This window comes from Cololabis saira, chromosome 4 (genome assembly GCF_033807715.1).
Source record: "Cololabis saira isolate AMF1-May2022 chromosome 4, fColSai1.1, whole genome shotgun sequence".
NCBI lineage: Eukaryota > Metazoa > Chordata > Actinopteri > Beloniformes > Belonidae > Cololabis > Cololabis saira.
The window spans coordinates 51,148,878-51,293,056 of NC_084590.1; the positions used below are offsets into that span (position 1 = coordinate 51,148,878).

Here is a 144,179-nt window from a genome sequence, read left to right on the forward strand (position 1 = left end):
GAGGACCCGGGTTCCCCCCAAGCCGGCTCCCCGTATCCTGCCTGCTACGCCCCCAGACCTCCTGACCCGCCTGCTACGCCCCCAGACCTCCTGACCCGCCTGCTACGCCCCGAGACCTCCTGACCCACCTGCTACGCCCCCAGACCTCCTGACCCGCCTGCTACGCCCCCAGACCTCCTGACCCGCCTGCTACGCCCCCAGACCGACCTCCTGACCCGCCTGCTACGCCCCCAGACCGACCTCCTAACCCGCCTGCTACGCCCCCAGACCGCCTAACCCGCCTGCTACGCCCCCAGACCGCCTGACCCGCCTGCTACGCTCCCAGACCTCCTGACCCGCCTGCTACGCCCCCAGACCTCCTGACCCGCCTGCTACGCCCCAGACCGGCCTCCGGAACTGTCTCGGCGGTCGGCCCGGCCCCTGGAACTTTGGCCGTGTGTTGGCCTGGGACTCTGATACTCCGTTTGATGTTGTGCATTTGGGTTTTCTGTCTTTTGAGCCGTGACACGACCACTGGTGCTGGGTTGACTTTGTGCTTAAAGACTGTTCTGCTGTCAGTCGTCCAGGGTCATGGAATGGTTTCAAGAGCCAGTCCTGCAAAGGATAAGTAGAGTCACTGTGTATTCCTGATGTGAGCTAGGAAGATGTTCTTCCCACTGGCTAACTCCTGTGTATGTATTATATATGTAATCAACCAATTGTCCTTGAGAGCTGAACTTTCAGGATCCATTCCTTGAATGCTTTGCTAAATTTGCCCCTTTTTAACATTTCTTTATATTTTGATGTTAAATCCACTGTTGTTGGCAATTTCTTTACATTTAATAAATTTCCGTATCCTTTTACCTGAAGTCTCCTTTAACACCAAACTTGGCACAATTATTTTTTTGAATTGTACTTGTCAAGCCTAACAGGTTTGAGGACGATTTGTCAAAAAACTTAATCGTACAGGAATGTATCATTTTTATATCATATTTATTAAAAACATAATAATAGTGTTAACAGTCTGTATGGATATATAGTAAAATTCATCAATAGCAAAAAAAACCCCGTCAGATGTTCAAAAAGTTATTTAAACGTAGAAAGTTGCGGTCTTTCACTCACACATTAAGGCTGGTGGACGCACTTTTCTGAGGTTTTGTCCGTTGGCGACACTCACTGGTGATGCAGTGAAGTGCAGAATATGAGGAAACAACGTCAACAATAAGTTCACGACCACGTGAAGGACACGACAGTCCTGGACCTGGACCTGGACCTGGTCCTGGACCAGGACCTGGACCTGCAACAATCTCACAATCGACCACATGAACATATAAAGGTTGGAGCTCAAAGATGTAACCTGTCAATCACAATGTTGGCCTTGGTTCTGTTAGTAGAACCTCTTCTTTCTTCTTCCTCTACAGCTGATGGAGGTATCTCTGCAAACACTCCTTTATCTGCTCTCTTCTTTCTTCCCTCTAAAGCTGATGGAGGGATCTCTGCAAACACTCCTTGATCTGCTCTCTTCTTTCTTCTTCATCTACAGATGATGGAGGGATCTCTACTAACACTCCTTTATCTGCTCTCTTCTTTCTTCTTCCCTCTGACGGAGGGATCTCTGCAAACACTCCTTGATCTGCTCTCTTCTTTCTTCTTCCTCTACAGCTGATGGAGGGATCTCTGCAAACACTCCTTTATCTGCTCTCTTCTTTCTTCTTCCCTCTACAGCTGATCAAGGGATATCTGCAAACACTCCTTTATCTGCTCTCTTCTTTCTTCTTCCTCTATAGCTGATCAAGGGATATCTGCAAACACTCCTTTATCTGCTTTCTTCTTCCTCTACAGCTGATCAAGGGATCTCTGCAAACACTCTTATCTATTCTCTTCTTTCTTCTTCCTCTACAGGAGATGGAGGGGTCTCTGCAAACACTCCTTTATCTGCTCTCTTCTTTCTTCTTCCCTCTACAGCTGATAGAGGGATCTCTGCAAACACTCCTTTATCTGCTCTCTTCTTTCTTATTCCATCTACAGCTGATGGGGGGATCTCTGCTAACACTCCTTTATCTGCTCTCTTCTTTCTTCTTCCTCTACAGCTGATCAAGGGATCTCTGCAAACACTCTTTTATTTATTCTCTTCTTTCTTCTTCCTCTACAGGAGATGGAGGGATCTCTGCAAACACTCCTTTATCTGCTCTCTTCTTTCTTCTTCCCTCAACAGGTGGAGATGGTTTGCATGACCAGGACGGATGAGTCGTGTCGAGTTAAAGCAGAACCAGTTTGTGTGGACAGACTCCGACTGGACCGTGATGAATATGAAGATGAAGATGATGATGAGGATGATGATGATGAAGGAGATGTACATAGTTTCTGAATTCCAGAGTTTTACAAGCTTCTCATATATCCATTTATTTCATGTTAAGTCAAAAAGTGTTTATTGTCATTATATTATTGTAAAAAAAAAAAACAATACATCCAAATGTAGCCTTTAATCAGGGCCTGAGCACTTACAGTGCAAAGGCCCTATTGTATCTGTAAGAATCTTTCCTTTCTTTCTTTCTTTCTTTCTTTCTTTCTTTCTTTCTTTCTTTCTTTCTTTCTTTCTTTCTTTCTTTCTTTCTTTCTTTCTTTCTTTCTTTCTTTCTTTCTTTCTTTCTTTCTTTCTTTCTTTCTTTCTTTCTTTCTTTCTTTCTTTCTTTCTTTCTTTCTTTCTTTCTTTCTTTCTTTCTTTCTTTCTTTCTTTCTTCCTTCCTTCCTTCCTTCCTTCCTTCCTTCCTTCCTTCCTTCCTTCCTTCCTTCCACGAAAGGAGGGCCTTTTTTCCCCCTAAACGTGCCCCAAAGGTCACCAAATTTTGCGCCAGGCCTGGCAAAACATTTGATATTTCATGGCATTAATGGGCGTGGCCTAATGGCTCAACAGCGCCCCCTTTGTGCCTCAAGCCCCACAAAATGGTTTGATGTAGACGCACGAAAATCGGTACACACCTGTATCATGTCGCCACTTAAAGAAAAGTCTCCTGGCACCATGGCCCAAACCCAAAAGGAAGTCGGTAATTTTGGCAAAATTTATGCCATTACTTCGGCCGTTAATGCGGCCCGTATTGTATGGTGTGTTATACATCAAAATGTGCGTCCCGATGCTGTGACGATACGCATTACTTTTCTCAGTCAAGAGCGTTACCGTGGCGACGATTATCTTCATCTGATTGGTCGATATTTGATAGTTTCACCAAAAGTCACCAACTTTTGCATGCAAGCCAGGCCTGGCGATAAATTTGATATTTCATGGTTTGCATGAATAGGCGTGGCCTAACGGCTCAACAGCGCCTCCTAGAATACTTTTCTTTACCATAACTTTTGAATGGGTGATAAAGACATGTGGGTTGTGTCATCGGACTCGGTATTGAGTCCTTGAGCTTCATTGGCCTGAATTAGCCCCACCCCTTCTTCTGATTGGTTGTCCCTATTTTCTGCTATAACTTTTGAATGGTTTGACATAAAGACTCGTGGGTGGTGTCATCAGACTCTGTATTGAGTCCTTCCCCTTCATTGGCCTGAATTAGTCCCGCCCCTTCTTCTGATTGGTTGTCCCTATTTTCTGCTATAACTTTTGAATGGTTTGACATAGGAAGTCGTGGGTGGTGTCATGTTGGATATGCTTATGGGGGGCGGTGGCCATGACTGCAAGGGCCCGTTCATCGCTGCTTGCAGCTTTAATTTCAACTTGAGTTTCGTTCCACATTGTTCCTCAAGCGCTTCGTCTAAAGTAGTACGGAGGAGGTTTCTACCACTAATGTACTGACGGATAAATGTCTGCGCTGCCGCGGCGGAGCTGCTCGGCAAAGCAGCCGTCTCGTCCACCGAGTCACATGACTCCCCGGTGTTTTCTTTTTAATTACATGTTTCCATTTTCCTTTTGTTGTCATGTTTTCAGCTTCGTCAGGTTTTTAAAGTTTCTCTCCGCGTCACTGATGAAGAGAGAGAGTGAAGAGATCTGTGGAAACAACAGCGTTTGTTCATGAAACATGAAACACAAATGAACTTGACTTGGTCAATGAGTGTTCCTCAGTTTGTTCCAGTAAATATTGTAAATGTTTTCTGGATATTACGATGATTGTTCAAAGAAAGTCAAAAATCTTCAGTAAAACTTGGATCTTTTCTCTTGTTCAGTTTATTGTGGTTAATAAGTGTTTGTCTGTGATTAGTCTCAGTACCAGGAGCAGCACCGACCATCACAAGGCACTTTTTATTCTCTTGTTCACCATCAGCACAAATTTGACTTTTATTTCATGAGAGAGATCATTTCACGCTCTTTCTTTTATTTATTGTAATACTGACATAGATTACAGTCTCATTCTAACACAAACTGCACAAAACACTTGAATATGCGTCAGATATAAAGAAAGAACCCAAAAAGTTTAAGCCAACATAGATGAACTGAATTGAGTTAAAACACATCAGAATCAGAATCAGATTTATTGGCCAAGTTTGAACTTTGCCCAACAAGGAATTTGACTCCAGTTATTTTTTCCTTGTTTTTCTTCCGGCGAAATGAGGGCCTTTTTCCCCCTCAACTTACCCCAAAAGTCACCAAATTTTGCACGAAGCCAGGCCTGGTGAAAAATGTGATATTTAATGGTTTGCATTAATGGGCGTGGCCTAATGGCTCAACAGCTCCCCCTAGAAAACTTTGTGCCTCAAGCCCCACAATACGGTTTGACGTACATGCACGAAAATCGGTACACACCTGCAGAGCCGGATTAACGCAAAGGCAAACTAGGAATGTGCCTAGGGCCCGATTGACAGGGGGGGGCCCAGACAGAGGGACAAAAAAAAAAAATGTTTTTTTTTTTTTTTTTTTTTTTGTCTGCACCCATATTAATGGTTGATAACATGCCGGTAAAAACCTAAGGCATAAATATATATATATGTGCATTATAACTATATTTAGTATACATACTGTACATATATATACGCATACATACGCACAGGGCCGCTGCAAGGGATGTGCGAACCGTACGACCGCACTGGGCCTCGCGCCCCACGGGGCCTTGCGCACCAAGGGGCCTGGCGCTATGGGCCGTTTTTTTTTCCCCCAATTCTTTTTTTTTTCGTTTTTTTTTCTTCCTTTTTTCCCTTTTAAATATCAACAGTCACGTTCCATTACAGACCTAAATGTGTACTAGTCTGTGCATATCAATAAATATATGTGCAATGATGACGCGTGTCTGTTGTTCAATACAACTGATCAGACCAAGCGCAGACACAAGCTGCTCTGATCCAGACGGTGGAGTTGGAACAAACTGTCACACAATGTCGAGAGAACGAGACAGATTCAGGAAATTTCCATCAGGGGATGAAAAAAAAAAACTAAAGAAAATGGAAGAGTTTAATGCCTCTCTGAAAGGCTCGTTTGATAAATTTGTTACAAAAATCACTGATCCGACCGGGTCTCAAGCAGCCATGGGGCCCCGCGTCGAGGCAAGAGATGATGATGAGGCAGGGGAAGGTATCCAGTATTTCGATAATTGGAGAGTTAAAATTTCGCATATAGACACCCGATCCGACCCGAAAAACCCAAAAATTTTGCGCGCGTGAGCCCCTCTGGCCATTTCACACAGGGCCTCGCAAATCTCCCAGACGGCTCTGCAAACGCATACACATACATACATATACACATACAGACATACATACTACAGCACACTTTGTCTTACTGCAAATTTTATTGGTCTTTGTAGATTTTACTTCTTATTTAACTATTCAATTTAATCAACACATTTAATTAAGATTTTCTGCAAAATGCTCACAATCGATAAGATAAGGATAATTTAATAGCATTTAATAGAGCGTTGTAATAACGTATAAATAATAAAAATCTAAAAATAGTCTGATAGACTGTTTAATATACAACACATGACTTATTTTGGAATACAAAGAACCAACTTGACTATGACTATGCTATGTAAAATGTGAATTAACTTTTATTAGTAACTTTGGTAAGTTTAAGATTTCATAAATAACTTCGATGGAGGGGGGCCCAAAAATCACAGTCTGCCTAGTGTAGTCCATTTATTTAATCCGGCTCTGCACACCTGTATCATGTCGCAACTTAAAGAAAAGTCTCTTGGCGCCATAGCCGAAACCGAACAGGAAGTCGGTAATTTAGGCCAATTGTTTGACCGTTAATGCGGCCCGAACCGTAACGTGCACCCAGGTGTGTTATACATCAAAATGTGCGTCTCCATCCTGCGACGATGCGCATTACTTTTCTCAGTCAAGAGCGTTGCCGTAGCGACGATTATCTTCATCTGATTGGTTGATATTTGATATTCCCTATTTTCTGCCATAACTTGTGAATGGTTTGACTTAAAGAGTCATGGTGGTGTCATCGGACTCGGGTTTGAGTCCTTGACCTTCATTGGTGATAATTACACATGCGAGGGCCCGTTCATCGCTGCTTGCAGCTTTAATTTCATTTGTTTCAGGACTGTACTTGTCTGACCTCTTTCTTTGAAAGGTTAAAACACACTCTGATCAAACACTGGGGACGTCATTACATTCACCGATTTAATTGGGAGCGAATGTTCTGGTTCGGTACCGGTATTAGAAAAAAAAAGAACACCAACCTGCTTGACTTTGTATTAAGCCATGCCAGATTAGTGGTCAAACTCAAGAGAAACTCTGCTCATTTTGAAGGGAGGACGGTGGATGTGTGGCTAAAATTTTAGATTTGTTTTGAAAAAGGATTTATATCTGATTCTGAAACATGAACCAAAATGAAATGAAAAAATGAGTTCGTTGATATGTTTGTTGAAGGGAATACTTTAGTTGAAGTAACGGCAGGAGACAGGCTGATTCTCCATTTCTAATTTTGCTTCGGGATCTGCTAACAGTATTAGAATCTGCCTTTTTTTCACTTTGGAAGTATTTTATAGTTTCTGCTTTGAACATGACTGTGTGCAGATGGGAATTTATTTGGAGATTTGAAAGTTATATAGCTTGTTTTTTTTTTTACATTACTTTGAAAAGTAATGTCTTGATTGTGACGGAGATCGAAGAATGGAAAGTTTTGTTTAAAAAGCAATAATGCAAAAGTTTTTAATGTAAAGTATATTTTTCATAATAAAAGATAAATATAAAAATGCGCCCGATCTCGTCTGATCTCGGAAGCTAAGCAGGGTCGGGCCTGGTTAGAACTTGGATGTTAGACCGCCTGGGAATACCAGGTGCTGTAAGCTTTTTCAACCAGCAGAGAGCGCTAGAGCTCCATCTACCCACACATGTTTCAACGTGGTAACAGCGACCGCTCACATGTAAAGTTCACCTTTATTGTTTCATCATAAAAAGCCAACACTCTGGCCATGCTCTTGAGTGAATCTTTGTGTGTTATTTCACAAACTTGAAACATTTCATTGATAGAAAAACATTGTGTAAGTTAACTCTGAAATATAGTGAGTAGATTTCAAACAATCTCCCGTTGGTCCTGGACTATATTTGCAGAGCCAGCCCAAGATCATATAGTTTGAAACGTCTTAAAACTCTCAATAATTGAATCAGAGGGTCTGCAGATAATCCAGACATGTTGTTGTCAAAGTTCTAATGTTTTTCCACGTGTAATTTGAATATCTAGGACTTAACTGGGTTTCTGCAGTAACTGCAATCAGAAGTGATCTGATTTTCATCACAAGACACAATAATAGATAAACAACGTAATAAATCTGAAAACACAAATATGGTTAGGTGAAAAAAAAAACATTCCCCAGCTGGGACTGCAGATGGATGTTTGGATCTTCACGTGACTTTCAGCAGGTGGTTAGCATGTAAGGCAAGGCAAGTTTATTTGTATAGCACAATTCAACACAAGGTCATTCAAAGTGCTTTACATCAACATTAAAAGCAGCAAGACACAATTAAACAGTAAATAAAAAATAAAATGATAACGTGGCGAGACGTAGTGCAGAGGGGGAAGTTGTCCAACAACGCCACCTGGGGAATTGCACCCCAGGAAATAAACTCGACTTGGTACTGGGTCTACTATGAGGTCACACAGTTTAGTTATGCCAAGTTAAAAGAGGACATGAGACGGACTTCCAAAAATATATAAATTATTTTTATTTAACAATGGTTTACTAGATTTAAAATGAACATGTTCTCTTCAACCCGAGTGTCTGCTATAACCACAGTAGGTTAAGGGGGAAATAAACAAAAAAAAAAGGGGGAACAGGGCCAAACTCAGGGAGGCGGACAGAGTAAAGAAACTTAAAACACACAGCAATACTACAAACCACCACGTGCCACAGCAAACTGAAGGGATGTGAGATGGGGAGTCTGCCACGCACTACCCAGCTCCTGTCCAGGGGGAAAGAAACTAAATTAGGTCAAGCGACACTCGAGGGTTGGGTTATACAAATATTTAAAATGGCCTATTCTAAAACACTCACACAACATTAACACCCACATGCACACCAACATAAAGAGTACAAATTAATTGTTTTAAAGTAAATACAAATGCTTAAATTTACTTAAATAATAACGCAGCTATAGGTGACAACCCATAGCTAAATAAACAAAATCAGAAATGTGGGGCGCCAGATGGGGTGGGGAGGATCCGGCCGGAATAACGTGATCCTTCCACGCGCTACGTCCGGCCGGAGAAACCCCACCCTGTCTGGTGAAAAGATGCGGCCTGCTCACTCCTCAGGTTAAGGAGGAGACCTGAGCTCAGTGCAGGGCCCTCCCGGGGTTGGTAGAGGATGGCAATGCCCAGGACTGTCACTTAGGTAGGAGCACGGGGTGGTAAAAATGGGAAAAAACTGGGATAAAACAAAAAAAATAAATAAATAAATAAACAGAAAGAAAAATGCTGGTCCAAGGAGGAACCGGAAAGCAGATGCGAACGACCACACAATAATCACACCAACACCAAGCGAACAGAGCACGCCAAACAGCCGGAGCACGCCGACACAGGGCCTTTCCAGGTCAATGCCAGGTAGAGAATGCTCCCTGCAGGAACGCAGTGATTAAACAGGTGATGCCAATGAACAATCAAGCACCGGTGATGCCGATTGAGTGGGAGGGGGTGGAGCAGAGCAACACCCGACCTGCCACACAAAGACATAAACTGGACAATGTGCTGTATGCAGTGGGAAGGATCAACAGGAAGGAAGGGATCAATAAACTTTTTTTTTCCTTTATTTCTGAGATTTTTTGATAAAAAAATACCAAAACATATCTACAAATAATAAAAAAGCATTATCTGGGTACAGTGTTAGAGAGCAGTGAGTGTGTACATTTGAGCTCTCACACACAATCCCGGCACTGCCATGGCATCTCCCTTCTGCATTTGCCACACATGTATCTGTAGCAGTAAACACATGGCACATTATTTATTTTTTACCTCCAAACAGAAAGTTCAACCCTTGTCCTGGAGTTGTGCCTCGGTTCAGGGTCGGGTCAGTGTCGGGTCAACGGAGCTTGAACCAGTCAGTTTATCACACCAGGCCAACGCAGAGTCAGAGCTTAGGGGGCCGTCCTCGGGACCGAGGCTTGGGCCATTGACTGTGGCAGGGACCTTGGCTTTGGGGGGCAAAGAGCCCGAGGGGCCGGTTTCGGGGGACAAAGAGTCCGAGGGGCCGGCTGAGGGGGGCAAAGAGTCCGAGGGGCTGGCTTCGGGGGGCAAAGAGTCAGAGGGGCCGGCTGAGGGGGGCAAAGAGTCTGAGGGGCCCGGCTGAGGGGGGCAAAGAGTCCGAGGGGCCGGCTGAGGGGGACACCGGGTCCTTGGCAGGGGCCTGGGTGTCGGCTGAGGCGCAGGCAGAGAAACGGGGACAGGCTTGGGTCTGTCCGGTACCTCCTTGGGAACAAGAACAAGGTGAGGTGCGTCCGCGACCACCACTGGAACAAGAACATGGTGAGGACAGGGTTCTCAAGACCTCGCTGGGAGGGGCGGGGCCTTGCTAGGTGTGGGGTTTCCTCCCGCCCTCTTTCCACCCTTCTTGGGGTTGCGGGTGGCCTGGGTCCCGGGTTCTTCCTTGTCGGCCTTTGGTCTATCGGGTGCCGGGGTGCCACGTCCGAAAACGTTCTCCCAGAAAGTGTTTTATAGCAAGTTTCGGAGCATTTAAAACACAGTGAAATAGGTTTGTTGTAAAGTGTAAAAAACACGTTATAGGCTATATCTGGGGAACTGTGAGGTCCTGGAAGCCTATACCCCAGATTTAAAGTCATCCTATAGTTGCCTATAAGTGTATAAAGTTTGGTGTAAATCAGAGAATCTTTAACTTTTTTCCTCCAGGGAGGAAGGGGCACCTGTCAGCCAGCGAGGCCGAGGACGGCGCACCATTCCCGGACACAAATCCGCTGAAGACCCCCGGGTTCGGCCGGCGAGCTGGGTGTTTGAGCATGGGGTCCAGGGGGTCTTTGGGACGGTGGAGGACACCGAGAGACCCGGACCAGCTGGACCAGAGGCTCGTGGGGAGGCCTGCCGAGCATCGCTGGGCTTAGATCCGCTGCCAAGTGGCGCTGAGACCGCGGGGGTCGTCCCCGGAGGCAGATGGACCCAGAACCGGACCGAGAGAGCCATACCATGCCAACTAAACAACTAAACAACTAAAACACACTGGGAAATTGTTCATAATAAGGTGTTTTTGGACAGTTTGGACAGTTTGTGAGGTCCTGCACACACAGGCTGATGGCTGGTTTCTCAGCCCTGGAAGGTGCTGGAGAGGTGAAACAACCGTGGATGAGCGTCTTTGGGGTCCCACAGACCCCGCTGGAGGTCCTCTAAAATTCATGACAACCAGGACGAGGACCGGGACTTCAAGCCGACCAAGTACGAGAAAGGCGCACCATTATCGGACACTTGTTCATCGATCACCGGTCCTCGGCTGGAAGTCCCGACCCGAGCGATTTAGCGGTCAAAACTTGGGCCAGACGACGCCGTTCTACCCTCCAGAATATTCTAAACTCTCTCCTGGTGTTCTCGGACTCGTATTATGAACCGTGAGCGAGCACCACGTGGGACCTTCAGAACAAACATGGAGGCGGACCACGAATGGAGAGAAGTACTAAGTGCCACGTCCGAGAAAGTTCTTCCAGAAACTGGTTTAGAGCACGTTTCAGAGCATTTGGAACACAATTTGGACAATATCCACAGATATGGCCCTATTACAACTGGTGGAAAGAATCTATACTGCTATTAATAATAAAGAATTTGCTCTTGGCATTTTCATAGATCTTTCCAAAGCCTTTGATACTGTAGATTATACTATATTACTTGACAAATTACATCATTATGGTTTCCATGATATTACTTTGAAATGGTTGTCTAGTTATGTTCATAACCGCGAACAACATGTGCATGCCAACGGTTGTTTTTCTTCCAATGTTAAGATGTCATGTGGAGTCCTCAGGCATCAATACTAGGACCCCTTTTATTTCTCATTTATGTAAATGACCTGGCTACTGTATCTTCATCCTTTACACCAATCTTATTTGCTGATGATACCAATTTGATACTAACTCACAGAAATTTTGATTCACTTATTGAGCAAGCTAATTCTGGTATAGCAATGCTTTCAAAATGGTTCCTTGCAAATAAGTTGTCGTTAAATGTTAACAAATCTAATTTTATTGTATTTGCAAGTAAAAACAAAAAATATTGTCCGCAAAAAGCTAAGATTTCTATTGGTGGTATTACAATCAATCAGGTTTCATCCACCAAATTTCTAGGTGTCTTTGTGGATGAGAATTTGTCCTGGAAAGAGCATATACATTCTGTAACTAACAAAATATCTAGATCCCTTGGTATCATCAGAAGAATCAGAGGTTTGGTCCATCAGGCTTGTCTCGTTACTCTTTATTACAGTTTAATTTATCCTTATCTCATTCATGGCAACATTGTTTGGGCAAGTACATATTCATCAAATTTACACAAATTACTCATTACTCAAAAGAAGTTTGTAAGAATAGCTACTTCTGCCTCCTATTTGGCCCCATCTGCCCCTTTGTTTAAAAAATTAAATGTATTATCCATCTACGATTTTAACATACTCCAATCATGTGCTTTCATTTACAAATGCACTTATCTTGCAAATATGCTTCCAAGTACTTTCAAAGATTTTTTTAAGACCAATTCACAAATTCATAACCATAATACTAGACAATCTGAGGATCTCCATTCTTCATTCAGTCGTACCAATAGCAGTCAGTTCTCCATCAAAGACAGAGGTGCCTCACTCTGGAATTCTCATATACGTATTGCAAAATCTTCACTGTCTATTAGTAGTTTTAAACAGAGATTGAAGACCAGCCTTATTGATCAAGCATCTAGAAGTGCGTGCACTTAATGTGGACTCACTTCTGCACGTGCACATTCACACGCACACACACACACACACACACACAAACACACATGTGCATGCTCACATGCAAGCACACGCACTCACTCAACCGAGAAATTGTCTGTTTATATCCATCTTTTTGGAACGCTGTTTTTTTGTTTTTTGTTTTTTGTTCTTGCTATTATTTCAATACAATGTATTTTCTTGGTGAGAACTTTGAATAAGCCCATTTAGGGCTTCCTTTCTCACCTGCACATATTTTCATGCTTTTATGTTCATTTCAACTTTTGTACCGTTTTTTTTATGTTGTGCAAATAAACAAATCAAATCAAATGAAATAGGTTTGTAGTAAAGTGTAAAGAAAACGTTATAGACACCGTGAGGTTCTGGAAGCCAATACCCCATTTTTAACATTATCTTATAGGTGCCTATAAGTCTATAAAGTTTGGTTTAAATCGGAGTATCTTTGACTTTTTTCCTCCAGGGACGAGGGGGCACCTGTCAGCCAGTGAGGCCGAGGACGGCGCACCATTCCCGGACACAAATCCGCAAAAGACCCCCGGGTTGGACCAGCTGGACCAGAGGCTCGCGGGGAGGCCCGCCGAGCATCGCAGGGCTTAGATCCGCTGCCAAGTGATGCTGAGACCGCGGGGGTCGTCCCCAGAGGCAGATGGACCCAGAACCGGACCGAGAGAGCAATACCATGCACTGAGCTTCTGATCTAAAGAAAACAAAGACAAAGTGTCATCCTCGGCTGTTTACGCAGTCAGTGGTTCAAAACACGTGTCAGGACAATAAAACACACTGGGAAATTGTTCATAATAATGTTTTTTGGGACAGTTTGGACAGTTTGTGAGGTCCTGCACACAGGCTGATGGCTGGTTTCTCAGCCCTGGAAGGTGCTGGAGAGGTGAAACAACCGTGGATGAGCGTTTTTGGGGTCCCAGAGACCCCGCTGGAGGTCCTCTAAAATTCATGACAACCGGGCCGAGGACCGGGACTTCCAGCCGATCGATTCCGAGAAAGGTGCACCATTATCGGACACTTATTCGTCGGTCACCGGTCCTTGGCTGGAAGTCCCAACCCGAGCGATTTAGCGGTCAAAACTTGGGCCGAATGACGCCGTTCTACCCTCCAGAATATTCTAAACTCTCTCCTGGTGTTCTCGGACTCGTATTATGAACCCTGAGCGAGCACCACGTGGGACCTTCAGAACAAACATGGAGGCGGACCACGAACGGAGAAAAGTACGAAATGCCACGTCCGAAATAGTTATTCCAGAAAGTGGTTTAGAGCACGTTTCAGAGCATTTGGAACACAATGAAAGAGGTTTGTAGTAAAGTTTAATATAAATGTTATAGGCTATATCTGGGGAACCGTGAGGTCCAGGAAGCCTATACCCCAGATTTCACATAATCTTATAGGTGCCTATAAGTGTGTAAAGTTTGGTTTAAATCGGAGTATCTTCGACTTTTTTCCTCCAGGGACGAGGGGGCACCTGTCAGCCAGCGAGGCCGAGGACGGCGCACCATTCCCGGACATAAATCCGCCGAAGACCCCCGGGTTGGGCTGGTGAGCTGGGTGTTTGAGCATGGGGTCCAGGGGGTGTTTGGGACGGTGGAGGAGACCGAGAGACCCTGGACCAGCTGGACCAGAGGCTTGCGGGGAGGAGAGCCCAGCTGAACGGGGCTTCGATCGGGGGTCGTCCCCGGAGCCAGACCTCCAGGCCTGGACACGGACTGACAGGCAGCAGCACACACCCAAGAACCAGACCACCATTCCTGGAACAAACTCCTGCCTGCCAGCCTCCTGCATTCCAGCCTGTCTCTTTGTCGTTTAATAAATAGTATTGGTAATAGTAATAGGTAATTGTAATAGTATTTTACCTCTTTTCTTATCATTTTATTTCATTTTATTTGTTATTTACTGTTTAATTGTGTCTTGCCACTTTTAATGTTGATGTTAAGCCCTTTGAATTACCTTGTGTTGAATTGTGCTATACAAATAAACTTCCCTTGCCTTGCATGCTAACCACCTGCTGAAAGTCACGTGAACATCCAAACATCCAGTCAGCATATTTGTGTTTTCAGATTTATTACCTTGTTTGTCTATTATTGTGTCTTGTGATGAAAATCAGATCACTTCTGATTGCAGTTACTGCAGAAACCCAGTTAATTCCTAGATATCAAATTACATTGTGATTGTCTAAACTACAGCCAGAATTACTTGCATAATCATTTTACATTTATTCACAAAAGCCAGAACTCTTTCTCACAGGTTTTGGTAAACTTTAAGGAGAGACTCGCTCGTCAAACGACAGCATGCAGGTGTTTGTGTTGTTGAAATGAAGAAAACACAAACGCTACAGTACACTTGATAAGTGTCATCATTGTTTTCAGCAAATCAGTTCCAGCGTTAGACTCACAGACACGTTCCAATCCTCTTTCCTGCAGCCTCGGAACGTCATTAAAGACACGTGATGTCGTTCATGACGTCACATAGAATACTGCATGAGGAAGTCATACATAGATTTTTACAAGAATGAGATGAACCTGCTGGATCTACTGCCCTTACTTTTTAACAACCTGTGCTTTTTATTATTTTACCTCTTTTCGTATCATTTTATTTCATTTTATTTGTTATTTACTGTTTAAAGCAGCACAATGTAACTTTTCCACTTTAGTATAACATTTCCAGAGTCATTGTGATGGTACATCAACTTCCAACAGGTTTAATGAACCTCTGTCATGGTCTGAGGGGTCTGTATCGCCTTCACTGGCACTATGTAACTTTGAGGAGCATGGTAGGAACCCTGCCACACTACTGGTAAAGCACTACCGCTTTTGTCCAAAGGAGCCGCCAAACTCAACAAAAGCTGAAAGTTACATTGTGCTGCTTACATTGTGTCTTGCCGCTTTTAATGTTGATGTAAAGCACTTTGAATTACCTTGTGTTGAATTGTGCTATACAAATAAACTTGCCTTGCCTTACATGCTAACCACCTGCTGAAAGTCACGTGAAGATCCAAACATCCAGTCTGCATATTTGTGTTTTCAGATTTATTACATTCTTTGTCTATTATTGTGTTGTGTGATGAAAATCAGATCACTTCTGATTGCAGTTACTGCAGAAACCCAGTTAAGTCCTAGATATTCAAATTACACGTGGAAAAACATTAGAACTTTGACAACACCACGTCTGGATTATCTGCAGACCCTCTGATTCAATTATTGGGATTTTTAATGATGATTCAAACTATATGATCTTGGGCTGGCTCTGCAAATATAGTCCAGGACCAACGGGAGATTGTTTGAAATCTACTCACTATATTTCAGAGTTAACTTACACAATGTTTTTCTATAAATGAAATGTTTCATGTTTGTGAAATAACACACAAAGATTCACTCAAGAGCATGGCCAGAGTGTTGGCTTTTTATGATGAAACAATAAAGGTGAACTTTACATGTGAGTGGTCGCTGTTACCACGTTGAAACATGTGTGGGTAGATTGAGCTCTAGCGCTCTCTGCTGGTTGAAAAAGCTTACAGCACCTGGTATTCCCAGGCGGTCTCCCATCCAAGTTCTAACCAGGCCCGACCCTGCTTAGCTTCTGAGATCAGACGAGATCGGCCGCTTTTTTATTTGTATCTTTTATTATGAAAAATATACTTTACATTAAAAACTTTTCTTGCATTATTGCTTTTTAAACAAAACTTTCCATTATTCGATCTCCGTCAAAATTAAGACATTACTTTTCAAAGTAATGTAAAAAAAAAAAAAACAAGCCATATAACATTCAAATCTCCAAGTAAATTTCCATCTGCACACAGTCATGTTCAAAGCAGAAACTATAAAATACTTCCAAAGTGAAAAAAAAGGTTGGTTCTAATACTGTTAACAGATCCCGAAGCAAAATTAGAAATGGAGCATCAGCCTGTCTCCTGCCGTTACTTCAACTAAAGTATTCCCTTCAACAAACATATAAATGAACTCATTTTTTCCATTTCATTTCGGGTCATGTTTCAAAATCAGATATAAATCCTTTTTCAAAACAGATTTAAAATATTAGCCACACATCCACCATCCTCCCTTCAAAATGAGCAGAGTTTCTCCTGAGTTTGACCACTAATCTGGCATGGTTTAATACAAAGTCAAGGAGGTTGGTGTTGATCTTTTTATTTCTAATGCCTGTACCGAACCAGAACATTCGCTCCCAATTAAATCGGTGAATGTAATGACGTCCCCAGTGTTTGATCAGAGTGTGTTTTAACCTTTCAAAGAGGTCAGACAAGTACAGTCCTGAAACAAATGAAATTAAAGCTGCAAGCAGCGATGAACGGGCCCTCGCATGTGTAATTATCACCCATGAAGGTCAAGGACTCAAACCCGAGTCCGATGACACCACCAATGACTCTTTATGTCAATTGGGAGAATAAACAAGACAGAAAAAAACTTAAACTTATAACTGATTATTTTAACCTCACTCAGCTAATAAAGCAACCCACAAGAATAACATGCCGCACACAGTCCACAATTGACCTACTTTTCACCAATAAACCAGAAAGAATCACAAACACTCATAATTTATTAACAGTTATCTCTGATCACAACGTAATCGTCTTTTCCAGGAAGCTCAAGCGCTCAGACCAATCGTACTCTCAGAACAAAAATAAGTCTACCAACATGTTCATTCCCAATAACCAACATGAAAACGTGGATAAAGCTCTAAAAGACATTGACTGGAGTGACTTCATGGTTTGCGAGGACGCAAATACTGGCTGTGATTTATTTCTCTCAAAACTGAATGAGGTTGTGCTTTCTTATTCCAGAAGGGGACGCCCTGGAAGGAAGAATTCCAACTTTCTTCCCTGGCTTAACCCTGATTGCTTAAAGTTAATAAAACAAAGGGATCAGCTACTCAAAAAATCTGTTAAGTCTGGACTTAATATAGACAGACTTAACTTCACAAGAGCTAGAAATAAAGTAACATCCGAACTACGCAAGGCTAAGGCAAATTTCTTTATTCAGACTATCGACAACGCCAAAGGAGACGGGAAAAAAATATGGCAGAATATTAATAAACTGACAGGGAAATGCCCCAAACAGGAAACCAAAGGCCTGGAATTTAAAGTCGATAACCAGCTAGTAAGAGAACCTACAGTCCTGTGTCAAGAACTTCATTTATTCTTTATTAAATCTATTGAAAACCTGGTAAAAGGTTTTGCTCCCTCTGTGGACCTTAATCTTCATCCACAGACTGAAAACACTGACAGTATTAAATATAAATTTCACATCCAACAAATCACAGAACCAGAGATTATTAAGATCATAACTGCCCTTAATAATTCTAAGGCTAAGGCTTTTTATGGGCTTGATACCAATTTTTTAAAACTACATAAGGAGGCTCTTGCACCCCCACTCATGCATCTGATTAACTTATCACAAATTCCACAGTCCCTAAAGCATGGAAATTAGCCACTATTACTCCTGTATTTAAAGCAGGCGATAAAACTGAAATGAGTAATTATAGACCCATTAGCATTTTACCTGTCATCTCAAAGATTATTGAAAAATGGGTCTGCAAGCAAATAATTGATTTCCTCAGCAAAAGTGGAACACCTCTACACCCCATGCAGTTTGGTTTTCGTCCACATCGTTCTACTGAGACTGCGTTGGCCATGTTTTTAGAAAAGAACAAATGCCATCTAGATAGAAATGGTTGTGTTGGTGCTGTATTTCTGGATTTGAAAAGAGCTTTTGATACTGTTAACCATAATGTACTGCTATCAAAACTCATTGATTTAAATTTTTCTGTTCAATCCATGATGTGGTTCCGGTCATACTTGTCACACAGACAACAATGTACTGTTGTGGACGGCTCTAGGTCCAGCTTTATGAGCTGTCCAGTAGGGGTCCCCCAGGGGTCCATACTGGGGCCCATTTTATTTTCACTTTACATTAATGACTTGCCTGAACACTGCCCACATGTGGACGTCCAACTCTACGCAGATGACACAGTCACTTACTTACTTACTTACTTACTTACAAACGTGGCTCGACAGATCATGTCTTGTTTTAAACGCTAAAAAAACTGTATGCTTATACTTTTCTAAGCAACCCTCCCCTATGCGTTCTCTACCCGGGGTCAGCTTAGGCACTGAGAAGTTAGAAGTGGTAACAGACTTTAAATACTTAGGTGTTGTTCTAGACTCAAATTTCTCTTTTAAAAAACATATAAAAATGATCACTAAAAAAAATAAAGTTCAATCTTTATAATTTTAAGCACATTAGATGTGCCATGTCAAACACTGCTGCCCTAACATTTTTACATGCTATGATTTTCTCACATTTAAGCTACTGCATCACAACCTGGACCATGGTGGGGCCTACCACACTCAAGCCAGTGGAGGTTTTATATAAAAAAGCACTCAAAATCCTAGATAAAAAACCTATCTCATACCATCATTGTAACATCTTGGACAAATACAATCTATTAAGCTTCGACAACTTCTGCAAATTCTCATACAGTTGTCTAATGTATAAAACCCTACATGGCCTGGCACCACCGCCTCCAGGAATGTTTTAAATACCGACAGTTGCGGGTCACTGAGCAGTGTCCAACAGAGACGTAGAGGTTCCGTTCAGAAAAACTGCTTTTAGCCATAACGCACTATCCATAAAGGGTAGTGCGTTATGGAATTCTATACCTGTACACATAAGGGAATGCCCCTCTTTAATAACTTTTAAAAACCAGATAAAAATGTGGCTCAGAGGTCAACAAATGTGTACACACACCTAATGTGTGCTTGGGCCTCCTCCTACCTACTAACTTCTCATTTTACTAATTGTACTTGTCTTTACTAATTGTACTTGTCTTTGTTTCTGTTTTCTTTTTCTTATGGCATCTTTACCTGTTCTGCTTTTAACACCTTACCTGCCTATATTGGACTACAGATGGAAACTAGCCTTGTGCTATAATCTGGCACATTTACATATGTATATATGTTCATCAATGTGCATTGTCCTGATAAATAAATAAATAAATAAATATGTCAAACCATTCAAAATTTATGGCAGAAAATAGGGAATATCAAATATCGACCAATCAGATGAAGATAATCGTTGCCACGGTAACGCTCTTGACTGAGTAAAGTGATGCGCGTCGTCGCAGGATGGAGACACACATTTTGATGTATAACACACCTGGGTGTTACACCCTACGGTTCGGGCCGCATTAACGGTCAAACAATTGGCATAAATTACCAACTTCCTGTTGGGTTTGGGCCATGGTGCCAAGAGACTTTTCTTTAAGTTGCAACATGATACAGGTGTGTACCGATTTTCGTGCATGTACGTCAAACCGTATTGTGGGGCTTGAGGCACAAAGTTTTCTAGGGGGTGCTGTTGAGCCATTAGGCCACGCCCATTAATGCAAACCATTAAATATCAAATTTTTCACCAGGCCTGGCTTGGTGCAAAATTTGGTGACTTTTGGGGTAAGTTTAGGGGGAAAAGGCCCTCATTTCGCCGGAAGAAAAATGAGGAAAAAATAACTGGAGTCAAATTCCTTGTTGGGCAAAGTTCAAACTTGGCCAATAAAGGTGATTCTGATTCTGATGTGTTTTAACTCAATTCAGTTCATCAATGTTGGCTTAAACTTTTTGGGTTCTTTCTTCATATCTGACGCATATTCAAGTGTTTTGTGAAGTTTGTGGTAAAATGAGAGTGTAATCTATGTCAGTATTATAATAAATAAAAGAAAGAGAGTGATAAATGATCTTTCTTATGAAATAAAAGTCAGATTTGTGCTGATGGTGAACAAGAGAATAACAAGTGCTTTGTGATGGTCGGTGCTGCTCCTGGTACTGAGACTAATCAGTTTTACTGAAGATTTTTGACTTTCTTTGAAGTGTTAACAATCATCGTAATATCCAGAAAACATTAACAACATTTACTTGAACAAACTGAGGAACATTCATTGACCAAGTCAAGTTCATTTGTGCTTCGTGTTTCATGAACAAACGCTGTTGTTTCCACGGATCTCTTTACTCTCTCTCTTCATCAGTGACGCAGAGAGAAACTTTAAAAACCTGACGAAGCTGAAAACACAACAACAACAAAAGGAAAATGGAAACATGTAATTAAAAAGAAAACACCGGGGGAGTCATGTGACTCGGTGGACGAGACGGCTGCTTTGCTGAGCAGCTCCGCCGCGGCAGCGCAGACATTTATTAGTCAGTACATTAGTAGTAGAAACCTCCTCCGTACTACTTTAGACGAAGCGCTTGAGGAACAATGTGGAACAATGTGGAACAAAACTCAAGTTGAAATTAAAGCTGCAAGCAGCGATGAACGGGCCCTCGCACTCATGGCCACCGTCCCCCATAAGCATATCAGAAATGACACCACCCACGACTTCCTATGTCAAACCATCCAAAAGTTATAGCAGAAAATAGGGACAACCAATCAGAAGAAGGGGCGGGGCTAATTCAGGCCAATGAAAGTCAAGGACTCAATACCAAGTCTGATGACACAACCCACATGTCTTTATAACCCATTCAAAAGTTATGGTAAAGAAAAGTATTCTAGGAGGCGCTGTTGAGCCATTTTGCCACGCCCATTCATGCAAACCATGAAATATCAAATTTATCGCCAGGCCTGGCTTGCATGCAAAAGTTGGTGACTTTTGGTGAAACTATCAAATATCGACCAATCAGATGAAGATAATCGTCGCCAAGGTAACGCTCTTGACTGAGAAAAGTAATGCGCATCGTCACAGCATCGAGATGCACATTTTGATGTATAACACACCGTACAATTCGGGCCGCATTAACGGCCGAAGTAATAGCATAAATTTTGCCAAAATTACCGACTTGCTGTTGGATTTGGGTCATGGTGCCAGGAGACTTTTCTTTAAGTCTCGACATGATACAGGTGTGTAAGATTTTCGTGCATCTACATCAAACTGTTTTGTGGGGCATGAGGCACAAAGCTTTCTAGGGGGCGCTGTTGACCCGTTAGGCCACGCCCATCAATGCCATTAAATATCAGGGCACGTTTAGGGGGGAAAAAGGCCCTCCTTTCGTCAGAAGAAAGAAAGAAAGAAAGAAAGAAAGAAAGAAAGAAAGAAAGAAAGAAAGAAAGAAAGAAAGAAAGAAAGAAAGAAAGAAAGAAAGAAAGAAAGAAAGAAAGAAAGAAAGAAAGAAAGAAAGAAAGAAAGAAAGAAAGAAAGAAAGAAAGAAAGAATAGGGCTAATTAAAGGCTACATTTGGATGTATTGTTTTTTTTTTACAATAATATGACAATAAAAACTTTTGTACATCTCCTTCATCATCATCACGGTCCAGTCAGAGTCTGTCCACACAAACTGGTTCTGCTTCAACTCTGTGGACGATCAGGACACGACTCGTCCGTCCTGGACACTCTAACCATATCTCCACCTGTAGAGGAAGAAGAAAGAAGAGAGCAGATGAAGGAGTGTTTGTAGAGATCCCTCCATCGGCTTTAGAAGAAGAAGAAAGAAGAGAGCAGATAAAGGAGTGTTTGCAGAGACACCTCCATCAGAGGGAAGAAGAAGAGATTAGATAAAGGAGTGTTTGCAGAGATCCCTCCATCAGCTGTAGAGGGAAGAAGAAAGAAGAGAGCAGATAAAGGAGTGTTTGCAGAGACACCTCCATCAGAGGGAAGAAGAAGAGATTAGATAAAGGAGTGTTTGCAGAGATCCCTCCATCAGCTGTAGAGGGAAGAAGAAAGAAGAGAGCAGATAAAGGAGTGTTTGCAGAGATCCCTCCATCAGCTGTAGAGGGAAGAAGAAAGAAGAGAGCAGATAAAGGAGTGTTTACAGAGATCCCTCCATCAGCTGTAGAGGAGGAAGAAAGAAGAGAGCAGATAAAGGAGTGTTTGCAGAGATCCCTCCATCAGCTGTAGAGGGAAGAAGAAATAAGAGAGCAGATAAAGGAGTGTTTGCAGAGACACCTCCATCAGAGGGAAGAAGAAGAGATTAGATAAAGGAGTGTTTGCAGAGATCCCTCCATCAGCTGTAGAGGGAAGAAGAAAGAAGAGAGCAGATAAAGGAGTGTTTGCAGAGATCCCTCCATCAGCTGTAGAGGAGGAAGAAAGAAGAGAGCAGATAAAGGAGTGTTTGCAGATATCCCTCCATCAGCTGTAGAGGGAAGAAGAAAGAAGAGAGCAGATAAATGAGTGTTTGCAGAGATCCCTACATCAGCTGTAGAGGAAGAAGAAATAAGAGAGCAGATAAAGGAGTGTTTGCAGAGATCCCTCCATCAGCTGTAGAGGAAGAAGAAAGAAGAGAGCAGATCAAGGAGTGTTTGCAGAGATCCCTCCATCAGCTATAGAGGGAAGAAGGAAGAAGAGAGCAGATAAAGGAGTGTTTGCAGAGATCCCTCCGTCAGAGGGAAGAAGAAAGAAGAGAGCAGATAAAGGAGTGTTTGCAGAGATACCTCCATCAGCTGTAGAGGAAGAAGAAAGAAGAGGTTCTACTAACAGAACCAAGGCCAACATTGTGATTGACAGGTTACATCTTTGAGCTCCAACCTTTATATGTTCATGTGGTCGATTGTGAGATTGTTGCAGGTCCAGGTCCTGGTCCAGGACCAGGTCCAGGTCCAGGACTGTCGTGTCCTTCACGTGGTCGTGAACTTATTGTTGACGTTGTTTCCTCATATTCTGCACTTCACTGCATCACCAGTGAGTGTCGCCAACGGACAAAACCTCAGAAAAGTGCGTCCACCAGCCTTAATGTGTGAGTGAAAGACCGCAACTTTCTACGTTTAAATAACTTTTTGAACATCTGACGGGGTTTTTTTTGCTATTGATGAATTTTACTATATATCCATACAGACTGTTAACACTATTATTATGTTTTTAATAAATATGATATAAAAATGATACATTCCTGTACGATTAAGTTTTTTGACAAATCGTCCTCAAACCTGTTAGGCTTGACAAGTACAATTCAAAAAAATAATTGTGCCAAGTTTGGTGTTAAAGGAGACTTCAGGTAAAAGGATACGGAAATTTATTAAATGTAAAGAAATTGCCAACAACAGTGGATTTAACATCAAAATATAAAGAAATGTTAAAAAGGGGCAAATTTAGCAAAGCATTCAAGGAATTGATCCTGAAAGTTCAGCTCTCAAGGACAATTGGTTGATTACATATATAATACATACACAGGAGTTAGCCAGTGGGAAGAACATCTTCCTAGCTCACATCAGGAATACACAGTGACTCTACTTATCCTTTGCAGGACTGGCTCTTGAAACCATTCCATGACCCTGGACGACTGACAGCAGAACAGTCTTTAAGCACAAAGTCAACCCAGCACCAGTGGTCGTGTCACGGCTCAAAAGACAGAAAACCCAAATGCACAACATCAAACGGAGTATCAGAGTCCCAGGCCAACACACGGCCAAAGTTCCAGGGGCCGGGCCGACCGCCGAGACAGTTCCGGAGGCCGGTCTGGGGCGTAGCAGGCGGGTCAGGAGGTCTGGGGGCGTAGCAGGCGGGTCAGGAGGTCTGGGAGCGTAGCAGGCGGGTCAGGCGGTCTGGGGGCATAGCAGGCGGGTCAGGAGGTCTGGGGGCGTAGCAGGCGGGTTAGGAGGTCGGTCTGGGGGCGTAGCAGGCGGGTCAGGAGGTCGGTCTGGGGGCGTAGCAGGCGGGTCAGGAGGTCTGGGGGCGTAGCAGGCGGGTCAGGAGGTCTCGGGGCGTAGCAGGCGGGTCAGGAGGTCTGGGGGCGTAGCAGGTGGGTCAGGAGGTCTCGGGGCGTAGCAGGCGGGTCAGGAGGTCTGGGGGCGTAGCAGGCGGGTCAGGAGGTCTGGGGGCGTAGCAGGCGGGTCAGGAGTTCTGGGGACGTAGCAGGCAGGTCAGGAGGTCTGGGGGCGTAGCAGGCAGGATACGGGGAGCCGGCTTGGGGGGAACCCGGGTCCTCGGCGCTGGCTGAGGAGGTTCTGGGACAATCACTGGAGCAGGAACGTGAGCAGGAGCTGAGGCGTCCAGGACCACCGCTAGAACCGGAACAGGGGGGCGATGCGACCGGGACCACCGCCGGAACAGGAACAGGCTGGGACTGCCGCCGCCGTCTTTTCTCCTGAAGCTGGAGACTCCTGGGCCCATTTCGAGCCAGGCGTGTTCCCCAGAAAGGGGGAAGAGACTGGGGTGGGTCCGGGACCACCTCGGGAACAGCAACAGGCTGGGGCTGGCAGCATGTACCTGTCCCATTCAACATACGGTGGTTGGACGCCACTTGGTCACCGTAAAAGAGCTCCCACAGATCCACGTTCTTTCCTGGTGGGTCCATGCTGGCCGGGTTCATACTTTTGGCCAGATTGTACTGTCACGGCTCAAAAGACAGAGAACCCAAATGAACAACATCAAACGGAGTATCAGAGTCCAAGAGGCTTTAATCAGGTCAGAGGTAGGCAGGAGTCAAAAACCGGGAAGACAGGCAGATCAGGCAGACAAATCCAAAGGGGCAGGCAAAAATCCAAAAACTGGGAATCAGGCAAAGTCACAGGCAGGCAGGCAGAAACAGACAGAATCAGGAATGCTGGAAAGCTAGGCATGAACGCTAGACAATCTGGCAACTGGCATGTGGAAATGGGCCGGTATATAAAGGGGAACTGATGATCATGGGAACCAGGTGTGCAGATGGGCGGGGAAGCACAGGTGAGGGGAATGAGAAGATGTCTGGCTGATGAGGGTGGCAGGATCTGGAACAGGAGAGTGATCATGGAAAAAAACCTATCCCCAACTGGGAAACCATGACAGGTTGTAGAAGATGAATTCAGCAGGTTTCCTTCTGTGATGTCCGACTGGTGAAATGAATGGTGATGACTTCCTGTCCACTACATAATCTGTGTGAAAATCATGGAAAGACGTATGAAACATCATAGGATGAACCTGCAGCAGAAACACTTCAGCCAGTGGTGGCAGTGGCTCGGGGTGGAGAGGAGGAAGATATGTTAGAGATGTGCTAATGCAGTATTTGTGGAATAGTTAATGCTATAGTTAGATTACATTCTGTATCTCAGAATGGTGTAACAATAAATTTGTGCTTTTTGCAGATATATGGATTTTTTCCATCTTCATCCACTTGATGTGGGACTGGTTAGCGGGGGCAGCAGTCTGAGCAGAGATGTCCAGACTTCCCTCACCCCACACATTTCATCCAGCTCTTCTGGAGGGATCCAGAGACGTTCCCAGGTCAGCCAAAAGACATTCCCTCCGGTGTGTCCTGGCTCTTCTCCTGGTGGGACATGCCAGGAACACCTTCCCAGGAGATGTCCAGGGGAAATATGTTAGTCTTTCAAGTTTTAGGTATGACCTTGTCTGATTATTTTGCTTTTTTTGCTGTGCTGAGGTGTTTTTTGTAATTCCATCCAAACTTCATAGTGATCAAATCTTTAGAGTTTATCACTCGTGTGAATACGTTGGTGCTTCTTTAGCTGACTTGATGTGGTAAAAGCTGCTCCACACTGATCACAAGTGAACGGTTTATCTCCAGTGTGAGTACGTTGGTGAATCTTTAGATCACTTGATGTGGTAAAAGCTGCTCCACACTGATCACACCTAAACGGTTTATATCCAGTGTGAATACGTTGGTGAGTCATTAGATGACCTGATGTGGTAAAAGCTGCTCCACACTGATCACACTTAAACGGTTTATCTCCAGTGTGAAGACGTTGGTGTATCATTAGACTACCTCGTTGGGTAAAAGCTGCTCCACACTGATCACACCTAAACGGTTTTTCTCCAGTGTGAATACGTTGGTGAGTCCTTAGATTACCTCGTTGGGTAAAAGCTGCTCCACACTGATCACAAGTGAACGGTTTATCTCCAGTGTGAATACGTTGGTGAATCTTTAGCTTTCCTGACTCAGTAAAAGCTGCTCCACACTGATCACAAGTGAACGGTTTTTCTCCAGTGTGAACACGTTGGTGTATCTTTAGATAATATTTTCTGGTAAAAGCTGCTCCACACTGATCACACCTAAACGGTTTATATCCAGTGTGAATACGTTGGTGAGTCATTAGATCCCTTGATGTGGTAAAAGCTGCCTCACACTGTTCACATCTGAACGGTTTATCTCCAGTGTGAATACGTTGGTGAGTCCTTAGACTACCTTGTTGGGTAAAAGCTGTTCCACACTGATCACATCTGAACGGTTTATCTCCAGTGTGAATACGTTGGTGAGTAATTAGATTACCTGATGTGGTAAAAGCTGCTCCACACTGATCACAAGTGAATGGTTTATCTCCAGTGTGAACACGTTGGTGAGTCTTTAGATTGCCTTGTTGGGTAAAAGATGCTCCACACTGATCACACCTAAACGGTTTATCTCCAGTGTGAATACGTTGGTGATTCCTTAGATCACTTGATGTGGTAAAAGCTGCTCCACACTGATCACAAGTGAACGGTTTATCTCCAGTGTGAATACGTTGGTGAATCTTTAGATCACTTTGTCGGGTAAAAGCTGCTCCACACTCATCACACCTAAACGGTTTTTCTCCAGTGTGAACACGTTGGTGATTCCTTAGATCACTTGATGTGGTAAAAGCTGCTCCACACTGATCACAAGTGAACGGTTTTTCTCCAGTGTGAATACGTTGGTGAGTCCTTAGATTACTTTTTTGGGTAAAAGCTGCTCCACACTGATCACATCTGAACGGTTTATCTCCAGTGTGAATACGTTGGTGAGTCATTAGATGACTTTTTTGGGTAAAAGCTGCTCCACACTGATCACAAGTGAACGGTTTATCTCCAGTGTGAATACGTTGGTGAGTTCTTAGACAATCTTGTCTGGTAAAAGCTGCTCCACACTGATCACAAGTGAACGGTTTATCTCCAGTGTGAATCATCTTATGTTTTCTCAGACCTGATGAAGTGGTGAAGACTTTCTTGCAATGATCACAACGATAACTTGTGGGTCTCTCTTTGCCTTTATGTTTCTGTAAGGACAGAGAAGAAGAATTAAATCATCTTGTTGGCCGACTCACAAAAGCTTTTCAGTTTCTATAAAGTGCTGTCTCTCTCAGTGCTGTTATTGACAGCCAGAAACCTTCAGATGAAACATCTCAGTACGTCAAATCAAAAGTGTGAATGGTCAAAGCTACTAACACGAAAACCATCAAAATAGTTCATTGATAGGGATGGATATTGATAAGATCTTTCAACCATTTTTCATTCTGCCTAACGATTCGGTTTTTATCGATTCCCTTATCAATTCTCATTGACCGCAAGCTGGATGCGATTCTTGAACAGAATCGCAGGCTAGCGGCGGTCTTTGAGCTCTTTGGCAAGATGGATCTTGGAGAAGTTGGAAGCTCGGCTTGGCGGGAATTGATCACAATTCGTCTGTTTGGAGTCGCCTTAACCAGATAATTAAGGCAGACGGAAAAGGCAAGGCAAATTTATTTACTGGAGTCTGCCTGTTTCTTTTCAATATAATTGTTGATTCTATAATCTGACCTTGACAGGGCAGCTTGGCCCGCTGCTCCAGTCACAATCTCCCTGGTGGAATGAAAACAAGGGACTCTGCCCCCACTAACCCTCCCCTCTACCAGGAACATCTGTGGACCTGTTTCAGAACTGTACCGGGTCTGTGGACCTGGATCAGAACTGTACCGGGTCTGTGGACCTGGAGCAGAACTGTACCGGGTCTGTGGACCTGGAGCAGAACTGTACCGGGTCTGTGGACCTGGATCAGAACTGTACCGGGTCTGTGGATCTTCAGTCTGACGGCATCCTGTACTTCCGGTGTCCACCGCCGGGTTCTAGGATTGCCGCCACGACAGGCACCGGAGACCTTGCGACCACAACTTCGAGCCGCCGCGTCGACAATGGAGGCAAAGAACATGGTCCACTCGGACTCAATGTCCCCCGCCTCCCCCGGGATCCGTGAGAAGCTCTCCCGGAGGTGGGAGTTGAAGATGTCCCTGACAGAGGGCTCAGCCAGATGTTCCAAAAAGACCCTCACAATCCGTTTGGGTATGCCCGGTCTGTCCAACCTCCTCCTCCGCCAGCGCATCCAACTCACCACCAGGTGGTGATCAGTTGACAGCTCAGCCGATCATTGACCTCCGGCCTAGGGTGTCCTGGTGCCACGTGCCCTGATGGACACCCTTATGCCTGAACATGGTGTTCGTTATGGACAAACTGTGACTAGCACAGAAGTCCGACAACAAAACACTGCTCAGTTTCAGATCGGGAAGGCCATTCCTCCCAATCACGCCTCTCCAGGTATCCCTGTCATTGCCCACGTGAGCGTTGAAGTCGCCCAGTAGAACAATGGAGTCCCCAGTTGGAGCACTATCCAGTACTCCTCCCAGTAGAACCATGGAGTCCCCAGTTGGAGCACTATGCAGTACTCCTCCCAGTAGAACCATGGAGTCCCCAGTTGGAGCACTATCCAGTACTCCTCCCAGTAGAACAATGGAGTCCCCAGTTGGAGCACTATCCAGTACTCCTCCCAGTAGAACCATGGAGTCCCCAGTTGGAGCACTATCCAGTACTCCTCCCAGTAGAACCATGGAGTCCCCAGTTGGAGCACTATCCAGTACTCCTCCCAGGGACTCCAAGAAGGCCGGGTAGGGGAGAACAGGTGATTTGAGCCTGTGGGGAAGTTGAGCCACCCCTTGTTTATGAACAACCATAGACAAATTTGGTCACGTGACCACGTGTGTTTGAAGAGTCATCCATTGTACTCACCCTGTGATGGGGAGAGGCTTATCGAGTAAGTGGTAAGCATATTTAAGTTAAAAAAACTGTCTTTTGCCGTTCAAAGTGAATTTTTGATGTTCAAGGAGTCGTGATTCTTGCGTCTGAAAAATTTAAGACAAGTTTGAACAAATCTCACATATGTGTTAGTGGATTAGGAAGTTATAATATGAGGCTATACTTTTAGCTTGATGTTAGCTCTAAACTGCTGGATGATACAAGTTTGTTAAAATGGCAGGGGTGGGGTTATTTTAGCCAAAAGGCCTGGGGGTTGTTGAGCCAGTCAGTGGCTCAACTTCACCCACTTATTATTATTATTAAAGTATTATGTTACTGTAATATGTACATTGCATTCTTATATTTTATCACCAAAATGATGTGACATTTTGAATTTTAGACCAGAAACCATCATGCCACGCCACTATAAACGGAAGACAGATAGGGCTTCAACTCCTATTGTGGATTTGGACCGAGCAGTGGCAGAGATACAGAATTGGAAGTCCATTCGTCAGGTGGCAAGGGACATGAAGATCGACAGGATGACTTTAAAGAGATACATGGATATGAAACAACTAGGAGAAGTGAAAAGAACAGGCTATAAGAGAACAGGACATGCCAATCAAGTCTTCAGTGAAGAAATTGAGACAGAGCTTGCAGACCATATAAAAAATCTAGCTGCAATGTTTCACGGTTTAAGTGCCATGAAATGTCGTGAACTGGCATTTGAGTTAGCACGAAGAAATGGCCTTGATGTCCCTGCAAGCTGGATGAGAAACGAAAAAGCAGGTTCGTCTAAGTGTACATTTATAATAATATTAATATTAATAATTTTTTTCAGGGAAATGCCCATCATCATTCTTATGTAAATCTCAACGTAAACTGCAATGGTTGAATAAAGGATAAATAAAAAGACAAAACATTATGGGGTGTATAGAGTTTGTAACTAGCCAACTATGGCGCCGGCCAAAAAAAGAAAAAATATTGCGGGCGACAGACAACATGAAAGAAATGTTTCTGCCAGGTACGTGTGTTTGTGTTTGCATGAGACGCTGCAGGGAAGCATGAAGGAAAACACAGCCCGACGACGCACCATGCGTCCGCGGGGTCCTAGTGCCAGGCGTGTGCCTATGGTATGAGCGCGTCAAGGCTGATTTATGGTTCTGCGTTACACCAACGCAGAATTACGGCGTAGTGTACGCGCCGACACGCACCGTATGTTGCACATCGCCGCGTATCCTACGCCGCAGGCTACGCCGTACCCTACGCCACAGGTTCTGCTGATGGTTGAGCTTAAGTTTTTGTTCTGATTGAGCTTTTTTTGGTAAGCAATAATGATGAAGATAACACAGACAATAGATCGTCTTTCCACTAGAACCACTAAAGGTTAATTTTTTCCCCAGTCAAATGCATGTAACCCTGTTATAACAAAACGGGGAAAAAAAATCTTCTACAATGTTTAAATTATTTATAACTGATATAATCTCAATTGTGAATAGGGATGTTTTGTGGCCTATGCCGTCAGCACAAGCAGTCCGTTAAAAGAGGACCATCCCAGAGGGTTTTCGTAGAGATCCCTCTGAAATATCTAGAAAAGATGTGCTCAATGCTCGTATGGGGTCAGACCTTTCAAGCCCAGGACACTCTGGTTAAAGGTTAGATGAAGTCTAATGATTTCATTGAAGTGATATCACTCACTCACTCATCTTCTCCCGCTTTATCCGTTACCGGGTCGCGGGGGCAGCAGCCTCAGCAGGGATGCCCAGACTTCCCTCACCCCAGACATTTCCTCCAGCTCTTCCGGGGGGAGTCCGAGGCGTTCCCAGGCCAGCCGAGAGACATAGTCTCTCCAGCGTGTCCTGGGTCTTCCCCGGGGTCTCCTCCCGGTGGGACATGCCTGGAACACCTCCCTAGGGAGGCGTCCAGGAGGCATCCGGTACAGATGCCCAAGCCACCTCAGCTGACTCCTCTCAATGTGGAGGAGCAGCGGCTCGACTCCGAGCTCCTCCCGGGTGACCGAACTCCTCACCCTATCTCTAAGGGAGCGTCCAGCCACCCTGCGGAGGAAACTCATCTCTAAGGGAGCGTCCAGCCACCCTGCGGAGGAAACTCATCTCGGCCGCTTGTATCCGCGATCTTGTCCTTTCGGTCACTACCCAAAGTTCATGACCATAGGTGAGGGTAGGGGCGTAGATTGACCGGTAAATCGAGAGCTTCGCCTTTCGACTCAGCTCCCTCTTTACCACGACGGTCCAGTACATCGACCGCATTACTGCGGACGCTGCACCGATCCGCCTGTCAATCTCACGCTCCATTGTTCCCTCACTCGTGAACAAGATCCCGAGATACTTGAACTCCTCCACCTGAGGCAGGACTTCTCCACCCACCCGGAGAAGGCATGCCACCCTTTTCCGGTCGAGAACCATGGCCTCGGTCTTGGAGGTGATATCATTCACCAATATAGGCCTACAATGATTTTTAATGTAAAACTATATTGCTGCATATCACATGTCCAATATGCCGTCCCACGCGCCTCGTCTGTTTAGGCAGTGGCGTCAATTCAGTCAAAGCTAAGGTACGGCAAGGTTACGAGTCACAGAACTTAACTAGAGTATCAATCAACATGTCCAGCAAATACTCATCACAGAAGTCTGCTATGTAGCTGATCTGTGTGGTAAAGAAAATTGGAACTTTTTCAAATGCAGTCTCGCTCACTGCAAAAACTAAAAATCTTACCAGGAATATTTGTCTTATTTCTAGTTAAAATGTCTCATTTTTAATCAAAAAATCTCATTACACTTAAAACAAGATTCAAGTAAATTTTCACTTGAAATAAGTAGAAAAATCTGCCAGTGGGACAAGATTTATCTTCTCATTACAAGCAAAAAAATCTTGTTCCACTGGCCTAAAGGGAAGTTTTTCTTGCCACTGTTTGGCTTAAGGTTTTTTTTCCCACTAGGGGAGTTTTTACCTGCCATTGTTTATGTAATAATTGCTCGGGGGTTTATGTTTATGTTTATGTTTATGTTCATGTTTATGTTCATGTTCTGGGTCTCTGGAAAGCGTCTAGAGACAACTTTTGCTGTATTAGATGCTATATAAATAACATTGAATTGGCAGATTTTTCCACTTATTTTAAGTGAAAATCTACTTGAAACAGGTGAAAATGGTTGTTTTTGAGTCTCGTCTTAAATGTAATGAGTTTTTTTTTACTAAAAATTTGACATTTTAACTAGAAATAAGACAAATATTCTTGTTAAGATTTTGAGTTTTTGCAGTGTATAATAACTAGTGAAATCGATATGTATGAAGCAATAGAATAATCAATACAAATAGACACAGACTAATTCCATAAATGTATTTAAAAAACAAACATTTACATTTTCCCTTGAAGCCAAGGTGTGGCGGCTGCCGGACCTTCATACCCAATTGACGCCCCTGTGATTAGGGTTTTTTCGGTGGTACCACCGGGCCTGAAAACAATTCTAGGGGAAACACTGCCATGGTTACAGAATAACCCACAACACAGTAACGGGTTACCATGGTTACCATGGTTACAGAATAACCCACAACACAGTAACAGGTTACCATGGTTACCATGATTACAGAATAACCCACAACACAGTAACGGGTTACCATGGTTACCATGATTACAGAATAACCCACAACACAGTAACGGGTTACCATGGTTACCATGGTTACAGAATAACCCACAACACAGTAACGGGTTACCATGGTTACCATGATTACAGAATAACCCACAACACAGTAACGGGTTACCATGGTTACCATGGTTACAGAATAACCCACAACACAGTAACAGGTTACCTGTGCTTTCCACAAGCGCCGGCTGCCGGCCATATAGCCGACTACACAATTAAGTCCAGCCGGCTACTTTAATGACCATTATTGTTATAGCCTATAAATATTATTTTTCAATTTTAATAAAATTAAATGTTTTTCTCACAGACTGACAATAATGTCAAACTGAACCGCACTCATTAAAGTTGTGATTCGCTCTACTTGTACTGATAATAACCACAAATCACCGCTGACTTCATTGAGATAAACTCATCCGCGGCCCCGACGTGGCTGTGTGCGTGCGCGCGCTCAGCGGAGTGAATGTGTCGGAAGGAGGCAACAAGCAGAGCTCAGCAAATGCTTATTTTGTCACCATAAAAACGGTACGTCCTTACTTCCTCAGGCTATCCACTACAGAATGTAATCAGTTTAATCAGTTGGTATTAAAAAGAGACGCCAAAAGTTTTCTCTTCAAGCTTTCAATTAGCACCACCTGAGACACGTGAGAGTGTATTTTCATACACTTCATTAGTTACACTGATGAATAAAAGAAGATGCAATTTGTTGTTGTAATAATATGATAATAATATATAGAGTAGATATTGATGCAGATAATAATAATAATAATAATAATAATAATAATAATAATAATAATAATAATAAAGCAAATGTCTGAGAAATTAATATAGCCTGCCTATTACGCATACAGTGTTTCCCCTACAATGGTACAGGCTTGGCCCCGCCAGGCCAGAAAAGAAAAAAATAATATGCCAAAAATAAGCGACGTATCTATCCATTCATTCAGAAATCAATCATCATTTCCATTTGGGAGCCTTTGTGCGGCGCTGAATATGCAATGCGGTGCGACTTGCCGCCGCCTTCTCATTGAAATGAGTGGAGGCAACACGTTGCGGCAGTGAGTTAAGGCTGATTTATGGTTCCGTGTTACACCAACGCAGAGCCTACGGCGTACGGTACGCGGCAACACGCACCTACGGCGTAACCTACGGCGTAGGCTCCGCGTCGATTTAACGCAGAACCATAATTCAGGCTTAAGGCTAATACTGTGAGAAATAACCTCTCATAACAACTACAGTTAATAAAAGTTATAAATGCTCCTACTGCTAATTTCTGGTGGAGCAATAAGTTTGCCTGCTGGCTACTGAGTCCTGTAAGTGGCGAGTGAGTTTTAACTCCTTAATTACCAGGAATGTGACAACGTCAGAGTCACGCACAGTACACAAACTGTGATGTTAGAGCGCCCCCTTTTGGTCAATTTAAGCAACAGCATGGCCAGCTGCTTGACAGTGGCTCAACTAATAGTTTACTGTTTTTGTTGTTAATAATGTCATTGCAATTTAATCTATGCAATTGTGAAAAAAAAGGCAAAATAAATGAAAAACTGTGAACAACCACATTTAGTAGGCTATTCAGTACTTGGTATTCAGCCAAGTCTTTAAATTTTATTCGGCTTCTGTTTCGGCCTCAACTTTTCAATTCGGTGCATCGTTTTTCGGTGGGTACCACTGGGCCTGAAAAAAATTCTAGGGGAAACACTGTAAAATGAACGGCTTTGGAGTAATGTTCTCCTGCTTTGAATGTTCATGTTCATTGTTTATTCCTGCCCATAGATTTGGAGAAAGGTGTGGAAAAAGATGCCGCCTAAAAGAAAATTAAAGGCAACTCAGCCAACTTTGGAAGACTTCTTAAAGAAGAAAAGTAGTGGTCAGTTGAAGTGCTTCAGAATATTATTAAGATTCAGATTCCTTTATTCATCCCAAAAGGGACATTCATTGTTGCCAATTCAATTTTTTCAGATTATTTATTTGGTAGCACTTATGTCATATTTAACGTGGGCCTACATGTGTTATATTGTTACTGCTGCAAGTAAATTCCAATCATGTGCTACATGAATTATACACGTGTTTGTTTTATAGTTCCAGAAGAGGAAACAGCAGCCACAGACAGGGCAACAGTACATTCAGAACAACCATGCAGCTCCACTGCAGACCCAGGCAGGGCAACAACAGAACAACCATGCAGCTCCACTGCAGACCCAGGCAGGGCAACAGAGACAGACAAGAATATTGTCCCTCCTTCTGAAGTCATCCCACTATTGGAAGAGTACTTTCCAGAGGCAATGAAGAGCAAGACTCTCCACTCTTCTTACACCTGCTCAGCTGTGTGCTCTGCTCTTTCAAATACAGAGCTGTCTAGACTTAAGGAGGGAGGCAAGACCCTGTTCAAACATAGTTGGCTCACTAATAAGGACATTGCTTATTCAGAGGAGACAGGTCTGTGGTGGCTGATATACATTGAAGGAAAGGGGATGTTCTGCTTGCTTTGCAGAATCCACAATTCCTCTAACAAGTTTAATAAACAGGTGTGGGAATTGCAGAAAAACGCGGAGACAATTTCCCATTCAAAAAACGTGTGTTGTTTTATTAGAAAACTTCAGAACACTGAAACACAAAATGGAGCTGTCCAGCAGCTAGAACCGCATGGAGCTCAACGTCATGACCACATTTAAAGGGGCCTCATCCCTGAACCATACTAGTTGCATGAAGGACAATATACTGCATTTAATAATGAACGGTGTGTGGGACCACACTTGATGAATAAGGTGAATTATGTCCGTAACATTCACTACACAGGTCCCCCCAGAATTCACCATATTTGAAAAAAAAGAAAAACACATCAGTCACCGGGGAGGGGGGCGTATCAACCGTCCACAGCGGCTGCGCTGTACCGGAGGCTGATTCGAGCTGACTGCGGCAGGGGTCACGTCGTGACACAGGTGCGGGGCAGGCAGCGCGGGAGGCTGGGGAGGGGGGGGAACAGGGGGCGGGGGCCGAGCAGGAGGCCGCCCCCGTCGTGGGGGTTGGGCGAGTTCAACAGGCTTACCCACGTCTAAGTGAGCTGGTTTGAGGCGGTCGATGGAGAGGCGCTCCGGTTTACCGCCCATGTCCACCACAAAATGTTTGTCCCCTGCCTCCAAAACCCGGAATGGGCCCTCGTAGGGCGGGTGTAGCGGTCCCCGGTGGGCATCGCGGCGAATGAAAACATAATCAGCCGCCTTAAGTGCAGCCGGGACGTGCGACTGAGGCAGGCCGTTAGCCTGTGGGTGATAGGCAGTAGTGCGGTGGAGTTTAACTCCGAGGTTCTGTGCCACAGCTGTCCACAGTTCAGACGTGAACTGTGCGCCTCGGTCAGAGGATATATCTGACGGAGTGCCAAAACGAGCAACCCAGGTGCTGAGAAAAGCCCGTGCCACCTCCACAGATGCCACCGACGTCAATGGCACTGCCTCAGGCCACCGGGTTGTCCTGTCAACCATGGTCAACAGGTACGAGAAACCGTGAGAGGAGGGCAGAGGGCCGACCAGATCCACATTAACATGGTCAAAACGTCTCTCAGGAACCGGGAACAACTCTAGCGGGGCTTTAGTGTGGCGGTGGACCTTGGCTCGTTGGCACTCGACACAGGTGTTAGCCCAGTCCCTAACGTCCTTCTTGAGGCCGTGCCAGACAAATTTTGCCGCAACCAGTCTCTGCGACGCCTTCGAACCCGGATGTGAGAGACCATGTATGGCATCAAACACCTGTCGTCTCCACCCTGAGGGAACAATGGGCCGAGGACTGCCTGTGGAGACGTCACACAGGAGCGTGGTACTAGTATCACCAAAGACCACGTCCTCGATCTTAAGCCCTGTGGTAGAGGCCTTCAGGAGCTGCACGTCAGGGTCCATGGCCTGATCTGCTGCCATGCGGGCATAATCAAAACCAAGATGGACCGCCCCAGCCACAGCCCGTGACAGGCAGTCTGCAACGTGGTTGTTCTTACCGGCAACATGCCGCAAGTCCGTGGTGAACTCGGAAATGAACGACAGATGACGTTGCTGGCGGGCGGACCACGGCTCAGCCACCTTAGCCATGGCAAAAGTCAGTGGCTTGTGGTCGACAAAAGCAGTGAAATGTCGTCCTTCCAGCAGGGAACGAAAGTGTCTGATGGCGAGGTAGAGACCAAGCAGCTCCCGATCGAAAGTGCTGTACTTTCGCTCGCTGGGACGCAACTGACGGCTAAAGAAGGCCAGTGGCTGCCAGGCCCCGTCTACCCACTGCTCGTAAACCGCACCAACAGCGTAATCTGAGGCGTCTGAGGTGATGGCGATGGAGGCTGTTGGGGAAGGATGCGCCAGCATGGTGGCGTCCGCCAGGGCTGCTTTGGTGGCAGCAAAAGCCTTGTCCATGCACTCAGACCAGTTCACAAGGTGCTTAGGTTTACCTTTCAAGGCCTCATGCAAGGGTTGCATGAGCTGAGCAGCTTGAGGGATGAAGCGGTGGTAAAAGTTCACCATGCCAAGGAATTCTTGCAGGGATTTTACGGTCAGCGGGCGCGGGAACCGCGTGACCGCCTCCACTTTTGATGGGAGAGGGACTGCACCATCCTTAGTAACCCTGTGTCCCAGAAAGTCAATGGTGGAGAGACCAAATTGGCACTTGGCAGGGTTAACAATCAGCCCGTGTCGGCTAAGCCGCTCAAAAAGAGCTCGGAGGTGTGACAGGTGCTGAGATTTGGACGCACTCGCTACCAAGATGTCATCCAGGTACACGAAAAGAAAAGGCAAGTCCCGTAACACAGAGTCCATTAGGCGTTGAAAAGACTGGGCTGCATTTTTAAGGCCAAATGGCATGCGCAGGAACTCGAAAAGACCAAATGGTGTGATCACAGCTGTTTTGGGAATGTCCAGCGTGTGTACCGGCACCTGATGATATCCTCGGACGAGGTCCACCTTCGAAAAAATCACCTTACCCGCCAGGTGCGCTGAAAAATCCTGTATGTTCGGGACCGGGTATCGGTCAGGTGTCGTTGCGTCATTAAGCCGCCGGTAGTCACCACACGGGCGCCAGCCGCCCCCTGGCTTGGGGACAATGTGGAGAGGCGACGCCCACGGGCTGTCGGAGCGGCGGACTATACCCAGGCGTTCCATGTTTGCAAACTCAGCCTTTGCAACGCCAAGCTTGGTCGGGTCGAGGCGCCGAGCGCGGGCGTAGACGGGCGGACCAGTAGTGGCGATGTGATGCTCGACACCATGCTTCACAGCAGACGCAGAGAAAGTGGGCCGAGTGATCGCTGGAAACTCGGCAAACAGACGGTGGAAATCATCCGAAACCGAGAGCAAACTAGATAAATGTACGGATTCAGTCCCGCTGACCTCACACGCAAAAGAACAAAACGTGACGGCATCAATCAAACGGCGGTTCTTTACATCTATCAAAAGTCCATGTGCACACAGAAAATCGGCGCCGAGGAGGGGAAAAGCAACCTTTGCCGTAACAAAGTCCCATCCAAACCGCTGTCCTCCAAAACACAACTCAACATACCTCAGTCCGTATGTGCGGATGGGGCTGCCGTTGGCAGCCTCCATGGGGGGGCCGTGGCTGTCAGTCACCATGTCCAAACGGGATGCGGGCAGGACGCTCCTCTGAGCGCCCGTGTCGCACAGGAACCGCCGTCCGGAGATGCTGTCCCGGATGAAAAGCAGCCTGCCTCCGCGGCCGACGCTCATGGCCACTGAGCGCCGGCCCGGGCGTTTCCCGGCCCGCCAAAACTGCACGGCGAACGGCACTTGGTAGCCTTGGGTCCGAACTTTGTGTGATAAAAACACAAGCCGACCTGTTGTGGAGCAGAAGAGTGTTGCCGGGGAGAAGCGGCCGCAGCAACGAGCGCGGAGCCGTCCCGCGTCACCGGAGCGGGCTGCGCGGGGAGGAACGCCGCCACAAACTCTCCCTGACTCGCCAGAAAAAACTTATCAGCCTCCTCAGCCAGTCTCCGACAGTCAGTGATCGCGGTGTTGGCCAGAGCAGCCCTGACTTGGGAGGGCAGCTGACGCAGAAAAAGTTGGGTGAAAAGAAAATCGGGTCTGTGTTCACCCAGGAGATCCAGCATGCGGTCCATGAGCTCGGACGGCTTGTTGTCACCCAGTCCCTGAAGGGAGAAAAGCCGGCTGGCTCTCTCAGCATCCGACAGTTCAAACGTCTTCAACAGGTGAGACTTGAGAGCTATATATTTATCCGTCGCCGGGGGATTTTTAAGAAGGCTCACCACTCTGGATGCAGTTGAATTTCCGAGAGCCGACACAACGTAGTAGTATTTCGTCGTATCGGCGGTGATCTCCCGCAACGCGAACTGCGCTTCAGTCTGGGCGAACCATGCAGATGCCGACGATTCCCAGAATTCGGGGAGTTTGAGGGTAACAGCGTTCGTAGACATGGTCGTGTCGTGTCTCTGGATACGTCCAGCAGACAAACGTCGGGGTCACCAGTGTGGGAATTGCAGAAAAATGCGGAGACAATTTCCCATTCAAAAAACGTGTGTTGTTTTATTAGAAAACTTCAGAACACTGAAACACAAAATGGAGCTGTCCAGCAGCTAGAACCGCATGGAGCTCAACGTCATGACCACATTTAAAGGGGCCTCATCCCTGAACCATACTAGTTGCATGAAGGACAATATACTGCATTTAATAATGAACGGTGTGTGGGACCACACTTGATGAATAAGGTGAATTATGTCCGTAACATTCACTACACAGGAAACATTCAACTCTCAGCCTCCATAAATTTCAAACAGAGTGCCATAAAAGAACATGCCATATCCATATCCAATACACACAAGGAAACCTATCTAAAAGAGATGGAGAGAAGACATTCCTCCTTGGCTGCTCAGTATCAGTCTGCAAAACAAGCAAGAGACACAGTCACAACCAACTGTTTCCTTTCCACGTATTGGCTTGGCAAGGAGGAAGTGGCAAACTGCAAGTTGAAATCTCTCCTAGAACTGGAAGAGGATTTGGGGCTCTCAGAAATGAAGCATTTTCAACAAAGAAGCCAAAGAAGCCAGAAAAATATGAGACTGCTTTTAGGCCAGCTGATTAAAAAGAAACGTATTTCAAAAGTCAAGGATGCCAAATATTATAGTATTTTAGTGGATGAAGTCTCTGACATTGCTGTGATTGAGCAGTTATTAATTTACATTGGTTACGTTGATGTTCATGGCGAGACTCATTTTGACTTCCTGGAAATCAAGGATGTACTTGAAAACAGTCCATCTGCAAATGCAGAAACCATCACAGAGCTCATCATTGAGGAGCTGAAAGAATGTGGATTGCCTCCTCGGAATCTCTGTGGTTTTGGTTCAGATGGAGCAAGTGTAATGACCGGTTCCAAGTCAGGAGTTGGAGTACGCCTGAAGAAGACCGCAGTAATTATGATTCAAAGTCATTGTATTAATCACCGTCTTGCACTGGCATGTGGGGACACTTATGACTTTGTAAAGTACATTCAAGTTGTTGAGACAACATTGAAACAGGTCTGGAAATGGCTTGAATACCCAAAGCACTCTGCAGCATTTGTAAAGGCCTGTAAAATCACTAGAATGTTGGATGCTGAAGCTGGGAAAAAGATGAACAAAAAGCTCAGTGTTAAAGTGCAGAAAGCATGTCGTACAAGGTGGCTTTCAACAGGCAAAGCTGTTGCCAGTGTTAGCCAACATTTAGTCCCACTACTCCAGACTTTCAGAGACCTTCAAGATAATGATGCAACTGCAGCTGGTCTTTTACAACGTATGAACAACAGTAAGTTTGTTGGTACACTACTGATGCTTAACAAAGTGTTACCTCACCTGAATACATTGTCCAAGATGTTTCAAAAAGACCACACATGTTATTCATGTCTGAAGCCATCTCTTGAACATACAAAAGCTATGATTCAGGACATCCAGACCAACTATGATGTTGTCAAAGACCTGAGTGACCATGTTGCTTCTGATGGTCCATGTGCAGCTTTAGAACTCAGTGGTGAAAAGGATCCTAAAATCATGCACTTTCTTACAACATTGGTCCAGAGCTACAGCACAGAGCTTGTGAAAAACCTGGATAATCGGTTCAAGGAGGCCTGCCCTGTGTTCCAGGCCTTCTCTGCCTCCCTAAGAGCACAGATGTACAGTTTCTGAACTATGGAGATGATCACATTAAGATTATCTGTGAGCAACTGCAGTTCAACACAGACCAGGCTTTAGCACAATAGAAAAACTTTAAATATGTCATGGCAACGGTAACAGGGAGCCATCCACATCAGGAGGTCTCATAGCCCGCATATATATATATATATATATATATATATATATATATATATATATATATATATATATATTATACATGTTGAAAGGTAATAATATATGTATAATGTAAATATAAATATTACTAAGAATACTATAGAAATTTTGATTTAATATAAATACCATGTCATAGCAATCTGTTTCTGGTTATTTTCATATAAAAGTACGTTTTTCAATGTTTATAATTATTCACAAGTATGCAGTGTCATAACTACATCTCTGACGTTCATAACAAACCAAACTGTTTGAAAATCTGTTGAGAATTGAGCAAGTTAAGGTTGTTTAAGCAGTACATGCTCCATTAAACACAATGTTATGAGTGAGCGAGTCTCCTGTGGCAAGATGGCCGCCGTGTGACGACGTCGCTCTGCATTGGCAGCAGCGCGGACGAGTCATCTAGCCTTTATATGTGTCTATGGTTAGCAGGAGATCATACCAGATCATGATCATATCAGACGGAAAACTGACCTGCAGACCAGAGGAAGATCCCGCTCTGGTCCTGATGCTGGACTCCTGGTCCTGGTCCTGGTCCTGGTCCTGGTTCTGATCTTCTTCTTCTTCTCTTGGTTTTATTGGCGGTTGGCAAACAGCTTTCGGGTGCATTACCGCCACCCACTGATCTGGAATATGGACTAGGTATCTAACCGATCTCTAAAAATGAATGTATGTCAAACACTACAAACAAAACAAAATAATAAATAAATAAATAAATAAATAACCTGGTTCTGATCCTGCAGATCTTCCATCTAAAAGTTCGTCTGCAAAACCTCCAGTGTGAGGACGGAACCGGAACCACGTGACCTCTTTTTAAAAAAAAAAAAAAAAAAACCTTTATTATCCAAACTTGCTGAACAAACATCAACCAGGTTTTAGGACCCAGAGCGGCTTCATGTGGCGGGCGGTGTTTCGGGGAAATGTCGCCATCTGCTGGACGAATACATGAAGTGCAACACCAAACGGAGGAGGAAGGAGGAAAACTCATTCTAGAATTCTTTAGAAAACCACAATGTGTTTTATACCTTAATATGGTCCTGAAAAACTTGAAAAGAAAATGAAAAAACTTGAAAGAAACCTGAAAAAAATGAAAAAACCTGAAAAAATTTGAATAAAACCTGAAAAAACTTGAAAAAACTTGAAAAAACTTGAAAAAAACCTGAAAAAATTGAAAAAACCTGAAAAAAATGAAAAAAACTTGGAAAAACTTGAAAAAAACCTGAAAAATTGAAAACCTGTAAAAAACTTGAAAAAACTTGAAAAAACCTGAAAAAACCTGAAAAAACTTGAAGAAACTTGAATAAAACTTGAAAAAACTTAAAAAAAGACCTGAAAAACTTGAAAAAACCTGAAAAAAACCTGAAAAAACTTGAAAAAACCTGAATAACTTGAAAAAATATGAAAAAAACTGAAAAAACTTGAAAGAAACCTGAAAAAAACGAAAAAAACCTGAAAAAAACTTGAAAAACTTGAAAAAAAACCTGAAAAAACTTGAAAAAAAACTGAAAAAAACTGGAAGAAACTTGAAAAAACCTGAAAAAACTTGAAAAAAATCTGAAATAAAATGAAAAAACCTGAAAAAACTTGAAAAAAAAACTGAAAAAAACTTGAAGAAACTTGAAAAAAACTGAAAAAACTTGAAACAAACCTGAAAAAAAAACGAAAAAACCTGAAAAAACTTGAAAAAAAATGAAAAAAAAACTTGAAAAACTTGAAAAAAACCCTGAAAAAACTTGAAAAAAATCTGAAAAAAACTGAAAAAACTTGAAAAAAATATAAAAATAATTTATATAAAATGTGTTTCTCTTTCAGATACGTGGACCTGGAGAACAACTAGACGACGTACCTGCCAAGAGTCTGTTCTGGAAACTTAAAGCAGCTCCACCTTCCACTGATCATTCTGCTCATTTGGTTTTGTCGTCTTCCTAACCTTTGTGTTTTAGCTACTTACTCCAGTTATTGTTAGTATTTATTTATAATTAAAGGTATTCCCTGAGGGTTTTTTCAATGGGATCTTATCTGTTACAGTCATATAATTAACAATCATTTCAATATCAGGTTCCAACTATTTAAACCTGGTTGATGTTTGTTCAGCAAGTTTGGATAATAAAGTTTTTTTTAAAAGAGGTCACGTGGTTCCGGTTCCGTCCTCACAGTGGAGAAGGGTATGGCTGCAGACCCGGAGGCAGCAGATCTGAGCAGCAGATCTGAACCGCAGTTCTAGACGTCACAGAGCCCCCTACTGGATTACTTTATAACTGCAACTAAATCAACAGTTCAGATCGAGACTTCTCGTTTTTTTCCGGCAGCGTGCTGTTTTCTCCTTTTTCAAGATGGATGACGACCGGAGTGTGAGTATTACCGTGAATCACATTTTTTGTGTATTCTTTTCAAGATATATTGGCACTTAATTGATCTGCAAAAGTGATTTAATCAATCAGTGAAATGCCTAACATGATCCACAAACTATATTGTTAAGTTAAATTTGACAGAGAAATTAACGTTAATGACTATTTGCCACGATAGTCAGAAAAGTGCGTAGGCTAAAATGTTTTACTTGTGATGTGGATTACATGAGAAAAGCATGAAGGTCCTATATATATATATATATATATATATATATATATATATATAAATATAAACATGAACTAGCTCCAATTTTATGACTAATTTTGTAGCATGAATACTACTAATACGTGGCACAATTTCTATTGTCTGCAATATATATTTTTCATTTATTATGTGCAATAAGAACATGATCTCTGGTATATTACCAATCATTACCAAGATTAATCTTGTAAATAATGTCATGGTTATTATATTGATTATATATTTTTACTATTATTGTTAGGGTTGTTATTTTTTTCGTCCTAATAATTCATTGTTCATATATTGTTTGTTATTGCTACTCTTCAATCAACTGTGCAGTTGCTGCTGTAACTGTGGATTTCCCCATTGTGGGACAATTGAAGGAATCTTATCTTAACTTATCTTTTTATTCATATTATACATTATGTGTGTTTATATAACTATTCACATTTATATCACTATATAGCCTATATTTTGTGGACAGAAATTTAGCTAATCCAGTGCATAAGATGAAAATGTATATTTGTCCGTTATTAGGTTTTGGCCCAGTTTTGTCTGTAAAACAGTGTAAAAATATTAACTTGGACTAATTGAACACTCTTTTTTAGGTACACATAACAATCCAGAAAGGAAGGGCCTTGCCCCAACTTCACAGATGCACATCATGCTGCAATAACTACCACTGTCCATTCTGCAGTCCTACAGTTTACTACCCCTCCCCGTTGAACAAATGTCAGATACACATGGATCTTCATTTTAACAGAGTTAGCCATGAAGGTAAAGTTTGAAAACATTCTCCCTGTGTGTGTGTGTGCATGTAGTGCATGCTGGAACTTCATTGTTGATGCAGGATTTGTATTTTTAAGTGACAATTTGTAATGGAAAACTGATTATATAATCATATTTATATCTGTGCTTATGTTTAAGAATACACCATTCACAGATGTGGACTGGGATGTCGGCCGCAGCTGCATTATCACTGTCCATACTGCAGTTCAACAATAAAACGGAAAGACGATTTTATTAAACATATACATTGGTGCAAGAAGAAACCAGTTTCCAACCCTACAGTCCCACCAACCACCACCACCCCCCAGACACCAACCACCACCATCACCTCCCTGGTGTTGATTGTGATTTGTATTGAGTGTTTTTTCAGCTGTTTTTTTTTCTCTGCAGATCTCTTTAATGTGGGATGTGACTGCACCTGCACTGAATATATATTATATACTGTACATTTCATCAAGATGAGACAATTGTTTACCCCAAGTTATATTGTTAAATAAATGTTATATTGTTCTGTTTGGGAACTTTGGACTTAATACTACCATACTTACCATTTCAGTATATCAAAGTGTTTTTATTTCTTTTATTTCTTTTTTTAACAATTACTACAACAAAAGTGAGGACTTGACACCCAAATACACTATGTTGTAGTGGGTTTGATCAATGCTGTTCAAGTTTTGTTCAAGACAGTTGTCATCTTCTCTGTAATATATCCCACTAAACGCCACATCTTAGTCCTCTCTGTCAGTGGCAAGACAGTTGTCATCTTCTCTGTCCCAGTCTCTTTTCATATTCACGCAATTGCAACACCTTTATAATTCTGTGCATATAACAGTCCTGCAGAGACATGGTAAAATACCAAGCCTCAATCACCACATTATCTATGTTTATGGTTGCTCAGTGTTTAAATATATATTTATTGTCATTAGGCTAAAAACAAGTAAAGACTAATTTTTTTATATTTTGCCTCATTCATGATTTAAAGAAATAATTTAAAATTTCACCTTAATTTGATAACAGTCTTAACTGCACCTACTGGTGCTGCCTATGATCTAAAATCTCTTGCCACAAAAAAAGAGCCTACCAGCAAAGACCTATGCTCTACAAATGACATCTGAAATAGTGCTGAATGAGCTACGGATCCCTGCCGTTTACCCTGGAAGTAAGTTCTTTAATTATAAGCTCCATCCTCATTATCAATTAAATCTTCATATATTGAGCCTCATTATCAATTAAATCTTCATATTTAAGCTCCATGCCTCATTATCAATTAAATCTTCATATTTAAGCTCCATGCCTCATTATCAATTAAATCTTCATATATTTATTAAGGTGGAACGCTGATTTAGTTGCAGTGCAGTTCTACTAGTTGCAGTTCTACAGTCATCCAGTAGGGGGCTCTGTGACGTCTAGAACTGCGGTTCAGATCTGCTGCTCAGATCTGCTGCCTCCGGGTCTGCAGCCGTATACTATTGTCACAGTGGAGGTTTTGCAGACGATTGAAGATCTGCAGGATCAGAACCAGGACTAGGACTCGGAGATGGACCGGGACCAGGAGTCCAGCATCAGGACCAGAGCGGGATCTTCCTCTGGTCTGCAGGTCAGTGTTCAGGTCCAGGTTCTGCAGGTTCTGCAGGTCACAAACTTTGAACGGAACCAGAAAACACAAACACGTGATCTTCCTCGGAGACTTTGAAACGTGTTTTAAACGTGTTTCCGTCTGAATGTGTGAACGTGGCGGAAACACGGACCAGTTAGTGTTTTATTGTGACGTTGAAACACATACTGTGTTGTCTGTCTTCATATATATATATGAAGACGGTACACATATAGCTACACATATACATTTATATATATAAATGTATATGTGTAGCTGGTCTCATCACCACGTTTATTCCCCGACCGTTAGAATAACCGACTGCGGTTGTCATGGCAACAACAACAACTCCACACTTTTTTTTTTTAGAAACTTTATAGAAAAGTCCGACGTCACAATTAGTGAAAACACATTCAGGTGTTCCCAAGGCAGGTAGTAATAATGTACATGTGCAATTAGAACAGTAATAATAAACAACAGTTAAACTAATGTAGTACATAGAATGGCATGACGTTATTAATAGAGAAGAACAACAGCTGAGTGAATAATGACGAATAAAACAGCATTATAGTAATATATATATATATATATATATATATATATATATATATATATATATATATATATATAAAACAGCATTAGAAATCCAGAAAGAGTAACAAGGAACATAAAACTGACCCTAATGTGACATATTCTAAAATGCTTTAACATAAAGTGCAACAGACTGAATAAAATAAATAATAAACAGACATAATGAAATAAAAGGAACTTATATAAATAAGTAATTAAATTAGTAAAGTAATAAAACTAGTAAGGAAAAAAAGCAGCTTTTATAAGGGGGAATTCAGACTGATTTTATTCAATTCAGTAGGAAAATTCTTTAAGAGATCATATACATTCTGTGCCTTAATTGTTGTTATAAGTTTTAGAGATTTAATACATTTTAAATTCGTTCATAAATACACAACATTTGGGGGATGATTTTAGTATCTTATTCTTGTGGATAAAGAGGATTACGTTGCAACAGAGTTGATCATTTTTGTTTTTCAAGATCAAACCAAGAGTTACATTATCTTTAGAAATAGAGGATGGAACGATACAATTTTCCGTTTAATAAATTTGTGAAGATTATTCCAGAATGTTTGTATTGCATCACAAGAGAAGAAAATATGGTCCGTAGTTTCAATTTCATTTTCACAGAATGTGCACATATTGTCACCGATATTAAAGCGTAATCTAAGTAATTCTTTAGAAGGATAAATGTTGTTCATCATTTTAAAGTGCGTTTCTTTCGTTTTGGGGGGTATAGGAAATGTTAGGTACATTGTTCTTAATTTATCAATTGATTTTTTATCAAATTTATGTACTATATCATTTTTGTTTAGTTTTTTGGGGAACAAAGTTCCACTTAGGCAGTTTCTAACAACTCCACACTTTCAGCTGGCGCTCTGCTGAAGCTACTGCGCATGTGCTAAGTACCTAGGGCATGCTGGGTAATGGAGTTCCTACATAGTAATCCATACAACACATCTTTCCCCCTAAATAAGAAATGTCATTTAAAGAAAAACCACACTAAACTAAAGTGCATTTCAAAAACTTTTCTCAGTAAGAATTCCAACTGATTAATACTCTCTCCAAAGAAAATAATAAATTAAATTAAATTAATAAATTAAATTACATGCATACAGCGTAAACACAATCATGTATCATCAACATTGTCTTTACACTTTTTCATTTTTTTTTTTAAACTCACAAACTTAAACTGTTGACTCAAAGAATCGATAGGTAAGATAAACGGTAAAATCCACAACACTTATTCTCAGCAGGTCGTAAGAGAAAAACAGTCCGTTTGCAAAAATCCATTCCTATCTAGCAACACACCCGTCGCTATGAATTCATCTTCTTCTTCTTCATCATCATCCTCTTCAACTGTGTGAACCTTCTTTCTTCAAGATGCTTTGCAACATTTTGCATAATGATTGCTTTTTCCACAGTTGTTGCAGGATTGGCTTGTGCTTGCCTCCACATTTACCACATGTGAACTCTTTCTCTTTTTGTTTGGTAAATGTTTTTGTTTTCCTCTGCTCTTTATGCACTGCTGTTTCACTTCTCCGCAGCTCTTTTGCTTGTGCACGGCTGGTCTCTGCTGCTCTGCACTTGCTGACACATTTATCGAGTGTAAGTCCATTTTCTCTGAGCAGTCTTTCTCTGAGTGCGTTATCCACTGTTCCACAGACAATCCTGTCCCTCACTAGTGAATCTCTCAGATTCTCAAATTCACATATCTTGCTCAGTGTGTGTAGCTCTGCTAAGTACTGATCAAAAGGTACTCCTTGCTTTTGGTCATGGGTGAAAAACTTGTACCTCTCAAAGGTCACATTCTGCTTTGGCACAAAATACTCTTCAAACTGCTTCATTAGCGCTGCCACAGTCAGATTATCATCATTCAGCTGAAAGCTATTATATATGTCCAATGCATCTTCTCCAATTACATGCAAGAGGATGTTAGCTTTCAGTTTTTCATCATCACCCCCTGCTCCACTTGCTGCCAAATATATATTGAATGTCTGCTTAAGACGTTTCCAGTTATCAGCAAGATTACCAGTCAACTGCATACAAGTGGGCGGACTTAGCCTATCCATGACAGAACGCCGGGGTAATGGGGCTTCCTCAGCTCTTTCTGGTTGCTGGTTTTCCTCCAATTCGGGCTCCAGATCCTCTTTTACTTGTTCGATCTGTCCCTCTTCTCCCGTTTCACTGTCACCGTCGGTCGCAGCCAGCGTAGCCGTTGCTGTGTGTGTTTATCTCACGTCGAGACCGGCAACTTTTTTTTTTGTTTTTATAAACTTACTCCTCTTCCGTGGCTCTCTCGCGGTAAAAACTTCTTCTTATAATTACTCACGGCCCATTCTGACACCATGTGTTGTCTGTCTTAATATATATAAATGTATAGCAGACGAGGCGTGTAGCTGGTCTCATCAAGACGTTTATTCCCCGACCGTTATAATAACCGACTGCGGTTGTCATGGCAACAACAACTCCACACTTTCAGCTGGCGCTCTGCTGAAGCTACTGCGCATGTGCTAAGCTTAGGGCATGCTGGGTAATGGAGTTCCTACATAGTAATCCATAAAACACACATAATCGAAAGTTAAAACACACAATCTAAAGTTAAAACACACAATATAAAGTTAAAACACACAATCTAAAGTTAAAACACACAATCTAAAGTTAAAACACACAATCTAAAGTTAAAACACATAATCTAAAGTTAAAACACATAATCTAAAGTTAAAACACATAATCTAAAGTTAAAACACACAATCTAAAGTTAAAACACATAATCTAAAGTTAAAACACACAATCTAAAGTTAAAACACATAATCTAAAGTTATAACACACAATCTAAAGTTAAAACACAATCTAAAGTTAAAACACAATCTAAAGTTAAAACACACAATCTAAAGTCCCACCAACCCGTGTGTCTTCAGTTCTGGAAACATGTGGTCGGTTCTGGAAACATGTGGTTGGTTCTGCAGCAGCAACATCTCCAGAGGGGTTTGTTGGAGCTCCGATCCCGGGTAGTTCTGCTGTTTGTGCTGAATAAGAACAAGGGACTTCAAATGAGTGTACGCCACAGGTAATGAGTGCGCCTGCCTGTACGCCAGCCATCTCTTTCCGTTTTTGGATCATATGTGTCTGATTCAGCTCTGCTCAGAATATGTGACATTTCCTTCCAATCTCTGCATGTTACTCTGCACACTGAGATGTGCGGGAGAGGCTGATACAGGAGTTTTTTTCTGTTCTTGAGACAATATTACCGAACAGACTGAGTCTCCATCCGGAGAGATGTACAAATGGGAAACCGTAATGACCTGATCTCGTAGTTTATGAAGCTTTGTATCATAAGATGGATCTGGGCCAGGGGTTGTGTTATACCTCTTAGTTACATGGAGGGCGTCACGAGGCATAAATTCCCCCTGTTTGACTTTAGTTTTTGTAACTTGCAATATTTAATCTGCTACTGTTTGGTTACCCAGATCTAGGGCCCACCAATAAAGTGGTAATAACAATAATAATAATAAATAACTTTATTTATCCGTTAGGAACTTCATTTGTGGAAAAAGCATCAGCATCATTGCGTGTACAGATAATATATGCAACAGGACAGTACAGAAACAAACCAAACAATCAATATAAAGCAACATACATTGGGCAATCACAAATACTGCTGGACTTAAATGCTGTAAAACCATAGCATAGATAAAACACGAGAGAAAGAGAGACAAAAAATATAAGTCCCCCGTTAAGTGCGTGATAAATACAAGGATTTTTTTTTAAATATGTATAAAAGCTGGTACAAAAATGAATAGGTAAGATCAGCTGTTTATGAGTCTGATGGATGAGGGCACGAAGCTTGACATGGCTCTGTTTGTCCTGGATTGTCCTGAATCCCCATTCCCTGTGCGACAAAGACATCCTGAGAATCGGCTGGGGTTATCTCTGCTCTCATTCCGCTCTTGGTTCCAATGATGGAAATATCCAGCAGGCACATTAAATCTCTGCCTAACAAATTTACTGGGCATGAAGGGTCGACCAGAACAGGACAGGAAGATGTTCTTCCGGTGTCCTTGTGGCACGCGAAAACTGGATTTGTCAACTGATGTTTAGCCACGTTGCTGTTTTCACATCTACTTCATCCGAAGATAAAGTTACTTTTCGGGGAGTAGTTTGTAAAACAGTTCTACAAGCCCCAGAATCACAAAGACAGCGGTAGTTTTCACCTTGAATACTGAGGGTTATGAATAGCAGTTCATTATTTTGACGGGCATGTTTAAGGGCTGCAAAGATGTGTACCACATCGTTTGGACCCTGTTTCGGAGGTTCAGGTACTAGTCATTTCTGTTGGGCTGAGTTGGGATTATTTGGGCGTTTATCTTGCTGTGGCTGTTTTCTTTTATTTGCAGGATTAGTCTTGCAATCCCTGGAAACATGCCCAGGTTTCCCGCAATGCCAGCAATTGTGATCAGATTTCCGTCTGTTTTCCCAATTTCCTCCTGAGTATTCAACATATTCTGTGTCTTCTTCTGCAGCATACGCACGCCAAATTCCACAGCGTGTGCTACAGAGCCCGTGGTCTGATGAACCCAGTACTTCGTTACAAAGTGTTGCACTGTGGGCAGTGGTCCCCCCAGGAACGCTTTTTTCAATTGTTGCTGGTAAGCTCCATTGTCTGCAGGGTCATAAGGAATACCAGAATTATGCCTGAAAACTGCTTCTAAACCATCTACGTATTCTTCAGCAGGTTCTTGATCCCTTTGTTTGCATGCTGCAATACGGGTGTAGTCTGCTCCCCTACGGAAGATCTTAATAATGCGATTGTTTAACCGTGTTACCGCTTTGGTCAAGGCCTGAGAGTCAGCAGGTAAAATCACTGGAGGATTTGCTGCTTCATGTCCAGTGAAGTCACCTTGTACACGTCCAAGTCTGTGTCCAAGTTTGTTTTTTTTTTGTTTTTTTTTTCCCAATATCTTTTTATTTCACAAAAGAAAGGCAGAAACATCCTTAATGACAGTAGGTCTTACAATTTTCTTTTGTGCACACATGCCAAATCTCGCCTACAACCCCACCCCCCCCAAAAAAAACACAAAAACATACACACAAAATAAATAAATAAACTAAAATTAAAAAAAAAGTGAGTGAATAAAAATATGGAAAATAACATCAGTAAGTAACAGTAGGGGCATCAGAACTCGAATACCTACAGATACATAAAGTAAATGACAGCAATAAAACAGCAATAGGCGTAATGAAGTTCTCTAAACCAGAAAATAATGAGAACCAAAATTCTTGAAAGAGATGGCCACGGTTATATTTTTCCAATGTTAGCTTTTCTAATGGTAGAAATGCTGTGATTTGGTCTATGAAAGTCTTATAGTGAAGTCACCTTGTATACGTCCAAGTCTGTGCCCAAGTTTTTTACTGACTACATGAAGCACCTCTAAGCCATTCAGGTGAAAGCTGTTCATCAATTCTACCAAGTCAGTTGTGAACTGGTCGGCATCCTGAAATGGGTCTGCAAGACCATCAGCAGCTTTCATCATTCCATCTTTGGACCACGCTCGAAAAACCATAATGGTCGGGTTATTTTCATTTTTTCATTTCATTTTATTCTTTATTTCATTCAAAAAACAAAACAATTCAATACAAATACAAATGTTCCTAACTTGTGAATGAAAAGGAGCAGAAAGAAGAAGAATCTTATCTGATCTGTCCCTTTCACAAATAACATACATTAAAAATAATATTAATAAAAAAACAACTAAGTGAATAAAAACAACTAAAATAAAATAAAAATAACATTAAAATAAAATTACCCACGCCTACGGGTATGTCAATCAAACTCAACATTTTATGTTATATTTCCTTAACATACAGGCTTTAATTGTTCTTTTGAATGTAATGTTTGATTTGGATTCTTTGTTTTCTTTATTCAGATTGTTCCATAAATTGATTCCTTTCACAGAAACACAACGTTCCATCAATTTAGTCCTGAATCTTGGTTTTATAAAAATCTCTGTTCCTTTTAAGTTATACTTTCTCTTTTTTTAAATCTTTTCTGAATGTTGATTGGTAAAGTTTTTTTATGAGCTTTAAACATAATTTGCAGAATACTATAATCTATTAATTCATGAAATTTCAACAAATTTAACTGAAGGAATAATGGATTTGTTGGATCTCTATATCGTTTTCTACTGATTATCCTTATGGGGGGTTATCATCACCCCCTTGACCGTAACGCGGATTAGCCACCTGGATTAATGGACAGCTCAGGTCGGTGGGGGACGCGGCACATCCTGGGTCAGAGTCAGAGTCTGAGCCGGAGCCCGAGTTCGTTTTACCATATCCAGGTTTTTGTTTTATTTGTTTAAGGTCGGACACAGGATACAAGTCTTTCTTTTGTTTGCGAGGTTCAACTTTATGTTTTGTTTTTACGTCTCGGGTTGGTTGAACCCGAGATGGTGCAGAAAAAGCACGTTTCGAGATCTTTTTCAGTTTAACAGGATCTCTACGATCCTTACGGGAGTCACGCGTATTCGTTTCAGCAGTCTCATGTTCGTTTTGGTCAGCTAAGTCGTCAGAGTCCGACTGGTCATTAGGGCGTCCCCTATTACCGTCCTCAACATCACGGGTTCTCCGTGAAGAAGTCCTTTCTTCATCTTCTTTTATCATTGCATTTATTTTTTCAGCCTTCTTTTTCTTACTCCCAGCCAGCCACTGCTCAGAAAATCCATAGTGGACCTTTAATTCTGCTTTTCTTTTCTTCTCCCGTGCTTTCACAATGTCTTGTTTTAAAGCCAACTGCAGGGTCAGTACTTCAGTTGTGACAAGATTACCAGGAAAACCATATTTCTCTTTCCACACTGTGCTCACTTGACCACAATAGGTTTGTTTCTCCTCCATATATATAGCATCCTTAGTCAATACTAGCGGTGTGCAAACAAGGGTACCTCACGATTCGATTTGATTTTGATTATTGGAGCTTCGACTCTTCGATTATAACGATTGTAGATTTGATTTCGATTATTGGAGCTTCGATTCTTCGATTATTGTGATTTTTAATGCTTTTTTCCATACAAGATTGATTTTGTCTCCATCTGTGGCTACATTTGTAAATAAATATCCAATCAATGAACTCAGTTCCTCTAACAACACTCATTAAGTAAATAACAAGGTTTTTTGAACATTTGACATGTATTTTTCAAAGACACAAAATAATGTATTTTATGACTATGTAAACATTTGCTCTTTGACTTCCTTAACTTTGACCAGGGAAAGCTGCACTTGCATGAGAGCGCCCTCTATTGGTGGAAAACACTGAAAACGTAAACACATACACATGAATGGAGTTGTGTCGGTTGCTGTGTGGATTATGTTCTAACTACAAATAAAAAAAATGAACCGCTTCAGGTCTCGAATGGAATCGGGCCGAGACCTGAACCTGAACCTCTCCTAGGATCTCGGCTCGCTTGTTTTGTGCCGTTTCAGAGCGCGATTGCTGTGTTCACATATACCAAAACGTTCCGATCTTTAGGGGGAAACGTTCCCTGTTCCGGAACAACTGCTTGAAACGGGACAGGTGTGAAAGCACCCTAAGATACTTTATATTGCAGGCAACATAGAAACGTTTGCATGTAAATTATTAGCTCATGGTCAAATGAAAAGGCCCTGCCCCTTTTCAATCTTTCCCCGACCCTGCACCTAACCTGGGACTTGATGATTGGGCCGGTCATCCCGTTGCTGCTTCCACCTGCCTGCTGTCCCCACCCCAGGTCATCCCGTTGCTGCTTCCACCTGCCTGCTGTCCCCACCCCTGATCATGCCGCTGCTGCTTCCACCTGCCTGCTGTCCCCACCCCTGATCATCCCGCTGCTGCTTCCACCTGACTGCGGTCCCCACCCCCGGTCAACCCGCTGCCATTTCCACCTGCCTGCGGTGCTGTTGACGTCCCCGACCCCCCCAGTCTGGCCTTCGGCAGGAGGGTCCCCCCTTATGGTCCAGGTCCTGGTCCAGGTTTCTTCCCTCCTAAAGGGGAGTTTTTCCTTGCCACAGTTTGGCTTAAGGTTTTTCTCCCACTAGGGGAATTTTTACCTGCCATTGTTTATGTAATAATTGCTCGGGGTTTATGTTCGTGCTCTGGGTCTCTGGAAAGATCCTGGAGACAACTTTTCAGAATCAGAATCAGAATCAGAAAAAGCTTTATTGCCAGGTCAGACATAAATCAGACGAGAGAACTTGACTCAAGTTTACACCGATGGCACCATTAATACGGACGCCATTTTTAGAGGAAGGATGACACTGGGATGGAGGAAGAGTGAAAAAAGGCATCTTCACACTGTGTATTAATACCTAGTGTCAAGGTGCAAAAAAAACACCTCAGCACAGAAAAGCAACATACACACAACAATACAACATCATAAGCTTATGGGTAAATGATATGGGCAGGTCGGGGGGGACCCGGCACAGGTCCTCCAAGTGAGGGCCGCGGCCATTGCAGCTGGCGCACCAACCCGGAGACTGTGTCAGGAGGGGCTGCTGATAAGAGGGGGGGGCCAGGAAGGCGTTGAATATATGGAGAGGGGGGTGTGTCAGTGTGTGTGTGAGAGTCTGTGACGCGATAAGTCCGAGAACCTTCGCCCAGAGTGCAGCCAAAAGTCCTTGATGTTATCGGGCAGCGGTACAGTTCTGGGAGGGAGATCCGCAGGTGTTTTTGGGAGAGGGGGAGGGTTGAGTTGGGTGCAGAGCGTCATGTTTACATTCCTCCAGGGAGATTGTGACGAAGAGGCCTGCCAAGCCGCTCCATCAAGGCCAAATCAAATCAACAATTTGCAGGCAGCTCAGTAATTTTCCGTCTGCCTTTCAGTCTTCTGGTTCCTCAATAAACTCAGATCAGACGAATTTGTGATCAATCCCCGCCAAGCCGGGTACCCAGCTTCTCCAAGGTGTTTTCCATCTTGTTAAAGAGCTCAAAGACCCCTGCTAGCCTACGATTCTGTTCAAGAATCGCATCCAGCTTGCGGCCCTGCTCACCCAACGTTACAGTCTGAGTGCGGAGCCCCGTGCTCAATCCTTCAGCAGCTTCGGGCAGCTCAGAAAAGGCCAGAACGGCTCCCGCAGACTTACGCACATCGGCCGCCAGTTCTTGTACGCTTCCATCGTGTAACCAGCAAAAAATGTCCCGTCGGGGCAGGAGGGCTCCCTAACCCCCTGGCTTCTCGTTGCAAAAATTTGGTCAATGGTGCTGAGGGACCAGTTAATCAATTCCATGATTGTAGAGTTTCGGAGAAGTGAAAAGGAGAGACTCTCAAGACGAGACAGGACAAAAGCAGCAGCAGGGCAGATAAGAAGGGAGAGAAGCAGAAAAGCGTCCGCCTTCACCAAGAGCCGGAAGAAGGTTGTTGTATTAGACGCTATATAAATAAAATTTAATTGATTTGAATTGAAAAGCCCAATAGTAAGCATTTAAGTTGTGTATGTTACCCCTCAAGCCACCCAAACACATGCCACTCTTGATAAAATGAGGACTTAAGAAGAGCAGAGGAGTTTGTGCTGCTCATGCAAAAGGATTACACCTTTACACTGGCAGTCTCCAGTGACAAAAGTGCGACCTATGGCGAGATTTTACCAATCCTGCAAAAGCTACAGCAACACTGCACCGTGCAGGAAGAGGACTCTGCCTTGGTTGTGTTTGTCACTGGCTCACAGGCTTTATTTTTGATTGCTCAGTTCATATATCTTTTTTTAAAAAGGACAATTTTATTTATTTATTTATTTTTTCTGTTAGAAACATTTTGGAATCCTGGAATTGCCAGAGAATGATGCATGTTGTATTTGTTCATTTCTACAGGAGAATATTTATTTTATATTGGTGATGCTAATCAACTTTTTGTCGTCTCTTTTTTCCCAAATGAGAATTGAAAAGGGAATCGATAAAAACTGGATCGTTAAGCAGAATTTGTAAAAATAAAAGATTAAGTAACCCACCATCCACATCTTAAGTAACAATATTTGCTACTATCACCAGATCTGTATCAACTTTTGAGCAAAATATTTTGCAACGACTTTATAATTTATAATATACCCATACCTCTATTTATAGTAGTATAAATATACTACATATCATAATATACTCATACATTATAATATACACTATAATATACGCCTTTTTTTTCCCCTAAACGTGCCCAAAAAGTCACCAAATTTTGCAGGCAAGCCAGGCCTGGTGAAAAATGTGATATTTAATGGTTTGCATTAATGGGCGTGGCAAAATGGCTCAACAGCGCCCCCTAGAAAACTTTGTGCCTCAAGCCCCACAATACGGTTTGACGTACATGCACGAAAATCGGTACACACCTGTATCATGTCGCAACTTAAAGAAAAGTCTCTTGGCGCCATGGCCGAAACTGAACAGGAAGTCGGCCATTTTGAACATTTTGAATTAATCGCGTAATTTTGGCGCAACTTATGCCATTCCTTCGACAGTTAATACGGCCCGAACCGTAACGTGCACCCAGGTGTGTTATACATCAAAATGTGCGTCTCCATCCTGCGACTACGCACATTACTTTTCTCTTTCAAAAGTGTTACCGTGGCGACGCTAGACGCCAGAAAGCATGCCCATCCTTCATCTGATTGGTCCATATTTGATAGTTCTCCAAAAGTCACCAAATTTTGCATGCAAGGCAGGCCTCGTGATAAAATTGGTATTTAATGGTTTGCATTAATGGGCGTGGCAAAATGGCTCAACATCGCCCCCTTGAAAACTTTTCTCTGCCATAACTTTTGAATGGTTTGACATAGAGAGTCGTGGGTGGTGTAATTTCTGATATGCTTATGGGGGGCGGTGGCCATGAGTGCGAGGGCCCGTTCATCGCTGCTTGCAGCTTTAATTACTATTACATTTATAATATACTTACAATTTGCACAATAATCACAATATATACCTAGAACCGATCATGACTTCCTTCTGAACCACAGCTGCTTCAGTCTCCTTTTAAAACCCGACACTTTGTTTATTGCAACTATACATGGGGGAGATGGTTCCAGTGTGCGACTGCTCTATACATTACTGGTTTTTTTCAAAGCATTGGTTCTGGGCATAGGCAGAGAAAAGTGATTAGCTAGGGCCAGTCTGGTATCATAGCTGTGTCTATTATTTGTTGGTAGAAGTTGCATAAACAAGAAGCCAGGTTTGCGTAATATACAGATATTTTTCAAAAAAATAATAATGCTGCATGCTAGTCGATCCTCATCATCCAAGACAGCTCAGCATGCATGCTCTCAACATTGCTTGAATGAAAAATGGTTGGAAGATCTTATCAATACCCATCCCTATTAATGAACTATTTTGATGGTTTTCGTGTTAGTAGCTTTAACCATTTACACTTTTGATTTGACGTACTGAGATGTTTCATCTGAAGGTTTCTGGCTGTCAATAACAGCACTTTAGACAGACAACACTTTATAGAAACTGAAAAGCTTTTGTGAGTCAGCCAACAAGATGATTTAATTCTTCTTCTCTGTCCTTACAGAAACAAAAAGGCAAAGAGAGACCAACAAGTTTTCGTTGTGATCACTGCAAGAAAGTCTTCACCACTTCATCAGGTCTGAGAAAACATAAGATGATTCACACTGGAGATAAACCGTTCACTTGTGATCAGTGTGGAGCAGCTTTTACCAGACAAGATCATCTAAAGACTCACCAACGTATTCACACTGGAGATAAACCGTTCACTTGTGATCAGTGTGGAGCAGCTTTTACCCAACGATGTAATCTAAGGACTCACCAACGTGTTCACACTGGAGAAAAACCGTTTAGTTGTGATCAGTGTGGAGCAGCTTTTACCAAATCAAGTGATCTAAAGATTCACCAACGTATTCACACTGGAGATAAACCGTTCACTTGTGATCAGTGTGGAGCAGCTTTTACCACATCAAGTCAGCTAAAGAACCACCAACGTACTCACACGAGTGATGAACTCTAAAGATTTGATCAGTATGAAGTGTGGAATTGCAAAAAACACCTCAGCACAGCAAAAAAAGCAAAATAATCTAACAACATCATACCGAAACTTGAAAAACTATCATATGATGCCCCCTGGACACCTCCTGGGAAGGTGTTCCTGGCATGTCCCACCAGGAGAAGATCCAGGCCACACCGGAGGGAATGTCTTTTCGCTGACCTGGGAACGTCTCTGGATCCCTCCAGAAGAGCTGGAGGAAATGTGCGGGGTGAGGGAAGTCTGGACATCTCTGCTCAGACTGCTGCCCCCGCTAACCAGTCCCACATCAAGTGAATGAAGATAGATGGATGGACAAAATCCATATATCTGCAAAAAGCACAAATTTATTGTTACACCATTCTGAGATACAGAATGTAATCTAACTATAGCATTAACTATTCCACAAATACTGCATTAGCGCATCTCTAACATCTCTTCCTCCTCTCCACCCCGAGCCACTGCCACCACTGGCTGAAGTGTTGCTGCTGCAGAAACATCCTATGATGTTTCATACGTCTTTCCATGACTTTCACACAGATTATGTAGTGGACAGGAAGTCATCACCATTCATTTCACCAGTCGGACATCACAGAAGGAAACCTGCTGAATTCATCTTCTACAACCTGTCATGGTTTCCCAGTTGGGGATATGTTTTTTCCATGATCACTCTCCTGTTCCAGATCCTGCCACCCTCATCAGCCAGACATCTTCTCTTTCCCCTCACCTGTGCTTCCCCGCCCATCTACACACCTGGTTCCCATGATCATCAGTTCCCCTTTATATACCGGCCCATTTCCACATGCCAGTTGCCAGATTGTCTAGTGTTCATGCCTAGCTTTCCAGCATTCCTGATTCTGTCTGTTTCTGCCTGCCTGCCCGTGACTTTGTCTGATTCACGGTTTTTGGATTTTTGCCTGCCCCTTTGGATTTGTCTGCCCTGATCTGCCTGTCTTCCCGGTCTTTGACTCCTGCCTACCTCTGACCTGATTAAAGCCTCTTGGACTCTGATACTCCGTTTGATGTTGTTCATTTGGGTTCTCTGTCTTTTGAGCCGTGACAGTACAATCTGGCCAAAAGTATGAACCCAGCCAGCATGGACCCACCAGGAAAGAACGTGGATCTGTGGGAGCTCTTTTACGGTGAGCAAGTGGCGTCCTACCACCGTATGTTGAAGGGGACAGGGACATGCCGCCAGCCCCAGCCTGTTGCTGTTCCCGAGGTGGTCCCGGACCCACCCCAGTCTCTTCCCCCTTTCTGGGGAACACACCTGGCTCGAAATGGGCCCAGGAGTCTCCAGCTTCAGGAGAAAAGACGGCGGCGGCAGTCCCAGCCTGTTCCTGCTCCAGCGGTGGTCCCGGTCGCATCCCCCCCCTGTTCCTGCTCTAGCGGTGGTCCTGGACGCATCGCCCCCTGTTCCTGCTCTAGCGGTGGTCCCGGTCGCATCGCCCCCTGTTCCGGCGGTGGTCCTGGACGCATCGCCCCCTGTTCCTGCTCAAGCGGTGGTCCTGGACGCATCGCCCCCTGTTCCGGCTCTAGCGGTGGTCCTGGACGCCCCCAGACCTCCTGACCCGCCTGCTACGCCCCGAGACCTCCTGACCCGCCTGCTACGCCCCCAGACCTCCTGACCCGCCTGCTACGCCCCCAGACCTCCTGACCCGCCTGCTACGCCCCCAGACCTCCTGACCCGCCTGCTACGCCCCCAGACCTCCTGACCCGCCTGCTACGCCCCCAGACCTCCTGACCCGCCTGCTACCCCCCGAGGGCGGCCTCCGGAACTGTCTCGGCGGTCGGCCCGGCCCCCTGAACTTTGGCCGTGTGTCGGCCTGGGACTCTGATTCTCCGTTTGATGTTGTGCATTTGGGTTTTCTGTCTTTTGAGCCGTGACACGACCACTGGTGCTCGGTTGACTTTGTGCTTAAAGACTGTTCTGCTGTCAGTCGTCCAGGGTCATGGAATGGTTTCAAGAGCCAGTCCTGCAAAGGATAAGTAGAGTCTCCAAGAAGGAAATACCCAGCAGTTACTGTATATTCCTGATGTGAGCTAGGAAGATGTTACTCCCACTGGCTAACTCCTGTGTATGTATTATATATGTAATCAACCATTTGCCTTTGAGAGCTGAACTTTCAGGATTGATTCCTTGAATGCTTTGCTAAATTTGCCCCTTTTAACATTTCTTAATATTTTAATGTTAAATCCACTGTTTTTGGCAATTTTTTTACATTTAATAAATTTCAGTACCCTTTTACCTGAAGTCTCCATTAACACCAAACTTGGCACAATTAATTTTTTGGATTGCACTTGTCAAGCCTAACAGGTTTGAGGACGATTTGTCAAAAAACGTAATCGTACAGGAATATATCATTTTTATATCATATTTATTAAAAAGATCATAACAGTGTTAACAGTCTGTATGGATATTTAGTAAAATTCATCAATAGCAAAAAAAACACGTCAGATGTTAAAAAAGTGATTTGAACGTAGAAAGTTTTGGTCCTTCACATCATGTCTGGCGTACGCACATTTCTGAGGTTTTGTCCGTTGGCGACACTCACTGGTGATGCAGTGAAGTGCAGAATATGAGGAAACGTAGCGTCAACAATAAATTCACGACCACGTGAAGGACACGACAGTCCTGGACCTGGACCTGGACCTGAACCTGGACTTGGACCTGAACCTGGATCTGGACCTGGATCTGGAGCTGCAACAATCTCACAATCAACCACATGAACATATAAAGGTTGGAGCTCAAAGAGGTAACCTGTCAATCACAATGTCAGCCTTGGTTCTGTTAGTAGAACCCCTTCTTTCTTCTTCCTCTACAGCTGATGGAGGGATCTCTGCTAACACTCCTTTATCTGCTCTCTTCTTTCTTCTTCCTCTACAGCTGATGGAGGGATCACTGCAAACAATCCTTTATCTGCTCTCTTCTTTCTTCTTCCCTCTACAGCTGATGGAGGGATCTCTGCAAACAATTCTTTATCTGCTCGTTTCTTTATTCTTCCCTCTACAGCTGATGGAGGGATCTCTGCAAACACTCCTTTATCTGCTCTCTTCTCTCTTCTTCCTCTATAGCTGATGGAGGGATCTCTGCAAACACTCCTTTATCTTCTCTCTTCTTTCTTCTTACCTCTGATGGAGGGATCTCTGCAAACAATTCTTTATCTGCTCTCTTCTTTATTCTTCCCTCTAAAGCTGATGGAGGGATCTCTTCTAACACTCCTTTATCTGCTCTCTTCTTTCTTCTTCCCTCTACAGGTGGAGATGGTTTGCATGACCAGGACGGATGAGTCGTGTCGAGTTAAAGCAGAACCAGTTTGTGTGGACAGACTCTGACTGGACCGTGATGATGAAGATGAAGATGTACATAGTTTCTGAATTCCAGAGTTTTACAAGCTTCTCATATATCCATTTATTTCATGTTAAGTCAAAAAGTGTTTATTGTCATTATATATTGCTTTGTGCCTGCTTTGCTTTGTGCCTCAAGCCCCACAATACGGTTTGACGTAGATGCACGAAAATCGGTACACACCTGTATCATGTCGCAACTTAAAGAAAAGTCTCTTGGCGCCATGGCCGAAACCCAACAGGAAGTCGGTAATTTATGCCAATTATTTGACCGTTAATGCGGCCCGAACCGTAACATGCACCCAGGTGTGTTATACATCAAAATGTGCGACTCCATCCTGCGACGATGCTCATTACTTTTCTCAGTCAAGAGCGTTACCGTGGCGACGATTATCTTCATCTGATTGGTTGATATTTGATATTCCCTATTTTCTGCCATAACTTTTGAATGGTTTGACTTAGAGAGTCATGGTGGTGTCATCGGACTCGGGTTTGAGTCCTTGACCTTCATTGGTGATAATTACACATGCGAGGGCCCGTTCATCGCTGCTTGCAGCTTTAATTTCATTTGTTTCTGGCCTGTACTTGTCTGACCTCTTTCTTTGAAAGGTTAAAACACACTCTGATCAAACACTGGGGACGTCATTACATTCACCGATTTAATTGGGAGCGAATGTTCTGGTTCGGTACAGGCATTAGAAATAAAAAGATCAACACCAACCTGCTTGACTTTGTATTAAGCCATGCCAGATTAGTGGTCAAACTCAGGAGAAACTCTGCTCATTTTGAAGGGAGGATGGTGGATGTGTGGCTAATATTTTAAATCTGTTTTGAAAAAGGATTTATATCTAATTCTGAAACATCACTCGAAATGAAATGAAAAAATGAGTTCATTGATATGTTTGTTGAAGGGAATACTTTAGTTGAAGTAACGGCAGCAGACTGGCTGATGCTCCGTTACTAATTTTGCTTCGGGATCAGTATTATTAACAGTATTAGAATCTGCCTTTTTTTCACTTTGGAAGTATTTTATAGTTTCTGCTTTGAACATGACTGTGTGCAGATGGAAATTTACTTGGAGATTTGAAAGTTATATAGCTTGTTTTTTTTTTACATTACTTTGAAAAGTAATGTCTTGATTGTGACGGAGATCGAAGAATGGAAAGTTTTGTTTAAAAAGCAATAATCCAAGAAAATTTTTTAATGTAAAGTATATTTTTCATAATAAAAGATTTTAAAAAAATGCGCCCAATCTCGTCTGATCTCGGAAGCTAAGTAGGGTCGGGCCTGGTTAGAACTTGGATGGGAGACCGCCTGGGAACGGCTCATGACCCCCCCCAAGTCCCTATGGTCAACCTGGGGTGTGGGTGATCCTGGGGATGGAGGTGTCCAAGCGGTGGAGCAGAAGGTTGCGGGTTCGATCCCAGGCTGTAGCAAAGATGAAGAAGCGCTTCAGGGGTCATTCGTGGAGTCTTTGCAAATTCTGTATTAATGATAATTGATGTATTAATGAATGGAGAATAAAACTCATGGTAAATACAACATCTGGGGGTTAAGTCTCTTCAGTATTGCTGAATTCAAATCTGCTGAAATGCTTCAATATAGAGAAATAAGTATATCAACTCCACTGGCAATGCATTACTGCTGAACAGGGCAAAAGAAAGTCAATCACCATGAAACTTCTGTAGATTACTGCTTACCCTGAGACAACAAAAAAAATAATCATATCACAATTTTCAAATTCACATCCAAATTAAGTGTGACGTCATTATGTGCGAATTTGCATCCAATATCTAAAAAAACAACTTATTGTTCATAAGGAACAAGCCAGAGAGGGTTCATGTAGATATGTGATACTTTAATATTCTATCCTGTTCGCCTAATTACTGCAATGCCTATGTTTTTAGGCCTATGTTATTGTAGTAATTAGGAGGCTTAAAATTATTATTTTTTGAGCCTGGTACATACTGTAGCAGATTTGGATACAGCTACTTTAAATACCCCCAAAATGTTAAATAAGCCAATTTCTGACATTCTACCTAGTCTATTGTTGGAAAGTGAAAAGTTGCAGCAGCATTTTATACAAAAACTGTATGCAGCCAATAAGTGTACAAAGAATTTTAATGATGGCAGTAACAGGTTGCATAGAGTTGTGTCTTTCTGCTCACAATCTAAAAAAAAAAAAAAAAAGACACATTATTCTCAAGTAATCATGCAAGAAGAAAATATATTTTATTAAAATAACAACAATCATAAATATTATAAACTTTATTTATAGAGCAAGAATGCAGCCCAAACTGCTTAAACAAAGCAATATCAGATGCAACAAAACAACAGTTAAAAACAACAAATCAATTCCAACAAAACAAGAACAGTCAACATATACAATGTAATGCTACTATAGTGTGTGTAGTGTTGTGTATGAGGGAGGATCTGCATCTGCTCACAGATGTTGACTTTCTAACTCACTTTCCTCTTCCTTAATTCCTCATCGACCACATTTTTAAAGTGTTCAAAACTGTCATAGACAACACCATCAAAACCAGAAGTGGTTGATTTCCATGATTGGCAGGTTGGCAGGGAACGAAGAAATATACATATAAGTTTATAACATATATATATAAGTTTAATATGCGGTTAAATACTATAATCATTAGATAATGATGCATCTACATTATTATATGAATGAAATGCCTTCCTTATTAGTGACTGGTGTAATTAAAAATCAGTGACATTTGATGCAAATAATAACTAGGATCACCACTGATTTAGTGAAAGGTTACCAAAATCTGCAGTTGAATTAAACATATTACAGTGAACGTCATAAACACATTGATTTCCACATTTTATGATAGCATAATATTTATGTATATGAAGCGACCGGTAACCATGGCAACATAAACGCGTTCACTGCCATCGACGCCAAACTCCATAAGCGGAACGGAGACAACTAAACAGACAACGGTACAAAATACTATACTGCTTATGGAAAACTCAAGTTGTTACAATTATTTACATCTCACAGCGTTTGCCGAGACTTCGGCGTAGTTTACACAACACATAAATACGCCAGAATCGGATTATGAGCCTGCCAAGTCGTCAATGTGTTGCGTGAATGCAGCGAAGTCGCCATTGAAGTGTAAGCTACGGTGCCTCATACACGCCAAACTGCCGCTAGAAAAGCAGGGTGATGAAGAAAGTTTAAATACAATGTGAAGGAGATGATGCTTGGACGTAAAATTGAATCCTGTGTATAAGTGTCACGCCACTTACTATTCGGCTTATAAACGGTAGCGTTTCAATCAGTACCGCGGGAAGTAGGGGTGCTGGGGGTGCGGCAGCACCCCCTCCTCTTGGTACCGCACCCCCTCCAGACAGGAGGGAGGGATGATGATGCGCGCTCATATCAATTCCAAAAACACAATAAACAGCACAACGGCATAATGGTAAAAGTTATACAAGTAGTACATCTATGTGGCTTAAAAAGGACAGTTGGGTTGCTTAATGTGTCTCACACAGCGCATCTCTGTGTGTGTGTGTGCTGTTTTGTTTCTTCGTTCCATGCGTAAAAGCCAAAAGCGCACTGGAAATGGGCAATCTCCAGCTGTGTGTGTGTGTGTGTGTGTGTGTGTGTCGCTTTTTTTTCCTCTCGCACCGCACTCATCCTCTGCGCTCCGGGACCTCTCACTTTACAAATAAGCACTGGACCTGGCATATATTTTGATAACGTGGCCATGCAAGAGAATTGGTGGTTTTATTACTCAAAGGAAGTAAAACAAGCATATGTGTCTTTCCTTGTTATTTTTCCTACACAGAGAGACGTCTGGTTAAGACGTTGTGGTGGGCAACTGAGGCACGGCCCGCACGGCATCCCATCATTCTGATTGCTATTTGTTGCTATTTGTTTGTTCTGATGGGTTTCCTGTTCTGAACGAGTTCTGTTAATAAATATGCTGTGTCAATCAGGATCAGCTAACTATGCCTGGTTAATTGTCTGGAGCAGTTTGTTCCTATTTGCGTGTGGAAAGGAAAGGTGCAGTTCTTTATTGTTACATTTCCGTCAATAAGATCCATTACATTAGGGTAAAATAACCGAAATAATACTAAATTTTTTTTCTCGCCCGGCACGCACCCCCTACTGTGAATTAGTTCCCGCGGCTATGGTTTCAATACAGATTAATCAATATTTCACTCAAACCGTCCCCTGAGGTGTCAGACTGTCATGGCCGCCGTACAGACGTGTCTCGCTCAATGATTGGTGGGTTGAGCGATCACTGCTGCTCAACAGCGCTCAATGATTGGCGGGTTGAGCGCTCTCTCTGCTGAACAGAGCTCAACCATTGGTGGGCATAGGGTCTTGGCTGGGAGATCGCCTGGGAATACCAGGTGCTGTAAGCTTTTTCAACCAGCAGAGAGCGCTAGAGCTCAATCTACCCACACGTTTCAACGTGGTAACAGCGACCGCTCACATGTAAAGTTCACCTTTATTGTTTCATCATAAAAAGCCAACACTCTGGCCATGCTCTTGAGTGAATCTTTGTGTGTTATTTCACAAACATGAAACATTTCATTTATAGAAAAACATTGTGTAAGTTAACTCTGAAATATAGTGAGTAGATTTCAAACAATCTCCCGTTGGTCCTGGACTATATTTGCAGAGCCAGCCCAAGATCATATAGTTTGAAACGTCATTAAAAATCCCAATAATTGAATCAGAGGGTCTGCAGATAATCCAGACGTGTTGTTGTCAAAGTTCTAATGTTTTTCCGCGTGTAATTTGAATATCTAGGACTTAACTGGGTTTCTGCAGTAACTGCAATCAGAAGTGATCTGATTTTCATCACATGACACAATAATAGACAAAGAATGTAATAAATCTGAAAACACAAATATGCAGACTGGATGTTTGGATCTTCACGTGACTTTCAGCAAGTGGTTAGCATGTAAGGCAAGGCAAGTTTATTTGTATAGCACAATTCAACACAAGGTAATTCAAAGTGCTTTACATCAACATTAAAAGCAGCAAGACACAATTAAACAGTAAATAAAAAATAAAATGAAATAAAATGATAATGTGGCGAGACGTAGTGCAGAGGGGGAAGTTGTCCTACTACTATGAGGTCACACAGATTCGTTACGCCAAGTTAAAAGAGGACATGAGACGGACTTCCAAAAATATATAAATTATTTTTATTTAACAATGGTTTACTAGATTTAAAATGAACATGTTCTCTGCAACCCGAGTGTCTGCTATAACAACAGTAGGTTAAGGGGGAAATAAACAAAAAAAAAAAGGGGAACAGGGCCAAGCTCAGGGAGGCAGACAGAGTAAAGAAACTTAAAACACACAACAATACTACAAACCAAACCACCACGTGCCACAACAAACTGAAGGGATGAGAGATGGGGAGTCTGCCACGCACTACCCAGCTCCTGTCCAGGGGAAAAGAAACTAAATTAGGTGAATCGACACTCGAGGGTTGGGTTATACAAATATTTAAAATGGCCTATTCTAAAACACTCACACAACATTCACACCCACATGCACAACATAAAGAATACAAATTAATTGTTTTAAGGTAAATACAAATACTTAAATTTACTTATATAATAACTCAGCTATGGGTGACAACCCATAGCTTAATAAACAAAATCAGAAATGTAACCAAAATAAAACTAAACAAAATAACCAGATGCGACTAAAAAAAGAAAATAAATAAACAGAAAGAAAAAATACCTTAAACAGCTGGCCCAAGGAGGAACCGGAAAGCAGATGAATAATTAACCAAAAATGAACAAAGAAATAAACCAACAAACAAAGAAACAACACAACAATTGCGGTGGGGCTTCAGTCTGATGCTGCGTGGAGAGAAACCAGAAACAACACAATGGCGTGGAAGACAGAGTGAAAACGGAGCGGCTGCACCAAGGCTGGAGGCCGCAGAGGTTTAACTTGGATGGCCGTGATGGTCAGCAATAAGCTGTGCATCCTCGGAGCGCAGGAGGAGAGACAAAACCGCTGCAGATTCCGCAGCTACAGCAGGATAGAGCAGAGGGCAACAGCTGTTAGCATAGGGCTACTATAGCCAACAAAGATTAATAAAAAAGAGCATGCTTACTGATAAAGAGAGCTTTAAAACTCACGATCCAGTCCCAGTCTGCAAAACAGCAGAGAGGGGACACCACACTTCCTCCAGCTGCAACCCAACTGACACGGCCAACACTGAGAATAACTAAATCACGGCGGTTGTTATACCATAATGTGCCATAACGTTGCACAACGTTGACACACCCACACTTACCTTGCGAACAACCACACAATAATCACACCAACACCAAGAGAACAGAGCCAGCCAAACAACCGGAGCACGCCGACACAGGGCCTTTCCAGGTCAATGCCAGGGAGAGGATGCTCCCTGCAGGAACGCAGTGATTAAACAGGTGATGCCAATGAACAATCAAGCACCGGTGATGCCGATTGAGTGGGAGGGGGTGGAGCAGAGCAACACCCGACCTGCCACACAAAGACATAAACTGGACAATGTGCTGTATGCAGTGGGAAGGATCAACAGGAAGGAAGGGATCAATAAACTTTTTTTTTCCTTTATTTCTGAGATTTTTTGATAAAAAAAATACCAAAACATATTTACAAATAATAAAAAAGCATTATGTGGGTACAGTGTTAGAGTGGCAGTGAGTGTGTACATTTGAGCTCTCACACACAATCCCGGCACTGCCATGGCATCTCCCTTCTGCATTTGCCACACGTGTATCTGTAGCAGTCAACACATGGCACAGTGACATGATTGACCTTACATTTATTTATTTTTTACCTCCAAACAGAAAGTTCAACCCTTGTCCTGGAGTTGTGCCTCGGTTCAGGGTCAGGTCAGTGTCGGGTCAACCGAGCTTGAACCAGTCAGTTTATCACACCAGACCAACGCAGAGTCAGAGCTCAGGGGGTCGTCCTCGGGACCGAGGCTTGGGCCGTTGGCTGTGGTAGGAACCTTGGCTTCGGGGGGCAAAGAGTCTGAGGGGCCGGCTGAGGGGGGGCAAAGTGTCCGAGGGGCCGACTGAAGGGGGCAAAGAGTCTGAGGGGCTGATTGAGGGGGAGACGGGGTCCTTGGCAGGGGCCTGGGTTACGGCTAAGGCACAGGCAGAGAAACGGGGACAGGCTGGGGTGCGTCCGGTACCTCCTTGGGAACAAGAACATGGTGAGGTGCGTCCGGGACCACCACTGGAACAAGAACATGGTGAGGTGCGTCCGGGACCACCACTGGAACAAGAACATGGTGAGGTGTGTCCGGGACCACCACTGGAACAAGAACATGGTGAGGTGCGTCCGGGACCACCACTGGAACAAGAACATGGTGAGGTGTGTCCGGGACCACCACTGGAACAAGAACATGGTGAGGTGCGTCCGGGACCACCACTGGAACAAGAACATGGTGAGGTGCATCCGGGACCACCACTGGAACAAGAACATGATGAGGTGCGTCCGGGACCACCACTGGAACAAGAACATGGTGAGGACAGGGTTCTCCCGGATCCCGGTCCACCGCTGTGGGTTCCCTGGCTGCCTCTTCCAGTAGTCGTGGGGGCCCGTAGGTCCCCTTGGCGGCCGCTGGGAGGGGGCAGACCTCGCTGGGGGGGCTGGGCCTCACTGGGAGGGGCGGGGCTTTGCTGGGGGGGGTTTCCTCCCGCCCTCTTTCCAGCCTCTTTGGGGTTGCGGGTGGCCTGGGTTCAGGGTTCTTCCTTGTCTCTGGTCTATCGGGTGGCGGGGTTTCCCCCCCCTCCTCCACTATAGATACACTTCAAGTGCCACGTCCAAAAACGTTCTCCCATAAAGGGTTTTATAGCAAGTTTCGGAACATTTAAAACACAGTGAAATAGGTTTGTAGTAAAGTGTAAATAACATGTTATAGGCTATATCTGGGGAACCCCAGATTTAAAGTCAGCCTATAGGTGCCTATACGTGAATAAAGTTTGGTGTAAATCAGAGAATCTTTAACTTTTTTCCTCTAGGCATGAGGGGGCACCTGTCAGCCAGCGAGGCCGAGGACGGCGCACCATTCCCGGACACAAATCCGCCGAAGACCCCCGCGCTAGGCCGGTGAGCTGGGTGTTTGAGCATGGGGTCCAGGGGTCTTTGGGATGGTGAGCATCGGGTCGGTGAGCGTTGCCCGACGGAGGAGGAGGCCGAGAGGTTCAGAGAGACCCCGGACCAGCTGGACCAGAGGCTCGTGGGGAGGCCCGCCAGCATCACGGGGCTTAGATCCGCTGCCAAGTGATGCTGAGACTGCGGGGGTCGTCCCCGGAGGCAGACGGACCCAGAACCGGACCGAGAGAGCCATACCATGCCCTGAGCTTCTGATCGAAAGAAAACAAAGACAAAGTGTCATCCTCGGCTGTTTACGCAGTCAGTGGTTCAAAACACGTGTCAGGACACTAAAACACACTGGGAAATTGTTCATAATAAGGTGTTTTTGGAAAGTTTGGACAGTTTGTGAGGTCCTGCACACACAGGCTGATGGCTAGTTTCACAGCTCTGGAAGGTGCTGGAGAGGTGAAACAACCGTGGATGAGCGTCTTTGGGGTCCCACAGACCCCGCTGGAGGTCCTCTAAAATTCATGACAACCGGGCCGAGGACCGGGACTTCCAGCTTACCGAGTCCGAGAAAGGCGCACCGTTATCGGACACTTGTTCGTCGATCACCGGTCCTTGGGTGGAAGTCCCGACCCGAGCGATTTAGCGGTAAAAACTCGGGCCAAACGACGCCGTTCTACCCTCCAGAATATTCTAAACTCTCTCCTGGTGGTCTCGGACTCATATTATGAACCGTGAGCAAGCACCACGTGAGACCTTCAGAACAAACATGGAGTCTGGCGGACCACGAACGGAGAAAAGTACAAAGTGCAACATCCGAAAGAGTTCGTCCAGGAAGTGGTTTAAAGCACGTTTCAGAGCATTTTCAACACAATGGAAGTGATTTGTAGTAAAGTTGTATACAAATGTTATAGACTATATCTGGTGAACCGTGAGGTCCTGGAAGCCTATACCCCAGATTTAACATCATCCTATAGGTGCCTATAAGTGTGTAAAGTTTGGTTTAAATCGGAGTATCTTTGACTTTTTTCCTCCAGGGACGAGGGGGCACCTGTCAGCCAGCGAGGCCGAGGACGGCGCACCATTCCCGGACATAAATCCGCCGAAGACCCCCGGGTTGGGCTGGTGAGCTGGGTGTTTGAGCATGGGGTCCAGGGGGTCTTTGGGACGGTGGAGGAGACCGAGAGACCCCGGACCAGCTGGACCAGAGGCTCGCGGGGAGGAGAGCCGAGCTGAACGGGGCTTAGATCGGGGGTCGTCCCCGGAGCCAGACCTCCAGGCCTGGACACGGACTGACAGGCAGCAGCACACACCCACGAACCAGACCACCATTCCTGGAACAAACTCCTGCCTGCCAGCCTTCTGCATTCCAGCCTGTCTCTTTGTCGTTTAATAAATAGTTTAATAAAGTTTAATGAATAATTTATTTGAGCCAAGAACAGCCTTCATGTTTTCATTTACTTTCCTCTTGAAAAACGACGCAGGATGAACAGGATCCATCTATTGAATGTGATTGTCAAAACTACAACCAGAATTACTTGCATAATCATTTTACATTCATTCACAAAAGTCAGAACTCTTTCTCACAGGTTTTGGTAAACTTTAAGGAGAGACTCGCTCGTCAAAGGACAGCATGCAGGTGTTTGTGTTGTTTAGTTGAGATGAAGAAAACACAAATGCTACAGCACACTTGATAAGTGTCATCATCGTTTTCAGCAAATCAGTTCCAGCATTAGACTCACAGACACGTTCCAATCCTCTTTCCTGCAGCCTCGGAACGTCGTCAAAGACACGTGATGTCGTTCATGACGTCACATAGAATACTGCATGAGGAAGTCATACATAGACTTTTACAAGAATGAGATGAACCTGCTGGATCTACTGCCCTTACTTTTTAACAACCTGTGCTTTTTATTATTTTACCTCTTTTCTTATCATTTTATTTGTTATTTACTGTTTAATTGTGTCTTGCCGCTTTTAATGATGATGTAAAGCACTTTGAATGACCTTGTGTTGAATTGTGCTGTACAAATAAACTTGCCTTGCCTTACATGCTAACCACCTGCTGAAAGTCACGTGAAGATCCAAACATCCAGTCTGCATATTTGTGTTTTCAGATTTATTACATTCTTGGTCTATTATTGTGTCGTGTGATGAAAATCAGATCACTTCTGATTGCAGTTACTGCAGAAACCCAGTTAAGTCCTAGATATTCAAATTACACGTGGAAAAACATTAGAACTTTGACAACAAAACGTCTGGATTATCTGCAGACCCTCTGATTCAATTATTGGGATTTTTAATGACGTTTCAAACTATATGATCTTGGGCTGGCTCTGCAAATATAGTCCAGGACCAACGGGAGATTGTTTGAAATCTACTCACTATATTTCAGAGTTAACTTACACAATGTTTTTCTATAAATGAAATGTTTCATGTTTGTGAAATAACACACAAAGATTCACTCAAGAGCATGGCCAGAATGTTGTTTTTTTATGATGAAACAATAAAGGTGAACTTTACATGTGAGTGGTCGCTGTTACCACGTTGAAACATGTGTGGGTAGATTGAGCTCTAGCGCTCTCTGCTGGTTGAAAAAGCTTACAGCACCTGGTATTCCCAGGCGGTCTCCCATCCAAGTTCTAACCAGGCCCGACCCTGCTTAGCTTCCGAGATCAGACGAGATCGGCCGCATTTTTTAAAAATCTTTTATTATGAAAAAAATACTTTACATTAAAAACTTTTCATGCATTATCGCTTTTTAAACAAAACTTTCCATTCTTTGATCTCCGTCACAATCAAGACATTACTTTTCAAAGTAATGTAAAAAAAACAAGCCATATAACATTCAAATCTCCAAATAAATTTCCATCTGCACACAGTCATGTTCAAAGCAAAAACATACTTCCAAAGTGAAAAAAAAGGTTGGTTCTAATACTGTTAACAGATCCCGAAGCAAAATTAGAAATGGAGCATCAGCCTGTCTCCTGCCGTTACTTCAACTAAAGTATTCCCTTCAACAAACATATAAATGAACTCATTTTTTCATTTCATTTCGGGTCATGTTTCAGAATTAGATATAAATCCTTCTTCAAAACAAATCTAAAATTTTAGCCACACATCCACCATCCTCCCTTCAAAATGAGCAGAGTTTCTCCTGAGTTTGACCACTAATCTGGCATGGCTTAATACAAAGTCAAGCAGGTTGGTGTTGATCTTTTTATTTCTAATGCCTGTACCGAACCAGAACATTCGCTCCCAATTAAATCGGTGAATGTAATGACGTCCCCAGTGTTTGATCAGTGTGTTTTCACCTTTCAAAGAAAGAGGTCAGACAAGTACAGTCCTGAAACAAATGAAATTAAAGCTGCAAGCAGCGATGAACGGGCCCTCGCATGTGTAATTATCACCAATGAAGGTCAAGGACTCAAACCCGAGTCCGATGACACCACCATGACTCTCTAAGTCAAACCATTCACAAGTTATGGCAGAAAATAGGGAATATCAAATATCGACCAATCAGATGAAGATAATCGTCGCCACGGTAACGCTCTTGACTGAGAAAAGTAATGCGCATCGTCACAGCATCGAGACGCACATTTTGATGTATAACACACCTGGGTGCAGGTTACGGTTCGGGCCGCATTAACAGCCGAAGAAATGGCATAAATTGAGCCGAAATTACCGAATTCCTGTTGGGTTTGGGCCATGGCGCCAAGAGACTTTTCTTTAAGTTGCGACATGATACAGGTGTGTACCGATTTTCGTGCATGTACGTCAAACCGTATAGTGGGGCTTGAGGCACAAAGTTTTCTAGGGGGCGCTGTTGAGCCATTAGGCCACGCCCATGAATGCAAACCATTAAATATCACATTTATCACCAGGCCTGGCTTGGTGCAAAATTTGGTGACTTTTGGGGCACGTTTAGGGGGAAAAAGGCCCTCATTTCGCCGGAAGAAAAACAAGGAAAAAAAAAAATTCTTACAGATACAATAGGGCCTTCGCACTGTCAGTGCTTGGGCCCTAAAAATAACAGTAATTAAAGTAACACTATCATATGCTGTAACAATGCACCTTCCAATAATCATATCTACCTCACACTGCTGCACCTTTCAGTTTTTTTAATTGTATATATGTTAATAAGTGCCACATTTGTTTATTTACTGTTTGCTATTTTTAAATCTGGGTACAGTGAGTGAAATAACTGGAGTCAAATTCCTTGTTGGGCAAAGTTCAAACTTGGCCAATAAATCTGATTTTGATGTGTTTTAATTCAATTCAGTTCATCTATGTTGGCTTAAACCTTTGCGGTTCTTTCTTCATATCTGACGCATATTCAAGTGTTTTGTGCAGTTTGTGGTAAAATGAGATTGTAATCTATGTCAGTATTACAATAAATAAAAGAAAGAGAGTGATAAATGATCTCTCTTATGAAATAAAAGTCAGATTTGTGCTGATGGTGAACAAGAGAATAAAAAGTGCCTTGTGGTGGTCGGTGCTGCTCCTGGTACTGAGACTAATCACAGACAAACACTTATTAACCACAGTAAACTGAACAAGAGAAAAGATCCAAGTTTTACTGAAGATTTTTGACTTTCTTTGAAGTGTTAACAATCATACTAATATCCAGAAAACATTTACAATATTTACAACAAACTCTGAGGAACATTCATTGACCAAGTCAAGTTCATTTGTGCTTCGTGTTTCATGAACAAACGTTATTTCCACGGATCCCTTCACTCTCTCTCTTCATCAGTGACGCGGAGAGAAACTTTAAAAACCTGACGAAGCTGAAAACACGACAACAACAAAAAGGAAAACTTGGAATGAAACGGAAACATGTAATTAAAAAGAAAACTCTGGGGGAGTCATGTGACTCGGTGGACGAGACGGCTGCTTTGCTGAGCAGCTCCGCCGCGGCAGCGCAGACATTTATCCGTCAGTACATTAGTAGTAGAAACCTCCTCCGTACTACTTTGGACGAAGCGCTTGAGGAACAATGTGGAACGAAACTCAAGTAGAAATTAAAGCTGCAAGCAGCGATGAACGGGCCCTCGCAGTCATGGCCACCGTCCCCCATAAGCATATCAGAAATGACACCACCCACGACTTCCTATGTCAAACCATCCAAAAGTTATAGCAGAAAATAGGGACAACCAATCAGAAAAAGGGGCGGGACTAATTCAGGCCAATGAAGGTGAAGGACTCAATACAGAGTCTGATGACAACACCCACGAGTCTTTACGTCAAACCATTCAAAAGTTATAACAGAAAATAGGGACAACCAATCAGAAGAAGGGGCGGGGCTAATTCAGGCCAATGAAAGTCAAGGACTCAATACCGAGTCCGATGACACAACCCACATGTCTTTATCACCCATTCAAAAGTTATGGTAAAGAAAAGTATTCTAGGAGGCGCTGTTGAGCCAATAGGCCACGCCCATTAATGCAAACGATGAAATATCAAATTTATCGCCAGGCCTGGCTTGCATGCAAAATTTGGTGACTTTTGGTGAAACTATCAAATATCGACCAATCAGATGAAGATAATCGTCGCCACGGTAATGCTCTTGACTGAGAAAAGTAATGCGCATCGTCACAGCATCGAGACGCACATTTTAATGTATAACACACCATACAATTCGGGCCGCATTAACGGCCGAAGTAATGGCACGTTTAGGGGGGAAAAAAAGGCAAGCAGGCAAGCAGGCAAGCAGGCAAGCAAGCAAGCAAGCAAGCAAGCAAGCAAGCAAGCAAGCAAGCAAGCAAGAAAGAAAGAAAGAAAGAAAGAAAGAAAGAAAGAAAGAAAGAAAGAAAGAAAGAAAGAAAGAAAGAAAGAAAGAAAGAAAATGAATAGGGCCTTCGCACTGTAAGTGCTCGGGCCCTAATTAAAGGCTACATTTGGATGTATTGTTTTTTTTTACAATAATATAATGACAATAAACACTTTTGGACTCAACATGAAATAAATGGATATATGAGAAGCTTGTAAAACTCTGGAATTCAGAAACTATGTACATCTCCTTCATCATCATCATCATCATCATCATCATCATCATCATCATCATCATCATCATCATCATCATCATCATCATGGTCCAGTCAGAGTTTGTCCACACAAACTGGTTCTGCTTCAACTCTGTGGACAATCAGGACACGACTCATCCGTCCTGGACTCTCATCATCTCCAGCTGTAGAGATAAGAAGAAAGAAGAGAGGAGATGAAGGAGTGTTTGTAGAGATCCTTCCATCAGCTGTAGAGGAAGAAGAAAGAAGAGAGCATATAAATGAGTGTTTGCAGAGATCCCTCCATCAGCTGTAGAGGAAGAAGAAAGAAGAGAGCAGATAAAGGAGTGTTAATAGATATCCCTCCATCGGCTGTAGAGGGAAGAAGAAAGAGAGCAGATAAAGGAGTGTTTGCAGAGATCCCTCCATCAGCTGTAGAGGAAGAAGAAAGAAAAGGTTCTACTAACAGAACCAAGGCTGACATTGTGATTGACAGGTTACATCTTTGAGCTCCGACCTTTATATGTTCATGTGGTTGATTGTGAGATTGTTGCAGCTCCAGATCCAGGTCCAGATCCAGATCCAGGTTCAGGTTCAGGTCCAGGTCCAGGTCCAGGTCCAGGTCCAGGACTGTCGTGTCCTTCACGTGGTCGTGAACTTATTGTTGACGCTACGTTTCCTCATATTCTGCACTTCACTGCATCACCAGTGAGTGTCGCCAACGGACAAAACCTGAGAAATGTGTGTACGCCAGACATGATGTGAAGGACCAAAACTTTCTACGTTCAAATCACTTTTTTAACATCTGACGTGTTTTTTTTGCTATTGATGAATTTTACTAAATATCCGGACTGATCCGGACAGACTCTTAACACTGGTATTATTTTTTTAATAAATATGATATAAAAATGATATATTCCTGTATAACCTGTTAGGCTTGACAAGTACAATCCAAAAAAGTAATTGTGCCAAGTTTGGTGTTAATGGAGACTTCAGGTAAAAGGGTACTGAAATTTATTAAATGTAAAAAAATGGCCAAAAACAGTGGATTTAACATCAAAATATCAAGAAATGTCAAAAGGGGCAAATTTAGCAAAGCATTCAAGGAATCAATTCTGAAAGTTTACCTCTCAAGGACAAATGGTTGATTACATATATAATACATACACAGGAGTTAGCCAGTGGGAGGAACAACTTCCTAGCTCACATCAGGAATACACAGTGACTGCTGGGTATTTCCTTCTTGGAGACTCTACTTATCCTTTGCAGGACTGGCTCTTGAAACCATTCCATTCAACAGTCTTTAAGCACAAAGTCAACCGAGCACCAGTGGTCGTGTCACGGCTCAAAAGACAGAAAACCCAAATGCACAACATCAAACGGAGTATCAGAGTCCCAGGCCGACACACGGCCAAAGTTCAGGGGGCCGGGCCGACCGCCGAGACAGTTCCGGAGGCCGCCCTCGGGGCAGCGCAGGCGGGTCAGGAGGTCTGGGGGCGTAGCAGGCGGGTCAGGAGGTGTGGGGGCGTAGCAGGCGGGTCAGGAGGTCGGTCTGGGGGCGTAGCAGGCGGGTCAGGAGGTCTGGGGGCGTAGCAGGCGGGTCAGGAGGTCGGTCTGGGGGCGTAGCAGGCGGGTCAGGAGGTCTGGGGGCGTTGCAGGCGGGTAAGGAGGTCTGGGGGCGTAGCAGGCCGGTCAGGAGGTCTGGGGGCGTAGCAGGCGGGTCAGGAGGTCTGGGGGCGTAGCAGGCCGGTCAGGAGGTCTCGGGGCGTAGCAGGCGGGTCAGGAGGTCGGTCTGGGGGCGAAGAAGGCGGGTCAGGAGGTCTGGGGGCGTAGCAGGCGGGTCAGAAGGTCTGGGGGCGTAGCAGGCGGGTCAGGAGATTGGTCTGGGGGCGTAGCAGGCGGGTCAGGAGGTCTCGGGGCGTAGCAGCTGGGTCAGGAGGTCGGTCTGGGGGCGTAGCAGGCAGGATACGGGGAGCCGGCTTGGGGGGAACCCGGGTCCTCGGCGCTGGCTGAGGAGGTTCTGGGACCATCACCACCGCTGGAGCAGGAACAGGGGGCGATGCGTCCAGGACCACCGATAGAACCGGAACAGGGGGGCGATGCGACCGGGACCACCGCCGGAACAGAACAGGCTGGGACTGCCGCCGCCGTCTTTTCTCCTGAAGCTGGAGACTCCTGGGCCCATTTCGAGCCAGGAGTGTTCCCCAGAAAGGGGGAAGAGACTGGGGTGGGTCCGGGACCACCTCGGGAACAGCAACAGGCTGGGGCTGGCGGCATGTCCCTGTCCCCTTCAACATACGGTGGTAGGACGCCACTTTGTCACCGTAAAAGAGCTCCCACAGATCCACGTTCTTTCCTGGTGGGTCCATGCTGGCTGGGTTCATACTTTTGGCAAGATTGTACTGTCACGGCTCAAAAGACAGAGAACCCAAATGAACAACATCAAACGGAGTATCAGAGTCCAAGAGGCTTTAATCAGGTCAGAGGTAGGCAGGAGTCAAAAACCGGGAAGACAGGCAGATCAGGCAGACAAATCCAGGCAAGGGGCAGGCAAAAATCCAAAAACCGGGAATCAGGCAAAGTCACAAGCAGGCAGGCAGAAACAGACAGAATCAGGAATGCTGGAAAGCTAGGCATGAACGCTAGACAATCTGGCAACTGGCATGTGGAAATGGGCCGGTATATAAAGGGGAACTGATGATCATGGGAACCAGGTGTGCAGATGGGCGGGGAAGCACAGGTGAGGGGAAAGAGAAGATGTCTGGCTGATGAGGGTGGCAGGATCTGGAACAGGAGAGTGATCATGGAAAAAACCTATCCCCAACTGGGAAACCATGACAGGTTGTAGAAGATGAATTCAGCAGGTTTCCTTCTGTGATGTCCGACTGGTGAAATGAATGGTGATGACTTCCTGTCCACTACATAATCTGTGTGAAAGTCATGGAAAGACGTATGAAACATCATAGGATGAACCTGCAGCAGCAACACTTCAGCCAGTGGTGGCAGTGGCTCGGGGTGGAGAGGAGGAAGAGATGTTAGAGATGTGCTAATGCAGTATTTGTGGAATAGTTAATGCTATAGTTAGATTACATTCTGTATCTCAGAATGGTGTAACAATAAATTTGTGCTTTTTGCAGATATATGGATTTTGTCCATCCATCCATCTTCATCCACTTGATGTGGGACTGGTTAGCGGGGGCAGCAGTCTGAGCAGAGATGTCCAGACTTCCCTCACCCCACACATTTCCTCCAGCTCTTCTGGAGGGATCCAGAGACGTTCCCAGGTCAGCCAAAAGACATTCCCTCCGGTGTGGCCTGGATCTTCTCCTAGTGGGACATGCCAGGAACACCTTCCCAGGAGGTGTCCAGGGGGCATCATATGTTAGTCTTTCAAGTTTTAGGTATGACGTTGTCTGATTATTTTGCTTTTTTTGCTGTGCTGAGGTGTTTTTTGCAATTCCACACTTCACACTGATCACATCTTTAGAGTTTATCACTCGTGTGAGTATGTTGGTGCTTCTTTAGCTGACTTTGTTGGGTAAAAGATGCTCCACACTGATCACACCTAAACGGTTTATCTCCAGTGTGAATACGTTGGTGAATCTTTAGATTACCTGATGTGGTAAAAGCTGCTCCACACTGATCACACCTAAACGGTTTATCTCCAGTGTGAATACGTTGGTGAGTCCTTAGATGACTTTGTTGGGTAAAAGATGCTCCACACTGATCACATCTGAACGGTTTATCTCCAGTGTGAATGCGTTGGTGAATCTTTAGCGTTCCTGACTCAGTAAAAGCTGCTCCACACTGATCACATCTGAACGGTTTATCTCCAGTGTGAATACGTTGGTGAATCTTTAGATTACCTGATGTGCTAAAAGCTGCTCCACACTGATCACAAGTGAACGGTTTATCTCCAGTGTGAATACGTTGGTGAATCTTTAGACTACCTGATGTGGTAAAAGCTGTTCCACACTGATCACACCTAAACGGTTTTTCTCCAGTGTGAGTACGTTGGTGCTTCTTTAGCTGACTTGATGTGGTAAAAGCTGCTCCACACTGATCACACCTAAACGGTTTTTCTCCAGTGTGAACACGTTGGTGAGTCCTTAGACTACCTTGTTGGGTAAAAGCTGCTCCACACTGATCACAAGTGAACGGTTTATCTCCAGAGTGAATACGTTGGTGAGTCCTTAGATGACTTTGTCGGGTAAAAGCTGCTCCACACTGATCACACCTAAACGGTTTATCTCCAGTGTGAATACGTTGGTGAGTCCTTAGACTACCTCGTTGGGTAAAAGCTGCTCCACACTGATCACAAGTGAACGGTTTATCTCCAGTGTGAACACGTTGGTGAATCTTTAGACTACCTGATGCGGTAAAAGCTGCTCCACACTGATCACACCTAAATGGTTTTTCTCCAGTGTGAGTACGCTGGTGAATCTTTAGCTTTCCTGACTCAGTAAAAGCTGCTCCACACTGATCACACCTAAACGGTTTATCTCCAGTGTGAATACGTTGGTGAGTCCTTAGATTACCTGACAGAGTAAAAGCTGCTCCACACTGATCACAAGTGAACGGTTTATCTCCAGTGTGAATCATCTTATGTTTTCTCAGACCTGATGAAGTGGTGAGGACTTTCTTGCAGTGATCACAACGATAACTTGTGGGTCTCTCTTTGCCTTTATGTTTCTGTAAGGACAGAGAAGAAGAATTAAATCATCTTGTTGGCTGACTCTCAAAAGCTTTTCAGTTTCTATAAAGTGCTGTCTGTCTCAGTGCTGTTATTGACAGCCAGAAACCTTCTGATGAAACATCTCAGTACGTCAAATCAAAAGTGTAAATAGTTAAAGCTACTAACACGAAAACCATCAAAATAGTTCATTAATAGGGATGGGTATTGATAAGATCTTCCAACCATGTTTCATTCTGCTTATCGATTCGGTTTTTATCGATTCCCTTATCAATTCTCATTTGGGAAAAAAGAGTAAAGAAAGAAAAAATTCCTACAGATACAATAGGGCCTTCGCACTGTAAGTGCTAGGGCCCTAAAAATGTCATACATTCTGGATTCATCGAGCTTCTCTCAGATCCCGGGGGAGGCGGGGGACATCGAGTCCGAGTGGACCAAGTTCGGGCGGTCCTGGAGGCAAAAACCTGGGTCTGGGAGGAGTTTGGTGAGAGCATGGAGGAAGACTTTCGGTCGGCCTCGAGGAAATTCTGGAGGACCGTTCGGCGCCTCAGAAGGGAGAAGCAGTAAGACTGCAAGCTGGATGTGATTCTTGAACAGAATCGCAGGCTAGCGGCGGTCTTTGAGCTCTTTGACAAGATGGATCTTGGAGAAGTTGGAAGCTCGGCTTGGCGGGAATTGATCACAATTCGTCTGTTTGGAGTCGCCATTGAGGAACCAGAGACTTAAGGCAGACGGAAAAGGCAAGGCAAATTTATTTAATGGAGTCTGCCTGTTTCTTTTCAATATAATTGTTGATTCTATAATCTGACCATGACAGGGCAGCTTGGCCGGCCGCTCCAGTCACAATCTCCCTGGTGGAATGAAAACAAGGTGACTCTGCCCCCACTAGCGCTCCCCTCTCCCAGGAACATCTGTGGACCTGTTTCAGAACTGTACGGGTCTGTGGACCTGGACCAGAACTGTACCGGGTCTGTGGACCTGGATCAGAACTGTACCGGGTCTGTGGACCTGTTTCAGAACTGTACCGGGTCTGTGGACCTGGATCAGAACTGTACCGGGTCTGTGGACATGGATCAGAACTGTACCGGGTCTGTGGACCTGGATCAGAACTGTACCGGGACTGTGGACCTGGATCAGAACTGTACCGGGCCGTCTGATAACATCAAGGACATTGGCTGAGAGCAGCTCTAAGGCGAAGTTTCACAGACTTACCGCTCACACACACTTGCTGATAACCACACCTCCCTCCAAAGTCAACGCCTTCCTCGGCCCCCCCTCTTATCAGTCCTGGTCAATTCAGCACACCAGATTCTAGTTAAACTATAAGCTTGTCTGATTAACATCTAAAACATGCTGGATAGGGGCTCTCAAGGACCAGGATTCGGCACCCCTGATATATATCAACTTTTAACCTTTTATAGGACGTGATTGGTTCATGAGTTTTAGGATGCGCCACCATCTGTCATGCCGCACTCCTGAAGCAACCTCTCTCGGAAGAGCCACTGCCTTTAATAGGCACAATGTGGGGGAGTTCTTCGATAACCTCACTTCAGTGATGGACAGGTAACATTATGATTGATAGACAAGGCCTACCACATAAACTGACTAAATCTGCAACCTCAAACTGCTTTAAGCTTCTTTGATTAACAGCACTAATTTTGAATGTTATTTCAGGTACAGTTTCCCTCCACACATGATCTATAACATGGATGAAACTGGTGTTACAACAGTGCAGACACCCAAGCAAATTGTAACAGAAATGGGGAAGAAGCAAGTGGGTTCTGTAACATCTGCTGAAAGAGGGGAGCTTGTCACTGTGGCCTGTGCAGTAAATGCCACTGGAAATGCAGCCCCACCCATGTTCATCTTTCCCCGTGTCCGTTTCAAGGACCACTTCATCAGGGGATCACCAGCAGGATCCATAGGTCAGGCAACAAAATCTGGATGGATGAATGAAGAAGCCTTTGTCATCTTTCTGGAGCACTTCATACATCACACAAACTGCTCTATTGATCACCCAGTTCTGCTGATTCTTGATAATCATGAATCTCACATTTCACTGAAGGCTGTGAAAATTGTGTGTAGAAACCTTGGTGTTGTTTTTGGTCAGGATTTGTCGTTTAAACCATATGTCAATGAGGTTTGTAAAATAGCATTTTTCCATCTCCGTAATATTGCAAAGATTAGGAAAATCCTCTCGCAGAAAAACTAGTTCATGCGTTTGTATCTTCTAGACTAGATTACTGTAATGTGTTATTAGCAGGATGTCCAAGTAATTTGCTGAATAGGCTCCAGCTGATCCAGAATGCAGCAGCACGAGTGAGTTTGAATTGAATTGAAAACTGCAAAGGAAAATGGTGTTGTCATGCTCACTCTGCCACCTCACACCTCCCATTGCTTGCAACCCTTAGACAAAACAGTCTATGGACCACTGAAGACCTACTACAATAGAGCCATGGATGGTTGGATGCGTACAAACCCTGGTAAAACCGCAACAATGTATGATATTCCAGGACTAGTGAAGGAAGCATTCATGTCAGCAATGACACCGAGGAACATCATCTCAGGATTTAAAACAACAGGCATATTCCCTTTTAGCAGGGATACCTTTTGTTTTCCTCGTGAGATTATTCTTTTCCTCTGCAGCTACAAATAGAGTTAATATCTTTTCCTCAACAAACTAGTTTTATCTGCAGATTGGGGTTAATCGCAGCGCAGAGAGCTGGCCAGCAACTGCGTTTAGCTGGAGAAGTGGGAATAAAACCCGTGTTTTGATCCGACCGGGTCTGTGTGAGTGTTTGTTTGTGGTTTACTGTGGAAGGTTATGTTTGGTCGTTACAGCCGCGATCCAACCGAGCCGACGATTGATTGGTGCAGATACAAAGAATATAATAATCAGCTGCATGTACAGAACACCTGGATCTTGTCTAGATACATTCAACCAAAAATTAGATGTCCTTTTCGGTAACATAAGGTACACAATGTGTGGGGATTTCAATGTAGACCTTCTAAACCCCCATGGACATCCTAAAATAACAGACTTTATTAATGCAATATATAGCAAAAGTCAATTCCCATTAATCACAAAGCCAAGTAGAATCACAATAGAAACAGCCACATTGATTGATCATATTTATATAAATGAAATAGAATGCCAAGCCACGGCGGGACTACTTATAAATGATATCAGTGATCATCTCCCTGTTTTCAGTATCTTTCCACAGCTTCTTAAAAAGGAAACCAAAACCAAAATGCTCAACCACAAACTCACTAGACGTAGAACACCCGAATCTGTTGCTGCGTTCAGGGAAGACCTGAGCATCCTGACGTGGGATGAGGTTTACGCCACAGACGACCCAAACAAGGCCTACGAAGCCTTTCTGTCCACTACAATTAAGCATTATGACAAACATTGTCCGTTAAGAAAGGCTACATCCAAGAACAAAGCCAGACTAGATCAGCCATGGATTACAAAGGGCCTTGGAAACGCATGTAAAAAGAAAAACCTATTATATAAATTATATATGAAACATAGGACCAAGGAAGCAGAACTTAGATATAAAACATATAAAAATAAACTAATAATTATTATCAGATCTAAAAAAAGGAATATTATCATAAACAACTGGAACAGCATAAGAATAATATGCAAGGGACATAAAAAATATTAAATAATACAATAAAAAAAGGTAAGGTTAATAACGGTTACCCAGATCATTTTATTAAAGATAATATTATTATAAATAAAACCAAAGAAATAGCTGATGAATTTAATAACTTCTTTGTAAACGTGGGGCCTAGTCTGGCAAATGACATTGTGGAACCGAGTGATTGTGAGGAACTCAATGAAAGGAGCATCAAACAAAATCCAAATTCAATATTTATTAGGAGGGTAGATGAAAGTGAAATTCTGGAAATAGTTCATCAATTAAAAAACAAAAAATCAACTGACTGCACTGACATAGACATGACACTGGTCAAAGATATCATAGATTGCATAGTAACCCCATTCACATACATCTGCAACCAATCCTTCCTAACTGGCATCTTTCCAACCAACATGAAGACCGCAAAAGTAGTTCCCATGTTTAAACATGGAGATAAACACAACTTTACAAACTACAGACCGATTTCACTACTCTCACAATTTTCAAAAATCTTAGAAAAACTGTTTGTAGTACGGCTTGACGATTTTATAGAAAATCACAATCTATTACCCAATCACCAGTACGGATTCAGGTCGACATCGATGGCAGTTACGGAGTTGGTTGAACATATATCTACAGCAATTAATGACAAGGAATATACAGTGGGGGTTTTCGTTGATTTACGAAAGGCATTTGACACTATTCATTATGGTTTACTATTACAGAAATTAGAAAGGTATGGGATCAGGGGAATAGCGAACACATGGGTTAAAAGCTATCTTAGCGACAGACACCAGTTTGTACATATGAACGGTGCCGACTCAAATAAGGAAAGGATCACTTATGGGGTTCCACAAGGCTCGGTACTAGGGCCAAAGCTATTTATACTGTACATAAATGATATATGTGATATATTGACAAATATGAAATGTGTTCTGTTCGCAGACGACACAAGTCTGTATTGCTCAGGGAAACACCTGGAGCAACTCCAGGTAACAGTTGAAAAAGAGCTTAAAACTCTGAAAAAATGGTTTGACATCAATAAACTGTCATTAAATCTAAGCAAAACAAAATTCATCATCTTTGGAAACCACAAGATTGACAAACAGTTCAAAATCAAGTTTGACGGTGTTGAAATCGATCAAGTGCATGAAAACACATTTCTGGGCATCATAATTGACAGCAAACTAAACTGGAAACCTCACATTAATAACTTAAGATCAAAATTATCCAAAACAATAGCTATACTGTACAAAATGAAAGCAAATTTGGACCAGAACTCACTGTATCTACTGTATTGTTCCCTCGTACTTCCACACATCAGTTACTGTGTGGAAATATGGGGGAACAACTATCAAACAAACATAAACCCAATATTTATACTCCAAAAAAAAGCAATCAGAATTGTCAACCATGCTGAATACTACGCACCAACAAATCCACTTTTCATCCGGTCAAACACCATAAAATTATAGGATTTAATCAAATTCAAGACAGCAATAACAATGTACAAGGCAACACAACCAGATGCTCCCACGCTGTGTCCTGGAGTTGTTCCAGGTAAATACTAACTAACTAACTAACTAACTAACTAACTAACTAACTAACAGGTGAGGGAAAGCAGGCACAACCTAAGGGGCTATGGCATTTTTGAGCAGAAATGGCCAAGAACAAAAAAAAATGTCAAGGTGTATCAGTGTCGAAGGGGTGAAACTGTGGAACCGCCTGGATGAGGAACTAAAAAAAAGTAGCTCAATTTATAAATTTAAAAAAAATTATAAATCTAAAATAATGGATAAATATAGAACACTAATATAAATTATCTTCATATTAAACTGTCTAAATTACGCAACTTTCCTCCTGCAGCTGTCCTCAAATCGTGAGTGACCACATTTATTTTCTTCTCTTATTTGTTTATTTTCTTTGTTTTGTTCGTTCGTTTCGTTTTCTTCTTATTAGTACCTTTTGTTTCTGAAGTTTGCCTTTGTTGAAAAGGATAGGCAAAATAAGCCATGAGGCTTCAGCCTGAACCTTTTTGGTCAAAAAAAAAAAAGGAAATGTGTGCATATATATAATATATACATTTATACCTGGGTCAAAGACGTATAAGGCCTTTGAGTAGCCCATTTTTAAAATACTTAAAATAAATATATTTTTGGACATTTTCCAAACATTTGAAATGTAGTGTACACATACATGTATGTGAAAACTTCAAACAAAGGTATTTTAGTGTTTTTAAACCTTTAAACCGTCATTTGGGGCGACCATTTATCTCAAAATTAATAGATTTCCATAACAAAATTTATATTTTAAGTGATTTAAGTATCAGTAATTCAATTAACTGTTCAAGAAAGATACACATTTTTCCTTTCATTTTTTGAAAACCATTTTTAAATACATTCTATCCATAATGGCAGTGTCACCCTCTTACTTACTCTAAAATTCATAAAACTGATTTAAAATGTGTACAAGGTGTATCCACTTATGCATGCTATACCAATAATTTATATTTGAACCAAAACTGATAGACATTCAATTTTGAATTTGATACAGAATTGCCATTTGTTGGTTACCCCACATGACAGGTGGTCACCCCACATGATGCTTTCAAGTTTAATCAAATATAACAGGCTAACAGTTAGCTATATGATCTAAGCTAGCTACTTCTCACCACATATTACTAACAAATTTACCTTCAAAATATAGATTTGCAAATAAAACTAATTATTTACAGTTTTAGGGTGGTCACGCCACATGATATCAAAATGTGACGTATACACTGCAGCAGTTAGAAAGAGGATTTATTTGTAAAGGAGAGAGAGACTACTGACCTGCAGGTTGTCTCTCTGGGACCCTCATGGAGTAACTGGCTGATGCAACATCCTCTTTGAGATGATTGTCAATATAAAAGTCCCTCAATTGTATTTTTTTCATGGTCACCCCAGATGATAATTCAGATAATGAACATATTCGGACAAGATTAGTTTGTGTATTATGATTGAAATGTGTGTACAAATGTTCCATAACTTTGTCAATAAATCTAAAACAAGTTTGAAAGTATGCCCAATAGGGCAAGCATTATTTTTAAATTGTTTTAATGTGATTTAAAACCAGTTGTCCAAACAGAAGTCAAGGCCGGACGGTCACCCCACATGATGTTTTCACACTTCAGATGGCAGAAAATGACCAATAACCAACATGTTTAAATAAAATAAGAGTGGGCACAGGTAGAAGGAACGTATTAGACATACATGTTACATTTTTTATTCATTTTTATGTTTATTATTAGGTAAAAAGTTCCATCGGACAGAAAAAGTAAGCGTCACGTCTTTGACCCACCTGTGTGTATACATACATTTACAGTGTGTATATGCAAACATCTTAAAATGTAAATGACCAAAACAAAATAAACTAAACTAAACTAAACCTCTCTGTTATCTCAGATACTCGGCCTCCGTGGTTCTGCCTCCGAGCAGGAAAGTGGTGAAAAGTTAAACCATTATTGATCTTTTCCCCACGTTACGTGGAGCTGCTGCAGCTACAACACAGCAGCGGTTACCATGGTTACCATGGTTACAGAATAACCACAACACAGCAACGGGTTACCATGGTTACAGAATAACCACAACACAGCAACGGGTTACCATGGTTACCATGGTAACGGGTTACCAGCTTCTGCTGAACTCCGCCCCCTGGAGCTGCTGATACGTCACCGTCGCCGCCATTTTGGATGTTCAAGACTGTAAACTAATACAAGTAAATGGACTTATTTTCATAAAACTCCTTTCTACAAAGAAATGTACGTTTTACGTCTCATTTATTCATTCACACACGCACTTTTTTCCTATTTTTCTTTTTTTCCCTCTTTTTTCCAAATTTTTTCAATTTTTTTCCTCTTTTTTCCTAATTTTTCCTTATTTTCATAAAGCGTCTTTCTACAAAGAAATGTACGTTTTACGTCTCATTTATTCATTCACACACGCACTAATATACTTGGGAAACAGTTAGGCACCAAATAAAATATATTTAATTTTCTCAGATGGCAAAAATAAGAACTTTATTGATCCCACATAGGAGTAATTCATGTTCTATCAGCTATAGAGAACAAGGTAGTGCCAAAAAACTATATATATCCCCCTCACAAAAATAAGAAAAATAGAGAAACATATTCTCTCATTAGCAAAGCATATTTTACAAAAACATATTTTAAAATGTTCAAGTTACAAAATAACATATTTGAACCATTTTTCAGATTTTTTCAGTTATTTTATTGTCTGGAAAATGGTTCAAATATGTTATTTTGTTATTTGAAAATGTGTTTTGTTTGAGAAAATGCTTTGAGATAAATGTGAGGGAAGAGTTGGTGGAGAATCAAGTCCTAGCAACAAGGATCTCCCACAGGAAGAGAGAGTTGAAGCTTCTGCTTCTTCTAGTAGGCCGTCAGGTCACCCACCTTTTCCTTTCATTTCGCTCCCTCCTGGGTGTAAATTCTTTTCACTTTAAAAAAAAAGAGCTATTTATGTTAAGCATACGATAAAAGTGTGAAAGTGTGAAATGAAGTATTTTCATGATCGTTATTTTAATAGCGGGACTATTAAATAATAAAATTGAATAAAAGGCTTGTAATATTTCAGTTGTTGTAATGAATCCAGAATGGATGACATTTTTTTTTTTTTTTTAATTGCATTACAGAAAATAAAGAACTTTATCACAATATTCTAATGTTCTGACACAGTCCTGTAGGTGTAGTTAAGTAGATCAAATCCATTTCACTGACAGAGCTATGATTGTTATTAATTTAAATTCAATCAAGATATGCTGAAATAGCCCCAAATAAATAAACTTTGCATGTGTTAAACATAATGGTTTTATATTAACTGGAGGTTAGGTATATTATCATGGTCGTGACATTAATGGGATAGTGTTGCATAGACATGTCTAGTGATAAAGATGATGATAAAACACAATGATAAAAACTAAATCACATTATGGGCCATTTTTATTATTTCACTTTAGTTTATAATTCATCTTCATTGTGGCCTCATATAACACTGTTTTTAGTCATGTTTGTGCACTTTTCGGCTCATTATATTGTATTTTTCTACATATTTGGGAAGACGAGGTTGCTCCAACATTGTATGACGTCAGGTGTGTTTACATCAGGGGCCGCTGCTATTGGTCCAGCGCGATCACGTGACGCGTCCGAAGCACTCCTCGACACCGGCGCCGCTGGAAATAGTCCCGCTATTAAAATAACGATCGTGAAAATACTTCTCAAAAATCTGAGTTCAAACTTTTATCCTATGCTTAACATAAATAGTTCTTTTTTTAAAGTGAAAAGAATTTACACCGAGGAGGTGGAGCGAGATCCTCTTTCTGAAGACATTTACGTGGTTGACCTGGCGGACTAATTCAGACGAAACACGTTTAAAACACGTTTAAAACACGTTTAAAACACGTTTCTGACCCGCAGAACCTGCAGAACCTGGACCTGAACACTGACCTGCAGACCAGAGGAAGATCCCGCTCTGGTCCTGATGCTGGACTCCTGGTCCCGGTCCATCTCCGAGTCCTAGTCCTGGTTCTGATCCTGCAGATCTTCAATCGTCTGCAAAACCTCCACTGTGAGGACGGAACCGGAACCACGTGACCTCTTTATTTAAAAAAGAAACTTTATTATCCAAACTTGCTGAACAAACAGCAACCAGGTTTTAGGACCCAGAGCGGCTTCATGTGGCGGGCGGTGATTCGGGGAAATGTCGCCATCTGCTGGACGAATAAATGAAGTGCAACACCAAACGGAGGAGGAAGGAGGAAAACTCATTCTAGAATTCTTTAGAAAACCAGAGTGTAGCCCCCTCCGGTTGATCGATTCAGACACAAGATGTTCTTGGTGTGTACAGACATTTATTATAGACAAATGCCGTGAGAACTGAATAAATAAAACATAAACAACAAATAGTTACATATTCTTAAACGACAATAATCTTGAGAAAAAATACAAACAAACACAGTGCAAACAAATACCTCATTGGCCGCATCAACTTTAGGGGGAATGAAACTTCTCTTCTTTAAACGTGACTCTTGACAGCACACAGTAAATTAAAGCTTGACTGTAATGCTTAAACTGCATCCATCTTGCTCTTAATTGACAGGAGCAATGCTCTCTCTTTGCTGCACAGCAGAGTAATGAGGGCCCCTCCTTCCACACTTTCACTTACGGCAGTCAGGCATGCTCTAACATGTACCACGCAGCTCCTTAAAGGGGCACACACGTGTAACTTATACAGCAGCACATATGAACTTAAAGTGATATCCCCTTACAATGACAATACAGAAAGAAAATAAGAACATGAAATGTGGCCAACCCAGAAATATTATGAACTTCTTAACTTATGTATTTATGCACTCTACTTATTTATAAAAATGAACTTTAAATTCTGATGGCAGCAATAGTGATGACAGCTACACTCCCACCGAACTCACTTGTGATTTCTTTAATGAACTTTCATTTTTTATAATCAACCTTTTAAATCAGAATGTCATTAATGTATTATGAGTGTGTGAACATATGCAAAAAGGTACCGGTCGGCCTAATCGGCTTCAATCAGGGTAACCGTCTTGTGGATAGGCCTCTCTAGGTAGACTGGCTTGGAGAGTCTCTTGCCGTGGCCATCCAGTGCTGTATTTCCAATCAGCAATTGTAACTTCCTCACACATCCATCTTCACCAGGATACACATCCGTGACCTTGGCTAGTTTCCACTCATTTCTTGGTACAGTGTCGTCTTTCATGATTACTATATCATTGATCTTTGCATTTCTGCGGGTCTTATGCCATTTTTGCCTCTGTTGCAGGTTCAACAGGTACTCCTTCTTCCACCTGGACCAAAACTCGTTGGCTAGATATTGAACTCTCCGCCATCTTTTGCGAAGATAAAGGTCTTCCTTCACAAAGTCCCCAGGTGGTGGCAAGACTATTGAAGACTTCATCGTCAGGATGTGGTTAGGCGTGAGAGGCTGTGGCCCAGCCGGGTCACTGAGTAAGTGTGCTGTTAAAGGCCTGCTGTTTATGATTGCCATAACTTCGTACAGGTAAGTTCGCAACGATGAACTGTCAAGTCTTTGGGATGACTTATCCAGGATGGATGTCAACACACTCCTTATTGTCCTGATTTGCCTTTCCCAGGCTCCACCCATATGGCTGGCGGATGGAGGGTTCATGACAAATTCACAGCCTAGTTGCTTTAGGGATTCTTGATCCATGTCCTTCACAGCCTCCAGGAACTCACGTCTTGCACCAACAAAGTTAGTACCCTGATCAGACCTTAGTTGACGTACATTTCCACGTAGGGCAATGAAGGAACGGAGTGCATTAATAAATGCATCGGTCGACATATCATCAAGGAGTTCAATGTGCACAGCACGAGAGCAAAGACAGGTAAGTATTAGGCCATAGCGCTTGAGCTCTCTTCTTCCATCTTTGACATGGAACGGGCCAAAGCAGTCCATACCGCAATAGGTAAAAGGAGGAGTTGTTTCCAAGCGTTCATGGGGCAAATCTGCCATTCTTTGATCTTCTGTACACTTTCTGAACTTCCTACACTTGACACATTTGTAGATGTAGGAGGACACAGCTTGACTACATCCAAGGATCCATATGCCGCTTGATCTCAGCTCATTCAGTGTTATGCCTCGCCCTTGGTGTTCCACCCTTTGATGGCAATGGTCGATCAATAACCTTGATATGTGGCTGGTCTTCGGCAAGATTGCTGGATGCTTGATATGAGGGTGCAAATCAGCATGTTCTAGTCGTCCTCCCACCCTGAGGATACCTTGCTCATCCACAAAGGGATTCAGACGATGGAGTCTGAAGGTCTTATCCTTGCTTATCTCCTTCTTGTGTTGAAGACTCTGGATTTCCTCAGAGAAGTTTGCTCTTTGGACAATGCCTATGATGGTTAGTTCAGCATCCTTTCTCTCTTCGAGACGTGTGGCTTCATTGGTTCTTGATGTCAACCCTTTAAGCTCCTTGACATATCGCTTAAGTCTGGCAATGGCTTTGACCAAACGTGTCCAGCTGGAGAACTTCAGGAAACAATTGAGCAATTTAACTTCCTTTGCCATGGTCTTATGCACAATCTTACGAACTTCAGGGTCTTCAACTGCTATGTCTCCCACCTTAACATCTCTGCTTTGAAGCTCTTCACACCAGAGAAAATCTGGACCAGTAAACCAATTGGACGCAATGAGATCCTTTGCTTTAAGGCCTCTTGACACGTGGTCTGCTGGGTTTTCTTCAGAGTTTACATGTCTCCATTGACTTGGATTTGTGCTTTCTTTGATTCGTGTAATACGGTTTGCCACGAATACATGGAATCGCCTGGCGTCATTGTTGACATAACCTAGTACAACCATTGAGTCGGTCCAGAAGAACTCCTTGACATCTTCTATATCCAACTCCTTTCTGAGCAGATCACTTGTACGCACAGCAACAACCGCTGCCGACAGCTCAAGACGTGGCACTGTGGTGACTTTCGTGGGTGCCACTCTAGACTTGGCCATGACTAAAGAACAATGGATTTGTCCCGATGCACTGATTGCTTTTAGGTAAGTACATTCTCCATACCCTGTAACACTTGCGTCGGAGAAGTGATGGAGTTCAAACTTCTTGACTTCTTTGAAAGTTTCTGGCAGGTAACATCGCTGAATCTTGACATCAGCTAAGTTCTGCAGGTCCAATAGCCAGGACTCCCATCTTGGACGAAGCTCCTCAGACAGTGGTTCATCCCATCCAATCTTGTCTCTGCACATTCGTTGCAGTATTAGCTTCCCAACTAGAATGAAGGGTGCTACAAAGCCAAGTGGGTCGAAGATGGACGCTACTGTCGATAGGACTCCTCTTCTAGAGAGTGGGCATTCATTCACCACTACCCTGAACTGGAACTGGTCCGAAACAACACACCATCTAACACCTAAGGCTCTCTCAATCTGTGGCTCACCCAAGGCTAGATCTAGATGTCTTACTGTTTCAGCACATTCTTCTTTAGGGATGGATGCAAGCACCTCCTGGCGGTTGGAAATGAACTTGTGGATTCGCAGCTTGCCAGTGCTGCAGATCTGCCTTGCTTCACTGACCAGCTTTATTGCTTCATCAACAGTTGCGACACTAGTCAGGCCGTCATCTACGTAGAAGTTCCTTTCGATGAAACAGATGGATGCTTCACTGAAGCGACCTTGTCCTTGTGCTGCAACGTGCTTGAGGCCGTAATTTGCACAGCCCGGAGATGAGGCTGCTCCGAACAGGTGCACTTTCATCCTGTAGACTGATGGCTCTGATAGAAAGTCTCCATTATCCCACCAGAGAAATCTCAGATAGTCTTGGTCTTCTGCTCTCACGTGAAATTGATGGAACATACGTTCAATATCGCACATTATTGCTACTGGAGCCTTACGGAAGCGACAGAGAACACCTACTAGGGTATTCGTCAGTTCTGGTCCGGTAAGCAGATGGTCATTCAATGACACGCCTTGGAACTTAGCAGAGCAGTCGAACACAACCCGTATCTTTCCGGGTTTCTGAGGGTGATAGACCCCGTGATGAGGGATGTACCAGACAGGACTTCTGTTGATTTCTTCTGCTGGAACTTTCTCAGCATCTCCGCGAGAAATCGTTTCACTCATGAAGCCTATATAATCTTTATGGTACTGCTTGTCCTTCTCGAATCTCTTTCTCAGACACTTGAGGCGGTGATTTGCGCATACTCTGTTGTCTGGTAGACTCGGCCTCTCTTCTTTAAACGGCAACGGCATTTCACAGTGACCGTCTTCCTTGATATTGATTCCATCTTCCATAGTGGTTATGAAACGTAGATCCTCTTGGGAGAAATGAGCATCTTCTGCCATTCTCTCGTTGAAATCTGATTCCAGCACCCTTATCACATCTGGCGGAGTGACTACTTCTTTGACTTGTGTACGGCAGATGTATCGGACTTCACTTGTTAGTTGATCAGGTGTGTGAAGATCTGGTGTCACTTCTTTGACAACAATCCTGTGACTGCTACCAATCACATCACCATAGTCGACGCAGAGATCAACACAACCGACTATACTCCAGCCGAGGTCTGTTCTTTGTGCAAATGGCTCACTGTCTTTGCCTGACACCACTTCTCTTGGTAACAGGGCCTGGGAACAATTATAGCCAATAAGCAGACCAATGTCACAGTTGATCAAAGGTGCAATCTCTTCAGCAAGGTACTCTAGGTGAGACCATGCTCGTGCGGTCTTGGGTGTAGGAATATGACTGAGATTGGCAGGAATGAACTCTCTTGAATAAGTGACTGGGAGAGGGATTTTCTTGGATGAATAAAACCCTCTGACTTGCAGCCCAGTTATCTTCTGACTTGAAATGACAGTACTTTTGGATGCCAACGTGGATAGTTTCAGCTGCACCGACACCTTCTGTGTGTCCAGAGTGTCAGCTTTCTCTTGCAAGATGAAGGTGGTATCACTTTGGTTGTCCAGTAGTGCATATACGAGAACATCATTCTCTGGATTACTTGTAGTAGATAACCACACTGGAACAACTGTGGAAGTGCAAGTGGTGCTCATGTCTTGCACTACACGGTTGGATATTGCTTCCCTTGCTGTTTCATCTGTCTGTTTAAACCTTTCTTTGTCCTTTGAGTGCTTCTCACTCTCTTTTCGTTTGTCATCCTTCTGTTCTTTCTTTCCATCGTCCTTGGCACGATCTTCATGTAAACAGGTGGGATGCTTCTTCTTACATGTGTCACAGACACTCTTGTTTTCACAGTTCTTTGAATGGTGACCTGTTTTCAAGCATCCAAAACATAATCTGTTAGTCTGCACAAACTTGACTCGTTCGGCAACTGTCTTGGCCATGAACTGTCGACATGTGTGAATACCATGGTTTGACTTTCCACAAAAAACACAGCCTTTAACATCTGCTTTCTCTTCAGATGTGCTTGCCAGTACCTTTGCACCAACACTTCTTGTCTTTGGTGGTGCCTTCCCCTTCTCACCATCATTCGACTTCAGAGCATGAAGAGAGGTCACTGGATTGCAAGCGATCTTGGCTTCTTTTGCGACAAACTTCACAAATTGTTTGAAGCTAGGGAATTCCTCAAACTCCTCTAGATTCTCCATTACTTTTCTGTTCCAACTGGCTGTTAGCCAATCAGGAAGCTTGGTAAGTATTTTCTGGTTTTCAGCACAATCACTTAGGACTTCAAGGCCTTTAATCTGTGACATCGCTGATTGACAGCCTTGCAGGAAGTCTGCGAACTCTCGTAGTTCAACGCTGTCTCTGGGTCCTATCTTTGGCCATGACGTAAGTTTATCCCTGAAGGCTTTAGCGATCACGAATGAGCTTCCATATCTCTCTTCCAGTATGTCCCACGCTGAGTGATAGGCTGCTTCTGTGCCTAACAGGAAATAACCTTCTATGGCTTTCTTTGCAGGTCCACCGACATACTTGCGGAGGTAGTAGACTTTCTCATTTACTGGAATGTTCTTTCTGCCAATCAACGTTTGAAATGACATTTTCCAATCCTTGTACCTTAGTGGATCTCCACTGAAAACTGAAGGCTCTGGTACAGGGAGTCGGCTTGCATTGATGGACTCTGCAATTGCTCTGGCGATTGCTGCAGCACTATCCTCTTGCTGTGCATCAGAAGCAGTGTCATGTTGAGGTAAAGCTGCTTGTTTCTCTGGAATAGGTTTTGACTTAGGTGGGGATGTCCGTTGCTGAGATTTGTTGTCTTGGAGCAACTCTGCTATCTCGTCATCTGAGCCCACTTCTTGTTCATACACTTGTAGTCTTGCCTTTGCAGCATTCATTTTCTTAACTGCTTCTAAGCGCTCTAGCTGTCTGCGCTTTTCTTCTAAAGCACTTTGTCTTGCAGCAATTTCTGCTTCTTGCTGTGCAAGCCTTTGCCTGTTCTCTTCTTCAATGGTTGCAAGCCTTTGTCTGTTCTCAACTTCAAGAGTTTCAAGCTGTTGTTTCTCATATTCCATTAGATCTAGAACTTCCAAAGTGGCTTGAGTTGCAGCTAGCTGTGCTGCTGCTTCTTGTTTCCTTGCAGCGGACAGGTCTGAGAATCTTGACCTTACAGTTTGCCTACTTGCAGACACTGAACTTTCTCTTGTACTGAATGTGAGTTTTGAGCTACCCTCACTCAAATCATCTCGTTCGTTCTCTTTGCGATTAGATGCACGTTTCAGAATCTTTTCTGACACCTCTACACAAGTGTCTACACGACGGCGGTGCTGATTATCAGGGGTAATGTGCCGGCGTAACTCTCCATAAGCATGTGTTACATCTGCCTGAGCACAGATGATCTTGGTCAAAATATCTTGTAGTGTGTCACTTCTCAAAGGTCCACTAAGAGCTTTCTTCGCTTCCTTGGCAAGAGATTTCCATTTCTCATAGGAAGTTGTGAAGCGATGCTTAGCATTTCTTATTTTGCTGTCTTCGAGTGCTTGACCCTTTTCAGTAAGGGTTCGGGTTCTCCGACTTCGTCGTAATTCTTCTGTGTCATCTTGGTTCTCTTCTGTAGCACCGTGGGCCTCTTCTCGTACCTCAATTTCCATGTGTGTGTTAGTGCATAAAGGTGCGTTATTAGGGGTTTCAGACTGGTGAACTGACGGTTCCACATTAATGTTACTGGTTAAAGTAGTTTCTTTGACTTCTTGCTCAGACATCTTTAAAATTATTCAAATTGCCTATGAGCTTTCTTATTTAGTAGCTTTCAGCCGAAACAACAAAAAACAACAGTTAAATTAACTGGCTTAACTTAAACATCACTGTGATCAAAATACAACGCCACTTATAGTAATTAACTTAGATTATAGTTTCACCAAACAATGTCCTTAGAATGACTTAAATGTATGAAACACCCTTTTACAAACAAATTAACTTTTTTTTCACTTGCAATGAATTGGAAAAGTAGGTTATATGTGGAAGGGAAGGTAACAGTCAGTCTAGCATTGGCATCAAGGTATGGGGCGGAGTCTATAAAAGGGGCGGAAAGCTCACCTGGGTCTCTCTTCCTGCACTGAGACACACCTGAGGGAGAGCAGCTGAAGGTAGCTTTTGTTTGGTGCTTCATTTGATTTTTCATGTTTTGTGAGGGACTAAAACTGAGTGATTGTTTCTGCACATCAGCCAAGAAACCAGATTCCAGTCACCTGTATGTCTCTGATTGGGGGAAGGGACGGTGTTCCAGTCTAGCAAGGTATATTTACTTGTATGTAAATTGCACATGTTTTGTAGAAATGTTTCTCAAGTTTGTTTTTGTACATTGTATATTAATGTGCTTTTGTTTCTTTTAGTTTTCAAACAAGGACATTACTGGAGGAGCCAACCACTGTTTTTCCCAGACTTAACATATTTTATTGTGCTTTTAACTAGTTAATCAACGGGGCCATCTTTTGTTTATTTATTTTTCATGTTGGGCTTTTTTGGCTGCTTTTAGGAGGGACTGAGTGGTCGAGTAGCCATTTGGCAAATGCACTTTATTGTGTGGTTTGAGTCACCTTAGCTTGCTGTGAGTAGGTTTACTTGAGTGTGGCTTGTGTAGTGGTGTTTGCCTACGTATTTTGGGACAGTTTTCCTTATGTATAACTCGGCACCAGTTCCCTGATGATGCAGCCTTGACCCCATATATTTATTGTAAATAAAATCTATATTTTTTGGTATAGCAGTCTCTGGCTCCAGTTTATTCTCGGTCTTGTGTATTAACACCTGGTCACATATAGAATGTCCAACTGTGCTTCAGAATGACTTATGTATCATATCACAATACTCTTGGATTTAAAATGAAATAACCCAATGAATTGAGAACACTCCTGTGACTGCTACCAATCACATCACCATAGTCGACGCAGAGATCAACACAACCGACTATACTCCAGCCGAGGTCTGTTCTTTGTGCAAATGGCTCACTGTCTTTGCCTGACACCACTTCTCTTGGTAACAGGGCCTGGGAACAATTATAGCCAATAAGCAGACCAATGTCACAGTTGATCAAAGGTGCAATCTCTTCAGCAAGGTACTCTAGGTGAGACCATGCTCGTGTGGTCTTGGGTGTAGGAATAAGAACATGAAATGTGGCCAACCCAGAAATATTATGAACTTCTTAACTTATGTATTTATGCACTCTACTTATTTATAAAAATGAACTTTAAATTCTTTTTTTTTTTTTTTTTTTTTTTTTTTTTTTTTTTTTTTTTTTTTTTTTTTTTTTACCTTGTCTGCACACATATTATTGAATTATACCATGACGGTAGAAACCAAAAGTGTATATATGTGCATTATTACTATATGTAATATATACATATATATACGCACACATATGCGTACACATACATAAATATACACATACAAACCCAGTGTTTTTTTTTTTTTTTTTTTTTTTTTTTTTTTTTTTTTTTACCTTGTCTGCACACATATTATTGAATTATACCATGACGGTAGAAACCAAAAGTGTATATATGTGCATTATTACTATATGTAATATATACATATATATACGCACACATATGCGTACACATACATAAATATACACATACAAACCCAGTGTTTTTTTTTTTTTTTTTTTTTTTTTTTTTTTTTTTTTTTGGGGGGGGAGGGGGTGGGGGGGGGGGGGGTGACGACATCCGCTGCCAATCCAGGAAGCAGGAACACACGGAGACACACGTCAAGCACTGGAAATCTGCAACAAAAAAACCACAAACAAAGCACGAAACCGGCACGGAGCCAACCAAAACACGAACAGCAATCGACCTAAATCTTGAGATCTGATCGCAGTCTGAGCTAAGCTATCGCTACCGCTACCTAAACCCAAAAACTAGAGAGCCAGCATGCAGGTGAACAAGCCAGTGTGTATGTCTATGTGTGTGTGTGTGTATGTATATGATCATGCGTGTGTGTGTGTGTGTGTGTGTGTGTGTGTGTGTGTGTGTGTGTGTGTGTGTGTGTGTGTGCATGTGACTAAATGACTATATGTGTGTATGTGTGTGTGTGTGTGTGTGTGTGTGTGTGTGAAATAAACCAAACAAAGCTCCACCTGAAGTGTATCTATAGTGGGGGAGGGGGGGGAGCGACCCCGCCACCCGCGAGACCAGAGGCCGACAAGGAAGAGCCCGGAACCCAGGCCACCGGCAAACCCCACAGAGGGGAGAAGTAGGAGGGAGGCAACCCACCGCCTGCGAGGCCCCCCCCCCCGCCCGGCGGCGGCCGAGGGGGCCCGCGGGCGGGGCCCCCACGGCGCGGAAAGAAGCAGCCAGGGATCCCGCGGCGGCGGACCGCGACCCAGGCAATCCCCGGCCACCCGGTCCGGGCCGGACACGCGGCCAGGAGGCCCTCACCCTTCAGGCCAACGACCCCCACCCGGCAGGGGGCCAGCCTGCCCGGAGAGACAGAGCCGCCCCGGCCGCCGACGCGGGCAGGCGCACCCGTCCCCCACGAAAGTGGCCCTCCAAGACCAGAGGGGCGCCCCGCCGTAGAGGCAGCGGGGGGGACCGGAGACGGGCCCGGAGAGAGGGAACCCCCCAACAAGGCGACACCCGTGCAGGCCCGACAACGGAGGGCCCCAGACCCAGGCATCCCATTCATTCATCCATTCACCTATCCGATACCTATACTAATAATAATATAATATACTATAATAATAATAATAATAATACTAATAATAATAATAATAATAATAATAACCATCTTTGTATAATATAATATTGATAAATTATTAAGTTTTTGATGTCCTGCCAATGGAGGCTCAAATCCTCCATGGCAGGACCCTTCCATACCGCATTCTCACCGACACAGACATACAATCACGCACCGTTTCCCCCTCCCCGGGGGGGTCCAGCACCGCCAGAAGGCACCCCAGGCTGCACGGCGGGCCCCGCCAGGCCCGGGTAACCCGACCCACCCGTCCGAGGCCCAGGCCGGTGAGGGAACGCGGGTGATGTGGGACCCCCTCCCGCCCCTTGTGTTGAGTGCATGTGATTAATGCCATAAAAACAGGGAGGAGGGAGGGCCAAGTATCGATTGACACCGACCCCCCCCCCCTCCCGAACTACGTGTCCTTGTCCAGTGTATTTATAAAGTGTTGAATGTGCAGTGTCTAATTTGCTGTTAAAACCGTGAGGCGGGGAGTGCCGGGCCATGCGGGACAGTGCCCCCCACGACCCGGACCCCCCGCCTTTTGCCTATGTGCGTATGAATCGTGTAGGGGGGGCAAGAGGGGGAGCGGAGGCCGAAGCCAGGAGGCAGGACCAGCAAAGCTGGCCCTGATAAGACACCCGCGTCCCCCCACCGGCCATCCAGTAGACGGGGGCCGGCCCCCCGAGCCGGGCCAGGGCCCCGCCGTACCTCCACGGGCGCCCCCGGAGCCGCCGGAGCCCCCAGACGGAGGGGGAAACGGTCCAACATCCTCCCATTCATACTGACAACATAAGACATAGATACCTGGGAATGGCGCCACCCCGCCGCCGCGCCCGCCCGTGCACCCCCCGGTCAGGGGAGGCCCGATCTCCGGACCCGGCCCCACCCCCCCCCCGAGGCCACCCCGGCGGACACCCCAAGGGTCACGGAGTCCCCACATCCGCAGGGGCACTTGGCCCCCGCCCAGCGACGGAGGACCAAGGCAGCAATGCCCCCCCAGCGCAGACAGCCACCCCCCACCCAGGCAGGACCGGGCCCTCCGGGTGGGACCCCCACGTCCACGGCCCAGCCCCCCCCAGGAGGCCCGGAGACGCCCAAGCCACCGCCCCCCGCCCGAGCCCTCCCCAGCCACCCCCCCCACCGCCATGAGGTACCCCCCCCCACAGGCCCCCAAGGCCCCCACCGGCCAGGGACAGGACCCCGCGGCCCCACCCACCGCCCCCCAGGGGCCACCAGAGGCCCGCGCCCCAGACCCCCCAAGCCGACCCCCAACCCCAAGGGCTACGAGATCACCCCCCCCCCGCCCCCACTAGGTAACGAGGCCAATAATCGGGGACCACAGAGAGTGCAATTCAGCCGAGTGTTGTTCAGTGGAGGCAGACATTATCTCACTACTAATATGATCTGATAAAAGATTCCTAAAATGGTTAATACATAAACTGGATTTTTGTTTCCAATTTACTAGAATGGTTTTCTTTGCGATACATAAGGCAGTAAGAACCCGGTGTGTCCAATTAGGATCTATTTGAGTGTCTCCCAGGTGACCTAATATACACACCGTGGGGCACACTGGGATTCTGTGGTCGATCCATGTGGATAAATCCTCACAAATCTCCTTCCAGAACCTCTGTACCGGTGTACAGAACCATAAAGCATGCATATAATTATCTGGGGTGTTCTCTGTGCACTGTGAACAGATATTAGAGGTGACAAAGCCCATCTGGAACATCCTTTGTCCAGTATAATGTATTCTATGAAGAACTTTATACTGTATAAGTTGTAAGTTTGGGTTTTTAGTCATAGTAAACGTATTTAAGCATATTTGTGACCAAGAAAGCTGGTCGGTATTCAGAGAGAGATCCGCCTCCCACTTGGAGATCGGGAGAGAGACTGACTCGTCCAGTTTAGACACTAACCTGTAAAGTTTTGATAACAACTTTAAATTGCTTAGATTTAATAAATCTATTATCTTAGCGGGAAGTTGTAAGTCTAATTGTCTAATTTTGTATGTTTTATTTATTATGGCCTTGAGTTGTTGATACTCTAAAAATTTGCTCCTGCTAACTCCGTATTGAACCATAAGTGTATTGAAAGGTACAAACTGTCCTCCTACAATTACGTGCTGTAAATACCGTATTCCTTGATCTCTCCATTGAACGAAGTTAACCATCTTTTTATCATTTTTCACAATGTCTGGGTTGTTCCATATGGGTGTACGGTCACATGGAAAAAGTGAAATTTTAGCTACTTTAAGAAATTCCCACCAAGCTGATAAAGTTGTGCTAATATTAATGCTTTTGAAACATTGATGACGTTTGATACTTTGACTAATGAATGGTAACTCTGAGATTTCTAGTTCGTTGCAAAACACTTGCTCTGAGTCCAGCCATTGACTATCTAAAGGATGATCCTTTGACCATTTTACAATATACTGTAATTTATTGGCAAGGAAGTAATACTGAAAGTTAGGTAGCTCTAAACCTCCATATTCTTTAGATTTCTGCAATGTCTTTAAACTAATGCGTGGAGTTTTATTTTTCCACAGAAATTTTGAAACACCTGAGTCCAGCGATTTAAACCAGGAAATAGGGGGTTTGAATGGTATCATTGAGAAAAAATAATTTACTTTTGGTAAAACCATCATTTTAATGGTAGCTATTCTACCCATGAGTGAAATGGGGAGAGAGCTCCATCTAGCAAGATCATCTTCTATTTTCTTTATAAGCTGAACATAATTTAATTTTATTAACTCTGACAGCCTAGGGGAGATGTTTATGCCTAAATATCTAATGTTCCCTGATTGTAATTGAGTATTGGATATATTCCTAAAATTGCAGTTCACGCACAAAACGGTGGATTTAGACCAATTAATAGAATAATCAGACAGAGATGAAAATCCCTCTATAAGTGCGATTGTCTGTGATAGTGAAGATCGTGAGTTCTGGAGGAAGAGGAGTACGTCATCCGCATAAAGACTTATTTTGTGCTCTACTATTTTGCATTGTATACCTTTAATATTTTGATTTTGTCTAATAGCTGCTGCTAAAGGTTCGATAAATATTGCAAATAATGAGGGAGATAGAGGGCAACCCTGTCTAGTGCCTCTTTGCAAGGTAAAGCTTGTAGAGATTTGATCATTTGTCCTTACACGTGCCTTGGGAGAGCTGTATAATATTTTTATCCAGTCAATGAAAGATTCGCCAAATCCAAATTTATGTAAGGTTGCCAATAGAAACTTCCAATTTACCTTATCGAATGCTTTTTCCGCGTCTAAGGATATAATAGTAGTTTCCTGTTTATTGATACTGGAATAATCTATAATATTTAATAATCTGCGAATATTAGTAGAGGAATGTCTACCTTTAATAAAGCCTGTTTGATCCGGATGTATAATAGAAGGGGTGACTCTTTTCAGACGTTCAGTAAGGGCCTTGCTAATTATTTTAAGGTCTACATTTATTAATGAAATTGGGCGGTAGCTCGATGGGAGCAAGGGATCTTTATCCGGTTTTAATAAAAGACTAATATTAGCAGAGTTCATATTTAAGGGTAAGCTTTTATTTTCCCTAATATTTAGAATCATTTTATAAAATGTTGGTGCTAATATGCTCCAGAATTCCTTATAAAATTCAGCTGGGAAACCGTCTGGGCCCGGAGCTTTATTATTGGGCATATGTTGAAGAGCTTCATGGAGTTCTCCTATTGAGAGTGGTGAATCTAAATTCGTAACCTGTTCCTGATGTAACTTTGGCAGGTTAATTTCTCCAAGAAACTCATTAATGGATTGATCAGATGGTTCAATTTGTGACGAGTATAATTTGTAGTAAAAGTCTCTAAAGATTGAATTTATTAAACAGGGATCATGTGTAACTTCCCCTGACTGGTCCTTAATAGATGTTATGGTTGTTTTTTCTTTGTTTATTTTTAATTGATTGGCTAAATATTTTCCTGATCTGTTAGCATGTGCAAAGTTTTCCAGGCGAAGCCTTTGTACTAGAAATTGCGTTTTTGCGTCAATTATTTTATTTAATTCTATTTTAGTTTTCCTTATTTTGCTAAGGATACGTTCATCTGCAGAAGTCTGGAAGGCCTCCTCTAGCGTCTTTATTTCACCTTCTAATTCTTTTGTTTTTAAGTTGTCTTTTCTTTTTTTATTTGACGAAAAGGAAATTATTTTGCCTCGCATTACTGCTTTCCCAGCTTCCCATAGAACGCTTGCTGATATTTCCGGCTGGTCGTTAATTTGCAAAAAAATTTCCCATTCTTTCTTAAAAAAGTTAGTAAAGTCGGGGTCTTTGAGTAATGATGTATTAAATCTCCAAACTTTGGAGGATGATACGCTCCCCCTCTTCCCCAGAGTGAAAGAAACAGGTGCGTGATCGCTAATATTGATTGGGTGTATTTGTGATTCTGAGATATCTCTCATCAGAGAGCAACTGACTAGAAAATAATCTAACCTAGAGTATGAGTGATGAACGGCTGAGAAAAAAGTGTAGTTCCTAAGGGTTGGGTGTAAAGAGCGCCATGTATCGCAAAGACCCAGATCATTCATGTATTGCTTAACAATACTTGCTGACTGCCAACTCCTGTGTCCGCCTGCATTACTGAGCCTGTCCACTCCAGGGTCCAGAACCATGTTGAAGTCTCCTCCGATGATGACTGTGTTGTCTAGGTGAGCAGAAAGTGAGGTGAAAAAAGAGTGAAAAAACGAGGAGTCATCAACATTTGGACCATATACATTAGAAATACATAAATTCAAGCTTTGAATTTGCAAGACTAAAATTAAATATCTACCCTCTGAGTCAATGTGTGTGTCTTTTACAGTGAAATTTACTCTTTTATTAATGAGAATTGCTACCCCTCTTTGTCTGGAGTTGTAACAGGCGGAATAAACGTGCGGAAATTCTGGCGTGGCCAATGCATCTGCTGAAGCTTTAACTAAGTGTGTTTCTTGTAGTAAAACAATGTCTGCTTGCAGAGTTTGAATTTGATTAAGAAGTTTTAATCTCTTTACTGTGTTCCCGGCCCCGTTTACGTTCCAGGTGACGAACTTTAATTTATCCATAATCCAATCACTGAAAATAACATTATATGTAAATGGTAATGTTGCAGGAGTTGGATGTGTGTGTGCCATGTTAATCTAAATGTATGTTTGTACCAATTAACCAACCGGAAAGTGCAGCAGAGTGAGACATGGAGGGAAAGAGGAAAAAAGGAGTGTGACAATTGGGGTGGGGTGAGGGGGAGGGAAATAATTCTAACCATAATTAAAAGAAAAAAGAAAACAGAAAAAGAGATAGAGAAGAGGGGGAAAAGAAAAGAAAAAAAAGAAACGATCACCGATGTGTGACTGTAACTCATTGAGACTAGCAGATCAAAAATTATAAATACCTTAATATGTGCCGAAAAATTTTTATGAAACTTTATCTGATCTAATCACCCAGTGTTTATAAAGCTATCTCTCTAACTAATTATCAAATGTTTATGAAGCTATATCTGATCTAGTCACCATTTAGTGAGAGAGAAAGAGAAAGGAAAAAAAGGCAAATTGTACTTATCTCTCAGAAGAGCCACGGCGTGATGTTGGGGTTCCGGTAAAGCTCCCCGTTCACGTACAGCCGGTCCACGGTGATGACAGCCCGACATCCCTCCGAAATGAGCCTCCTCCGGACCGGGAAGAGGACTCGGCGACGGTCCAGGATCTCCCGGGGGAACTGGTCGTTCACGGAGAACGGCAGTCCGCGCAGCTGTGGCCCCTGTCTCCGAACCTGCTCTTTCTGCTTAAAGTGTTCAAACTTGGCAACAATGGGTCTGGGTCTCTGGGCTTCCGATCTTCTTCCTCCAAGGCGATGGACGCGGTGAAACGTGATGGAATTCGCCATGTCTTCGGGAAGCTTCAGGTGGTTGCGGATGAAATCATGAACAGCTGCTTCCGGATCTTCATCAGGTTTTTCTGGGATCCCAGAGAATACTAAATTGTCCCGCATGCTTCTGCTTTGAAGGTCTAAATTTGCCTCTTTCATGATCTTATTGTCCCTTTTAAGCTGGCTCATCCCCTCTGTCAGAGATTTTACCGACTCCTTTAAATCCCGGTTTTCAGCCGCGAGCGACTCCACCTGCCGTTGGCTGTATTCCAGGGAGGTCTGGAGCGCTTGTATCTCCCTGTGCAAGACCTCCAGGAGGGACAGACGGTTCTCAAAGCCACTTAGCCGGGCGTCGATGGACAGCAGGGCGTCTGTAGTGGTGTTACCTGGGGGGGAGACGGCTCCAGGTGATTTCTCGTCCCGGGATCTTTTTGACGATGAGGCGTTCGGGGTAGCTGCGTCTTTTTTCCCCATTACAATTCGATTGTAACTTTCTTCCATATACTCCTGCAGGGACTCTATGGTTTCTTCCTGATCCAGATTATTTATATCTATGTAACCTCTCTGTTGAATAAGTTTTCACTTACTGTACAATTTACTATTTGTTTGATAACCAAAAGTATATTTTTCAGCTCGACATTGAATGCTGCTGCTGTCTCTGTAACCTCGTGCTCCTACCACATCTCGCCTAGATGAGCCTTGACGAGGGGCCACCCTTGACGAGGGGCCACCCCTTGACGAGGGGCCACCCCTTGACGAGGGGCCACCCCTGATGGCAGTAACGTGTTTTTTCAGCTTTTAAAATTTTCTGATACTTTCGCCAACTGTCCTTAAGGATTTCAAATGACACATGGAGCTTATCTCTCTTCCACCTGCGCTCAGCTTTCCTGCACTCTCGCCTGGCCGCACGAGTGGTGTCATTGAGCCATGGCTCAGGTTTGGGTCTGGGGCGCACAGCTTTTGAAGGGGCAACAGTGTCCAGGATGTCAGCACAGGTCGAGAGAAAGGATGCGGTTAGTTGCTCTGTGTCCAGGTAAGTAGGAGACCTAGTGTCAGACTGAGCAATTTTAATAAAAACAGAGGAGAATTGAGCAGCGGTGGAGGGTTTTAAGATGCGGCGGTGACGTGCAGAAGCGCACGATTTAAAACTATGACAGGGCAAGTTAAAATCAAATAAGACAGGCATATGATCAGAAAAAAATGCATCAGAAACCTGAATATTAAAAATTGGCAAACCATATGATAATACAAGATCTAACGTGTGTTCGCTGCGTGTGGGTCCAGTAACATGTTGTAGAAAGTTAAAAGCATCAATCAAGTCTACAAAATCTTTAGCCAGTGGCTTCGTAGGGCAACAGACATGCACGTTAAAATCACCAACAATTAAAATCCTGTCATACTTTGTCATGATACCAGCCAAGAATTCAGCGAAGTCTTTTATAAAGTCTCGGTTATATTTTGGCGGCCGGTAAACCACCGCACACAGTATCGGATCCGACCGACCCAGTTCAAACAAGCTCAGTTCAAAAGAAGAGAAAAACAGTGGCGACAAAAGCTTGCAATATAAGTTGTTCTTAAAAACTGTCGCAATTCCTCCTCCACGACCAGTGAGCCGCGGTGAATTAAAAAAGGTGCAATCGGGAGGTAGAAGCTCTGTGAAGGCAGCAGACTCACCCGCATTTATCCAGGTTTCCGTCACAAAGAGTATATCCAGAGTTTGTGAGGAGAAGAAGTCCTGGAGAATGAAAGTCTTGTTTTTTATGGATCTTGCGTTTACCAGCGCACATCTAGTCAGAGCCGGGGCATCAGCCGCGTGAGCTGCCCGGTTCAGTGGCTTGAGGTTGCCGTGATTGACTCCTCCAGGACGGCGGAGATGAGACAGGCGAAGACGCGGAGCATGGAGCGCCTCATACGGGCAGGCAACAGGTACCAACCAGGTGCCGACCGGAACGAGGGCTCGCCGGGAGACATAGCGGCGTAGACATGCCTCATATTCCGGCAAGGAGAGACGGGGAAACTGTGCCAGCCTGGGAGAGAGGGCCAGCCAGGCTTTGAGTCTGACTAGGCGCCCACTGCGCTTCCCCCGGCGTCTGCGCCTCCGGGGAAGTGGAAGCCCAGCACGGAACAGGTGTGATGGGACATCAGCCAGGTGAGGCGGAAGAAAGTTTTTTGGCTCGCCTAGGCCATATTCCGCCAGAAAATCCACAGTGGCTTTGACTTTTAATAAGTCATGGCGATTGTAAGTCAGCAGAGAGTGTGTGGATCTCGTTACAAACACAAGAAACAGTACAAACAACACAAAAGTCGGGAGCGTCAGAAAGCGGGCCAGACACACCGGCGCCATCTTCCACTCCCCCACAAGTATATATAGTTTTTCGGCACTACCTTGTTCTCTATAGCTGATAGAACATGAATTACTCCTATGTGGGATCAATAAAGTTCTTATTTTTGCCATCTGAGAAAATTAAATATATTATATTTGGTGCCTAACTGTTTCCAAGTATATTAGTGCGTGTGTGAATGAATAAATGAGACGTAAAACGTACATTTCTTTGTAGAAAGGTGCTTTATGAAAATAAGTCCATTTACTTGTATTAGTTTACAGTCTTGAACATCCAATATGGCGGCGACGTTGACGTATCAGCAGCTCCAGGGGGCGGAGTTCAGCAGAAGCTGGTAACACGTTACCATGGGTTACACGTTACTGTGTTGTGGTTATTCTGTAACCATGGTAACCATTGGTACTTTCACACTAGTCCCGCCTCAGCTCGGTTCTACTCGCCACGGCCCCGTCTTGCGCTTTTGCACTAGTCTCGCCTCCGCCCGGATCGGCTCGGTACAGCCCCGTTAGTGATGCGCGGGTCGGGGTTTTTCCAACCCGCGGGTCCCGCATTAATGAGAAAATATGACCCGCCCCATCCCGCACCGCACCACCATATCTATTTGCACAACCCGCCCCAACCCGCACCCGCCGGTATTAATACACGATTACACGTTAAATGTGCCATTGAATAAGGCGTTTATTCCGTCTCACTCTCACAAAGGTGAAAACAGGCTTTACAGTGCACTGGAAACTGCAACAAATTCAAATCTTAAGCGTGCTAAATAAACAATAAATAAATCCAAGAATAAAATTAGGTTTTTGTGGCTATTTGCAATAAACTGAATAACAGAACATAGGCTATTAACCACATTAATCTAACCAAGGCATTGTCATTTAGGGCTGCAGCTATCGAATATTTTAGTAATCCAGTATTCTACTGAAAATTCCATTGATTAATCGAGTAATCGGATAAAACATATTTTTGTTTAGTTAAAGAGAAATGATAAATATACATAAGATGTTAGATGTTAATTGACATCACTAAGACTAGGTTATGTGGTACAGTAGGTTCATGGCTGTGCATTTGAAGACCCTGAACTTGACACGTTGACCGGGTTCACTGCCTTCACTCAAAGGGCTGTGGATCTTATCAAGAAATGTCCTTGTTTCTAACCTAGAAATGCCATTGCACCTGGGGCCTGTACTACGAAGCGGGATTTGGGGTTAGCGAGGTAACTTCAGGTTTAACCCTGGGTTTTCAGGACTACGACGGTGGTTCACTTCTTAGCGGGGCACATCGCCATGGTAACTTATGCTGAACCGCTAACCTGCTCCGGAGCAGGTTATGTTCCAGATACAGATCGCCGGGTATAAAAGCACCGCCCACTGACCAATCAGCTCTCTTGGAAAATGACATGCCCTTTCGAAAATATCCAGTGCAGCTTGGTGCGCGGATCGTGAGAGGATCCCTCCGAAGAGAACGCGTATTCAGGGACCACCAAAACCCCTTTGCTTTCCCTGATGAGTACCTGTATGAACGATCCAAAACAAAAAGGAAAAAAAGAAAAAAGAGGTGGAGGAGAAAATAAAAAATAAATCAATCAATGAATAAATAAAACAAATCATCACCCAAAATCCGATGTACAGTCAATCCAAAACTAATACCAATTAAATAAATAAATCAAGAAGAAATGAAAAAGAAGATGCATTTGTAAGGGGATAGCAAAAAAGGGATTTTCAATTTCGTCCCTCGAACATTCTGAGAAGTCACTTTAAAATACTAAATACCCCCCTCCTGAAAAAATAAAAAATTAAATAAAATAAATAAAAAAACCCAATTCTTTGGTACAGCATCAGCACAAGTTATCGGTCAACAACAATAGTTATAGAACCAATATATACAGACTGTCTCAGAAAATTAGAATATTGTGATTTTCTGTAATGCAAACACAAAAACAAAAAAAATGTCATACATTCTGGATTCATTACAAATCAACTGAAATATTGCAAGCCTTTTATTATTTTAATATTGCTGATCATGGTTTACAGTTTAAGATTAAGATTCCCAGAATATTCAAATATATGTTTATATCCCTATGAATTTACGCATTTATACAGTCAGCGATCTTTTGCCAGCTGTCTTTCCTGCATTTTGCAGCTGCAACTGTGTTGCTTTTTGCCTGTATTATATGCCTATACTCATCATATTTCCGTAAAATTATTGTTTGCTCTTCGCTACTGAAATAAGCGGCTCTGACAGCGGACTTCTCCATGCTTGCGATTGGTCATGCGCTGAAAACACGGCCCCTTTTATGTGCACGCGCTCATATCCAGATTGGAGAAACCTGGGTTGATATACCGAGTTGATAACCGCCGTCGTGTGACCGCTTAGCGTGATTGCAATTGTCCCGCTTAGTGAATCTGGATAAGGAAAAGATATCCTGGATATGTTGAACTTGCTTCGTAGTACAGGCCCCTGGTGTCACACATAACTTAAAAGGTTGGGTGTTTTTACCACGTGTTTCAATTGAACTTTCATTTGTGTCAAGCTAATTTTAAGTTCTAGTTAAGTTTTAAGTGAGAGTATTGGCAGTGTTCAAAATAAAATTATGAGACCTGCTGTATTGGAGCACATTAGGCACCAGCGCTACTTGTTTTATCCATGAATGATTACAGAGCTAAAATTGTAAACTACCCAGTTTAGCTTTATTACGTTTTTATTTGTCTGACATTTTCTGCCTTTTCTTTTAATTAAAACTGTAGCGGGAACAGAGGTTTATGTACCGGGTAAGGGCTGATTTATGGTTCTGCGTTACAACAACGTAGAATGGTGCACGTCGCTGCGTACCCTACGGCGTAGCCGTGGCAAAAGAGCTTGCATGGCAGCGCAGCACCGCCAGCCGGACCGGCGCTCTCTGCCCTCGCCAGAGAGTGGTGTAGGCTGCGGCGTAGGCTCTGGGTCGATTTAACAGGGCTACATTTAAACCTACATTTACTATAATAAATTACATTTTTGAATTTGGTGACTCATGTGTGGACTCCCTCTTTGTCACTAACTGGCCCGGTGTGTGACAAAATGGGGGCTCGTCCTTTGGTCTGACTATTGGTTTTTGATGCTGGCATATGGTTTGTGTTCCTGTTAGGAATTTTAGTTTGGCCATAGTTGTATTTGAAGTTATTTGGTTTCAGAGTGGCTTATTGGTAGCACTTGTTGAAGCCAATTAGTTAGGTGCCAGTGTTGGGAGTTCCACATGTGATTCTTCTCTTCCAGATTTTCAGTTTTGAAGGAGGTTGTGGTCGGTGGAGTTTGGGAGTAGGAGAGCATTTGTCCTTTAAGTTTTGTTTTTGTGGTTTGTAATGCTTTGGGTGCAATAAATAAGGTGAGGGTTGGAACTTTGAGACTGGTCTTGGGGAAGGTGTGTTTTCCTCTGTCCATATTGGCAGAGTTTTCTTATTTTAGTTTGAGTTGGAGATTGCCGGTAGTCCTGTTTTGTCGGTTTTGTTTAAGGTTATAGATTTACCTGGTTTTTCTTTAGTGGGGAAAGTGCATGGTCCGAGGGCCCATTGCGTGGCTGGCCCTGTGCTTACCCCTCTTTTGTTCTTTTTGGCCGGAATCTCCATCTCCTTTTGGTTCTTTACTTTTGGGTTTACCTTTTTTCCTTGTTTATTTTTTCCCCCAGGCTTTGTTTGTGGTTCCAACACTTAAAGTATTGATTTATTTATTTTTTCTTTGTCACTTTGTGTAGATAGTGTAGCATGGCATCTGTAGTGGATGAATTTGTTGATTCGCCGTCAGCAGCACTATTAGATCAGTGTACTAAGGACCAGTTGCTGCTAATTGCTGAGAAGTTTGAGCTTGAGGTAGCAGATAGAAAATTAAAGGAGTCTGTTAAAGTCAGTGTGAAGGCAGGTTTGTTGGAGAAAGGAATTCTTAAACCTGGTGTGGGGACTCGTTCTTCAGTTTCTGCAGATACTGTTTTGAGTTTTGAGCAACAAAAGGAACTTTTGTTGTTAAAGCAAAAACATGAATGGCAGCTAGAACTGGCTTTGGAAGAGATGAGGCAAAAGACTGAGAGGGATAAGTTGGAATTGCAGCATAGAAAGCTAAGCTTAATTCAAGAGGGTAAATTGTCAGGTTCGGCTGATGGTGAAGGCCCTCGGTATCAGTCTGGTGCATCAGTGCCATCTAATACGAGGCTTTGAGATGGTGAAATTAAACGATTCCTCGAGGCAGAGAAAATTCCTCGATCATTTTTTGTAATCAAATTACTCGAATTATTCGAGGAATCGTTTCAGCCCTATTGTCATTCAATGTGCACTGTGCAAAAAAAGAATTGCATCAACTGTGCCGGGGTTTAGTCTGTTTCGCCTGGACTCGAGCACCCGGCCGGCTGAGCTGAAGGTGCGCTCGCTCGATGCACTTGTTGCAGGGATGCAGAGAATCATTCTGGCCACCTTGCCAAGCAGAGGGAAGTCCTGTGAGTCTGTGACTGAGACTCACAGAAACTTAAAAGGTAATTCCCATAGCGCTGCACCTCGTCTTTCTGGTCATCTTTTTCACCATTATCCTCCCACTCGCTGAACGCAGCCAGTTTTCTTTTGGCTCTTTCGGCGTCCTCAACTAAAATAAAATGGAATAATATAGTTTTACTATTTGGATTTAGCCTTCATTATTAAGCTACTTTCACATAGAAAGCGGCAACACCGCCGGGGGGGCGCAGACTCGGCGCAGAGTCGGCGCAGGTGGAGCAGAGTCGGCGGCGAGTGGGCGCAGACTCGCCGCAGAGCAGCGCGCATATTTGTTGCAAGTTGCTTGGCGACCGAAAAAAGGTTTTTCCGGTCTGGCGCCGTTTTCCAATTCATTGTGTATGTGCTGCCGCTGCGCAAGAGTGCAGGGCTTTGCGCCGAGTCTGCGCCCATCCATAAAGCTACTTTCCAATGAATGGGAAAGCCGGCGGGGGGTGCCGCTGTGCGCCCTCTATGTGAAAGTAGCTTTACGCCAAAGCGAATGGCTGTTAAATTAACCATTGTAATAGACTAAGCTGTCATAAGATGTAGCCTATTATTTAATAAATCTTATAACAGCGTTGTCCCAGCTGTTCTTGCGACGTGAGTCCCGCAGCCGCAGGTGGCATCAGCTCGACTTGCCAAAAGCTCGCGACTTCAAAAAGATGATTTAACTTATTTTACCACACAAAACATGATCTAAAATTACTTTTTAAACTGAACAAAATAATACTATAACGAAAAAAACGTTTTAGGTAACGAATTAACTGAAACAGTGGTCACAAAACATTTTTGACTACTGCCTCTTTCTAACAGGTATCAAAACAACTCAGTCTCCAAACAATATTATAAAACAATATGCAGAATAATCAACAATAATCGCCCTTTTCAGGTTACGTGCTTGCGAGGGATTGGCCCGCCTCACCCGCCCCGCCCATGAAGTGAAAATTTCTTGACCCAACCCAACCCGCCCCTCGGGCAACCCGCCCCGCGGGCAACCCGCAGGACCCGCGGGTTATGGGTCGACCCTCACTAAGCCCCGTGTTGCACGTTTGCACTAGGGCTGAGGCGGGTAGAGCCGCTCCAAGCCGATACTATTTCTGTAACCATTCTGGCGAGGTTCTATCCGGGCTGAGCCGGGACTATTTCTGACGTCACCACCCTCCGCACCACTGATTGGTCGGGGGGCGGGGCCGTCACCACCCTCCACGCCACTGATTGGTCGGGGGGCGGGGCCGTCAGACGTTTGAATGAGGAAGGGGGAGTCAGCGCGAGGCGACTCGCGGCGATTTTATTATAAAGCGCAAAACGTCTGTTTGGTGATCCAACTCTGAGGTGCAGATGTTCAAAAACCTGGTGCTGAGGAGAGAATTAAAAAAGGGATGTAGACGGGCTGTTTTACTCTCAGCCGCTCGCGGCTCCAGCTGATTTCTGATCAGCGCCGACATGAACAAAGGGGTTGCGCAATCGAGTACGTCACAGCAGCTTCACCCCAACCTGCCCACTTCACCCCAACCTGCCCACTTCACCCCAACCCCCCCACTTCACCCCAACCTGCCCGCTTCACCCCAACCTGCCCACTTCACCCACTTTTTTTTTTACCTGCAAAGTTCACAATGACGAAGTCACCAGCAGACAGATTCTTGTCACTATCATCATCTGAGCGACTGTAGACAACAGTTCTTTTCTTGGTTCTGATTTGTTTCGACCCTTTCAGAGTCTTTTTCTTCTGCTTTTCAGTCTTTTTATTTGCTCTGTCATTGTGTGCCTTCTCCAGCTCCAGGGTTTCTGGAGTGTCAGTCAAGATTTTTGTGTTCAGGACTGATGATTCTGTTCAATGGTTCAGATAAAGTAGCAGGTGGCATCTCTAGGTCTGGAACTGCTGAGCAATCAGGACTCATGGCATGAGTTGATTTTACAGGCAGGTCAGCTCTGTTTGCTGGCTCCTCGGGATTTGGCCTGTCTGTGACCATGGATGGGGCATAATCTTCATCTGGAAAGGTATCCCTGTTAAAAGGGAATATGCCTGTTGTTTTAAATCCTGAGATGATGTTCCTCGGTGTCATTGCTGACATGAATGCTTCCTTCACAAGTCCTGGAATGTCATATATTGTAACGGTTTTACCAGGGTTTGTACGCATCCAACCATCCATGGCTCTATTGTAGTAGGTCTTCAGTGGTCCATAGACTGTTTTGTCTAAGGGTTGCAAGCAATGGGAGGTGTGAGGTGGCAGAGTGAGCATGACAACACCATTTTCCTTTGCAGTTTTCACAGCCTTCAGTGAAATGTGAGATTCATGATTATCAAGAATCAGCAGAACTGGGTGATCAATAGAGCAGTTTGTGTGACGTATGAAGTGCTCCAGAAAGATGACAAAGGCTTCTTCATTCATCCATCCAGATTTTGTTGCCTGACCTATGGATCCTGCTGGTGATCCCCTGATGAAGTGGTCCTTGAAACGGACACGGGGAAAGATGAACATGGGTGGGGCTGCATTTCCAGTGGCATTTACTGCACAGGCCACAGTGACAAGCTCCCCTCTTTCAGCAGATGTTACAGAACCCACTTGCTTCTTCCCCATCTCTGTTACAATTTGCTTGGGTGTCTGCACTGTTGTAACACCAGTTTCATCCATGTTATAGATCATGTGTGGGGGGAAACTGTACCTGAAATAACATTCAAAATTAGTGCTGTTAATCAAAGAAGCTTAAAGCAGTTTGAGGTTGCGGATTTAGTCAGTTTATGTGGTAGGCCTTGTCTATCAATCATAATGTTACCTGTCCATCACTGAAGTGAGGTTATCGAAGAACTCCCCCACATTGTGCCTATTAAAGGCAGTGGCTCTTCCGAGAGAGGTTGCTTCAGGAGTGCAGCATGACAGATGGTGGCGCATCCTAAAACTCATGAACCAATCACGTCCTATAAAAGGTTAAAAGTTGATATATATCAGGGGTGCCGAATCCTGGTCCTTGAGAGCCCCTATCCAGCATGTTTTAGATGTTAATCAGACAAGCTAATAGTTTAACTAGAATCAGGTGTGCTGAATTGACCAGGATGATTATCTCTTTATTTATCCTATATTCAACCATTGCAGTTTACGTTGAGATTTACATAAGAATGATGGTGGGCATTTCCCTGTAAAAAAATATGAATATTCCCTATTATTATAAATGTACACTTAGACTAATCTTCTTTTTCGTCTCTCATCCAGCTTGCAGCTTGCAATTCAATACAGTGGTTGATCATAAACAAGGGGTGGCTCAACTTCCCCACAGGCTCAAATCACCCCGTTCTCCCCTACCCGGCCTTCTTGGAGTCCCTGGGAGGGGTACTGGATAGTGCTCCAACTGGGGACTCCATGGTTCTACTGGGAGGAGTACTGGATAGTGCTCCAACTGGGGACTCCATGGTTCTACTGGGAGGAGTACTGGATAGTGCTCCAACTGGGGACTCCATGATTCTACTGGGAGTACTGGATAGTGCTCCAACTGGGGACTCCATGGTTCTACTGGGAGGAGTACTGGATAGTGCTCCAACTGGGGACTCCATGGTTCTACTGGGGGACTTCAACGCTCACGTGGGCAATGACTGTGATACCTGGGGATACGTGATTGGGAGGAACGGCCTCCCTGATCGGAACCCAAGCGGTGTGTTGTTTGTGGACTTCTGTGCTAGTCACAGTTTGTCCATAACGAACACCATGTTCAAGCATAAGGGTGTCCATCAGTGCACGTGGCACCAGGACACCCTAGGCCGGAGGTCAATGATCGACTTTGTTGTTGTTTCGTCTGACCTTCGGCCGCATGTCTTGGACACTCGGGTGAAGAGAGGGGCTTAGCTGTCAACTGATCACCACCTGGTGGTGAGTTGGATGCGCTGGCGGAGGAGGAGGTTGGGCAGACCCAAACGGATTGTGAGGGTCTGTTGGGAACGTCTGGCCGAGCCCTCTGTCAGGGACATGTTCAACTCCCACCTCCGGGAGAGCTTCTCTCAGATCCCGGGGGAGGCGGGGGACATTGAGTCTGAGTGGACCATTTTCTCTGCCTCCATTGTCGACTCGGCGGCTCGAAGTTGTGGTCGCAAGGTCTCCGGTGCCTGTCGTGGCGGCACTCCTAGAACCCATGGTGGACACCGGAAGTACAGGATGCCGTCAGACTGAAGAATCAGAATCAGAATCAGACAAAGCTTTATTGCCAGGTCAGACATAAATCAGACGAGAGAACTTGACTCCGGTTTACACCGATGGCACCATTAATACGGGCGGCATTTTTAGAGGAAGGATGACACTGGGATGGGGGGAGGAGGGAAAAAAATGCATCTTCACACTGTGTATTAATACCTAGTGTCAAGGTGCAAAAAAAACCACCTCAGAACAGAAAAGCAACACACACAACAAAACAACATCATAAGCTTATGGGTGTGGAGGGCACAGGTCATCAAAGTGAGGGCCGCGGCCATTGCAGCTGGTGCTCAAACCCGGAGTGCGTGTCAGGAGGGGCTGATAAGAGGGGGGAGCCGAGGAAGGCGTTGATATTACTTGAGGGAATTGTGTGTGATTATCAGTTAGTGTCTGTGAAGCGATGAGTCTGTCCGTGAACCTCCGCCCAGATCTGCTCAGTTCTGAAAACCGGATCCGCAGGTGTTTGTGGGAGAGGGAAGGGCTAGTGTAGGACAGAGTAATCTTGTTTACATTCCTCCAGGAGATTGTGAGCAGGAGCGGTCGTGCCAAGACCGCTCTGTCAAGGTCAAATTAGTAGAATCAGCAATTGTTTTGAGAACAGGCAGCCCCAGTAATTTTCCGTCTGCCTTTCAGTCTCTGAATCATTATCAGCGACTCCAATCAGACGAATAGTGATCAATACTGGCGAAGCTGAGCTCCCAGCTTCTCCATGATGTTATCCATCTTGTTAATGAGCTCAAAGACCCCCGCCAGTCTGCGGTTCTGCTCGAGAATCGCATCCAGCTTACGGGCCTGCTCCCCAAACGTAAAAGTCAGAGCGCTGACGCCGACGACTTACGCGTTTGTCGATACATCAGGAAACCCCCACCTCCGATCATGGAGATAATCAGGAGAAATCCTGCGATCATAAATCCAAATATGTAGGCATCTTCTACGTCCTCGATTGACATTATCGCCATACACAAAGGCTTCCACGACTTGTACGAATCCATTGTGTACCCAGCAAAAAATTTCCCATCAGGGCAAGAGGGCTCCCTTACCCCCAGTCTTCTTGTTGCAAAAATTTGGTCAATTGTGCTGAGAGACCAGTTAATCAATTCCATGTTTGTAGTTTCGGAGGAGTGAAAAGGAGAGACTCTGAAGACGAGACAAGCAAGCAGTAGCAGGGCAGATAGATAAGGGAGAGGGAGCAGAAAAGTGTCCGCCTTCGTCGAGAGCCAGAAGAGTGTAAGAAGGAGTCCTACCGGGCTATGTTGGCCGGTGGGACTCCTGACGCAGTAGATGGGTACCGGCAGGCCAAGCGAGCCGCGGCTCGGGCGGTCCTGGAGGCAAAAACCCGGGTCTGGGAGGAGTTTGGTGAGGCCATGGAGGAAGACTTTCGGTCGGCCTCGAGGAAATTCTGGAGGACCGTTCGGGCGGGGGGATCCCAGCACAGTACCCCAAGTGAGCACCGCAGCCGTTTCAGCGCGGCTCTCAAACCTGTTGACTGTGTTGGGGGGGCTAATAAGAGGGGGAGCCGAGGAAGGCGTTGACTTTGGAGGGAGGTGTGGTTATCAGCAAGTGTGTGTAGCGGTAAGTCTGTGAAACTTCGCCCCTGAGCTGCTCTCAGCCAATGTCCTTGATGTTATCAGATGGCCCGGTACAGTTCTGATCCAGGTCCACAGACCCGGTACAGTTCTGATCCAGGTCCACAGAACCTGTACAGTTCTGAAACAGGTCCACAGATGTTCCTGGGAGAGGGGAGGGCTAGTGGGGGCAGAGTCACCCTGTTTACATTCCACCAGGGAGATTGTGACTGGAGCAGCGGGCCAAGCTGCCCTGTCAAGGCCAGATTATAGAATGGTAAATGGCTTACACTTATATAGCGCTTTCCAGCTGTACTCCTACAGCCCCAAAGCGCTTTACACTGCAAACATTCACCCACACACACACACACACACACACACACACACACAATCAACAATTGTATTGAAAAGAAACAGGCGGACTCCAGTAAATACATTTGCCTTGCCTTTTCCGTCTGCCTTAAGTCTCTGGTTCCTCAATGGCGACTCCAAACAGACGAATTGTGATCAATTCCCGCCAAGCCGAGCTTCCAACTTCTCCAAGATCCATGTTGCCAAAGAGCTCAAAGACCGCCGCTAGCCTGCGATTCTGTTCAAGAATCGCATCCAGCTTGCGGTCCTACTGCTTCCCCCTTCTGAGGCGCCGAACGGTCCTCCAGAATTTCCTCGAGGCCGACCGAAAGTCTTTCTCCATTCTCTCGCCGAACTCCTCCCAGACCCGGGTTTTTGCCTCCAGGACCGCCCAAACTTGGTCCACTCGGACTCGATGTCCGATGATCTGAGAGAAGCTCGATGAATCCAGAATGTATGACATTTTTAGGGCCCGAGCACTTACAGTGCGAAGGCCCTATTGTATCTGTAGGAATTTTTTCTTTCTTTACTCTTTTTTCCCAAATGAGAATTGATAAGGGAATTGATAAAAACCGAATCGTTAAGCAGAATGAAAAATGGTTGGAAGATCTTATCAATACCCATCCCTATTGTTTATTGTTTATTTGTTTGCACTTACAAACATACAAGCATCGAAAAAAGAACAGAAAAAAAACAAAGATAAAAATGTGCAGGAAAGATCATGAAGCCCGACGGGCTTATAAGCGATCCTCCCCTCTTAAACATACAAATAAATATAATCAACACTTTACACCCCCCCTCCCCACCCAATACCCCCCTCCTCATACGCAAATACACACATGTGCATATTTACAACTCATACGAAGAAATATATTATCAGAAACAAACAAAAAGGTCAGCAAACAATTTTATCATTTGAATATAATGAATATAATGAAACCAGAAATTGTTTTAAATTTGTTTTAAATATTGACAAAGATGGAGAGATGTTTACCACGTGTTGATGACTATTCCACAGCTCTGCACCACGATACTTCAGCAGAAACTGACCCCTTGTGGTGAGATTCTTAGGCAGATGGATATAATTGGCTTGCCTGGTACTATATTGATGAACATCAGAATTCAGAGTGAAAAAATTATCAAAACACTCAGGCAAAAGATCTCTCCTAAATCTGGTTTTATAGACAAAAGTACAAATTTGAATTGTGTTTATGTCATAAATTTTTAAGAGCTTAAGCTTATGAAATATTGGCAAAGACTGAACAAATGCATTTGAAAACGTGACACTTCTGACAAATCTTTTTTGTAACGGGTAGATCTTCTTAAGACTAGTGTAATAGTTAGAACCCCAAACAATGTTACAGTAACTAATGTATGGAAAAATAAGACTATAATACAAGGTCAGCAAACAAGACTTGTTTAAGAAATAACGAATTTTCTTAATTATACCAAGGGATTTCATAGCCTTTGTATAAATGTAATTAATATGCGTTTTCCAACAGAGTTGATCATCAACTAGAACTCCCAAGAACTTCACAACTTGTACCTGCTTAACCTGATTTCCATCAATATTTAAGAATGCACTTTCTGTGTTATATTTTCTCCTACCGCTGAAGATCATAAAATTTGATTTTTTTACATTCAAAGACAATTTGTTTATTTTAAACCAGTTTGAAAATTCATTGAGACCCCTGTTTGCCTCACTTATCAGACAATCAAAGTTTTTGTTTGACATCACTAAATTAGTATCATCTGCAAAAAGAATAGAAAAAATTTCTTTAGATACATTAGCCAAATCATTAACATAAATAAGAAATAATAATGGTCCAAGAATTGAGCCTTGAGGGACTCCACATTGGATAGTAGCTTTACAAGAGACACAATTTTTAAAATATACATATTGCTGTCTATTTTTGAGATAATCACCTAACCAGCTAAGAACATGGCCTTTAAAACCATATCTATCTAACTTTGACAGTAGAATATGATGATTTACGGTGTCAAATGCTTTCGACAGGTCCAGAAAAATACCTAATGCATATTCATTGAGATCTTGTGCCGATATGATTTTATTTACCAGCTGAAGCAGTGCCATGTAGGAAGAATGATTTTTTCTGAAACCGTACTGATGCGTGTATAATATTTTATTCAGTTCCAGATGCTGCAAAATTCTTTTATAGACCAGTTTTTCTAAAATTTTTGAGAAACAAGGTAAAATTGATATGGGTCTGTAATTTGTAAAAAGATTGGGGTCGTCAGCCTTGTATAGAGGAATAACCTTTGCCAACTTTAAATCATCAGGAACTTTGCCCTTATCCATGGAGACAGAAAAGATATAGGTTAACGGATCTGCAAGACAATCCTTTACTTCTTTTATAAGAAAGGCACCAATTTCGTCGTGACCCGCAGCAGTATTCTTCAGCCCTGTAATTATTTCTTTAATTTCTTCAGGTTTAGGTTTGATAAAGTTAGACATAATTGGAAATTTACCAAGGATATAATCTGAAGGATTACACTCTACATTAGGAATCTTTTTTGCAAGTGAAACACCAATATTAGCAAAGAAATCATTAAATTTACATGTAATATCATAAGGATTAGAATATGTTTCTGCACCATCAGAAAGAGTTGAGGGAAACTCTGCTTTTTCTTTCTTTCTCTGCAACAACTGGCTGATAATTTTCCATGTGTGTTTGATGTTATTTGATGATTCCTTTAATTGTTGTGAATAATAGTTCTTTTTTGTCAATTTCAGAAGGTGGTTGTATCTGTTTTTATAGCTTTTATATAATGCTAAGTTTAGAGGTGTTGGCGATAACAAATACTTCTTATACAATTTATTTTTGTTCTTAGAAGATTTATATAATCCTGAAGTAAACCAAGGTTTGCTATTATCTCCATTACATTTAGGTCTAGCAGGTAACACAAGTGGAAAACATTTGTTGAATACTGCATTCAGAGAGTGAGAAAAACACTTGTAAGCAGATTCAGCATCTGGATATCTGTACACTTCACTTCATGAGACTTCCTCAAGCTCTTTCTTAAACATTAAAATGTTATGTTTGTTAAATTTACGATGAGCTGTTGTATTACTTGTTTGCTTACTATATTGACCGTTAAGCCTGGTAAACTGAAATATAGGAAAATGATCAGGGGCCTCATCTATAAAGCTTGCTTGCGCAGAAAAAGCGCCTGAAAGTTGCGGAAGCCACCTTCTACGCAAATCCTCGGATCTAAAAAGAAAAAACTAACCGAAAAATCTGCGTATCTTTACGGCAACCCGGACCCTCCCGTAAGAATTTACTTAAGACACGGGGAACTGGCGACGCAGGCTGTGAGGTGGTGAAATGAAGCCAGATTCATGTCATACTCTTAATAATGTCATCACATATCACAACATATATCAGGCTTAAAATAATAAAATAATAAAAATAAAATAATATAGGGCTGATCGTGTCCGTCTGTGTGTGAAGCTGTCAGTCAGGACTCTGCTGCTGCTGCAGCCTCTTCTTCACCCACCGCTTTAGGACAGAACAAATGAGGGGCTGCGTTTAGGGAGCCCCACGGAGCCCCTCATTTCTTCCCTAAAGGGACACAGATTTTTTTTCATATATATGAGTTTTACGCGCGCGTGAAACCTTTACGTGCTGCTTGTATATGGTGCCTAAATTAGGGTCCCGCGTTAAAACGACGCAGAGCCTACGGCGTAGGGTACGCGGCGACGCGCACCTACGGCGTAGGCTCTGCATCGGTGACGCGGAACCATAAACCCGCCCTGAGCAGCTCTGAGGAGAGACGGGAGAGGAGGGGGAGCGGGGGGTGAAGCGGGGCTGCGGGGCCGTTTTCGTATCGCTTTCATACAGTGTCTTGATAATTTGCAATTTAAGGCTGATCCTACCGTTAGTTTTTAAACTGTAAAAAGTAAGGGGAAAAAAAACATGATTTTGAAAAGACGGGGGGCATGTCCCCCCTGTTGCGCCGGGGAACTCACGGCGTTTAGCGCAGCAACAGCGTGCTGCCACCCACTCACTTTATTTTATTGTATACTATTTATATACTTATTCTAACTTTTACTGTGACCACCAAATAATTTGGTTTTCCTGTCCTCCACATCATCTACAGCATCTAGGTCTCCGTGAAAGTCAGTGTCACGGTGGCTGCTACTTCTCATTCATTCTGACGCCAAACCATGGATCTGCGCCAAACAGGCTGCAGAAAGCCACTGCGCATGCTCAGCAGGCTCATCCATATGCATTTCTGGGCGTGTAAAGGGGCGGATTCAGCTACGCAACCTTCCAGCTGGACTGCGTGGAAGTCTGCGTGCACATGGTTTTATTGATCCGGATTTTTTTTTGCGCACGGCATTTTCGGCTTTTGAGCGTACGTGCACTTTTAGTATGAATCCTACGCACTCCATTTTAAATGAGGCCCCAGATATGTCGGTAACTAATATTCCAGAATGAATCACCTTATTCAAAGAATTGGTAAAAATATTATCAATCAGGGTAGCCGTTTTATCATTTACTCTAGTGGGTTTACTTATGACTGGATAAGAGTAATTAGAATACATGGTACTTAAGAAATCCTCAGTCTCTGAATGAGTTTCCATCTTGAGGAGATTGATATTAAAATCACCCAAGATGAACAATAATTTCCCCTCCTTATTAATAACACCCATTGCATTAGCCACACAATCATTGAATTCACTGATTACAGTATTTGGTGGACGATACACACAACCTATTATGATTTTTTTGGCTTCAACAAACATTTCAATGAAAATTGATTCGACTGGCACAGTTTCAGAATTCAAGCACAAATCATGTCTTATCTTGTATTCGTAATCACAGTGGACAAAAATTGATACACCACCACCCACTTTATTCTCTCTATAAGAGTGAACTGAATTGTACTGGGGAAGCTCATATAAACTACTAATGTTTTCAGAAAGCCAGGTTTCTGTAAGTGCTATAATTGGAAAAGTATGCTCAAGAGATGACAGATAATGAATGAACTGATCATGATTCTTTACCAAACTCCGGATATTCATATGGAGGGTTGAAAAAGTATGTAATTCTGGTGGAATAGAACATCCAAAAGTATTAAACTCATTTTCACTCATATAGTTGCAAGATGGTAAGGTATATGTTTCTGATAGGACATTCACATCTGGATCCCAATTTAAGTCATATTTATCGCTATCACCCCTTTCTAAATCAAAAGGATTAAAAACATAATGCTCATTTGTAATAAAAATTGATTCAGTGGTAACAGCAAGATAATCACCAATTTCCAAAGAATGAAAGGGAAACAGTTCAGTACATGTCTGACAAAACCAGTTTGACCATAGATCAATGTTCTTCTTTGTAACAAGTGTACATCGATAGTGGAATATGTTTTTGCAAATACCACAACAAATACAAATACAAGTATTTACCCTTTTTTTGCATTTTGCACACTGGTCATTGATCATGATCTAGTGGGGTCCAAAGACAAAGGCTTAACAGCACTTTCAACAGACACCACTTTATAGAAACTGAAAAGCTTTTGAGAGTCGGCCAACAAGATGATTTAATTCTTCTTCTCTGTACTTACAGAAACATAAAGGCAAAGAGAGACCCACAAGTTATCGTTGTGATCGCTGCAAGAAAGTCCTCACCACTTCATCACGTCTGAGAAAACATAAGATGATTCACACTGGAGATAAACCGTTCAGGTGTGATCAGTGTGGAGCAGCTTTTACCCAACAAAGTCATCTGAAGATTCACCAACGTATTCACACTGGAGATAAACCGTTCACTTGTGATCAGTGTGGAGCAGCTTTTATCACTAAAAGTAAACTAAAGATTCACCAACGTATTCACACTGGAGAAAAACCGTTTAGGTGTGATCAGTGTGGAACAGCTTTTACCACATCAGGTAGTCTAAAGATTCACCAACGTATTCACACTGGAGATAAACCGTTCAGGTGTGATCAGTGTGGAGCAGCTTTTACCCAACAAGGTCATCTAAGGGCTCACCAATGTATTCACACTGGAGATAAACCGTTTAGGTGTGATCAGTGTGGAGCAGCTTTTACTGAGTCAGGAAAGCTAAAGATTCACCAACGTATTCACACTGGAGAAAAACCATTCAGATGTGATCAGTGTGGAGCAGCTTTTACCAGATCAAGTGATCTAAAGACTCACCAACGTATTCACACTGGAGATAAACCGTTTAGGTGTGATCAGTGTGGAGCAGCTTTTAGCACATCAGGTAATCTAAAGATTCACCAACGTATTCACACTGGAGATAAACCGTTTTGGTGTGATCAGTGTGGAGCAGCTTTTAGCACATCAGGTAATCTAAAGATTCACCAACGTATTCACACTGGAGATAAACCGTTTACTTGTGATCAGTGTGGAGCAGCTTTTACCCAACAAGGCCATCTAAGGGCTCACCAACGTATTGACACTGGAGATAAACCGTTTAGGTGTGATCAGTGTGGAGCAGCTTTTACCACATCAAGTGATCTAAAGATTCACCAACATATTCACACACGAGATAAACCATTCAGATGTGATCAGTGTGGAGCAGCTTTTACCACATCAAGTGATCTAAGGACTCACCAACGTATTGACACTGGAGATAAACCGTTTAGGTGTGATCAGTGTGGAGCAGCTTTTACCACATCAAGTGATCTAAAGATTCACCAACATATTCACACACGAGATAAACCATTCAGATGTGATCAGTGTGGAGCAGCTTTTACCACATCAAGTGATCTAAGGACTCACCAACGTATTCACACTGGAGATAAACCGTTTAGGTGTGATCAGTGTGGAGCAGCTTTTACCACATCAAGTCAGCTAAAGAAGCACCAACGTACTCACACGAGTGATAAACTCTAAAGATGTGATCAGTGTGAAGTGTGGAATTGCAAAAAACACCTCAGCACAGCAAAAAAAAAAAAAAAAAAAATAATCAGACATCATTCCAAAACTTGAAAGACTAACATAAGATGCCCCCTGGACACCTCCTGGGAAGGTGTTCCTGGCATGTCCCACCAGGAGAAGAGCCAGGACACACCGGAGGGAATGTCTTTTGGCTGACCTGGGAACGTCTCTGGATCCCTCCAGAAGAGCTGGAGGAAATGTGTGGGGTGAGGGAAGTCTGGACATCTCTGCTCAGACTGCTGCCCCCGCTAACCAGTCCCACAACAAGTGGATGAAGATGGATGGATGGACAAAATCCATATATCTGCAAAAAGCACAAATTTATTGTCTCACCATTCTGAGATACAGAATGTAATCTAACTATAGCATTAACTATTCCACAAATACTGCATTAGCACATCTCTAACATCTCTTCCTCCTCTCCACCCCGAGCCACTGCCACCACTGGCTGAAGTGTTGCTGCTGCAGGTTCATCCTATGATGTTTCATACGTCTTTCCATGACTTTCACACAGATTATGTAGTGGACAGGAAGTCATCACCATTAATTTCACCAGTCGGATCTCACAGAAGGAAACCTGCTGAATTCATCTTTTACAACCTGTCATGGTTTCCCAGTTGGGGATAGGTTTTTTCCATGATCACTCTCCTGTTCCTCTCTACGCCCCCAGACCTCCTGACCCGCCTGCTACGCCCCCAGACCTCCTGACCCGTCTGCTACACCCCGAGACCTCCTGACCCGTCTGCTACGCCCCCAGACCTCCTGACCCGCCTGCTACGCCCCCAGACCAATCCCCTGACCCGCCTGCTACACCCCGAGACCTCCTGACCCGCCTGCTACGCCCCGAGATCTCCTGACCCGACTGCTACGCCCCCAGACCTCCTGACCCGCCTGCTACGCCCCCAGACCTCCTGACCCGCCTGCTACGCCCCCAGACCTCCTGACCCGCCTGGTACGCCCCGAGGGCGGCCTCCGGAACTGTCTCGGCGGTCGGCCCGGCCCCGAGGACGGCCCCCTGAACTTTGGCCGTGTGTCGGCCTGGGACTCTGATACTCCGTTTGATGTTGTGCATTTGGGTTTTCTGTCTTTTGAGCCGTGACACGACCACTGGTGCTCGGTTGACTTTGTGCTTAAAGACTGTTCTGCTGTCAGTTGTCCAGGGTCATGGAATGGTTTCAAGAGCCAGTCCTGCAAAGGATAAGTAGAGTCTCCAAGAAGGAAATACCCAGCAGTCACTGTGTATTCCTGATGTGAGCTAGGAAGATGTTCCTCCCACTGGCTAACTCCAGTATGTATTATATATGTAATCAACCATTTGTCCTTGAGAGCTGAACTTTCAGGATCGATTCCTTGAATGCTTTGCTAAATTTGCCCCTTTTAACATTTCTTGATATTTTGATGTTAAATCCACTGTTTTTGGGCATTTTTTTACATTTAATAAATGTCAGTACCCTTTTACCTGAAGTCTCCTTAACACCAAACTTGGCACAATGAATTTTTTGGATTGTACTTGTCAAGCCTAACAGGTTTGAGGACAATTTCTCAAAAAACGTAATCGTACAGGAATATGTAATTTTTCATATCATATTTATTAAAAAGATCATAACAGTGTTAACAGTCTGTATGGATATTTAGTAAAATTCATCAATAGCAAAAAAAAAACCCCGTCAGATGTTCAAAAAGTGATTTGAACGTAGAAAGTTTTGGTCTTTCACTCACAGATTAAGGCTGGTGGACGCACTTTTCTGAGGTTTTGTCCGTTGGCGACACTCACTGGTGATGCAGGGAAGTGCAGAATATGAGGAAACGTGACGTCAACAATAAGTTCACGACCACGTGAAGGACACGACAGTCCTGGACCTGGACCTGGACCTGGACCAGGACCTGGTCCTGGACCTGGAGCTGCAACAATCTCACAATCAACCACATGAACATATAAAGGTCGGAGCTCAAAGATGTAACCTGTCAATCACAATGTCAGCCTTGGTTCTGTTAGTAGAACCTCTTCTTTCTTCTTCCCTCTACAGCTGATGGAGGGACCTCTGCAAACACTCCTTTATCTGCTCTCTTCTTTCTTCTTCCTCTACAGCTGATGGAGGGATCTCTGCAAACACTCCTTTATCTGCTCTCTTCTTTCTTCTTCCCTGTACAGGTGGAGATGGTTTGCATGACCAGGACGGATGAGTCGTGTCGAGTTAAAGCAGAACCAGTTTGTGTGGACAGACTCTGACTGGACCGTGATGATGAAGAGGATGAAGATGAAGATGTACATAGTTTCTGAATTCCAGAGTTTTACAAGCTTCTCATATATCCATTTATTTCATGTTAAGTCAAAAAGTGTTTATTGTCATTATATTATTGTTAAAAAAAACAATACATCAAAATGTAGCCTTTAATTAGGGCCTGAGCACTTCCAGTGCGAAGGCCCTATTGTATCTGTAGCAATTATTCTTTCTTTCTTTCTTTCTTTCTTTCTTTCTTTCTTTCTTTCTTTCTTTCTTTCTTTCTTTCTTTCTTTCTTTCTTTCTTGCCTTTTTTTCCCCCTAAACGTGCCCCAAAAGTCACCAGATTTTGCACCAGGCCTGGCAAAACATTTGATATTTAATGGCATTAATGGGCGTGGCCTAATGGCTCAACAGCGCCCCCTAGAAAACTTTGTGCCTCAAGCCCCACAAAACGGTTTGATGTAGATGCATGAAAATCGGTACACACCTGTATCATGTTGCCACTTAAAGAAAAGTCTCCTGGCACCATGGCCCAAATCCAACAGGAAGTCGGTAATTTTGGCAAAATTTATGCCATTACTTCGGCCGTTAATGCGGCCCGAATTGTATGGTGTGTTATACATCAAAATGTGCGTCTCGATGCTGTGACGATGCGCATTAGTTTTCTCAGTCAACAGCGTTACCGTGGCGACGATTATCTTCATCTGATTGGTCGATATTTGATAGTTTCACCAAAAGTCACCAACTTTCGCATGCAAGCCAGGCCTGGCGATAAATTTGATATTTCATGGTTTGCATTAATGGGCGTGGCCTAACGGCTCAACAGCGCCCCCTAGAAAACTTTGGGCCTCAAGCCCCACAAAACGGTTCGACGTACATGCACGGAAATCGCTACACACCTGTATCATGTCGCAACTTAAAGAAAAGTCTCTTGGCGCCATGGCCCAAACCCAACAGGAAGTCGGTAATTTATGCCAATTGTTTGACCGTTAATGCGGCCCGAACCGTAACGTGCACCCAGGTGTTTTATACATCAAAATGTGCGTCTCCATCCTGCGATGATGCACATTACTTTTTTCAGTCAAGAGCGTTACCGTGGCGACGATTATCTTCATCTGATTGGTTGATATTTGATATTCCCTATTTTCTGGTATAACTTTTTAATGGTTTGACTTAGAGAGTCATGGTGGTGTCATCGGACTCGGGTTTGAGTCCTTGACCTTCATTGGTGATAATTACACATGCGAGGGCCCGTTCATCGCTGCTTGCAGCTTTAATTTTATTTGTTTCAGGACTGTACTTGTCTGACCTCTTTGAAAGGTTAAAACACACTCTGATCAAACACTGGGGACGTCATTACATTCACCGATTTAATTGGGAGCGAATGTTCTGGTTCGGTACAGGCATTATAAATAAAAAGATCAACACCAACCTGCTTGACTTTGTATTAAGCCATGCCAGATTAGTGGTCAAACTCAGGAAAAACTCTGCTCATTTTGAAGGGAGGATGGTGGATGTGTGGCTAAAATTTTAGATTTGTTTTGGAAAAGGATTTATATCTGATTCTGAAACATGACCCAAAATGAAATGAAAAAATGAGTTAATTGATTATGTTTCCATACCGGAATTCCAGACCGGAAGTTGGTCTTCTTCGTGTATATTATTATTCGTCGCGCCGATCCAGACCGGAAGTTGGTCTTCTTCGTGTATATTATTCGTCGCGCTGATCCAGACAGGAAGTTGGTCTTTTTTTCTTTTTTTTTTACTTTATTGAAAATATATTCATATACAAACAAGGCATCATATCTTTGTATCAGGGAAAAGGTGCATAAAGAGTACAGAGGAAAAGAAATTAAATTAAATTTAAAAAAAAGGAAAATAACTCAAAGGGCTAGGGCTTATCCAATAAATTATATTCTTCAATTGTGTTCAAAAGTTGTATTGCAGTAAGTTGGTCTTCTTCGTGTATATTATTCGTCGCGCTGATCCAGACAGGAAGTTGGTCTTTTTTTCACAATTCTTTATTTCAAATTGTCAACAATATTTATATTTTCCTATTTATCCGTTTTCTATTAATTCTATCTTATTTTCTGGAATCCACTTAAACACAACATTACACTATCATGCTGGCAACAGTAAGAACTTGACTTGGAGTTCTTTTTTGAAATCAACTTTTTATTCTCAGAATATCAAATAGAAAAACAAACATGCATAGAGAAAAGACACAAAACAAGGGAAACGCATGAACAATGAGCAGGAACAAATTACACTGAACATAATGGAAAAAATATCAAGATCAAAGATCAAAAGATTAAAAAAAAAAAAACTTAAAAAAGGCTTCCACTGGCCATCTTGATCTCTGGGGGGGGGGGGGGGCCTTAAAAAGACTTAAAAAAGGCTCCCACTGGCCAGCATGATCTCAGCCTTCAGTCTGGTCATGCCCTCTCCTTCAAGGATTTTGATCAATATCTGAAAAACAGTTAAATGATCTAATCATACTCTAACGTGTGCACTGTTTTGGTTTCATGTTTTCCAAAGGAATAAAATATTGACCACCTAATAATTTCCTTCCATTTCCCAAGGAAGCTCTATTGACCATCTTACCTCTGGGTAAGATCTCTAAGTCACTGGTTAACTAGAGATCTTACAATCTTTGGAAGAGTCATTTTGTCAAAGGCGGAAGGCATTTCTAAATTAATTTATCCCTGTCATTCCCTATACGTATCTCCAAATACTATTAAAAAAGCCAATTCCATTATCTTTCAGTTTTTATGGAAAAACAAAACCCATTATATTAAAAGATCAGAATTAATTAAAGAATATAAGAATGGTGGTATTAACGCTTTAGATTTTGAATCATTGGTTGGAACTCTTAAGATTAAATGGCTGAAAACATATTTGTCACAGCCAGAGTCCATATGGTTCCATATTCCAAGATCCTTGTTTGAAAAAGTAGGAGGGCTTGAATTCCTTTTAAAATGTGATTTTGAGTTAAACAAGGTTCCCATTAAGCTTTCTAATTTCCACAAGCAAATTCTCCAATATTGGAAAATGATATTCACTCATAATTTTTCCCCTCATGGATCCGTTTTATGGAATAACAGAGTGATTATAGTAAATAGAAAATCGTTATTTAAAAGAGATTGGTATGAGGCAGGCATTTTATTTGTGAAGGATATGATGGATTCTGGTGGAGGTCTTCTGGACTACAGGACATGGTTAGGAAAATATAAAATAAATTGTACTCAGAGGGAATATAACAGGATCCTTAAAGCAATTCCTATTCCACTTCTGCATTTAATCCAGAATACTTTGTTATTTTCAAGTGTTGAATCAACACTACCAAGACTGATGATTAATGAATGCAACTTAAATGACAAAAAATGTAACAACAAAGTGATCAGTGCTGCGTGGAAATCAATATTTTTTTACAATTTCAACAGAGGACGTAAATTCCAAGGGCTTGAGAAAGTAACAGCATCTATGTTGGAAAAAGCTCACTCTAAATATATTAAATGGCCTATTTCCCCAAAGATGAAAGAAACTCACTTTAAGATACTGCATAAAGTCTACCCAGTTGCAGAATTTCTTAAAAAAAGATTTAAGTTTGAAGTTGACCTGTGTACTTTCTGTAATGCAGCAGATGAAACTTTAGATCATATGTTTTTCTTATGTCCTGTGTCCAGAAACTTGAGAAGTTGGTTATTACTTAAAATGGATGACATACCAGTTTTTGATATTTCTCATATTTTTTTATATGTAGACAATTTGAAGGCTGTTATATCTGATATGATTAATATAATTATCCTCATGGGTAAATGTCATATTCACTGCTGTAAATGGAGAAATGGTAAACCCTCCTTTGATTGGTTTTTAAATGATTTTAAATTGTTCTTTTTGTCCCTCAAAAAAATTGATTCCAGCAAATTGGCTAAAAAGATTTGTGACGACATATCTTGTTTTTTGCTTTTGTGATTCATGCCTCAGACCTTGCTCCTATTTTGTTATGGTTTTTGTTTTGAAATGGTTTTACTAGTATTTTAAAATAACAACCCCTTTTTGTTTTGTTTTGTTTGTTTTGTTTTGATTCATTTCTACATATGTGTGTATATATATATATATATATATATATATATATATATATATATATATATATATATATATATATATATATATATATATATATATATATATATATTTTGTACATGGCTTATACTTGATGACAACATTCCACTTCATGTTTAAAATGTATTAATGTCCTTACGAGAAAATGTTATGATACTGTGTTATTGTATGTTCAATAAAAAAAAAAAAAAAAAAAAAAAAAAGACCAACTTCCGGTCTGGTTCAGCGCGACGAATAATAATATACACGAAGAAGACCAACTTCCGGTCTGGATCGGCGCGACGAATAATAATATACACGAAGAAGACCAACTTCCGGTCTGGAATTCCGGTATGGATGGAAAAAATGGCCGCGCCCTTGTCGGCCATCTTGCCTGTAGCCAGGTCCCTCTCACTTGGATGGGAGACCGCCTGGGAATACCAGGTGCTGTAAGCTTTTTCAACCAGCAGAGAGCGCTAGAGCTCAATGTACCCACACATGTTTCAACGTGGTAACAGCGACCACTCACATGTAAAGTTCACCTTTATTGTTTCATCATAAAAAGCCAACATTCTGGCCATGCTCTTGAGTGAATCTTTGTGTGTTATTTCACAAACATGAAACATTTCATTTATAGAAAACATTGTGTAAGTTAACTCTGAAATATAGTGAGTAGATTTCAAACAATCTCCCGTTGGTCCTGGACTATATTTGCAGAGCCAGCCCAAGATCATATAGTTTGAAACGTCATTAAAAATCCCAATAATTGAATCAGAGGGTCTGCAGATAATCCAGACGTGTTGTTGTCAAAGTTCTAATGTTTTTCCACGTGTAATTTGAATATCTAGGACTTAACTGGGTTTCTGCAGTAACTGCAATCAGAAGTGATCTGATTTTCATCACACGACACAATAATAGACAAAGAATGTAATAAATCTGAAAACACAAATATGCAGACTGGATGTTTGGATCTTCACGTGACTTTCAGCAGGTGGTTAGCATGTAAGGCAAGGCAAGTTTATTTGTATAGCACAATTCAACACAAGGTCATTCAAAGTGCTTTACATCAACATTAAAAACAGCGAGACACAATTAAACAGTAAATAAAATGAAATAAAATGATAAGAAAAGAGGTAAAATAATAAAAAGCACAGGTTGTTAAAAAGTAAGGGCAGTAGATCCAGCAGGTTCATCTCATTCTTGTAAAAATCTATGTATGACTTCCTCATGCAGTATTCTATGTGACGTCATGAACAACATCACGTGTCTTTGATGACGTTCCGAGGCTGCAGGAAAGAGGATTGGAACGTGTCTGTGCGTCTAATGCTGGAACTGATTTGCTGAAAACGATGATGACACTTATCAAGTGTACTGTAGCGTTTGTGTTTTCTTCATCTCAACTAAACAACACAAACACCTGCATGCTGTCGTTTGACGAGCGAGTCTCTCCTTAAAGTTTACCAAAACCTGTGAGAAAGAGTTCTGACTTTTGTGAATAAATGTAAAATGATTATGCAAGTAATTCTGGCTGTAGTTTTGACAATCACATTCAATAGATGGATCCTGTTCATCCTGCGTCCTGTTTTTCAAGAGGAAAGTAAATGAAAACATGAAGGCTGTTCTTGCCTCAAATAAATTATTCATTAAACTTTATTAAACTATTTATTAAACGACACAGAGACAGGCTGGAATGCAGGAGGCTGGCAGGCAGGAGTCTGTTCCAGGAATGGTGGTCTGGTTCGTGGGTGTGTGCTGCTGCCTGTCAGTCCGTGTCCAGGCCTGGAGGTCTGGCTCCGGGGACGACCCCCGATCTAAGCCCCGTTCAGCTCGGCTCTCCTCCCCGCCAGCCTCCGGTCCTCCGTTTCCAGGCTCTCTTGTTCCGGTTCTGGGTCCGTCTGCCTCCGGGGACGACCCCCGCGGTCTCAGCGCCACTTGACAGCGGATCTAAGCCCCGCGATCCTGGCGGGCCTCCCCACGAGTCTCTGGTCCAGCTGGTCCGGGTCTCTCGGTCTCCTCCACCGTCCCAAACACCCCCTGGACCCCATGCTCAAACACCCAGCTCACCGGCCGAACCCGGGGGTCTTCGGCGGATTTGTGTCCGGGAATGGTGCGCCGTCCTCGGCCTCGCTGGCTGACAGGTGCCCCCTCGTCCCTGGAGGAAAAAAGTCAAAGATACTCCAATTTAAACCAAACTTTATACACTTATAGGCACATATATGATGATGTTAAATCCGGGGTATAGGCTTCCAGGACCTCACGGTTCACCAGATATAGCCAATAAAATTTTCTTTACACTTTACTACAAACCTATTACATTGTGTTCCAAATGCTCTGAAACGTGCTATAAACCACTTTCTGGAAGAACTTTCTCGGACGTGGTACTTTTCTCTGTTCGTGGTCCGCCTCCATGTTTGTTCTGAAGGTCCCACGTGGTGCTCGCTCACGGTTCATAATACGAGTCCGAGACCACGAGGCGAGAGTTTAGAATATTCTGGAGGGTAGAACGGCGTCGTTTGGTCCGAGTTTTGACCGCTAAATCGCTCGGGTCGGGACTTCCAGCCCAGGACCGGTGATCGACGAACAAGTGTCCGATAACGGTGCGCCTTTCTCGGACTCGGTCGGCTGGAAGTCCCGGTCCTCGGCCCGGTTGTCATGAATTTTAGAGGACCTCCAGCGGGGTCTCTGGGACCCCAAAAACGCTCATCCACGGTTGTTTCACCTCTCCAGCACCTTCCAGGGCTGAGAAACCAGCCATCAGCCTGTGTGTGCAGGACCTCACAAACTGTCCAAACCAGTGGCGTAGCCAGAAAAGAGACTTTGGGTGTGCACCAGCAAAGACTGGGTGTGCCAAATTTTTTTTCAACAAAACTAGACATTACACCTCCACAAACATTAAAAAGCATGTATATCCAACATTATTAACAGTGCAAAACATATCCACATGTTGTGTGTGCTCTCAATATATAAGTATAATAATATATATAATCAGTACTGGAGTTGAGGGGGGATGAGGGGGGATGGCATCCCCCCTGAAATAAAAACGGTCCAAATCATCCCCCCCTGTAAAACTGAACAATGAAAGTGGTTTTACTGCTATTTCAACATTTACCATCACCAGAAAAGCAACACCAGAAAAATAACTTATTTGACAATTTTCTCATTACACTTAAAAAAAAGACTCATCACTGGAAAAAACAACAATTTTTCACCTGTTTCAAGTACATTTTTACTTAAAATAAGTAGGAAAATCTGCCAGTGGGACAAGATTTATCTTCTTATTACAAGCAAAAAAATCTTGTTCCACTGGCAGATTTTTCTACTTATTTTAAGTGAAAATCTACTTGAAACAGGTGAAAAATTGTTGTTTTTTCCAGTGATGAGTCTTTTTTTTAAGTGTAATGAGATTGTTTTTACTAAAATGAGACATTTTAACTAGAAATAAGAAAAATATTCTTGTTAAGATTTTGAGTTTTTGCAGTGATCCATGTCACTTATTCCTGTGAAGGACAGAGTCATATTGATAAGTTCAGAAAAGTGTTTTTTATTGTTGTGTTTTGATGTATTTGATGTAAGCCCAGTGGATATTTAAAGCTTACAGAAGGCTGCATTTAACTGCTGCTATGTCATTCCTGCAGTATTTCTGCAGGTGTTTTGGTCACTGCTATTATTTGTAATATATTATATTATTTGTAATCAGCACAAATTATCTGTCCCCATATGATAAAATCCACCACCCCCCTGATTGTTTTTTACAACTCGAGTACTGTATATAATATAATAATAAGTAAAATAATAACCACACTTTATGCATGTCCTAAAAAAAAACATCACAAAAACATAACCACACACACATAGCTGCCCAATGAAGCAAACATAGTGAAATATAACACTCATGCACTCAGAGCCATAACGTATCCACATTACATATGATCAAAAAAAAGCTATTTAACCAGAGGCAGAACACAACTATTTGGCTTAAGGTTGGCCTGATGGTTTTATTATAAAACCATCAGGCCAACCTTAAGCCAAATAGTCACCTCAGTGGCAAGTTTCTTTCTGAAAGGAGCAGTTAATCACTCGATTCTTTCTCTCTCTCCCTCTCTTCTATTTTTTTCTACCTCTCCATAAAGTTACCGTTAATCCAAAACACTCGCGCTCCAGCGCGTGCGTGAGGGGGCGCGCATTGGAGCTGCAGCTCATAGTGTGTGTGTCGGGGAGGAGAGAGAGGGGGGGGAGGGGGGGGGGTTGGTGAAGGAGCAGAGGGGCGCCTATAATGACGTGCTGCTGTTATTAATCATACACATTACACACAAACGCTGTTAAATACAGAAAATGCACATTTAAAATATTTTTCAAACATGAGCAACGAGAGGCTCCTCAGTCTCTCTGTCGTCACTCTGATGGCTCTGGTCCTGTTGACGACTAAAAAAAGGCTCCACGGAGCAACTTGTAACAGGCAATGCTATCAGAATACGATGCAAACAGTTAATCTTGGATAAAACATCTTTGTTGCAGGAGTTTAAGACTTCAATAATGGACGGGAACTCATGTCCGCCATCCACCTTCCGTTTGATGAGTTGTCTGAAGGATGATTTATGGTTCCGCGTTACACAGACGCAGAGCCTACGGCGTAAGGTACGCGGCGACGCAACCGTACGTTGTGCGTCGCCGCGTACCCTACACCGTAGTCTACGCCGTCGATTTCACGCGGAACCATAATTTAGGTTTAACAGCCCAGCTGCCGCGACACATCGCCTATTTTACATGCAAAAATAAGATTTTTTATTTTGAATTATTTTGAACATCATGATTACATACTAATAGCCTAGATTTAGAATACAACATGTTAGTAAGACTGTACCAAAAAAAATAAAATAAAAAAGCATCAAATTTTTGGGTGTGCCAGCTGTCTCTGTGGGTGGCACTGGCACACCCGTGGCTACGCCACTGGTCCAAACTGTCCAAAAACACCTTATTATGAACAATTTCCCAGTGTGTTTTCATGTCCTGACACGTGTTTTGAACCACTGACTGCGTAAACAGCCGAGGATGACACTTTGTCTTTGTTTTCTTTAGATCAGAATCTCAGGGCATGGTATGGCTCTCTCGGTCCGGTTCTGGGTCCTCTGCCTCCGGGGACGACCCCCGTGGTCTCAGCACCACTTGTCAATGGATCTAAGCCACGCGATCCTGGCAGGCCTCCCCGCGAGCCTCTGGTCCAGCTGGTCCGGGGTCTCTCGGAACTTCTCGGCCTCCTCCTCCGCTCACCGACCCGATGCTCACCGTCCCAAACACCCCTGGACCCCATGCTCAAACACCCACCTCACCGGCCCAACCCGGGAGTCTTCGGCGGATTTGTGTCCGGGAATGGTGCGCCGTCCTCGGCCTCGCTGGCTGACAGGTGCCCCCTCGTCCCTGGAGGAAAAAAGTTGAAGATACTCCGATTTAAACCAAACTTTATACACGTATAGGCACCTATAGGATGATGTTAAATCCGGGGTATAGGCTTCCAGGACCTCACGGTTCACCAGATATAGCCAATACAATTTTATTTACACTTTACTACAAACCTCTTTCATTGTGTTCCAAATGCTCTGAAACATGTTCTGAACCACTTTCTGGAAGAACTTTGTCGGACGTGGCACTTAGTACTTTTGTGTCCGGGAATGGTGCATCGTCCTCGGCCACGCTGGCTGACAGGTACCCCCTCGTCCCTGGAGGAAAAAAAGTTAAAGATTCTCTGATTTACAGCAAACTTTATACACACAGACGCAGACGCAGATGCAGGTGCAGGTGCAGGTGCAGGTGCAGGTGCAGGTGCAGGTGCAGGTGCAGGTGCAGGTGCAGGTTGAGCCGCAGGTACTAACTGAGCGACTGCAGGAGGACGTCTGTCCAAAGGTGCAGCAAAAGTGTTGTTGTAAAATCCTTCAGGGCTGCAACACGCTTTAATAAACGTTGCGAAAACAAGTGTTTTAAACCGTTATTGACTAGATCCATCGTCAAAATCTAAATGAACCGACAGGTTTAGGAGACGTATGAAGTAGAAATGAGCGGTTCCTAAAATCAGCTGTTTGCTGGTTAGACTTTCACCAATCTAAATGTTGTAATGTAAAACAAGTTTTGACACTATAATTTTATCAAGATCGAGCTCATGAGAATAAAATCTTTATTTTTCATGTTAATAAATGTGTTTTTATATAAACTACTTTATATCTTGTGTTAATTTTCATGAAATCATTTTTTAACATGTTTTCAAACCTGAACCCTCCACACAGAGTTCACATATTTATCATTCTGTCTCCTAAAACGTCTGTTTCTGTGTCATATTAAGGTTTTTCAGAACAAAGTTATTTATATTCTAGTTTTATTCATTCACTGATTTCTTAATTCAAACAAATTATATTGATCAATGATAAATACATCAACATTAAAACATGTTGGGTTTATTGTTGTGTTACTTAAATCTTTTTCTTAATTGTTTGTAAACCACAAATGATTTAAAACCACAAACGTGAAACTTTGATGCAGGTTGAAGCTTCACTCGTGGATTCTGCAGGACATTTACACAAATGTGACAGAAACCAGTGTTTTGGTCGGAACCGGCTGAACTCCATGTTATAAAAACCTGTTTGGACTGAACTTTGCCCTCTGACAGTAAAAGTGTTAAACTTTAACTTTTCTAAATTGCTTCTGATTTCAGCAGATGAAGCTGCGACGCAGTTGGAGCAGCTGGTGAGTAAAACCTCCCTATTAACTGCAGGAACAAGTAACTCGGTATTTTGTAAGAAGTTGTTTAAGAACCAATTAATGAAACGTTTTGAAGTTTCTTCTGTCGTCAAAACGTCTTAGTTTAGTTCCTGGAAAGTATTCCGTTGTTCCTGGAAACACCAAAGTAACGAGAGAAACATTAGACGACAGAATAAGAAGGTTTGTAGTTCCGGTTTGATTGTGTTTTTGAGCTGTTTTTATTTCATATCTTTATTTTTCCTGTGATATTTTACATCTTAACACCGTGAAGGTTCAAGTTAATAAACGTGGCTCCGTGACGCGTTCAAGGAACCCTGGTTTAATGATTAATCCATTTATGATCGACACCATAAACTTCTGCAGGGACTTTATTATTAAACTTTGACCTTTTCCTCTGATTTAGAAAATGTTTAACTGTAAATAAATCCTGCAGCAGGAGGAGCTGCAGACGTCGTTTACAGAAATGTTCAGGCTGATTTTAAGGTTTATTTATTCCAGTTACATCACACGTCCATCCGTCTGGAAAACACAGATTTATCACAAACAAACCAATGAACTTAATGTGGAGCCTTTTTCTCAGTCAGGTGTAAATGAAAGAATTAAGAATGAGATTTAAGAAATAATACCAAACATATTTTAAATGTATAAACACAGATTTATGTTTATTCTGACTGAACTGAACTTGTTTAAGATAGTTTTGACTCGTTGTTACCTCAGAGTCACCGTTAACTTTGACTGGTCAGTTTTTGAGTTGGATCGTAGTAAAACAACTTTGCGGTGCTTCAGGAATCTGATTTGGGATCAGAATTGAATACTTTGGGAGCTTTGTCGTATTCTTTAAAGGTAGTAATGAGTGAAGCTTCAGTGAAGCCGGTCCTCCCGTCCTGACTCCTCATCCACACACATCTGTACAGATGTTGATGGCTGCACACATCTGACTCCTCATCCACACACATCTGTACAGATGTTGATGGCTGCACACATGGAGGATGTTTTCCTCAGGTTTCCTCTCATTAACGTTAGTTTCTGAAGTTTTCCACCTCAGCTGCTCCAACCCTTCAACTCACCACTAGTCTGGTTTTTAGCAGACGCTTCCATTCTAGTTTTAGTCTAGTCTTTAGTCCAGCTATCATTTTAGTTTTTATTAGTTTTAGTCATTCTCCTTTTAGTCGTGTCAAGTTTCAGTCGACTAAAAGTCTGAGTAGTTTAGTCTTATTTTAGTCAGAATTGTCCATTTAAGTCTAGTTTTAGTCTAAGATTGTATTTAGCCAAACCCATTTTACAATTCAAACAGGTTATCTTATTATTCTATTATTGTTACCTTATAGACTCAAGAATACATTCATTCCAGATACAGAAGACTCATTTCAGTTTACAACATATTTATTTTTACGCATTTCTCCCCGTCTTTTTCTTTTTCAACGACACATTGGGTTTTCTTTTCCTCGTCTCTGTAGGAAAGTGGATCCAAAGATCTAAAGACTAAACTGGTTCAAAGAATAACCAGAGGAAACTACTTTTGGGATTATTAGGGATCTTTGTCAGAACTTTTCATCTTGTTTTGGTCAACGGAAATGAGGACACATTTCAGCAGAGTTTTTATTTAGTAATCTACATTTTAGTCTGGTTTTTATTCCTCTACGATATTGCATTATATATTTAATGATGGTTATCGTCACATGACCAGCATTTTGGTTGGGGCTGGTTTTCCTCAGGTGTGAGAGGATGCTGGCGTGTACGTCGCCGCTTCTCCTCCGGTCTACCTTAACGTCGACTTTAATGTTGTTTGTTCCCGACATCGTTTCCACAATCCTGCCACAACAACATGCAGATTGTGCTTTTCGGTCTTCTATTGTGCTGCTCACGCTGTTCTCCGGAGATCCAGGATTCTTTCATCTTCACGGGTTTGGGGTTGGATTTCCTCCCTCCCTGCCACTCCGAACAGAAGAACAATTTACAATCAAATCTTTGTGAAATAATCAGTAAATGAGGTTGTTTTAAGAGCAGAAACATTTGTGTTAGCTTCCAGTCTCCTAACATTCCAGCAGGACTGGAGCTCACCATGACACAAGTTCATTCACTCATTTATATGATCACATGTTTTAATCCTGTCTGGGATGTTTAACAAGTATTCTGGCTCTGATCACATGACACACTCACAGGTTGGTCTACGTTTCCTCCCAACACCCGACATCACACATCCACTATTACACTGAGGGTTAAAGAGCTTTGTTATCAATAAAACACAGTTAAAAGTGATAGAAACACAAACTAATGTCTTAGCTGGATGATCAGTAGACAAACAATGAGTTTAAGAAGGTTCCTGGTCCAAATGGAACCTCATAAAGGTTCACAACAGCAGCTGATGTTCTTCCAGGTGAACCGGATGATGGACTGGATGTTAAAGGTGAACTTCCATCGGTGGGTTCCCACCGCCGTCCACTACGACTTCCATCATTGATAAAGTAACAAGCAGGAACTAATCTTCTCCCCCAGGTCCAGATCTGTCGTTACAACCAAACAACTTAACAACCGTGTTTGTGAACAGTCATGTGTACCAGTCATGTGTATGAGGCTGTGCTGAAGCAGGGAAACATTAAAACATGCAGGACGCTGGCTCTCGGGGACCAGGGTTGGAGAACCTGGTGTAGATCTTCTTCAGTGGTCATCATCAATATCACGAGTGACTGAGTGAATTTGTGTTTGCAGAGGTCGGTACTGCAGTCAGAGACCAGAGTCTCCAGGATCCATCTGTCTGTCTCTGAAGAGTGACCGGTCTAAAGAGCATCCTATAGTCTTCAGTAAAGAACCTGGACCTTCAGACACAAGGTAAGAAAACAACGACTTCCATCATTGATAAAGTAACAACCAGGAACTAATCTTCTCCCCCAGGTCCAGATCTGTCGTTACAACCAAACAACTTAACAACCGTGTTTGTGAACGTTCGTCTGAACGGTGTTTTTGGAAACAGCTGAGTCTCTGAACCGTAGTGTGTGTGTGTGTGTGTGTGTGTGTGTGTGTGTGTGTGTGTGTGTGTGTGTGTGTGTGTGTGTGTGTGTGTGTGTGTGTGTGTGTGTGTGTGTGTGTGTGTGTGTGTGTGTGTGTGTGTGTGCATTCAACAACATGAGCGGTGATGGCGAGCCCAGAGAGGCGGGTTTCGTAACGTGGAGATATTGTCATTACAGTATTCCCTGGTTTTTCGCAGCGGTTACGTTCCAAAAAGAACCCGTGATAAGTGAAATTCTTTTTACAATTATTATAGAAGGCTTCAAATTGCGTAGATCAGCCCCGCCTCGCACGTTTTCCACTGCTCTGACTGCCGCTGCATCCTGACTTTACTCTGTAGCGTCTTTTTCTCCTAAACATGCGGTGCAGGTGAGTTTTTTTGAGAGAAGAAAATAGTTATGGGTCGTTGTTGTCGCTCTTTTTTATTCTGGGCAAAAAGATTCTTATAAACCGACACCATTGGTTATATTTGAGACTGTAATGAACGATTCATCAAACAGTCCCGTTCTTGAGCTGCTGCTGAAGCTCATTGGTCGTTCTCAGCTTGTTGCTAAGCAACCAACGTTATTGATACAGGAAGTGAAGAAGCGGGGAGACTGTTTAGCCAATCAGAATGCAGAACACGATGCACAATGCAAATCCATACAGAACCTGCTGAAATGAAGGCTAGAGATTTGATAATGTTTTTATTCAAAGTAACTTAAAAGTTACTTTTCATAGTAACACATTACTTTGTGGTCTAAGTAACTGAGTTACTAACTGAGTTACTTTTTAGTGAAGTAACTAGTAACGGTAACAAGTTACTATTTTTCAGTAACTAGCGCAACACTGCGTTCAGGCTGGTCTTTAGTGTGAATGAGTGAAGAAGTGGTTTCCTGGATGATTTCATCACTCGTTCTTTGACTTTTTAATGAAACAGAACATTTCTTCTCCAGGTGAATACGCCGCTTCACAGATTGGAATCAAATTAGAGACGACTCTCAGTTTCAATTCTCTCTTATCGTCAGTATCAGTAAAACCTCTTTCTTCCTCTTTCTTACCTCAGGAGTTTAACAAAGTCATTCAGGAAAAGTGGGTGAAATAATGTATTTCATGACTTAGTGGTGTTTTAATAAAGTTTGTTTCTACAGATTCAAAGATGGTGGGTGTTTGTGGTTCATGTCTCTGAATGACTGAAGTCCAGAAGATGGATGATTGTGTGGAGGAAGAGGAGGAGAGACCAGAGTCTCCAGGATCCATCAGTGTCTCTATGAAGAGTGACCGGTCCAAAGATGAACCTCCAAACTTCAGTGAAGAACCTGGACCTTCAGACACAAAGTAAGACAACTGTTGGTAACTGATTTTATGACTCACTATGACTTTATATTTTCTGTACGTGGTGGTTTATTTGAAGTTTTAGTTCTTACTTACTCCTTCTGGTTCCTGTTTTTCCACCACGGAGTCTTCTGTGTTCCTCAACCACGAGGTCCTGCTGGTTCAGAGACCAGAGTTTGGTTCAGGATGAAATCAAACCCCGAAGGTCCCTGACCTTCAACTGCACTTTTACTTTTGCTATAAAAATACGTGTGCTGCTGACCGAGCAAAACTTGGATTTCTACGACTACTAACTTACAAACAGCTGACCGAATTCAACCCGGATTTTTAAGTGATTTTCTAACTCCCCAAATGGAAACTAAAACAGAAAAATACGGCGTTTACAGGATTTGCACCTGAGGGACTCGAACCCGCACAATAACCAAGCCTGCTATGACTACTAATCTAAACTAAAACAGTCAAAATGACCGAGCCCATCCTATTAAATTTTCCAATTAAAACTTAAACACTGCATGAGACATCAAAAGTCAAACTTGTCTATGTAAAATCTGACAAACAATAAATGTCTCAAAATGTATTTTTAATCTTTATGAGCTTGAGAAAAATCCAATCAGACAACCAATATTAATTTGATAAATCCAATGTGCAGAATTCCTACTCATCAAGCGGTTTCTGCTAACCTTATTTGACTAGTCAGATTTGGTTGTCTGCATGAATTCTCCAGGATTCCACAGTCAGGCTTCTCCTGGAAACAGCCAGATCACGTCAGGGTCACCAAATTGAAAGATCCTAGTGTTCGTTTGTCTGGTGAACCATAAGAAAACCAGTGAAATAGAATCAAAGTTAATACAAGTTTTTATTATATCATGCACAATGTTTTTCCGGCCGGAGGTGCACTTCTCTCAAACCACGTAGGCAGGAGAGGAATGATCAGTCCAGTTGAATTTATACTAAAAGGGAGATGTCCTTTTTACCTGAACCTCATTGGTGGAGCCAGCTGTGGAAAATACAGCCAAACATGTCTC

At 43.0% G+C, this 144,179-nt stretch overlaps 3 protein-coding genes and 1 pseudogene across 5 annotated transcripts; 2 read left to right on the forward strand and 2 right to left on the reverse strand.

Annotated features, from left to right (window-relative positions):
* Positions 1–25,149: 25,149 nt before the first annotated feature.
* Positions 25,150–89,950, reverse strand: LOC133442130 (zinc finger protein 665-like). 3 transcript variants are annotated; one of them, XM_061720081.1, is made up of 3 exons: positions 41,489–41,709; positions 26,115–27,276; positions 25,150–26,030 (listed from the first exon to the last, which is right to left on the reverse strand). In XM_061720081.1, exons 1-3 carry the CDS (start codon positions 41,621–41,623, stop codon positions 25,732–25,734), a joined length of 1,596 nt encoding a protein of 531 aa, XP_061576065.1. In that variant the 5' UTR covers positions 41,624–41,709; the 3' UTR covers positions 25,150–25,731. The 3 variants fall into 3 exon arrangements, with proteins under 3 accessions (XP_061576065.1, XP_061576063.1, XP_061576062.1); XM_061720079.1 differs by lacking the exon at positions 41,489–41,709 and adding an exon at positions 89,850–89,950 and having other exon boundaries at positions 25,150–27,276; XM_061720078.1 differs by having other exon boundaries at positions 25,150–27,276.
* LOC133442150 (zinc finger protein ZFP2-like) lies at positions 79,316–80,695 on the reverse strand. The gene has a single exon (XM_061720106.1). The coding sequence runs from the start codon at positions 80,606–80,608 to the stop codon at positions 79,490–79,492; it is 1,119 nt and encodes a 372-aa protein (XP_061576090.1). The 5' UTR covers positions 80,609–80,695; the 3' UTR covers positions 79,316–79,489.
* A 33,309-nt stretch (positions 89,951–123,259) lies between the features above and the next one.
* LOC133442603 (zinc finger protein OZF-like) lies at positions 123,260–134,222 on the forward strand. Its single transcript, XM_061720611.1, has 3 exons — positions 123,260–123,265; positions 124,421–125,620; positions 133,854–134,222. Exons 1-3 carry the CDS (start codon positions 123,260–123,262, stop codon positions 134,220–134,222), a joined length of 1,575 nt encoding a protein of 524 aa, XP_061576595.1.
* Positions 134,223–138,785: 4,563 nt separating this feature from the next.
* LOC133442114 (protein NLRC3-like) overlaps positions 138,786–144,179 on the forward strand; it is a 23,632-nt pseudogene continuing 18,238 nt past the window's right edge.

Bases quoted from the DNA above. Each gene is read 5' to 3' on its own strand.
- LOC133442130 (XM_061720078.1), bottom strand. From the start codon at position 41,623: ATGCACCCGAAAGCTGTTTGCCAACCGCCAATAAAACCAAGAGAAGAA. The intron at 27,277-41,488 runs GTCAGTTTTCCG...CTGTCCTTACAG, and splicing joins GATCTTCCTCTGGTCTGCAG to AAACATAAAGGCAAAGAGAG.
- LOC133442150 (XM_061720106.1), bottom strand. From the start codon at position 80,608: ATGATTCACACTGGAGATAAACCGTTCACTTGTGATCAGTGTGGAGCA.
- LOC133442603 (XM_061720611.1), top strand. The intron at 125,621-133,853 runs AAACCGTTTAGG...GCTGCCTGTCAG, and splicing joins AACGTATTCACACTGGAGAT to TCCGTGTCCAGGCCTGGAGG.